This window comes from Candoia aspera, chromosome 4, assembly GCF_035149785.1.
Source record: "Candoia aspera isolate rCanAsp1 chromosome 4, rCanAsp1.hap2, whole genome shotgun sequence".
Classification (NCBI taxonomy): domain Eukaryota; kingdom Metazoa; phylum Chordata; class Lepidosauria; order Squamata; family Boidae; genus Candoia; species Candoia aspera.
Genome location: NC_086156.1, coordinates 102,097,842 through 102,238,736, shown reverse-complemented (window position 1 = coordinate 102,238,736; position 140,895 = coordinate 102,097,842). Strand labels below are relative to the sequence as shown.

At 43.0% G+C, this 140,895-nt stretch overlaps 7 protein-coding genes and 1 long non-coding RNA gene across 13 annotated transcripts in view; 5 read left to right on the top strand and 3 right to left on the bottom strand.

Annotated features, from left to right (window-relative positions):
• Positions 1-6,526, top strand: part of QPRT (quinolinate phosphoribosyltransferase) — a 9,756-nt gene extending 3,230 nt beyond the window's left edge. For 2 of the 4 annotated variants that reach the window (XM_063301366.1, XM_063301367.1), the window contains 2 exons: positions 2,085-2,216; positions 2,900-5,077. In XM_063301366.1, coding sequence (XP_063157436.1) covers positions 2,085-2,216; positions 2,900-3,121 — 354 coding nt within the window. In that variant the 3' untranslated portion in view covers positions 3,122-5,077. Of the gene's footprint in view, positions 1-2,084; positions 2,217-2,899; positions 5,078-6,074 lie in introns of those variants that run through there. The other 2 variants (XM_063301369.1, XM_063301368.1) reach the window with 2 other exon arrangements.
• Positions 5,159-15,692, bottom strand: MYL11 (myosin light chain 11). Its single transcript, XM_063301370.1, has 7 exons — positions 15,561-15,692; positions 13,086-13,175; positions 6,934-7,009; positions 6,703-6,807; positions 6,522-6,600; positions 6,207-6,255; positions 5,159-5,523 (listed from the first exon to the last, which is right to left on the bottom strand). Exons 1-7 carry the CDS (start codon positions 15,561-15,563, stop codon positions 5,419-5,421), a joined length of 507 nt encoding a protein of 168 aa, XP_063157440.1. The 5' UTR covers positions 15,564-15,692; the 3' UTR covers positions 5,159-5,418.
• LOC134495741 (uncharacterized) lies at positions 14,096-14,895 on the top strand. The gene is made up of 2 exons (XR_010067841.1): positions 14,096-14,253; positions 14,724-14,895. It is a non-coding gene; the product is annotated as an uncharacterized LOC134495741 (long non-coding RNA).
• Positions 15,693-23,140: 7,448 nt separating the features above from the next.
• Positions 23,141-36,554, top strand: TBC1D10B (TBC1 domain family member 10B). 2 transcript variants are annotated; one of them, XM_063301373.1, is made up of 10 exons: positions 24,077-24,165; positions 29,047-29,122; positions 29,404-29,503; positions 29,632-29,739; positions 30,281-30,387; positions 30,973-31,087; positions 31,696-31,761; positions 33,304-33,493; positions 34,461-34,615; positions 35,377-36,554. In XM_063301373.1, the coding sequence occupies exons 3-10, from the start codon at positions 29,459-29,461 to the stop codon at positions 36,064-36,066; spliced, it is 1,476 nt and encodes a 491-aa protein (XP_063157443.1). In that variant the 5' UTR covers positions 24,077-24,165; positions 29,047-29,122; positions 29,404-29,458; the 3' UTR covers positions 36,067-36,554. The 2 variants fall into 2 exon arrangements, with proteins under 2 accessions (XP_063157442.1, XP_063157443.1); XM_063301372.1 differs by lacking the exon at positions 29,047-29,122 and having other exon boundaries at positions 23,141-24,165.
• A 5,871-nt stretch (positions 36,555-42,425) lies between these two features.
• Positions 42,426-46,682, bottom strand: LOC134496777 (sesquipedalian-1-like). Its single transcript, XM_063302488.1, has 3 exons — positions 46,595-46,682; positions 44,240-44,304; positions 42,426-43,206 (listed from the first exon to the last, which is right to left on the bottom strand). Exons 1-3 carry the CDS (start codon positions 46,680-46,682, stop codon positions 42,577-42,579), a joined length of 783 nt encoding a protein of 260 aa, XP_063158558.1. The 3' UTR covers positions 42,426-42,576.
• A 2,665-nt stretch (positions 46,683-49,347) lies between these two features.
• On the top strand, positions 49,348-55,457 carry CD2BP2 (CD2 cytoplasmic tail binding protein 2). 2 transcript variants are annotated; one of them, XM_063301365.1, is made up of 7 exons: positions 49,348-49,481; positions 50,376-50,457; positions 50,943-51,078; positions 51,416-51,573; positions 52,703-53,213; positions 53,901-54,019; positions 55,151-55,457. In XM_063301365.1, the coding sequence occupies exons 2-7, from the start codon at positions 50,383-50,385 to the stop codon at positions 55,259-55,261; spliced, it is 1,110 nt and encodes a 369-aa protein (XP_063157435.1). In that variant the 5' UTR covers positions 49,348-49,481; positions 50,376-50,382; the 3' UTR covers positions 55,262-55,457. The 2 variants fall into 2 exon arrangements, with proteins under 2 accessions (XP_063157435.1, XP_063157434.1); XM_063301364.1 differs by having other exon boundaries at positions 53,898-54,019.
• A 1,786-nt stretch (positions 55,458-57,243) lies between these two features.
• LOC134495737 (integrin alpha-X-like) lies at positions 57,244-97,801 on the top strand. The gene is made up of 30 exons (XM_063301363.1): positions 57,244-57,732; positions 67,232-67,352; positions 67,492-67,586; positions 68,520-68,584; positions 69,093-69,207; positions 70,289-70,416; positions 71,382-71,530; positions 71,613-71,766; positions 73,214-73,352; positions 74,289-74,377; positions 76,800-76,929; positions 77,033-77,169; positions 79,016-79,156; positions 80,179-80,382; positions 80,497-80,627; positions 81,210-81,373; positions 84,503-84,654; positions 87,087-87,218; positions 88,633-88,706; positions 89,303-89,444; positions 91,051-91,161; positions 91,763-91,845; positions 91,930-92,013; positions 93,298-93,370; positions 94,177-94,296; positions 95,024-95,092; positions 95,236-95,358; positions 95,657-95,755; positions 96,789-96,899; positions 97,534-97,801. Exons 1-30 carry the CDS (start codon positions 57,669-57,671, stop codon positions 97,633-97,635), a joined length of 3,501 nt encoding a protein of 1,166 aa, XP_063157433.1. The 5' UTR covers positions 57,244-57,668; the 3' UTR covers positions 97,636-97,801.
• Positions 97,802-101,607: 3,806 nt separating this feature from the next.
• Positions 101,608-120,953, bottom strand: MMP25 (matrix metallopeptidase 25). Its single transcript, XM_063301374.1, has 10 exons — positions 120,821-120,953; positions 115,127-115,259; positions 113,784-113,928; positions 112,862-113,157; positions 112,579-112,752; positions 110,254-110,356; positions 108,623-108,705; positions 106,637-106,789; positions 104,140-104,400; positions 101,608-102,986 (listed from the first exon to the last, which is right to left on the bottom strand). Exons 1-10 carry the CDS (start codon positions 120,911-120,913, stop codon positions 102,742-102,744), a joined length of 1,686 nt encoding a protein of 561 aa, XP_063157444.1. The 5' UTR covers positions 120,914-120,953; the 3' UTR covers positions 101,608-102,741.
• Positions 120,954-140,895: the final 19,942 nt, after the last annotated feature.

Genomic DNA, 140,895 nt, shown 5'->3' with positions numbered 1-140,895 from the left:
AGGGCAGCAGAGAATACAGGTAGTCCTTGCTTAACAACCATACATTTAGTGATGATTCAGACTTACGATGGTGCTAAAAATGACTTACAACTGGTCCTCATACTTATGACTGTCGTAGTGTCCCCATGGTCACATGATCATGATTTCGGCACCTGGCAACTGATTTGCATTTATTACCATCACAGCGTCCTGTGGTCATGTGATGGCCATTTTCAGCCTTCCTGGAGTTTTCTGGCAAGCAGACTCAATGGGGAATGGTGTGATTCACTTAATGATCATGTGGCCCCTTAATGCCCAAGGTGATTCGCTTAATGACTGCCGCAAAAAAAAATCATAAAATTGTGTTGGATTTGCTTAATGGCCGCTTTGCTTAGCAACTGAAATTCCAGTCCCAATTGTGGTCTTTAAGCAAGGACTACCTGTAAGCATTTTCCATATCTCTCTGCTGCCACTTAGTGGTTGACCTGAGTGTTACAGTCCAGATTTTGTAGCCATACAAACCAGCCCTTAAAAGAAATGCTGAAATCCAAAGTAGAATAAGAATTTACCATAAAAAAAAAAAGTTTAAATGCTCTGCTTTATTCATTAAATTGGTGTTAAAGTCTTAAAGTCAGCACTGGTTACAATCTGTAAATAATATCTAACTTTGCACTACCATATATGCTAAATGATAATGCAGCAATAATGAGATGTGTGTCTCAATTTTGATAACCATCACTTGTATCACTTGTTGTCTAGATTAAAAATCACATTAAGCTATAAACTATAGCTCACAAACAACAGTGGACAGATTCAAATAATCCTTTGTTTGCAGTTGATGTGCTTTCTCATGGTTTCTCCATGTTTTTCTGAAGTAAAAATATGTTGAGGAAGAAACCAACAGATAATCTTTTGACTGATAGTTCTAGAAATTGTCTGTCTGGATACACTGGTTAACTGCTTTCATAAGGTTTCTTAGGAAATCTCAGTTCATTGCTGGCGATCATGGAAAGGAGAAGCACCCACAGCATGTCTGAATTTTCATGTCTGAATTCAGCCGTCATTGAACAAACTGGTTTCATGCTGACCTGAAAACCCTATTCTTCCCAGCTGCACAAAACATTCTGTGAAAACCAATTCATTTTGTTTAATTTGACTGTGGAAAGGAACATGTCCTCCAATGCTTGCCTGCATTTAATTTTAGAAATTAGCTCAGTATTTCTTGGGGGGGTGGCGGGGTGGAGATCAGTATCTTCAGCTAATCAGAGGGCTCAGAAATAAGCCTTTTTTATTTTTGCAGCTCCAGGAACAAGTAACTTCTTTCTCTGAGTGAATAACAGCTTTGTGGAGCAGCAGCCCCTTCACTTGGATTTTGGCATCATAACCCTGATTCTGATTTCCCCAATAGCAAAACGCATTACACGCCTCTTACTTGACCCACAAGACAACCTCATCATTGCCTATTTTTATATGTCTTGCTCTGTTTTCTCCAATCTGTTACCCTCCAGGTGGGCAGCAGAAACAACAGCGGGGATGTTAGCAGGGCAGGGGGTGGTCAAAAAAGTCAAGATGGAGGCCACAATGGGGTGATCCAAGTTCTAACTGTTTTTTATATGCATTGCACACGCGACACCCATAAAAATGTCTGGAGCTTCAGTTGCACTGTTACGGCCACATCTTGGCCTTTTTGGCCATATCCTGCGGACAGCCTTGGACAATACAATATGGTAGGTCCTTTTTGCTGTTATACTTGAGAGGCTGGTGCTGTATTTTATTAATAGTTTCATTTAAGTTGTTGCTGCAAACTACTTGCACCTTTGGAAAGAGGGGAGGGAATCATCATCGATTTAGTTTTTTTAAATAATCCCCCTCTGCTGGCGGGGACGGTTTGCAAAATTGGAATCTGCACCCAAGTTTGAGCAGGCCTCGCAGTGGCCCTCAAAGGCCCCGGGGTAGGAGGCCCGCTGTCCTAAGGAGCATCTTCTACAGGAGGCTTTTCCATGGAAGATCGAGCCAAACGGCTGGCACGAGCATCGCTAAGGCTAGCTCAGGCTTCTGCAGACACCCACGTAAGACACGGACTTAAAGTTTTTGCGATCCCACAGGCGGTCCACAATGCCCGGCGGGTCGGGGGCTTTGCCCTGAAAATAGAAGTGGAGTGTCGCTCCTTGGAAGAAGCCCTGGAAGCATCAGGATGTGGCGCCGATATTGTCATGCTGGACAACTTCGCTCCTGAGGTACTTGACCAGGGGAAGATGGGGCAGATCTAGAAACTAGAATTACTGTGTTTTTTTTTAAAGAAAAAAAAATTGTGATCTCTGGTTGGGTCCTTTTGTGTTGATTTTGGTTGAACTGTTGACATTTTGAGCTAAAATGTAGCTCTCGTCATTTCAGAGGTTGTTAAGCAGGGTTACTTTAAAAGCATCAGGCCCAAGACTGTACCTTCCTCCTAAATCGTTTTTGTCCCCAAATTTTAACCAGCTGCCATTTCCTGGAAACAGGAATTAGGTTGCTGCAGGGTTTGGTTTAATTCCATTATTTATTTAGAACATGTATGCGTCACTACATATGACAGAAGTTCTTGAAGGGGTTTACAGAGTGAAACACGGCATACAAACACGTTTACAATAAAGCTGGTTAGTCCCGACGTGGGCCAAGCTTTGACATGGATCTCTTCCACCCTTGAACAAAACAGGATTTGGGCAGGTTCTGCTTCTCGAGGGGTCTTCAGGACCCCAAATTATATGGCTCTGTTGTGTGTTGGAAAAAAGAACTTGTCCCATGTGGGACCATTCCTTCACTTGGCTTGCACCCAGTTTGGACCCCATGTTCTTTGTGTTCCAAACCCTATGTCACCATCAAACGGCAAGCGTTTGGTTTCCCTGGTCCTCCTGCTCATCTGGCTTGTCTTCTTCTGCAGGACCTGCACCCTACAGCCAGCACCTTAAAGGCCTCCTTCCCCCGTGTGACCGTGGAAGCCAGTGGAGGAATCACTGCGGAGAACGTGGCCCGCTTTGTGGGGCCCAACATCGACGTGATCTCCCTTGGTTGCCTCACCCAGTCAGCCAAAGTGGTGGACTTCTCCCTCAAGATCAGCCGGGATCAGGCTCCCAAGCTGCCCCTGCGCAATTTCGTTTTCTGAGCCATCGAGATGGGAGAGCCAGCCAGTCCCATTAAGATCTTTGGGAGATTTGTAGTTGAACAGGTTTCGGGAGGTAATGACGGCTGGGTTGCATCTGCTGCTTAAGCCAGCACTCCCCGTAACTGGGCTGGTCTAGGGTGATGGGAGTTGTACTCCAAGGCTTCTGGAAGACACCAGACAGGGGAAATTTCTTGTACAGTGTTTGCTTGGTAAAACCTACGTAGGCCTTTCTTCTAAAGGATTATTTTCTTTCACAGGCTCACTGGAGCAGAACCACCATCAGGGTTGAGGGGAGAGCAGCTACCTTTGCTCTCATAACCTCTTCAACCTAGGTGACTTCTGATGGCAATAAAATGTATGTCATTTCCCTCCCACCATCCCTTAGGCTGTGCCTTGCATGCCTGCTGCAGGCGATTTCACTAAGCTGGCCCAATACATGGTTTTTTTTTTAGTTGTTCCATTGTCATGTATCAATGTTGCTCTCGTCCCTCCACCCCACGTTTTCCCAGAGTTGCAGTGCAGCTGCGGGTATGTCCAGTCTCTGGGCTGTCCACTCTCACACTTGCTCACCTAAACTATGGTACCTCTTGGTCTTCATTGCATTTCACCTGCTAGCCTATTGCCGTTCTCAGCACTATTACACTTTCCAGGGCAAATCACAGCCAGCCATCACTGAAGGCTCCCTGGAATTTTCTGCCAGACACAATGAATTTTAGCAGAAACTTTAGAAAGTCTCAGGTTTAATTCTTTGAAGAATTCCTGCAGTGGCTTTCTGTTCCCTGAATTCGTTGCAACCTTGGTGCAGCCTAGGATCAATCAATCTTCTTGATTTGGTACTTAAAATCCTCGTTTTGCCAGTTTGTGAGCATTATAAGCATGGAGGGAAACTTCCTATCCCTTATCCTTTCTTTAATTCCCCATGATAAGAATAATACATAATGTTAGATCAGAGCTACCAAAAATCCAGATGCCACTTGTGATCATCCTAACTCTTTTCTGCCACGTTTGGCTAATTTTTGCAGTGCAGATCCAGCAGTCCTAGCTAGAACTGTTCTGTATCAGACTCATTATAAAATACAATCCTCAGTTAATTCAAATGCCCTGTACAATGATTAGTATCAAGAACCATCTGCTTTCTCTCTCTACCCAACTCCACCTGCCACAAATGGCTGAGTGAGAAGGAAAGGAACAGCAGGAATGGAGAGGCAGATTCACCACTTTTGGTTCATCTGTCTCCACTGTTGGGTTTGATCTCACACATCATCAACAATCACCTTCCCCACTCTTAGTATATTATCTCTGAGCAAAAAGAGTCCACAAGATTAAAAGAGAGAGAGAGAGAGAGAGCTTCCCCCGTGAAAGGACATGAATGGATTAACAGTTATGTAAACATGGAATTCAGGAGATGGGGGGGACCAATGAGTAGTGTAAGAGCATCAGAAAATGCTAGTCTTATTGAAGCGTCATACGATGTGCAGACTTCATCAAGGACGTGGGTGGGAAAACACAGGGGGTCCTATACTGGAGCAAGGATATAAAAATAAATGTGTAAGTGAAGCAATATTTAGTTTAAAATTATTAAGTGATTTGAGTTTGCTTGAGTTTAAAATTATTAAGTGATTAATTATGTTATTTTAACCAACTGTTTTTAAAAATTTAAATATAGATCAAAAACAACTTGTTCTGAATCAAGAAGCAGACATCCTTTCCTTTTAGATGACTGTCTATAGCACTAGCAACGTAAGAGGTGATATTGTCTCACTTTCTTTCACATAAGAAGGAATGGTCTTTTAAGACTGTGCTTGTTATTAAGTATGTGTATCAAAACTATTTTCTAAAAGTTGTACCAGGCACACTTAAAAAAAATCAGTTCATCCAGCTGATTAATTAATTAAACACTGTGGCCCTAAAAGGAAGAGAACAATTACATTCAGAACCTGAAGCTAAATTAATCTTAAAAATGGAAATATGGGTGCCATTTGAATCTGTTCTAGCATTTTGTGGTCTGAGCAGGCAAGCAGACTGAAAACAAGGGCATTAGAAACAGAGCTGTCCTCATCTTTATTAAGACACTTGATGGAGTGAGGTCCCAGTTAGGTTAAGACTAGTTGTAGTGAGTGGGTCAGCTTTGGGGGGTATAATTTTTCTCCCCAAATGATGATAATAAATAACAGATTGATCTGTTTGTTGTTTGATTACAAAAGTGTGGATCATCAGGGACCAGCGTAAATGAAATTCCCCAGCCTGGGGGTGTCTAGGTGGATTACCCCACAAAGCAAGGGTGAAAAAATCAGGGTTTATTCCCCTTCCTTGTCCTCTCCATGTGTGATGACATAGCAGATGTTCTTGTAGTCAACATTGCCAGCTACATCTGGTGGGAAAGCATGCCACATATTCTTGATCTGCCAGAAAGAAAGAAGGTTATGTTGAGAAGTTACAGGATTGCAGCTGATTCTTTTCAACTGTTTTCAGTTGCCACTCTAAGTTACGGCTTAGCTTTGCAAGAGGATGATTGTGCCTGCGGGCACTGCCCAAGAAAAGTTGTGGGCAGCTAACAAAATAAGGGTATCTCATAAATGATTTGTTTAGTGTGCTATTCAGGATTCAGGTTTGTGCTAAAAAAGAACAATACGGTTTTTTATAGGTTTCTTTCCTGGCTTGATTCTCTCAGTCTCTGATTTGCAAGTATGGTTCTGGCCACTGTGGTTAAACTGACTTATGTGCAAATAGAACACGAGTGTTAATACCTGTTTTTATTCTGTGGTAACACAATAGTGCTATGCAGATCCTTAGAAGAATGTTATTTAGAATTGAAAAAAGGTTCAGGGTTGACTCTGGCCTCAGATGAACCCCATAAACATTTAAAATTAATCTAAGGATTCAATGAAATCTATGCAAGCATACATAAATATGTCCAAATTAACTATTTTATCCTTTTATCCCAGTTCTGCAGATTTTAGATTTAACTGTTGACAGACAGCAACACATGGAAAAATAAAACTGAAATAAAAGACCTGGGAAGGGGGACCATAGCTGACTAAAGAAAAGGGTGGGACATCAGCAGGATGCCAAGAAATTTTCTTACCTCTTCTGGAGTGAACCGGTCACACTGAGTGGTCAAGAGTTCTTCCAAGCTGTAGTGAGACAAGAAAAACATGGTGTGTGACGAGGACCCCTAAACATACCTGACTTCTGATCCAACTGTCCAAAAGCCCTTTTATCTTGAACATAATTTAATGGTAAGCCATGGGTTGCTTAAACAAGTAAATCAGGAAGAGTACTGCAATGTGCTTGTGACAGGATGAGATAGAGCATGTGAACTAGTAACAGCCATTTAGAATTATGTCTGAATGGATTCAATGCTTCTACTGGAAGTGAACCCAGAGGTATAAACACTCACAACTTCTTCTTGACGGTCCCCTTGCCCTCAGGGTCCAAGACTTTGAAGGCACCAATGATTACGTCCTCGGGATCAGAACCTGGCGAGATAAAGAGAGAAATATTAGTGAGATGTTGGAACATGGAACAGGTTATTTGTCATATTACAGAAGAAGACTGAGGAGAACAAGAGAATCACTCACCCTTCAGCTTCTCCCCAAACATGGTGAGGAAGACAGTGAAGTTGATGGGGCCACTGGCTTCCTTGATCATGGCATCTAACTCCTCATTCTTCACATTCAGGCGGCCTGCACAGAAAGGAAGAAAGAGTAGGTGCTGAGGATTTGGTTTAAGGGTCCAATCATCCATTTTTCTTCACTTTACCTAAAAATGCTCACATTATGATGCTCTTTCAAACCCCCCTCTTGTCTTACCCATAGCAGCAAATGTATCTCGCAGGTCTTCCTTGTCAATGATGCCATCTCTGTTCTGGTCAATAACAGTGAAGGCCTAGGAAGTAGGAGAGAAAGAAATACATTAACTAAGTTCATGCATCATGTTAAACCGGCTTGTTGAACTAACCATAATGGCTTGGTTCACCTATACACCAAGCAAAAACTAAAGAAGCCACATTATGGCATAGCACAATATGTGAACCCAACATGCTGGGCTCTAGAAAATTCACCTTCTTCCTGCCCTAGCAAAATGAACAGTTGCCAGCGTCTAAAATTGGTAAAGGAACTGTACGTTATAATAGCTTTTGGATTTAAATCTATCCATTTTCAACAGATATCTAAACTGTGACTATATATGCATTATGTTGTCACAACTTTTGCAGAGACCTTTACTTCTGAAGTCATGATGAGCAAGGAAGCTTTTTCTAAGAACTCATTCATCACCTGAGGACTGGCCTATCAAGTGGCATGTAATTAACCCACAGCAGGGTAAACTCTGGTGATGAAAGGTTCATATTGTTTTGGAGAGCAGCCAGTGGCCCAAACCGGCAACATGGGAGGGTCAAGACAGGCAGTTGTGATGTCACGATCAAAGCCCTGCCCCTTTGTAGAACAAAAGGGTGGGACTTTGATCACAATGGCACGAACACCAACTTGCCTGCTTTGACATTCTCCCCCATAGACGCTGCTGGTTTCAGCCCCTCGGCTGCAATGCTTTTCTGTAGATGCAGTTTATCTCTTTAATACCTATTCATCAAGCTTGGAGTAACTAGAGCAGGGATCAGCAATTTGTGATCTTCCAGATATTTGAGAGTTTTAACTCTTATTGCTGTTAGTTAACCCGGTCAATGATGACGCATGCTAGAACTGCAGTCCATGTCTGAACTGAGGACCAAACATTGTCTGTTCCTGAACTGGGATAAGAAAAGAAGGTGTATGAATGGAGCAATTGTGCAGTCTGCAACAGATATAGTTGCTGAATGTATACATCTATCTACATTTACTACTTAATAATTATATAAGTGATATGTAAGTGGAAGACTACACAAACCCCACACTTGTACTAACAGTGAGTAGGTTTAAATTCTTCCATTTCACAGCATAAGCATCCTTATGGTTGAGCCACATGGCATGCCATCTTTAGTTTTGCACAAATGTGCTTTGAGAAAGGAAATCTTAACTTGCAGGGAAAAATATTCTCACTCTGAAAATTGGTATATAGTAGGCAGGGAAAATGATTGTGGGATTTTGAATGATAAGTAGCTTTTGTGTCCCTCTCTCCTCCCAGTTCATAGCGCAAAGCCCTATTGGCCTTCAGTGATGCAAACTGGGTACAGCCTCTGATTTCAAACACCACATCATAAGAGCAAAAGCAAGAAGCAGATCAGTGAAAAATTGTTCAGTCTTGTTAACATAGCTGGTTATCATGCTAATCCAGCTTTTAAAGAATCCTCTTTGGCCAGATTCACACAACACTAAGGCAAAGATCAATTTTTATCAATCGCAGTAGCTGGGTTCATTCAATACCTTAATCCAAATTAAATAAAACAATATTGTAGCTTATTGTGATGTGCAAATCCAGCCAAAGAGATGACCATATAGCGCCAAGGAATGATGAACTGGTAGTGATTATGATAGTCATCATCATCACCACCATCATCATCAATTAAACTTGTAGGCTGCCCGACTCTCAACAACTCTGGGCAGCCCAGAACCACCAAAGAAATTACAATAAACTCAATAAAACATAAAGATAAAAGATGGCAAGCGTGATAAAGCAAGGGGTCTCACGTTCCCTTGCCCGAGGCCTGGGTGAAGAGCCAGGTCTTCACAGCTTTTCTAAATAGCAGCAGAGTCGGGGGAACCTCGTTCCAGAGGGCAGGTCCGAGGGGGACGAGAAGTTAACTAACTGCCACTGAACTGCCGCTACACAACATAGTAGCTCACTTATATGTCTGGGTATAATTCAAGGCAGTTGCAGTACCTCTTATCTTTAGTCCTCAGTAGGTTTCCTGGACAGTTTAAATTAGAGTATCTTAGTAAACAGTCTGGACTGGATAAAAAAAGACCTTACTCCTTCTTCTAGTTGTCTGCTTATCTAGCAATGCATTATAGCACTGGCGAAGCCTGCTGCCTCCAGCTAGTGCAGTGCTCCTGGGGCACCCTCTTCCCCCTCCCTCTTCTGCAGCTGTGCCCTGGAAACACCTGTCATTCGATATCCTTCTTCGCCTCTGCGAGGAATGTGAACAATCTTAAACCGTCTCATATTAAACGCAAAGCCCTCCCGAAGGGGACAGGTGGCACATTCTGAAGGGGCTGTTGATGAGGTCTCCAAAGGATGGTAGGGAGTGGTGGAATTCCCTCCTCCCTCCCCTCATGGTTATTCCGCCCCCACACACACACCTTTTCGTCTTTTTCGCTAAATGCTATGTGTATATCTCTTTCCAAAGAAAAATGAAGTGCTAGAATTTAGCAAATCTAAAGTGGCTGCACTGGCAGGGCAAACTCAGCTCAAAAGCCCACCCTGTCAGGCAAGTCTTTGCCTTCTTACCCAGGTGGACGAGGCTCTTTAACCAAAGTTTAGTGTTTGCTGTGTCGTCCCCACCTGGAATGGCCACCATTTAAGGTATATTGGGGTCAAAATGTGTAATCTACCACAAGCCTGGATTTCGAATACCCTTTTTGTAAAACCCGAATGCCAACAAACCAAGCCTAAGGTACTGGTTAAAGAGCACTGTGTGAATAGAGATGGTGGAGAAACTGGGCTTGTTTCTCAGATTGTCAGGCTCAATATGTTGTGTGAATCCAGCCCTGGTTTGGAGGGCAATATTGAGTCTTCACATTGTGAAAGAAGGGGAAGTATGAACTCTCTCTCCATTTCCCAGAAAATAAACAATAGGTGAGGTGGAAGTTGCGTCATCTCAACAACCTAATGTTGTAATGTGGGTGTTGGCTGGAGAAGAACTTTCTTGAGGAAGGTCATCAGGAAGCCTTTCCAGCTCACGTTAAAAAAAAAAAATCACACCCACTTGAAAGGGCCCTGACTACTTTGGGTAAACATAAAGAGTATTCTGAAGCAACGCACACAAAACCCAGGCAGTCCAGAAATCTTGATGGCAAACCCACCTTGTTTCCCACAAAACTCTAAAAGATATTCTAAAACCCAGTTTGGTCTAGTGGTTAAGGCAACAGGCTAGAAACCAGGAGGCTGTGAGTTCTAATCCTGCCTTAGGCATGAAAGCTGGCTGGGGGACTTTGGGCCAGTCCCTCTCTCAGCCCAACTCACCTCACATGGTTGTTGTTGTGAGAAAAAGGAGGAGGAAGGAGCATTGGTATATTTGCCACTTTGAGTTATTTATAAAAATAATAAAGGCACAATTTAAAAACTTTTAAAAAAAGATATTCTAGCTAGAAACACTATGTATGACACAACTTCATCCTGAGTCAAATCATCAGTTCTTCCCCTTCACTGTTCTGGATGGCAGGCTCTCTCCAGGGAGATCCAATCCAGGATGGAGATCAACAAAGGAACAGCTCAAAAAGCAGTGAATTGATCCCTGAAGAGGCCAGCCAGCCAAGGAGAAGTCAGTAGTTGAACTTACAACTCACCTGGCTGCAAAAGTCCTGATGCCCGCTAGATGACAAGCCAATAATTAGAGGTTTTTTAAAATCCTTTCTGCCATCTAGTGAATGTCCATCCAGATCTGGTAGCCCTAGTTCTAAATATCCAGGTTGTTACTTCTGCCAGCCCCCATTCAAGAAACCTTCCCAAACTGCATGCCCTCTCATTATGTTGCTCAAACTCACACCATTCCCATAACGAGAGTTGCAGTGTTGGATCAGATATTTTACCTACTTCTATTGGGCCAATTTCATTTCACTAAAAAAAATGCTATCAAATGCCTATAGATATCAGCAGTGTAACCTTGGAGGTTCTGGGGCCAGAGAAACGTGAATGAGGGACTGGGTTTCCACCACTGGTCTACCCAGCGGGCTCTAGCACCACCAAGCAGGACTTCAATCTTTTCACCCTTAGCAAATTATGGAAAAGTTAGAAATGACAGAAGAAATGGTAGGAAAGGCAGGAGAACTAAAATGAAGGAAATCATCACCTGATCCTTCCAAATTTCCACAATTACATCAGGATTATTGCACAAGACAAGAGTAATCCTGAAGCACCTAAAGACTAAGGGGACCGGGGTTCCATCCTGCCACAAAGATCTATAGGTGATCTTCAATGTTACCGGTCTCATAGGATGCTTGTAAGGTTAAGTAACAAGAAGAGGGGGACAAAGGGGGTAAATAATGGCTCTTTGAAGGAAAGGCAGGCTACACATGCAATGAAGTAAATATGCACCTTGCAAGAACTGAACTGTCCTCTCACATTTTTAAAAGCAGGTGGCCATCAAAAAATAAAGAAGTGCAAACATATGTTGCAGGAAAAAGAAGAAATGCTGAAGAAGCTTCCAAAGGAGCTAAAATGATAGTTTGCTACCAACTTTACTTCTGTTGTAGATTGAGGTCTAAGCCTGAAAGACCTTCAGGCTTCCTTTTCAATGGAAACGAGAAGGCCTTCTGCTTCTTCCAGACTAGCCAGCCAGAGTGGGTTTCCAAAGATCTCCTTGTAAGGTTCTGCCACTTGCTTCATCCAAGCACAGATGTCACCTCTTTTCTCAGTCCTCTCTCACCCAAAATAGACACTGCTGCATCGCAAGGGTCTTGGAAAAGAAACACCATCCTCCTTGGGGGGGGGGTGGAGGGGTAGTGCCTGCCAAAGGGCAAAAAATGCTCCTCTGAAATGAAGATTAAGAATTTAAGTGGTGAAGAGAAGAGAATATCTTCATATGGAAAGCCTGTACTCACTCTCACTTTTACAGGTGAGAGTCTCTATTCAAAGTCCAAATATTATTTAAAGAACAAGCTTTCTAAGTAGAATAACCTGGGATTAACACTGGAAAGGAAAAGCAACTTAAATAGCATGTAGAAAGCTGCTCTTTCATGCACAGTTACTAGGTTTAAGCACCAAGGTCGGATTTTATGGAAGCACACACTCACAGTTGCTCATTATTTTGGCTCTTCAGAGATATGGCAAAGTTTACACATTATAATAAGCCATAACCCATGGTTTACAAACCCATTTTTGACCTGCTTTACACTTCACAGTGAGTCATGGTTTGCTTAATTGTGTTTTATTGAATAAAACACAAATGAACTAGCACTCAGCCTACATATCACAGGGAGACAAACATTTTTGGAAGGAGTTGGTCCAGTTATAATATCTATGGCTCCTCACATGCTCTCTCCCTCTTTAGGAAGTTCTTCACAATAGCCTTCCTCAATCTGGCACTTCAGATGTGGCAAAAAATAAACCCCATTATTCCCAGTCAACAGCCACCCTGTCTGAGAACAACGGAAGCTGTAACTCAGCACGTGTAGGAATGGACAACAAAATGAGGAAAATGTCTTTAAAACGTAACGGTATTCACCATTATCAACAACTAACAGAACTATACAAAAGACGAAGGAAAGGAAAATTAATGAATGGTGGACCTCCATTTGATGGGTGGAATTTCAGGAACAAAGAATCCCTATTTTTGTAAAGGTGCATTCTCAAATCAAACCACCACCAATCCCACACACGAACAGATATCCACAAATGGTTCCACAGGTTCCTGAGGTAAGTCATGTTCAAAAAATTCCTCCATAACTTATCTAGACCTTTTCTATTTACTCACTTCTGCTGAAGCCAAGGAAATGAAGCCTGGATCCATACAACACACTGGGTTACACTAAACTAGACATATGGGCATATGTAAAACAGGCTCCCTTGAAATATTTAATTAGGTTCTGTTATAGTATCCAAATTTCTATGGCTAGTCAGCAATTTTTTTGAAGTGAAGACAGAATCTGAATTGAATAATACAAGGAAGCTTTAAGAACAAAGTTCATTCCTGTATGTTCAAGTAATGTAGTTTAAAATCTCATTCTAGAATGTGGACCCTGGGTGGTGCTTCTGGTCATTGGGATCCAATCATTCACCCCAAAGTCCTACTTTAATGGCACCACTGCATTTGTTAGATTCCCAAATGGCTGATACCCCTTCCCCCTTCCATCTTTTTTCTTGTTCTTACCTCTTTAAACTCCTGGATCTGTGTTTGGTCAAACATGGAGAAGACATTGGAGCTTCCTTCTGCTGCCCTTCTCTTTGCCTTCTTGGGTGCCTAAAAGAGAAGAAGGATGGGCATTCAAGATCAGATTGCTGCATCCTACTAGGCAACCATGCCTCCCACTTCTATAGGTGCGAGTCTCTATTCAAAGTAGAAATTAGGTTAAAGAAAAGGAAGGGAGAGAATCAGTGGCATTAATTGTCCACCAGTTCCAGCACCAACACCACTGACTGCAGAAGTACATAGGACACCTAGTCATAGCGTTCCCTCTGTGGTTAAAGTAATTATCCTTCGACTTAAATGATAGAACTTATTTATGGTTTTGTATCTTCCTCTCTGCAAATGTGACACAAATCGGTATCTTTGGTCCTCCTTTGTCCTGATGCATCTTCTCTTTTTTGACAATGCGTAAGCAGTCAATTCATCGGTGACCTGAGAACATGCAGAATCTTATTAAGAAAGGATTCCTGCCATGCAAAGTTTCTACAGTTACTTGTCTGCTTTTGCAAACTTATAAACAGCTTCAGTAATGGTAGATTCTAAGCAGTGTAACTGAGAAGGTTGCTGAACTGGATTATGTAAGCCACATTTGAACATTTTCTACATTTTGTCTCTGGGGGTGAAAACCCTATTAAATGTCAGAAAGTATTTTTTACTTTAACTTAAATAATTAAAACTTCCTTTAAATAGCACTAATCCACAACTGGTGTGCCCAATAGAAAAGAGGGGTGGGGTGAGGCTGTATCCAAAACAGCCATATAAATAACACCAGCTGGTTTCTCAGGTCTATCCCATGCATGAAAAGAAAAAAATAAATGATATTTTACCCACTTTTTCACCGTTTTCTCTCAACTTTTGTCAACTATGTCTCCTTTTGAACAATGTTATTACATATGGAATGTATAGGATTAAGATCTGCGGCCCAGGAAGAGTTTAGAATGGCTGTGATTATCCGGAGATAACTTGAAGAATCTCCTTTATATCTTCAGGGTGGCTAAAAACGCTCTTTCTTGCTCCTCAACTCCTGAAAACTGATAGGTGTGCTACGTCTGGGAAGATCTGAAGATGTGACAGGAATGGCAAGGCAAAGATGGAATGGGAACCAGAAGATCCAGACAAAGCAGGTCACCAAGTGGGTCTCTTTCATGAATTGAACCAGAGCAAAAATAAGAACTTCGGGGTATTGGCTGGAGATAATAGATGCATCTCAGTCCTCCAATGACACTCAATTGGCCAGAACCTCTATAAAAGCCAAGTAAAGTTTTGGAAATCCCTGTAACAGGAAACAAGGGATGATGGGGGTTGTAGGCCAGAGGCCTCAGGTGAAGAAAGCTAATACACATCTGCATGCTGACAAGCTAATGTCTTTTAGCACCAATAGATGAGTCCCAGAGAGATTCAACAATCCAAACTATTGAGAGTTATCTTCTCTGCGTGGCCTGCAGGAATGTCCTGGAGAGATTTCTCTAAAAGCACATCTTACAGAGTTCACTCACTCCTACTTTTCCTCTGATGTGGATTTTCAAAGAAACTTCAAGGGTGAAGGGATTTTTTTAAAAGTGTATTTCTTGTTTCTCATTTAAAAAAAAAAAAACCAGACAGGTTGCAGCTTCCTTTGTCTGGATCTTGTGGCGCCTTGAGGAATCTGACTCAGAGGCTCCTGTCTGCTCAGCAACTGTTCAGCCACCCTTTGTTCCTTTTTGAAAAAAAAAAGTCAAGCAAAGAACCAACAGATCCCATGTGTAATAAAACATCCTGCTGTATTATTCAAGAAGAGCATTATGCAGTTATTCAGGGGCTGAAGGGATTCACCTGCAAGATGGAGGGTGCAAAGCCAGGTAACGCCAAGTATTATTAAGCAGGAAGGTGGCTTGGGATGGGATATATATGCAAGATCAGATCCGCTTCACAAGGTGAAGAAAATGAAACATAATGATAGATGTTGAGTCATCACCCATAGTATCTGATAATCTGCATGCCTTCAGTTCTTCCAAGTTTTCTTCTCCATCTCAAAACAGTACAGATGCCCTTGTGTTCTCATAACCTTCCCTGTCTCTTTAGCAGCACTAAAGCTTCCTCTTAGCACACATACTCCTCTTGTCCAGAAATCAAAAAAGCCCTAGCTGAAAATACTCAAAATGCACTCACATATGTATCAAGAAAAAGTTGGGGTGGGGGAAGGATTAAAAAAAAAACTGCCTAGAGAATTTTTCACACCCTCTGCATCTTCTTTTGCTGATTTTATCCTTCATCAAGAGAATTTGAGAGGCTGCCCTACCCTAATGCTTGACCTCTTGGGGAAAAAAGGCAGATCAAGAGATTATTTAACTTTTTGTTTCTCTGCACTGCACATTTTCCACTAGTTTGGACTGAGGTAGCACCTGATTTCCTTAGAGACCTGCTGTACTGTTGCCTGTGCACCCGATTTTTCTCACTTACCATGTTTTGTCTCAGGGGGCAGGTAGATGGGTGAACAGCAGCTGTGGGTGCGATGGGGATGTCCCAGGGGCCAGAAGGGCAAACAGCCTAGACACTGGCTATGAATTCCCATGGGGTTATATAGACTCCGTCTTTGGGAGGCGGGACAGCTAACTATAGCCACATCTTGGCTCCTGGGTGGAGGAAGGGGGTAACTAGAAATAGACTCCGGAGGAACGCAAAAGGGCCAAGTCCTTTCTTGGAGACAGGGAAGGTATATGGGGTTTGATGGTCCATAACTCAACAGTCTTATTATTCTGGGGATCAGTGGCAAACCAGCTCCAAATCAAAAGGGGACGAGCTCACACCCCACACTAATGTGGTTTGCTTGTTTATGGCTTACCAATCTAGCCAATCCACCAGTAAACTATGGCTATGCAAACATGCTTTCACTCAATATATGAACCCAGTCAGAGGACAACTCCTTGCTCAAAAATTGATCCATGGGGGGGTCCACAGAGGGAAAAAAATGGAAGACAGATACAAATACATAAACACAATATCTCTCTAAGTTTTACACATTTAGAATTAATCACGGCAAAAATCTGGGTAGAAAAGATGCATTTTTAAAAATGTGTCAAAAAAAGGCAGAGATCCTGAATGACCTTCAATAAATTTGTCAGATTTGATAGACCAGGATTTGCAAAGTTTAAAACAAAATTCTCTGTCTGAAATTTAAACCATTCCATGGACTTCAATGCTTGCTGCCTAACCTATAACTAAGGACATTTAACTAGACATTCACTGGCATGATTGGACAGCTCACCCCAAATATGCCAGCCTGGAAGTTCTTACTGGGCTGAGCATTAGCCCTCTTCCTGCTTAGCGCACCTGGGTGACAGATTCCATTGATCCCCTACGTAGAGACACATAAAGGCTTCAAACATTAGCGCAGAAGACCCAGCATGCCAAGGCAGCTTCTTTACTTCGTCTTCTCCCTTCCTTTCCTCCCTCCTTCCCTCTGAGTTCAAGGTATCCAATGTCCCTGAGAAAATTTCCTTTTTGGGATTGCTGGCCCAGCTGTCATTTGGGAGACACTCAGACAAGAGAGAAGCTCCTAAAGATAGCCATCAGCATTTCTTTCCTTGCCCCACTAAGACGGACTGTCCATTTACACACATCCTTCATTTCTTGTCTAAAAGAACTCCAATCATACACACTGGTTAGGGTCACCCATCCTAGAAAGCCATAGCTTGTTTTAATCATGAGCTGCTGAACTGACTACAGTGGCTGGGTGTATACATTACGCTAAGAGATAAATCAAAATTTACACACCACAGTGGCTACGTTCATATATTATGCTAGGCCAGAAGCGAACAAACCATCCTGTGGCTCAGTGAGATATGTAAAGTCAATCACATGTTACAAGGGCAGGGAACGAACACAAAAGGGGGAAAACAGAGGAATAACTCTTTGCAGCTGTTTTCTTCTTCATTTAGGAATCAGCAGCTAAGGATCTTAGGGTGAGATCCAGCCTCCTGAATCCCACACTGCCAATCTAGATGAAGCGACACATGAAGGCAGTGCTGTACACATGGAAACATCCAATGGCAATCCACGGACTGGTTGGGAATGATGAGAACTCTAATCCAATAAAACAGAAAGGCACTAGATTGGGAAAGCTGCATTGGGAAGAAATAGGAAACTTTTAGAATCCTAAGTAGCTTGGATCCTAGACACTTGCTGAACTGCCTCCTCCAGGTAGAACCAGCCTGTCCAATTTACTTGTCTCAGCTGAGGATAGTGAAGGTTCCTGACCTACAAGAGGTGGAATTTGTGCGGGCCTAGAAATGGTGCTTTCTTGGAATGACTACCACTTTACAGAGTAATTTCCCTTTCCTTCTGGAATCCAGACAGACATAACCTCTGGTGGCTTTTTGAAAAGTTGCCAAGATGGGGTTTAAGACTGGATGTTGCCCGATGCAGGTGGGTGCCATCGTTTTTACAAGGTTTACTAGTTCATGTTAACTTTAATGTTGGATCGTTACTGTATTTTTAAAAAAACTTTTAAGTGTTCTGTTTTTATGAGTGTAAAATGACGAGTGTCTTATGACTTTGGTAGTGTATAGTTGAAATAAATAAATTTCTGCCTCGGGGCCCCCTGCCTTAAAAACAGGAAGTATTATTGATTAGACTTGCCATAATCAGAAAAAAACAGATGCCATGTATTTTTCAGTGTCTCTATTCCTTGCCTGCTGCCACAATGTGGCAGAACATGAACTGAAGGCAAGGAAAAGTTCAGTAAATGGGAAGCTGAGATGGAGCACCAGATTAGGAACAGAGTGAAAAAACTGATTTTTTTTTTTAGAGAAAAGTGTGGACAGATGAGAAGCATTAAAAAACTAAAGGGAAATAAGGAGCAGGGGAAAGGAAGAAAAATGATATAAAAATGGAGAATGGCATAGGTAAGGTTCACATGAAGCTATAAAATACAATTTATAATCACAATTGGCTGGATTCGTCAATCATTTTAAGTGGGAAACAAGGCTAGGTCTACACTTCACATTAACATAAAACCAACAAACTGCTTTATAATGTAACACAATATGTGAACCCAGCCGTTGAAGAGCAGCCAAAGCATTGAGATAAAAAAAAGAAAACTTGAAACATTATGCTGGGATGCAGAAGATCTGAGTGAAATGTGTAGATGGGGTTGAGGACCTGAAGTTTTGGCTAAGATGGAAAGATAGAGCCAAGATAGAGGGTAACTTGACCCTTTAGGCCTCAACATAAATGACTCATGTTGAACTGACACATCCTCATCCTGGATAAATGCCCAAAATGGAAAGTGATATTCACGGCCAGCCTAGAAACGTACCTTCTGTACTCCTGACTTGAGAATAAAACTCAAGAGACCATAAACACTGTGTCATGGCAAGCAAGGCCCTAGCTCTTCTTGTTTAATATTGTCTGCAGGGATTGGCAGCAGCAATCCCAGAATCTAGGAAGTGGTCTTTCCCATCCCATTTGATATGCATCTAGTTCTCTGAGCACTCCTATGTCTATGTGAGAGGCCCCCAGGGGAAGGACCATAATTCAGAGGCACATGCTTTGAGCGCATGAAGCCCCAAGTTTCTTCAGATATGGATAGGAAAGACTCCTGCTGGAAATCTTGAAAAGCTGCAATTAGTTCAGGGATGGGAGAAAGTTCTAAGCTAATGGTTAATGTGCTAAATTTGTATACTGCAACATCCTTTGTTTAGGGTATTGTTTTTTCAAGCCAGCAGGGACAATGAATAAGTTGGAGGGAAAACTGAATTCCTCCCAACCTAGTTGCTAAAGCAAATGAGATTTTTGAAGGAGAAAAAAAGCTGAACTTTATATTTTGTATTATAATGTAACTCTATGCAGATCTTAAATTAATATTATAGAAGAATGGAGAGGAAGCTAGGACTCTTTTGTCTTCTTATTCATGTAGCACTGTCTATATAAAGAAAGGTATTGTCTAGTCCATCTATGTACATAGCACTTTAAAAAGAATAAAGAAAAATAAGGGGCTCAGAGTCTAAAACAGACATACACACATACAAAAATGAAATAAAGGAAGAAATATGGCATGGATCAACTGAAGAAGATGTGATTATTTCAGTTATAGGAACTTTGGCTTGGTGTCAGCACCTGATCATTCGATCATTCACACATACTCAGTCAAGAGGCTGGGTCTCTTTTAACTGTTTTAATGAAGCGTAATGAACGGCACAGAAGGCAAGCTGCAAATAAAGAGTTCCCGCTCAAACCTAACTTTAAAACTACATCCCCTTAGTTAGTCCCCTTTCCCACGAAGCATGTCACTCCCCCTCCCATCCAGATGGTATTCCTGGCATATTTCAACCCCGCATCCTTGATGTGCTCCATAGCCATAATAAACCACTTTACACTCCAACTTCACACCCCCTCCCATCTGGCAACATGAGAGAATGAAATGATGGGAGATGCCCTGATAAGGGTTTCTGTGAAACCTTTGATCGGGGGATCTGACACTTGGTTTCAATAAGATACAGAAATTAAGGGCCTTATTTGAAGTTTCCCTTAATTCTAAAGTAAATTTAGAATTAAGAGAAAGGAGGGTATCTGGGAGGCAGTTCCAGTCAAAAGGGGGTAAACAAGGAAAACTTAGTAGTATTCCACCCAGGTGGTAGCTCTGAGCTTACTCTGACAATTCCAAAAAGCTAAGCAGGATTAGTCTTGGTTAATATTTAGATGGGAAACCTTCATGGGTCCAAAGGTAGACTGGGAACTCAAATAAATCTTAAAAAACAATGATCTCTGTATTGTTGCCAAGGTAATTTCTTGAATGGGACAATTAAGTCATCACTTGGGGAAGATTTAGAGTTCTAGTCCCACCTTAAGCGTGAAAGCCAGCTGGGTGAACTTTGGCCAATCACTCTCTCAGCCCAACCCACCTCACAGGGTTGTTGTTGTGGGGAAAATAGGAGGAGGAAGGAGTATTAGGTATGTTCGCTGCCTTGAGTTATTTATAAAAATAATAAAGGCAGGATAACAAATAAATAAATATAAATAAATAAATAAATAAGAGTCCGTTGGTCAGCAAAAAATAGTGGAGCTGCGGGTTGCAGGAGGTCATGCACTAGGATATAAATGGAGACAGATAAGGCAAGGCAAAGCTGAAAATAAGGTCAAGAATTGTAGCATTTGAGGACAGACAATAGGCCTGCAAAGCTATTTTAAAAGTAGTTTTAGATAATCAGAACTGCCAGGAAAATATAGAAGAGGTGTAAAGAAATGAAAATGAGACAACAGGAGGTCTCAAATAATATATAATTTTACCAGGTTTACAAGCAGTCATGGATACAAAGTCTGCTGGGGATCTCCCCTATTGTTCCACTATTTTCTTTTTCTACTTCCAGGTAAGTAAAAGGAGCAACAGAGAAGGATAGAATGGGTCCATTTATATATCTTTGTTTAGGGAGAAAAACACAGTGTGATCAACTGTTTCGGTTCCCTCCAAGAAACAGGAAGAAAAAACTCTATTTCAATTTTACAAAGATATATATAGCATACTAGACAATCTGTATATAAATGTTTTAAAAGATCCCATCCTCCTTTCTACACAAACCTCTTCCAGTATGTTGAGCCAAGGTCCCAGAATGCCTTAATAGACTGAAAATGATTGGCATACCAACAGAAGCCTTGCTCACAAATCTATTCTCTGTCTGAAAAGTCAGTGCAGGTAGAAAGGGAAGATGTTGCAAACATGGATGGAGTACAGTTCTTTGAGGGCTCCAAGCTTGGATTCAATCAACTTAGTATAAAGACGTCCTCCATCCCTTCTAACATTCTGGTTCCCTTATAAGGTTCTTCAGGTACTGAAGACTGAGATTTTACAAAGAGCATTTGATTTTCATCATCTTTATTTTTTTCCACTTTTAATTACTTGTACTGATGTGTTAATTGATAGTATTTAGTGTTGTTATTTCTTTTTCATTATCACTGTTATTACAATTAATCTTTGTGTTGTTGTAACTTGGGTTGGTTTTAACTGATTTACAGTATATTTACTGTGGATGTTTTATGCTGTGAGGGATATTTTTGTCAACTGCCATGAATCTGTTGGAGAAGAACTTTAAGGATACCACAGACAGCCAGGAAATCAAACACAATTAAATCATAGAGCAAATCAAGCCAGAATTCTCACTTGAAGCAGTAATGACCAGCCTCTATCATATCTGGGACAAATCATGTTGACACTCAGTTTCCTTGAACTCCATAATGCTCAGAAATTTAAAGGAGGAAGGGGACAGCTAGCAATAAGGTGGATGGATTTGACTATGACAGCAGTGAATGCACCATTGAGATTTAAAAGGCCAGTTGAAGAAAGATAATTCTGGGATCAGTTCATGTGTTGCTAAGATTCAACACTGACTTGATGGCTCTTAATCAATGAGTCTCTATTGATTTGGTGGCATACAAGTAGAATGAATGAATAAATCTGGCCCAAACGGTGCTAGTGATGAAAACTAAATTTGCAACAAAGATAAACGATCAGGGCAGAGAAAACATTTCTGCTGAAGAGACAGGGTGGCCATGCCAAACCCCCCCAGATGTCCCAAATGTGCTAGCAAGGGATTTTTCGGAGCCAATCAAGTGGCTGATACGAATGTGTTTGCTGCTGCCGGGGAGAGGGAGGTGTCTATTGTGTTTTTATGGTTTTTAATTTTGTAAGCTGCCCAGAGTCACCGTGTGAGAGTTGGGCGGCCTCATAAATTTGTTAAATAAATAAAATAAAACAAAATAAAAGGTTTCAAGTCCCATACTACTTCAAGGTGGGGTACAGTTGCTGTCAAGGAAGGAGTGGTGTAATTCCGCATGCTGACAGGAGATTACGGTCTTGAAGCTCAACCCGTCTGAGCTTCAAGATGGGGAGCAAGGTGGGGGAAGGCTACTGTCCAGGAAGACATGAAAGCTTTTAGCAATGACCTAAACAAGGAGAAACAAAAGCGTTGGAGGGAAGCGAAAGTGAAGCCCTGTTACTCAATCAGCATCGCCACTGCTTTCAGGTCTCTTCCTGCTCGGGGGATCCTGGCGCTGGGCAAGAACACGGAAGCAAACCGGATCGAGCGACCCCAGCGCGCAAAGGCTGCTGTGACTCCGCTCCAGCTCTTAGAAAGAACGTTAAAAAACCGCCTCTCCCGGGCTCCGCACCATTGGGACCCTCCCCCTCGCCTCCGATTCGTCAACCCAGGTGCCAATCAGAATCCTCAGCGGTCATCCTCACCCAGAATGTTACCTTATTGGTCCCTGGCTCTGAAACTCGTTAGTTTTAAATGTGGGACGCGCAGGAGGACCTCGGCTTAGTGTCGTTATTGGGCCATCTGGATACCCCTCTCATACCCGCCAGAAATACGTTTGGCCTTTCAATCGGTTGGCCAATGTTGGAAACATTCGCGTCCAGATTAACATCCGGGCGCTCTATTGGATTGGAAGGACGCTACTTTGAAAGACTCGCACTTACGGCTGCCGTTAATTTGACGACAGCCGGCGCGTATATAGCACACGTACTAGTGTCACGTGCGCTCGTGGCTTCAAGAGAGGTTTTTTTCTTTGTTCTCTCTGCTGATTGGAGGAGGCTTGCCGGTTCGTCTTTTCATTGGTTGGGTAGTGTTTAAGTTCGCGCCTTCTCAGCTTCCGAGCAATAACTTCAGTCTATTTTATTCCGGTTTGTTCAGCTTCCTCAGGGTCCCGGCTAAGAAAACGGAATCCTGATCCTGGATTCCTGTCAATGATTGGCGGACGCTTCCCGCTAGCTCCGCCTTTCGTCTTAGTACCTCCTCGCCTTCCTTCCTCATTTTCATCGCTGTCCCCTTAGTGATTGGCTGTGTCCCCAAGCCCCGCTCCATTCCGATTGGTTTGTTCTCCCTAGGTCCCCTTCTTCGTTACGAGGCCCTCGTCGCCCATTTCTCTTACTCTTTCGTGATTGGATAAAGCCATCTTCCTCCTTGATGTTCATTGGATGAACTTCGGCCAGGGCAGCCTGGAGTGCGTGCGCAACCTGGGGTGGTTATCTCCCTCCCTCCCTCCCTCTCTCTCTCTCTCTCTCTCTCTCGTTCGAGCTGCCGCCGCTGCCGCCGTCGTCTAGGTAGGGGGGCGGGGGGAGCCGCGAAGCTTTGAGCTTCCTTCTTCTCTTCCCCTCCCTCACCGTCGCTCAGGCATTGGCTGGGCGACCAGGCCGCATCCCCCCCACTGGGGGGGAGGGGGCCATTGTTATGGAGACAGGTTCTGGGGATCCCCCATCGCCGCCACCTCGACCTAACGCCTCTCGTTCAGTTCTTCACATTCTCAAGCGGATGGCTCCAGCTCCTGTAGCATTAGAAGTGACTACCAACAGCAAGTCAGCTTCACCCCTGGCAACAGCCAATGCAGTAACAATGGACACCGTAGAAGCCCCAGTGCCAACTGGTACTACCCCGGCAGCACCTTGCATCGCTACAGAGGTGACATTAACCGCGATGATTGCAGAGATGACTCTTGTGGCCAATGATAGTGGACGGGTGACAGATCCTGGACAGATGATGTCTGATACCCTGGGAAGGGATGCAGTTCCACTGGGAGATGCATTTTCAGCAGATCTAGTACCTGTGGTGAATTCAATGGTTCCTGTTATTGCTAAGGCTACAGTAAATGACGGCAGGATGATGTCATCATCAGTGGCTTTGCCAAAAGATGCAGTAGTGAAATCCCTACCAGTTCCACCAGCTTCGCCAGCAGTGGTAGTGGTGGCCCCCAGTCCTGTGACCCCACCGGAGAAGACTTCACCAACCACTCCAGAGGGTTTGGCACCTCATGATTTTTCCACTCCTCAACCATTTCAAGACCTGGGTTCCCAGTCTAGTCTGGGCACTACTGCATCCCGGGTCCCTCCAGCTTCTGATACTTTGAGCTATTTAGATTCTGTTAGTCTCATGTCAGGCACATTGGAGTCACTGACTGGTCCTGGATTCCTTGATGATGCTAGCTCTCTGGGGTCAGATTCTGAAATCAATGGACTTGCATACCGTAAGACTGACAAATATGGCTTCCTAGGGGGCAGCCAGTATTCTATAACACCGTAAGTATTGGCACCAGTATGATGGCCTTTCTATGCTGGGAAGAAGTAGTGCTGTATCTCAGTCAAACTAGTCCAGTGATGGGCATCACCCTCACTTGGACTAGGGGACTGATAATGGCAAACTTCAAATTTCTGCCCTATGGGCCACTAGCTTTTATCCTGGAGAAAGTGGACTCAGGAGAAATAATTGTGTCTTAAGTACTGTCCTGATTACACTGCCACTCAGTTAAAGAGTATTGATGGTCCCTTATCTATCAGATTTCTTAAATGGTTTCTTTCTAGTTTGAAAGTAGTGACTCTAGGATACAATTTTCTGGGAATATATAATAATCCTTCATTTTTCTGATTAGCATTAAGGAAGAGATAATGAGGAAATCCTGTTTTGTTTGTTTTCAGCAAAAAACTTCCTTTTCTTCTGATCCTAGTCCAGCATTCTATAATTGGTATGCATCAGATTTGAAGGGTGACTAACAAATTGCACTTTACTTCCTCTAAAGAAGTGGACAACACTGTACACACTGTTCACTTCTGCATGGGAGGGAGGGTCCATTAATCTAAGTAACCTGGGGCACGAGAATAGGCAATTGGGCCATCCCAGGTTCTTCTTCCTTAAACTCTTAAATATAACATTGTAACACTGGTGCTCTAGTCTGCTGAATGAGTCATTTCTCCACTCCATTTCTGGCTAAGATGTATATGTATCCTCTTTTCCATAACTATATTTTTCCTTTCAGTTTGCACGCTCTTCACTTTGGTGTGAAATCAGAATCATGTCCCCGGAGATGTGACTTCACACACTTTTTCATTGTGATTGAGTGGCTATATTTCTTGAGTTGGCCCATACATGTGATGGATTTTTTTGGTTTTGAATGAGCAGCACCAGTAATGTGGCTCCAGACAATATTTCTATGGTTTCTCATTGGCTTGAATACTTGTTATGAAAATTGTTCCACATGCTGTTCTCTTTAAATAATCCCAATTAGCTGCATACTTTTGTAATGGTGTGGAAAGAAAAGCAGCAAAAAATTCCTGCTTTGGGATTTGCGCTGGTCAAAAGTTCAAAAAAGTGAAGTCTTCTTAAAGTTAAGATTGATTCTGATAACCTGATGGACATATCCATATAGTTTTCTTGACAGTAATAGATAAGCAGTTTGCCGTTGCTTTCTGGATTTTTTTTTTTTTTGCTTCCCAGTCTAGCCTATAGTTCTGGTATTTCACTACAATGAATATGGGTGTTTCCATCCAAATACCTACAAGCTTGACTCTACTTAGTTTCTGAGCCTAGATAAGTTGAGCCAGATGCTGCCTCCTGTTAGATAAATCTGTATAGGCTCTGTGCACTAAGGAAACAACCACATTCTTAGGTCTACCCCTGCCTTCAACTGCCAGAGGCTGAACAAAGAATAAATATTTAAACTGTTGCTCCATCTCTTCTTAGTCTATTTTGGATATGTGATACAGAATAGATGGACCACTCATCATAGCCTGGTCTTCAAGAAATCATGTCACTATTGAAGAAAACTTATGAAAATGGACAGCCATACATCAAACTTGGCTTCTGTTTTGTCACTGTGAACACCCACCCCCCAGCCTTAATTTCAAGCAGCTTTTAAAGCTCCTGATTGTTTTAGAATCAGCTTATGTTTCCCATGAGACTGGAGCTGAGAGAGGGTGGCAGCCACAATAATGAATTTGCGCTGAGGTTGATGCATTCTTTGTGCAGCCTGAAAAAGCACGTGTTGCTGTTCCAGAAGCCCTGCCATTTGGAATTTGACTACTGCTTTTCTCCTTCCTTTCTTTGCCATGGTGTCTCAACATCCCATTAAGCCAGGAAATTTGGGGTTGATTTGAAAAGGTTAACTTGCAGGACTCACAACAGTATGGGAAGCAGTTAGCTGTGGTCCTCAATCACATAGTTAAATGCAGCATTATAACATGTACCACTTCCCAAGGTCCCTGAGTGATAGGTGCCAAGCTGCACTCAGCATGCCTTTTCAAACTCACGTGGCTGTGCCAGCATTGTAATCTGTTTGCCTTATGGCAGTGCTTCTCAACCTTGGCAACTTTAAGATGTGCGGACTTCAACTCCCAGAATTCCCCAGCCGGCCTGGCTGGGGAATTCTGGGAGTTGAAGTCCGCACATCTTAAAGTTGTCAAGGTTGAGAAAGACTGCCTTATAGAATGGTGACTGGAGGGGACAATCTTTTCCCTGTGGCCCTGATCTCTTCTGGCATGTAAACAGTGTGTGCGTACAGATCTAGACATTGACATAGCTCTCATTATGGTCTGCGTTTGGGCAGGAAGGCAAGTTCCAGCAGTTGTCTCTGAAACTGACCGTTCATTAAAGAGGAAGATTTGCTAATCTGAAAGTTTGAGCAAAATGCAACAGACGCCTACCCTTTTGTCTTATGCAGCATGAGATTCAGCATAAGTTATTTCAGGATGCTGAAGGACATTTCAGAACTGCCTTTCTAGTTCTAGAAACCTATAATGTCTGGCCCTTTGTCTAACAGCAGCCAATCCGTATTCAGGGGAAGGCTGAAAACAGGGCAAGATAATAATCACTTTCATCTGTTGTTTTTTCTTCCGGGCAGCTAGCAGATGAAAGTATTCTTCTGAACAGGGGTAGGGTATGGTGGTTTCTCTGTTGTAAATTGTTGCAGCTAATTGCTATTCATAAACGCCATCTCCAAGGAATTATAAACTCTTATTTAAGTCGCAGTTAAAATAAGAGGTGGAACAAATCATACCAAATTTTGCTACATATAAGAGTTGCTTACAGACTTACAGATGTAAAAATGTGTGTCTGCTGTCAGGAACGGTCTTCAGCTGCTAGTTTTCGGTCATGAATTACCTTTTAGCTGCTAGTTTGGCAAGTGCAAGCTCTGCCATGATTCTGTAGTCTGCTGACAGTGATGATATTCTTCTGCAGGAAAGCAGATAATAACGAAGCATGTTAACATTCCAGATTATACTGTAGGTTTTGCTTTGTTTCAGTTGGTGTACGTGCTGTGGGAGGGGACCATGGTGTTTCTTCCTTTGTGGCAAGATTCTCTTCTTGGTTGTGGATTAGCTGCTATTCCTGCCTAACCATCTGTACTAACCTTATGTCATTCTCAGCTGCTTATGGAGTGGGAACCCTCTACAGGAAGCCTGTTTTTGAGGAAAGCTAATCAGCACAAGACAGAGTAACCAATAGAAAAAAGATGTGTATGCTAAGAACTAAATTGGCTTACAGCTGAAACAGAGAAGGTAGTGCTGTGGAAGAATTTGACTAAGCTCTGGACATACTTTCCAGTTACATTCACTTTTATTCATCTGGGACAAAGCTTGAATTGGAAAAGAAGGTTAGAAAAGGAGACTAGAATTAGGGTTTGCAGTTTACATTTAACCATTTAGCCTTTTTTCCCTGCGTTATTCCAATAGCCAAACATTAGTTAAAACATGGATCTGATATCACTTAATCATGAAATAGGATTCTCTTTTTCCTCCCCTCCTCTGTGTTTCCTGAAAAGCATGGCTGGAGAAGGGCTTTAGTCCTGGGGATGGGTAGAGATGCAAGTTGAAGACTCTGCTTCATGTCAAGCTCAACTGCTGGGGGTTTCACAGACACAGCTATATTTTCTTGGCAAAGTGGTTTTCTTTGCCTTCTTTCAGAATGTTCTTTTGACTTCCTCGTCTAGCCTATCACCTTGGGATTTGCCGGAGGTGTCCAACTCAAGTACTAAGCAGGCTTGATCATGCTTTTGAGCCCAAACAAAATTGGCCAGGTGTTGATAATGGTGGTTCAAATTATCCCTTGTCTATCTACGGCTTAATAGCCTTTGGCAAATTGCTTGTAAGGTTTAGGGGAGGATAAAATAATGACTACCTGTGCTGCAGGGAAAGGAAGGGCAGGATGCAGACTTGAGGGGGCATAATTAATGGCCAAGTCCAGGATTGCATCTGTAATACTGTCATGGTCAGTGAGTGAGTGAGTGGAGGCAGGCTGATAGGGTTCTTTAGGGTAGTGGAAGCCATGCCTAATTATGTTGGGGCTCCTAGCATCTTTCGACAGAGAAAATATGCTTCACAAAAGCACCAGTTAACTGGCTTCTTCTTCTTGGTGTGGCTGTGGGAGCACAGTATTCTTCTCGCCCACTCAGAAAATCTACTTCTATGACTTTTCACAGTTGGTCTCACCACTTCCTGTTTGGCAAGCAGCCCTTCCTGTCCCCCCCCCCCGGGTTCTGTTAATTAGAGCCCTGCCATCGTTTTTTATGATCACCATCCTCCTGAAACCCCTTACTTGAAAGTTGGGTACGTGAAATTGGATGTTGCACAACTCCAGTTTTTGTTATAACTGGAGTTATAACAAAAGTTATAAGTTTTTGTTATAACTTTTGCCCTGTAAGCTCTCAAGGAAGGCTCAGTGGATCGTGACTCACAGCTATCTGAAGGCAGCTTCCTAATTTCAGATAACACTAGCCCAGCTGCCCTGCATGTTCTTTCATGTCTTTGTTCTGTTGTTAAGGTGGAGGCTGCATGTGAGGCTTGTTTGTGTGTGGTCATCTGCATAAGATGCTCTTGGAGGCAATAATAGGCAGTGAGAAACCACAAACTTTGTGGAACAGAAACCTCCAGTGAGATCCAGATGTAGAAGGAACTGTTCTCCCATAATCCTCTCGGAGCCACAAGGCAAGGGGGAGATGCCACAAGTGTAATCCGGGATTTTAACCATGTACAGCATCTGATTGCGTATGCGTGAACAATGAAGAACGTGTTGAATTAAGTTACCATGTCAGTAGGCTATTTAGCTAAATATAGACATAACAAAGTTAGTATGTTTAAAATGGGATGACTGCATGCTAGCTTAGAGGGTGTTTGTGACCCATTTCATAGGTTTATTCTGTAATCCTGAGCAGAAGGGATTGTGGAAGACAGCTTCCAAGGACTAAGACTCTGGGGAAAAAAATAGGTAAGCCTTGGAGAAGCTTAATTTGCCACCATCCTAAGGGTTTATCTTTTACTGTTTGAATTGCTTTGCTCTCCCCTTCTCAGTAAAGCAGTATACTTTGCCTCTGTTGGATGAAATCTCATAATCTAGAGGAGAAGCTGAGAGACCCATCATATTGCACAGCTCCTTAGCCCTTCCCCTGTAGAGCAGAAACTTCAGAATTATGCAAAATGTTACATTTGTGGGATTTTTCTTAGCTCATAATCTTGTTCCTCATTCATTTTTTTTTTTTTTTGCTTCAGGGAAAGCACCATCGCTGTGGATGTAGCCAGGCAGAGGGAACTTAAGTGGCTGGACATGTTTTCCCATTGGGACAAATGGCTGTCACGTAGATTCCAGAAGGTGAGCAGAGATCAGGATCAGAGACCTTCTGTTCCTGGCTAATAAAGAAGAGCCTTAACTTCTGCTTTGGGGTTTTGAATTTCTGTTTCTTTACTGCACATTATTAGTAATTGCTCATTTTATTGCAGGTGAAATTGCGCTGCCGTAAGGGGATTCCCTCTTCCCTCCGTGCCAAAGCATGGCAACTACTCTCAAATAGCAAGGAGCTTTTGGATCAAAATCAGGGAAAATTTGAGGTATTTCCGTGTATCTTTGTAGGCTATTAAAATACAGGGAAGCCTACTTTCTTATCCTGGAGAATACAGAAGGTTTGATTATTTCTAATATGTACCTTTATGTCCTGCTTTTCCAAAGACAACTTATTCTGAGGCAGCTTGCAAGTAATATCAAAATATATTAATGAAACCGCAGTAAAAAAAAGCCCTAAACATAATAATTGGGATCCCTCCCAAATAATGGGGTGGGAAGGAAGAAAATTGAGCTCGAACAAGCAGATACCTTGTGTCTTTCTGGAATCCTTTCCATAAGGGCAATTGATAGCCGTTAATCCTGTAGAGCAGTGTTTCTCACCCTTGGCAACTTTCAGACATGTGGACTTCAAGTCCCAGAATTCTCCAGCCAGCATGCTGGCTGGGGAATACTGGGACTTGAAGTCCACACATCTTAAAGCTGCCAAGGGTGAAAAACACTGCTGTAGAGGCAGTAAGGACGTCCAGCAGGATAAGCTTCTGTCTCCAAATTCACAGCCTTTCCCTCTTTGTTGGCTTTTTTTCCTAGGAATTGGAGCGTGAGCCTGGTGATCCCAAGTGGCTTGATGTGATTGAGAAGGACCTCCACAGGCAATTCCCTTTCCACGAGATGTTTGCAGCTCGGGGAGGCCATGGGTGAGAGAACTAAAGAGGGGGTGTTTTTGTCACAGTGCTCAGAAAAAAAACGCCTTCTGGGGTTGGAAAGTCACTATGATTCTTTCCTTTCTCAAACTTCATAAAATACTTCTCCCTCCACGTACTAAATCAGCTCGCCACCCCCGACCTGCTTTGAGACTTCCGTACGCATATTGGCCTGGCTTTTTCTAGTCTTGAATTGCCTCTGCCACCCCAGCCCTACCCCTGCTCTTGCACTTCACCTCTGATGTACCTTTCAGTGGCTTTCCTTGTCTCTAGACAAGATAATGGGACACAGTGATAATCAGGAACTTCTTGCTGTCTCATTAACATCTTGGCACATGATCTGGTAAATGCTGAGCATTAACTACTCAATAGGCCCTGTTACTAATTAAATACCCCAAAGGAACATAGAGGGGAATTCTGCTTTGCGAGAATTTGGTCTTGAAAATGGGAGGCTCCAGGGTCCAAGAATCTAGATTAGATTTCCCAGTCATTCCCAGCTGGTTCCAGTTTGGTTCAGATGTCTTCTTGGAACTGGACAAGTTTTCTGCTCCCACTCCTCATCCTTCTCCTCTGTCACAGGCAGCAGGACCTGTATCGCATCCTGAAAGCCTACACCATCTACCGGCCAGAAGAAGGTTACTGCCAAGCACAAGCACCCGTAGCTGCAGTTTTGTTGATGCATATGCCCGCAGAGGTGAGGAGCTGCTTCATTCACGCTGCAGTAGCCCGTTTGGAAAGCATGGTTTCTCTGGGAAAGAACCACACTTCCTGGTTTACTTATGTCTGCAGAATATTTCAGTAGGTTGGGGCACGTGTATAATAGTCGCTGCACCTTGGAGGTCTTGACTGGGAGCAGTTCTTTTGCATAGGCATTCTGCTCTGCCACACATCCACCTCTATCCCTTTGAACTACCAGGGACTCTCCCAGTTCCAGCAGCTGGGCCTGGAGCATTGACAGTGACCCTGTCTTCATGCAGTGTTATGCATGTGTCGTGTTAAGACATAACCATTACACTTTAACAGGCAGGCCTGATGGGATCTGCATCTGTTCTCAAATTGTGACTTTGTTTATTCTCCTTCTGTGGCTTTGCTACAGGCTCTGATGTATTACTTCAGTGTCACTGAAGAAACCTGGAAGCCCTAAGGGGAGAGGGCAAATGCCCCGGAATTGGATTTGCTGGGCTTAGTTCACGTAACTGTGAAGCTCTAACGGGGGGTTTGATAGAAAGCTGGCCTTCCATGTACCCAAGTGTGGTTGCTGGGACTATCTGGGGCTAAGGATTTCTTGATCTCTCTCCACAGCAAGCTTTCTGGTGCCTGGTGCAAATCTGTGAGAAATATCTTCCTGGTTACTACAGTGCTGGATTGGTGAGTTTGGCTGCATTCTCATAGAGAAAAGCAGTTTAGGATTCCGCTGGGATTCTTCACTGGGAATACCTTTTGTACTACACAGAAACTTCCAGTGTAAGGACAGGCAGCTTTTTTTGTGGCCAGGGGTTCCATTTTCTTGTTAAAATGTTGAAGACCCTGGGGGTCAAGGAGGTAGTAACATGGGCATCACCAGGAGGAAAAGGGCCAGTATCATGGCTCTTTTTTCAGGGTTGGAGGTTTTTGTTTTTTTTTAATTCAAAGTAGATGTATACAAATAAAAAAGTGAATATATTAGGCTTGCTGGAGGTTTAACAGACCTGATTCAGTTTTATACCTTGTTGATTAAAAAATAAGTTGCAGTGCTGAAAAATGTTTATTGGTTGCTGAATCTTGGCAGAGGAATCTTGGGGGAGTTATGGATGAGATTGGGTACCTGATTTGGCCTGCAGATTTCCTATCTCCCTCAAATGGATGGAGTTCCCTTATTGATTTACAAAAGCATTGTGCTGCTTGGTGTGGTTTAAGGATGACTTAGTGTTATATCTTGGGAGAAGAATATGTTGTGCTGGAGCATAGAAGCTTCCTGGAAAAGGGTGGGAGGCCCAGAGTTTGAAAATATTCAGTAGGGCATTGGATTTGAAGATAAAAAAGGTGCTAGTTTTGCAAAAGTTTGCATCTCTTTAAAGGAGCTCATCTTTTTTCAGGATTTTGCAGCTGCAGGGCAATTTTGAAAATAGATGTATTGGGTTTAAGGGGTTCCTGACAGATGCTACCTGCATCTCTGAAGAACGTTTTTGCCTTTGACTGCTGGGATATGTACTTGTTATAAAGAAATGCTTTTCTATATTGGGCCGCTTCATCTCAGTTGATCTTTTGACAGGTTTCTTCTCCAACCTGTTCTCACTTCCCCTTCTCCCCCCTCTGGGTCAATTTGAAATTTCATATTTGTGACTGATCTGAAGAGCGAGTTAACCATGAGTTATCTGTCATGAGTTACACCAACTTCTGGCAGATGGCTGATGATGAGCAAAGCTGAGCCCTACCACCCTTTGAGGTCAATCTGGTTCCTTAATTAATCGAATTGAAAGGAGCAACACGATTTTTGCCTACAGAAAGCTGGAGCAGTTGGAACCACTTCAGTCTTGCAGATTTTTTGGCATTCAGGCAGCAGGCCAACCCATAATGAAGTCTATTTGACTTTGGTCTGGAATGTTATATGAGCCATGCCTTTATGGCTTAGTGTGGTGTCTGGACCCAGCCAGTTGTGTTATGTTCAACAAACAGTGGTTAAGCAAACAACAGCTTGATGCATGGAGAACAGCTTGGTAAACTTAACCAGTTCTGCGTCTCATCTCCCCATCTTCCTCTGCTGCTAACAGAGGCTATAAGCATTGTGTAGAACCAGATCTGGGAGGCCTCGATTCTTTTCTCAATGAGAAAACCCTAGAAGCATTGTGGGGAGAGGGGAATACAGGCTGTCACTTCCAGGGCCCCTGAATTCACTCCAGATCCCATCTGTACCTTGTGCTTCTTGTTCAGGAGGCAATCCAGTTAGACGGGGAGATCTTCTTTGCGCTGCTCCGACGAGCATCTCCCATTGCCTATCGTCACTTGAAGAGATACAAGATTGATCCCATCTTGTACATGACGGAGTGGTTTATGTGCATCTTCTCCCGGACCTTGCCCTGGTGCTCAGTGTTACGCGTGTGGGATATGTTTTTCTGCGAAGGTGAGCTACGACCTTCAATTCCGTTTGGCTTTCTGTCAAGTCCTGCGGGTCTGGCTCCCTGATGCCTGCTTCTCCCCTTACACAGATTCAGTCAAGAAGGGGAAAAAAACCCACAGTGATTCTGCAGTCTCTGGTTTTTTGTTTTTTAATTCCTGCTCTCTTTCTGAATTGCTTTTAACTCACTGGATGGAGGAAAACTTCCTGAGCCATTATTTACGTAGTCATGGCCAGCATCTTGGCAGTCACAAGGGCTGTCTGCCAAAAAAGAAGGGTGGGGGGAGAGAAAGAAGAATTGTATGATGTCAAATCCAGTCTAGAATAATTTATCTGCAAATGGTACTGTGGATCATCTGATGTCCTTGCCGGGAGAACTAAGCTGACGAGACAGATGTTTGCAAATTATGCATGGTTTTGTTTTGTTTTTTTTGTCTGTCTGAGTATGGACTATGCATTGTACCTTGGAATTAAGTCCCGTTGTATTCAATAAGACTTGTCTTTGCAAGAATGCTTAGGATAATGGTTCCATTGTGCTAGAACCTTGGGTTACTAAATAAAAAAATTATGGCTTTAGCATTAGATTCAGGATAGGCAAAATGATTCTCTGCACATGAGCTGAATTATAAAATCCTCTGTTCTACAACGTGATGGTGATCCCTCATTTAGAGGGCAATAAAATACAGACTAGAGCCAGGGGTGGGTGGTGTATCTTCCTAGTGGGCAGCAACACACACCTTTGTGGGCACCCAGTGGCTTCCCAGATGGAAAGTGGGATGGGATGCTAGATTAGAGAGCCCAATTCAGCAGGGATTGTTTTAAAATCTTACGACATTTCTCCTTGGATGGACTTTGGTTCATTCAACTGCATCGAACCTTGTGTTCCCAACCATGCCTTTGGGCATATATTTCACCTTTCTCTGCCCTTTTTCTTTTGTTTGGTCCTCTGTTCCTCCTCCTCACCTCCTTGCAGGGGTGAAGATAATTTTCCGAGTGGGCTTGGTGCTACTCAGGAACACCTTGGGCTCAGTGGACAAGCTGCGGTCCTGCCAGGGCATGTATGAGACAATGGAGAAACTGCGGAACCTGCCTGTTCAGGCCATGCAAGAGGACTACTTGGTCCATGAGGTGAGGATCCCAACCTTTTTCTTCGTTGCTTACAGTATTTTTATTGCTGCCCCAAAGTCCTCTGAGCAGCTAATGACACACAGTTTTCAAATATAATATAAACAAAATAACAAAAGAAGATAAAGTCTTTGAAGCTGGAAACTCATTGAATATTGAGAAGTGATTGCTGATATCTCTTGTGTGGAAAGGAAACAAGGAGAAGAGGGTTAGTGAAGGATGCTTTGTATGAAGAGGATTGAATATGTTGAACGAGATGTGCTCCTGACTTACATGTACTTCATGACAAGGTCCTTAGCTGTAGAAGGAATGCAGATAGTCCTCGCTTAACAACCATTCATTTAGTGATGGTTTGGACTTATAATGGTGCAGGAAAAACTGACTTATGACCGGTCCTCACACTTACGACCATTGCAATGTCCCCCACAGTCACATGATCACAATTATGGCGCATGGCAACCGGTTTGCATTTATGACCTTTGTAGCATCCCATGGTCACATGATTGCCATTTTCAATCTTCCCGGCCAGTTTCTGGCAAGCAAAATCAATGGGGAACTGCATGATTCACTTAATGACCAGGTGATTCATTTAATGACTGCCATCGTAAAATCAGGTCAGATTCTCTTAATGACCGCTTTGCTTAGCAACAGAAATTCCGGTCTCAATTGTGGTCATTAAGCGAGGACCACCTGTTCGAACCAAAAGATGCCACATGTAGTTAGTTATTCCTCCTCCTCCTGTTTCTGTCCCCTGTCTGGTGCAGGTGATGAATCTTCCAGTTACTGAAGCCCTCATAGAGCGGGAGAATACCACCCAGCTGAAGAAATGGCGGGAAACTCGGGGGGAGCTCCAGTACAAGCCCTCCCGCCGACTACACGGCTCGCGGGCAATCCATGAGGAGCGCTACCGTATGAACCCCCCCCTGACTGCCAGCGCCAGCCTCTTGAGCCTCACAGGGCTGAAGCAGAGGGTTGCTCTGGGCAGCATCAGTGGCCCTTCCTTCTCCCCAGTCCATTCCATAGGTACCTTGGCCGAGTCTCCCGCCCCTTCCCCAGTCCCTTCTGCCACCCAGAACCAGGTGGTGGTGTCCGAAGGCCTTCACGCCGCCCTGCCCTCTCCTACTGGGAACAACACGCCCTTGGGCGGCCCTACGAAAGCAGGAAGCAGCAGCAAAGCGGAAAAGCGGAAAGAAAAAGAACGGGAGAAGCAAGAGAAGGTAGAAAAGGAAAAGCAGAAGCTGCAGAAGGAGCGGGAGAAGAAGCTGCAGAAGGAGCGGGAGAAGCAGGAGAAGGAGCGGGAGAAGAAGCAGCAGAAGGAACGAACCAAAGAGGAGGCCAAGCTGAAGAAAGAGAAGAAGCTCTCTCTGAGGAAAAAAGAATCCAAATCGGCCACCGAAGAAGGAAAAGATGGAGAAGCCCCAGGGGGGTCAGTGCTCCAAGACACTTACTTTTGAATAATACTAACGGGCGGGACAACACAAGTCTGGACAACCCCCACGGACCAAGAAGGTGGTGGCCACTAGAGACATGTTGTGGTTGAAGGACCCAGAGGGCCAGAGGAGATACGCCGAGGGGCATTGCTGTTGTGCACCGAACCCCTAGACTTAGGGTCACGGAGGGTCAGAGGATACTTTCCCAGAGTCCAGGAGTTTACCTCTTTTGTGTGCCTGAGGTGGGTGTGAGTCCCCCATCCTGCTCTCCTCTGCCGTAACGACCAGGGAGAAATGGTCCCTGATAGCTGCTGTGGATAGAGAAGATGGTGGCCCCGTGTGAGTTTCACCACCACCAACAGGTGCAGCTGCACAACCCTCCTCCGTCCCCTCCAAGCTTGGAGCCTAACCAAGGAAGTAATTGCGTTATTAACAAGTACTTTGTAGAGAACCATCTCCCCTTGAAACCACTTAACCGCTCCAGGTATGAGATCCAGAGAAGCAAAGGGTGGACTCCTCCTTACCCCCCTCCTCCAGACTCTTCTGCCGCTGCAAGGTGGATGGGCCCTTTTAACACTATTGCTTATTTTTTCCCAATTCTCCTCAACCCGATGGGCTCCACAAGGCACTTAGGAAAAGTCCCATCTAGATACAGTATGTACCTGCCTTGCCCCCTCCTCCCCCTTGCATGGCTTCCTACAGGCTAAGCTGTTTGTTTCCGGACCAAATCGCCACTCTTTTCTGAACCATTTGACGATAGGCAGGGTGGCTTTTTCCAGGCTGGACATTCAGGAGAGGGGAAGCTTGGGCCTGTTGGCTTTTCTCCTGTCCTACAGTGATCTGTGTGAAAACTGGAGGCAGGAGATTTGGAAGCCAACCTTGCACTCTTGGCTGATCCTATGTAAGGGATTCCTGGCAGTCGACAAGGGAAAAAAGAGATCTCAGTGTCTAGAAAGTTCGCTGCGTTGGCTCAGAAAAGAGGAGTAATTAGATTGGGTCACAGAGAGAGGCTACATTTTCTGGTTCTCTGGTTTTGACGTGCCGTCTCAGTTTCAGTCAGAACAAGAAAAAAAGGTCCATTTCCTGTCCTTGAGAAATAGCTTTGGGCAGAAACATTCCTGAGAGATGTGGCAGGGTAACCTTGGTCTGGTTGCTTGCTACTTTGTCAAAAAGAGGTAACTGCTTTTGGGGGGAACTTCTGCCCCCCAAGAGGAGATTTTGGTAAACTTGTGTCTCCCCAAGTGCTAGACCTCTAAAATATGGAAGTGTTTGTTACTGGAATACATTTAGCTTTTAATCCCATCCTTTAAAAACACACACGCAAAGGATACCTCTCCATTACAGAATAAATTACTTAAGAATTAGTTTTTAACCTTCATTGATTTACTTAGACAGTTCCTGGGGTGTACTTTTTGAAGATGCTGAGAATGCATTCCTATTTTACCGCTGCTCCCCTGTCTTTTCACAAAACCTACAGAGTTTCTTGAGCTATGGCTGATGAAGCTGGTTTAAAGCTGGTTTATAGCTTGTTGATGTAGATATTAACAAATATTCCTAAGTGATGCATGCTTGATTTCCTTGTCCTTCTACAGAAAATAGTCCTTTTAAAATAATTGGAATGTATTTGCTCTAGGCATTTTTCTCTGTGGTTCGCTGTGCGACCACAAAGGAGATCCGTTTCCTTTTGAGGAACTAGGTGCCGATACTGCCTTGCAAACCTTCAGTGTTGGAGCAGAAGGCAACTGTTGGTTTCTATTCTATGCAGTCTAAGAAGATAATATTGGCAGGTCGGTAGGGTTGACAAACTTAGGAATTTTGATTTTGTGGGGGGAGATTTGGGGAGCTTGAAACTGGAAGATGAATTCTTGCTGCCTTGGAAGTCAGATTGGGCTGTTATGAGTCCCTACTGGACTCGTGTGTTCCCAACTCTGGTTGCATCTTCTGCAGCATCTTTTTCTTCTCTTGTGTCACATTCTCTGCAGTTGTGAATAGTTTGAAAATCATGAACCTGTTTCAGAATTTTACTTCCTCAGATATACCTGTACCAAATAGCAGTTTCTCTTTGAATTCACATACCTATACAGGACCTAACAAAAATCTTCTATTAGCCCATTCTCCTCTCTGTATATACTTTTTCTTTCTAACACATATATTATATATATGTTTCAGTATTGTAATTATGTATACAGATATTTGGGATTTTTTTGATCTTGTGCTCTTATTTAATGGGACAGACACTGGAAATTAGGAATCCATCTTCTCCCCATGCCTTATTGTTATTTTTAAAGGTTTTTTTTTGTCACTGCCCCTAATTTGGTCGAGCAGTAAGTTACGAATAACAACTCTTTGCTGTCCTACTTGTTAATACTTTTTCTTTTCGTTATTTGTCTTTCATTTTTATTAGATTCCCCATCCTTCTGCATTGATTTGTCTAAAATGTTAACAAAATGGGGTTCAACTTTGTCAAGTGTCTTTGTTAACCAAGGATGAATTAAGTTATTTATTTTTGTGGAATTGGATTGTTCAGGTCAAGAGAAATGTTGTGTTTATTGAAGAAGTCCTGGTTCAGATAGCTTGTATCATGCAAACTTCAGTTAACCGGAGGGAGATGGATTCAGACAACCCAGAGGGATTTGGATTTAGTCCTAAATAGAGCAGGTTGTGATGAGAGTCAAATCCTTTCTGGACAGCTAACTGTATTGTTTATTCTCTGACATTCATGACTGAAATCAAGTCCTAGAGAGGCTTTGTTAAAACCTGGTTTTTCTAAGCATTCCATCTCATTGTACATTTCACCTTTCATCTCATGCTGTATGAGGGCAGGGTGAAACATGGGCAGAAACGTGGGAGTGTCTGCTTTTCCCCTGAACCTGCCCAAGGTTGTTCCAACTCTGATGGTGCCACTGCAGATTTTTTTTTCCCCTTCAGAGGGAAAACAGTAGGAAATAGAAAAGGAGATTACAGCTTCTTTGGCAGCAGCCAAATGAGTGGCCTGATCCTCCAAAACTTGTGTGACCAGGCTGTGGTGGTGGTGGTGGGGAGGTTGGAGACAGGAGGACTTGGCTCACAGCAAAGCCTCCAGTTGGGTCAGCCATTTGAAGAATTTTACCCATTGGGTCTGTTACAATGATTTGTACACTTTGCCACATCCTGTTCTTTGAATAGTACCTTGGTGGGCACCTGATGGAATTTCATTTTGCTCCTACAGTGATCATACTTCAGTGATATGAAGTATGATTAATCTAGCCACAGTCATTGGAGATTTGAATTTGCATCCTCATCCACATGTACAGCATTCTTTCACTGCAGTTTCTTAACCATTACTAGAAGTTTAATTAGGCTGGGGAAATGCTGTACTGGGTGGCTGTGATACTGTTAAGGAAAAAAAGGAGTAAGCATAAAGCAGTATGTCATACTCCTTTTTTCTACTAGTAATTTCCATCAGATTCCTTCCCCTCTTCCTAGCTATAAGTTCTGTGATTTGGTGGCCCTCCGGATGTTGATGTCAACTTCTCAGCTCTAGCCAACAAAGTCAATGGGTATTACAGTTGAACATCATCTGGAGAGCCATTTGTCACTCACACTTGGCTTAGGTCATTGGGAACATGGCGGAAGTGGGAAAGAGAAAAAAAAAATGAAGCACTGTATTCTGGAAGCTAAAACAAAGGAGTAAAAGATAAATGTGTGTCGTACTGGGATTATCTTGAGAGTAACCTGGTTCTCCATTCTCTTCGTTGCCAACTGCAGCCCCCCTAAATTTTCATTCTGGGAGCTTATATGTATTTGGCTTCATTGTAAATAAAGTATTGTATGTTAGGCTTCCGGTCGTAGAACACACTCCAGTTTTATTTGTTGTTGTTGTTGTATTTAAGAGTCTGGAGAGGAAATCTAGGATTTGAGGTTTTCTTCAGAATAAGTAACATGCAACATCTCATCTCTGCTGACTGTCAAGAGTTTCCTGCAGAAGGGGAGCAGGGATTCCTATGGCGCACTTCCTCCATTGGCTGCCCAAAGTTGGAACATCCTCATGAGACCACAGTTAAGAATCACTATGCAACGATTCTATGCAGAATCAGCCTCAGAAAAGGTGTGGACTGTTCTTCAAAGAGTTGTCTGAAACAAGGATTGTTTTTTTAGTTTTTAAAGCTGAGCTAAATAAAAAGTAAATGAGAACATCATAGATGATGCAACTTGTAATAAAGCTTGAGGAAATCCTTAATAAATGATATATAGAAAACACTATTTTCACTTAGGTGGGAGAAAGAAGCTAATTGTTGGGGGGAAAACACCATAGTCCCTGCCTTCTCTGTCTAAAGTGGCATTTGATAGCAGGCCTGAGAAGGTCCTCTAGCCTGGATACCGATGACCTCAACTGATACTTGTTTGATTAGTATTTCTACACCCCGATGGCTATGCTGGCTAGAAGTTGCCAGTTGTAGCCTCAAGCATCTAGATGGCATCACATTGGAAAAGCCGGTATAGACAACCTTTTTCAAAATTGGTTCCATGTTTTATTCTAAACATACACTGTGTGCACAATTATTAGGCAAGTGAGTATTTTGACCATATCATTTTTATGCATATTTTCCACCTCCAAGCTGTATAAACCTGAATGCTTATTGGATATAAGCATATCAGGTGATGTGTATTTGTGTAATGAGGGAGGGCGTGTCCTAAGGAGATCAATACCCTAAATCAAGTTGTGCATAATTATTAGGCAGCTGCTTTTCCTCAGGCAAAATGGGCCAAAAAAGAGATTTAACTGACTCTGAAAAGTAAAAAATTGTAAAAAGTCTTTCAGAGGTATGCAGCACTCTTGAAATTGCTAAGATATTGTGGCATGACCACAGAACCATCAAACATTTTGTTGCAAATAGTGAACAGGGTCGCGAGAAACGTGTTGAGAAAAAAAGACGCAAATTAACTGCCAAAGATTTGAGAAGAATCAAATGTGAAGCTACCAGGAACCCATTATCCTCCAGTGCTGTCATATTCCAGAACTGCAACCTACCTGGAGTGCCTAGAAGTACCAGGTGTTCAGTGCTCAGAAACACGGCCAAGGTAAGGAAGGCTGAAACTCGACCACCACTGAACAAGACACATAAGTTGAAACGGCAAGACTGGGCCAAGAAATATCTGAAGACAGATTTTTCAAAGGTTTGATGGACTGATAAGATGAGAGTGACTCTTGACAGACCAGATGGATGGGCCCGTGGCTGGATCAGTAACGGGCACAGAGCTCCACTTCGACTCAGACGCCAGCAAGGTGGAGATGGGGTACTGGTATGCGCTGGTATTATTAAAGATGAGCTAGCTGGACCTTTTCGGGTTGAAGATAGACTCAAAATCAACTCCCAAACCTACTGCCAGTTTTTAGAAGACACTTTCTTCAAGCAGTGGTACAGGAAAAAGTCTGCATCTTTCAAGAAGACCATGATGTTTATGCAGGACAATGCTCCATCGCATGCATCGAAGTACTCCACTGCGTGGCTAGCCAGTAAAGGCCTCAAAGATGAAAGAATGACGACATGGCCCCCTTCCTCACCTGACCTAAACCCTATTGAGAACTTGTGGGCCCTTCTCAAACAGGAGATTTATGGTGAAGGAAAACAGTACACCTCTCTGAACAGTGGGAGGCTGTGGTTGCTGCTGCACAAAAAGTTGATCGTCAACAGATCAAGAAACTGACAGACTCCATGAATGGAAGGCTTATGACTGTTATTGCAAGGAAGGGTGGCTATATTGGTCACTGATTTTTTGTTTGAAATGTCAGAAAGGTTTATTTGTAAATTTTGAGTTGTTTATTCTCACTTTAACAGATGAAAATAAATGAGTGAGATGGGGGAATTTTCCTTTTTCATTTAGTTGCATAATAATTCTGCACAATAGTTGCCCAATAATTGTGCACACATAGATATGCTCCTAAGAAAGCCAAAACCTCACTTTTACTTTGTTAAATATTCAGGTTTGAGGTTTATTAACATTTTGGATTGACTGAGAGCACTGTAGTTGTTCAGTAATGAAATTCATCCTCAAAAATACAACTTGCCTAATAATTGTGCGCACACTGTACATTTGGGAATCCATTGATTATTTTTGTTAGTAATATGCTCCTGCTGTCCAGTATAGATCAGACTGCAGTATTAGTAGATCCCAATCCTGCCTAACTGAAAAACAATATTTTGACTCTTCCTGGAAAAGATCCTGAGGGGGAACCACTCTCCTATTCTGGATATGTGATTTTGTTCATAGGTTCAGGCACTAGTGTAACCAAAGATTCCCACCCACAATAAAACCCACAAATATCCCTTTCCTAAGAACAGCTCTTGTTCTTCTTGAGTGTGGTTGTTGCTGCATTAGTCTCAAAAAAATTGGCTCCCAACTTTTTCAAAATACACATTTATTAAAAGCATTTCTTTTAAAAAACAAGGAATGTTTTAAAATGAGATTTATCTTTTTCACAGATACCAACTAAAACTTTAGGTGTCCCAGAATTCATTGGTTACAGCCAAATGTTTGGGATTGCTGATTGTCCTATTCAAAATGTATTACGCTCTCGCTTTCTGGAACCTGCTTTCTCTTTCCCTCCTGCCACTGTTGCTTAGCTCTTACAACAGCCTCTCCAAATTCATAATGGAGGCAAGCAAAATCCATATGAGTGAGTCTTCTTTGTTTTGCCAGCGTTGAAGATGGCAGTGTAAGGTCTGTTGCCTTGTGTCTTGCTTCTTCCTTAGAGTACTGTTGGCTCTTCAGCCTGTGAAATTGCCCTTCCAGCTCAGTAACCAAAGCTCGGAGGTACTCAAACCCTGCTGTGCTCAGCGCCCGCACCCAATCTTCCATGGTTTTTTGGTTCTCAGCAGCCATCTTATACGACTGATCAGGCAAATCATTGGGGTAGCAGATTTTAAAGGTGTGTGGCTCTGATGAAGATTCCTGCAATTCCACCGTGCAGCCTTCCAAAACAATGAGCTGAAAATGAGCTCGGTCTCCGGACTGTTCCCGGCAGAAAAGGAGATTTCCTCGGAGCTCACACCAGCAGGGCTGGTAGGAAGCAGCGCGGTTACTTTTCTTATAAAGTAGGCCCTGCCTGTCTGGGGGCTGTTCCAAGTGGGAAGAGGTAAGACTGCTGGCCATGTGGAGTTTTGTGGTAGGCAGACTCTGAAACTGCATAAGTAACAATAGGAAATGAGGATGAGGGAACATACAGATCAGTGTTTCTCAACCTTGGCAGCTTGAAGATGTGTGGACTCCAACTCCCAGAATTCCCCAGCCAGCCATGCTGGCTGGGGAATTCTGGGAATTGAAGTCCACACATCTTCAAGTTGCCACGGTTGAGAAACACTGGTATAGATAAAAGAAGCTGTACGTCAAGAGGAAGATTAAGGCGCTAAGGGAGGAGCTGAGCTGAGCAGTTTTCCTTAAGCCAGGCTTTATACATTTCCTTCAAAATGTGTTAAGTTACATTTCCCCAGCAGCCTGAGCATTTTGTAGTTCACTAGCAAAGGATATTTAAGCCATGTTCCTTTTGCTTCAGGAAGTGGGACTTTTGGTCATTGCAACCTTAAGCTGCTTGATTCTCATGTAGAAATGAAGCCAGCTTACAAAGTCCCTTGTCAGAAGTCAACCAGTTCCTCCACTTTGGCCACGCTGATGGCCGGATGTTCTGCCCCCCCTCCCCTTGCACTTGATGGAGGTGTGAGTCCCAGGGCACTGGGTTTTTTTAGCGCCTGTGACCTACTAACCACAAGGGGGCAGTGGGGTGTAGCTAGAGCATTATGCATTTACTCCATGCCCCCTCATTGTCAATCACTCCAATCTTGGGAATGTTCATGTGCCTACCCAGAATTCCAACACCGGTGTGCCCACCGGTTGATCAGATTTTTACAAAAAAGGAAAAAAGAAAACACCAGTTTTACCATTTTTCCTGTGGCTTGGGCTAGAAGGAGAAAGTGGCAGAATTCTTGTCAATTTCACCTAGGTGGGGGGGAAAAAGACAGGTCTAGTGTTCAACACAATTCAGTATTCCAACTGTTGTTGTTTTTTAAAAATCACTAAAATCTTTTTAAAAATCACTAAAATCATTAAAAAGAATCAGGCCCTCTGTTTCCTTGGTGAACTTATTTAAAAAAAAGTGGAGAACAGTGATTGGGGGGAGAGGCATGTTTATGGCCCACACACAGTAGTGGTGTTTGCCTACCTTGAAACAAAATGCAGCAGATGAACCAGATACTGCTGCTGGCTCTGGCACAGCAGACAACACCGCTTTTCATACTTAGGAGGAAAAGAGGTTGCCTTCCTGGTGGCCTAGGGGCAGAGCAAGGATGACATAGTGTAACTAAGCCATAATTTACTTGGGTTTGGCTTATGGCATGACGTCACTGGACAGCCAGTTTGGTGTAGCAGTTAAGGCCTCAGCCTAGAAACTGGGAGACCGTGAGTTCTAGTCCCGCCTCAGGCACAAAGCCAGCTGGGTGACCTTGGGCCAGTCACTCTCTCTCAGCCCTGGGAACGAGGCAATGGCAAACCACTTCTGAAAAACCTTGCCAAGAAAACTGCAGAGTCTTGTCCAGGCAGTTGTCAGGAGTCAAAAACTGATCTGAAGGTACCAAAAGATCTAAACTTCATCATTGTGACTTGTAACTTGTGCAAACAGCCCTGTGATTTATTAACTACTGTATAGCAAAGGTAAACTGAATGGGCAGGCATCCTTTCAGCACTGACAGGCAGCCAATGATCTGAATCTACAACAATCCCAGGGAGCTACGATTTTTTGGTCACATATAACAAGCAGATACTCCTGGCCCCTCCACTCCTGGACTGGAAAGAGTTTTGTTTTAAAATGAAGACAGAAGCTGAGGACCAGGGACAAAGGAAAGAAATAGCATCTTCCTCCTGATCAAAGATGGGAAAGGAGATTTATTAGGAGATGGGAAAAAATCTAGGGAAGCAAACAGAACGCTTTTCCTCAGGAATCCATGTGTCCCAGAGGAATTAGGTATACATCTAGGCAAAAAACTATTAGAATTTTCATGTTTATTTTTCCCTTGTGTGTTGTTCTTTTAAGCTTTATCATCCCTGGAATTTATTTTCTTTGCGCAAACTCATTATTTGTTGCTATATGCAACCTGAAACCCCTTTACAAGCAGTTGCTTGTTGGAGCAGACCAGCAACATCCTCTGCTCTGCTCAGAGGCTCATGTTTTCCTTTATATTTTTCTCAAGTCCTGATCTCTGATTTGAATAGCCCTATATTTTTTTTATTCTTTTAGCAAGGAATGTTTGGCATGTGACAACTTAAAGTTAAAAAGGTATTGTTTCTTAAGTTGCATTTAATTTCTCTCTTGAGGGACTATCTCCAGAGGGGGAGGGAAAGTCACCCACCTCAACACTAAAGGGCCAGGATTTGGCACTCTGGGTCAGTGTTTCTCAACCCTGGCAATTTTAAGATGTGTGGACTGCACCTCCCAGAATTCCCTAGCCAGCATGGCTGGCTCAGGAATTCTGGGAGTTGAAGTCCACACATCCTCAAGCTGCCAAGGTTGAGAAACACTGGTATAGACTCACCACCCATAAAAGTCCACACAAAGTTGCCAGGGTTGAGAGACACTGTAATTTTTTCCTCTTTTTAAAAAAAAATTGCCAGAAGAGTAGCATAGCTTGTGGGAGCCCTCTGTCTCACACATGCCAGAGTTGGAGAAGGGTGCCAGGTGAGGTACCCCCTGGAAGGTAAGTTGTGGCAACAGGAACCACCAAGCCTCCACACCAAGACAGGAGGCCGAGATAGGGTATATAGACTAAGAAGGCCTGTAGGAGAGGTTTGAGACTCCAGCCTTTCACCCAAAGGGCTCAGCCATGCCATTACATGTGGTTTAAAGCATATGCTGGTTGGAAATGGCAACTGACCTTGAAAAAAGAAGCTAAAGTAGGAAGGAAAAGTAAAAACAAGAATGGAAAGGGAGTTAAAGGGAAAAGAGAATGAAAAAAGAGAAAGGATTTGAATGAGGACATACTGTACAGGAATGGTTTCACAAAAGAGTGGTGAAGTTCTGCGGGGGAATAAAAAGACTTCAGAGACTGGGAAGGCTGATACAGAAGCAAAATCTACACTGAGGTAGTACATAAAATGTCACAGAAAAGGAGTAAGCTTTTGAGCATGAAAGGAAAGTGGGTTAGAAGGGGAGGGAGAGGAAAAGTGACCAATTTGCAACCATATGGATCCTACTTCATATTGCTACATGAAGTGATGGGCAGCCTTCAGACATGCCCAAATGGGGACTTAAAACAGTTATACAAAATTGCATTAGATTCTGAGTTATCCAAGGGGCTGGGTGGGGGCATTTTCAGGGATATTTAAGGTAAATTAATCACAAGCCCCAGATAAGATAGTAAGAGAAAACGATGACATGCAAGCATTTGCTGAATATGTTCAGTCCTTACCTTTGGTGCCAAATTCATGGAGTTTTTCCCTTAGATTTTTCACGAGAAGGCTTTTCCTTTCCTCTAAATTCAAAAGCAATGATTTCCTAGTTGAAGAGGGTGGGGCTAAAACTCACCTGTGTCCTCTAACCAAGTGGCATTCGAAGTAATTTGATCTCCTGTTCCAGAATAAAAGAGGTAAGTGCAGGAAGAGACTTTGATCATGGTTTCTTGCTTTCCAAATGACTTAGAAGAACAAATGGCTAGAAAAAGGAAGGAATCAGCAATGAGCAGGGAACCTAACCACAAGCTAGCGTTCTTTCTGGTCCTAAAGAGAACCAGTTTTAGGAGGAAAAAAAATGGGTTGCTTATAGCACAAATTGTTCTGCAAAATGGAGAGAGTCAAAAAGTCAAGGTATACATTTTTATAGCACTCTGTTAAAAATCCTACATTCTTTCTCTTCTGTCATTAAAACCTTTGGATTTACCAAGTTTTTAATGAGTGAGCCTTACATTTATTTCTAATATTTTCTTCTTTAAATAATTTTCTATTTTTGTTTCTATTATTCATACAGTAAGCTACTCTGAGAAGATGGCATGATGAAATGGTGATGGATAGGATGAGTAAAATCCTATTTCAGAAAAACAATTCTAAAAATTAACTCTTCTGCTTAGTTCTAGAGGTTATATAGCTCAGCTTCAGGCTTACTGAGAGATGGGTGGAGTTTAACTGCTAGGTGCAGGTAGTCCTCATTTAGCAACCTTGTTCTCAGTTATGATGGTGAGGAAAAAGTAACTTTACAACCAATCCTTGCATTTACAACCTTCACAGGTCTGCAAAGGAAAGCTGAAGTAAGATCATAAGCACAGTTGCAGTTTTACTTAGCGACTGCTGCACTTAACATTGTCCCAATTGTGGTCACTAAATGAGGACTACCTATATCTGACAAACTGTCTGCATATGTTACGGCAGCTTTCCCCAACCCAGTGTCCTCCTGATGTATCTGATTTCCACTCTACAAATCCCAAGCTAGCTGTGTTGAGAATTCCCAAGCTGTGTTTACATGACACCATGAACCAGATGGGTGAACTTAAATCTATCTGGTTATTTTATGATGTATTGTGTGAAAACTGGACTAAGTAAATCCTGTGTAAATTACTGGTAACCAGATCTGTGCTGCAAACAGATTTGTGCAGACAGCTATTATATGACAGAATTAGTTTCTGCATATAGTTGCCAACACAGCTGTCTGGTACCAAATTTGGGTAGGCTGCATTAGGAGGATATCTGGAGAATCCTGTCCTTTGTATCATTTTGAAAGGCCCAGAATCAAGTAGAGAGAAAATGCAATTAACATGCATATTACTGTAAGGAAGAAGGTGAAACGTGACTTATAAGATGATATTGGACTTAATGCCCATCAGTCCTAACCATCAGCTAGATAGTAGCCAGAATCATGTAAAATGGTGTTTTTCAAAATTGGCAACTGTAAGATGCATGGACTTCAACTCCCAGAATTCCACACATCTTAAAAGTTGCCAAGTTTGAAAAACACTGATGTAAAACCACTGGTTCAGCACTGAAGTAAAATAAGGAAGAGCAGCAGTTCTTGAAGGGACGAAGCATATGCATTCTATTTTTGCTTGAGAACACAGGATGAGTCCTACCTTGGTTAATAAGGCCTGAACTGCTGAATGCCCCCAGCAAATTATTCTCTTTGATCCAAATTAGACTTTTAGGGGAGAATGTATCTCCTCTGTTTCATCACACTCAGGTAACTGAGGAATAAGAGGTGAACAGTAACTTAAGAATGAGTCTCAAGTCTTGCTTAAATGCAGTACCTGGTATAATAGCAAAATTGTGGTGCAGATTCCTGTAATAAAGCTCTTTCACTTAAGTTGCATTCCACAGTTATACAGGGATCTCTGCCTGCTTTAACTGGTGGAACACTGGAGAATAAGCTACCTTGGCTGATCTCAAAAAGCTAAGTATGGACAGATTTGGTTAATACTTGACTGAAAACCAATGAGGAAACTTGAAAGCTATAGATATATTGGGAGGCCAAAACCCCCACTAATGTTTAAGGCACTGGGCTAGAAACCAGGAAATGGTGAGTGAAAGGCATGAAAGCTGGCTTTGGACTTTGGACCAGTCACTCTCTTTCAGCCCAATTCACCTCACAGGGTGGTGGTTGAGGAAAATAGGAGGAAGGAAGGAGTATTAGGTATGTTCCCCTCTTTGAGTTATTTATAAAAATAATAAAGGCAGGATAAAAAAAAAAATCTTTAAAATATGTCCCCCCAAAGAAGGGATTGGCAAATCATTTCCTTACTGTTGCCAAAACAAAAACCCTATATGAAGTTGCTAGGTTGATTCAAGGAAGAGTTCCCCTAAGTAAATTAAATGGTGTTATGAAGAGCTCTACTTTGATCAGACCAACAGAAGATTCTGGATTTTGTGTGCCTTAGAGCAAAGAGGCATTCAGTAACCAAAAAGCAGGGTAAAGAAACGTAGACTATTCTTCCGTGTTGAGAGCCTAATTAAGATAGACTTCCTTTGGCCATGGGGTTTTTACCTATCCATAAGAAATAGTCACTGCTGGTCTGCCTATCTTTCACAAATGTATTTCTTCATGTCTTCTTGAAACAGCAGCGATTCTTACTGCAACGACTCCTTGAGTTTATTGCACGTCGGTCAATATTTTATTTTATTTATTTTTATTTATCAAATTTTGTCACCGCCCATCTCCCCTCGCAATTGCGGTAGATTGCGCAATGACTGATTCAGAAAAGGGCGGGAAAAGTCAGCGAAGGCTGAAATATAAAGCGCCCACACTTCCTTCGGCCGGGATGAGCGATGAAGTCGCTGTCTGCCAGAAGTGAAGACCACTTCCGGTGCGCCGAGTGGGGAAAATGTGTCTACTTATTCGCGTCATATCCGGCTCGAATGGCAGCAGGAGTCTAATGTTGATTTCTGCGCAGTGCTATTGGGAGGCTTCGGGTGCTGTTGCTGCAGCCGCTGAGGTACGACCTGCGTCGTTTCTACGGGGGTGGGACGGAGAGGAAGGTGCAAACCCGCCAATTCTAATTTAGGGCCTGGCGGGGTCCTTTTGGAGGGTCGGAGGAATGGGGGTTCCTGAGTCCCCAGGTAAGTGTCGAGGTCGCCTCCTAAGTGTTCCCCCGTGATTACTTTAGCGCAGACTTTATTAGGTCTACGAGAAAAGTCGGGGTACTCTCGTTGGGTCCAATACGTTTTATGGGGCCGGGGGTCCGTAAGCGTCCCTAACCTCCAATTCTTCAGTATGCCCAGTTGAGGAAGTGGTTGGTAGGTTTCTGGTGAAATTCATTTTCATGCGTTATTAAGACTGTTTTGGAGTTCAGGGAGGGGAGGAAACTTATTTTAAGTGGGAACAAAACCCCGGTTTGGGAAATAATGTTTCCTCATCTTTCTGCATCTGAAGGAAAGGTGGAGAATGCAGGATTCTTACTATAATATTTGGGAGTGCCTGAGACCTATTTTGAACCAAACCGTTATGAGGGAGTACACAGGATTCTTTTAAATTGTGATATATTTTGTGCATTATTTTGGTTTTGAGAGTTTATCAGATTGTTCAGTTATAATATTCTGTCATTTCACTGATGCCAAAGCACAGGCAATATGTACTGTGTGCATCTACACCAGTATAAATAGCAAAGGCAGAGTTGACAGCTACTTGTTTACAAACTTTCCCCAGAGGCAGTGTATAGTAATGATAAGGTCCTTATCAGTAGAGAAGCCAGCATTCTGGTAAAGCTGGATGCTACACTTACCGAAACTGCCAAGCTCCTTTTTTGGAAGCTGATCGGCTGTGTGTGAGCTTCTTAAGTATTTGACCAGAGTCCCCTTTCTCTACTGTTGATTTCTGTTGCATTTTATAGGGTCATCATGTCAAAACGGAAAGTCACATTTGAAGACCAAGGTGATGAAGATGAAGAGGAAATGAGCCTTCCAAAGAAGAAGGTGAGATAAAACTTTATGACACCATTGCCTCATCTGAGTTCTTCTGCCTGTTTTAGGTTAGAGGTCCCATCAATACTGATCAGTCTAGTGGCAGGAGCTCTGAGAAACCAAACTAAAACATCTAGATGGACCAAGGTTGAAGAAGGCTGTTCTGTAAATTGAGATTCAGAGAACAAGGCAAGGGGGAACTGTCTATAATGATGTTTTTCAATTTGGCAACTTTAAGATGCGTGGACTTCAGGTTGAAGTCCACACATCTTAAAGCTGCCAAGTTTGAAAAACACTGGTCTGTAAAGTGGAAGATTATAGTTATAGACTTAAATATGTGCTTCAACTTATCAGGAAAATTTAGAGAAGCTTACAGAGGGGTAACTTGCTAATTTGAAGAGTTAGCTAATTTGCTAACTTGACAGTTGGGGAAAATGAGCAAACATTGTAGGCTCTCCAAATGCTGAACTTCTAAATTCACTTCATCTCTTGAATAGCTGGTGGAACCTGCTATTGGAGGGCCAGGCAGCCGCTTTAAAGGCAAGCACTCGTTGGACAGCGATGAGGAAGAAGATGAGGAAGATGAAGGGCAGGGTAGTAAATACGACATCCTTGCATCAGATGATGTGGAGGGTAAGTAGGGATCTGCATTTAATCTAGATTTCAGTACTCAGAACTTTCACATTCTTGTCTCTCTTAGTTAAAAAAAAGTAGTCCCCAAGATTGTGGATTTTTTAGTGGTGGGCAGTTGGGGTACCCTGAGTCTTGTGGTAACCCGCCACATAATCTTTAAACCCCAATAAGAAAAATGTGTAAGGCTTTATAATCAAGTGGAATGATAATTTTGGAGTGGAAGGTTTCATATTTGCACTTTCTACTCCAATCATTTACTATTTGTTAACAATATTAAACAGTATTATTATTGGTGTCAGGTCGATCAAATATTGATCTCCTCACTTTATCTTTTTAGGGCAGGAATCTGCCACTATTGATTATGAAGATGGTATCCGGATCACCCCATTTAATTTGCAAGAGGAGATGGAAGAAGGTCATTTTGATTCAGAAGGCAACTATTTCTTGAAAAAAGAGGCAGTGATTCGGGACAATTGGTTGGACAATATAGACTGGGTAAGTCTTTTTGTCTAGGCTTGAAGGGAAGATGACTGGTGCAAAAGAGATTTTTCTCACCCCTAGGATTTAGGGATTTTTAGTTTAGAAAGAAGACAAGTGAGTGGGGGATGATTTGTACATTCAGTTTTGTTTATTTAGCCTGATATTCCTCCAGCTCCTGAAGTCTCACAGCTGGTATGGAAGAAGTGTGTGTAAACATTATTTGAAGTAAATGCAACGGAGTTTCGGGACTGTAAAAGGAAATACCATGGACAAGCCATGGAATTCTCTGCCATTAGATCCATAAAGGTCATAATTTAGACCAGGGTTTCTCAACCAGGGTTCTATGGAGTCCTAGGGTTCCACGAGAGGTCACTAGGGGTTCCCTGGGAGATCATGATTTATTTAAAAAGTTATTTCAAATTTGGGCAACTTGACATTAAAAAGGTAAATTTCAGTCTTTATTTTTAGTTTAAGAACACTGTGAATGCATATATACAGGCCTATACAGGAAATGAATATAATAATTTTGTAACTTCTGGCCTATATTTGAGCCTGAATGTCCAGGAGTTCCCGGAGGCCTGAAAAATATTTCAAGGATTCCTTCAGGGTCAAAAGGTTGAGAAAGGCTGCTCTAACCTAACAGGACACTGATATGGTCTAGTGGTTAGGGTGGTAGACTGGGATTGTGGAGGCGCAGGTTCAGATTCACAATCAACTGTGGAAGTTAACTGGGTGACTTCTGGATTACCTCCCAGCTCAACATACACCAACATTTGATGATTGTGGAAAATATGGTCTATATTTTGAGGTCCTGGAAGAAAGGTGGGATACACATCTGACAAATAAATAAAAAAATAAGTATAAAGTCAGCTGTGAGATTAGGTATGTGGCAAAATGTGACTGGATCTGGGATTTTAATGGATAATTATAGTGATGTGTATATCTAAGAATTGTATTAGCGGTATTGACAGCTTTGAGACCAATATTGACAAATGAAATGTGCTTGCAAAGTCTGGAAATGATTACAAGGATAGGTCAGCCATTCATATTCTTTGCCCAGACCTAGAATCCATTTTAATCCATAATATATCACTTTTCTCTTCCCTAATCTATCCTTTCCTTTTTTTTTTTCCCTCCCCACCAGGTCAAGATAAAGGAACAGCCTCCTGGACAGAAGAAGTCACTCGGTTCTGCAGATGACAAGGAAGAAGATGAAGATGATGATCTTGAGGTTGGCCGGACACCTTTGGATAAGAAGGAGCTGCTGGAAAGGATGGCAGACTTAATGTTACCTGGGGAGACAGTTGCGAGAGCCATTCAAAGGCTGGGAGACAAGGGTGGCCCCAGAAGCAGCGGTCGTCAGCGGAGGGCCTGGAGCCGCCTCAAAGCAGGCGAAGTTGAACCGGCTGAGGAAGACGATCCCCAGAAGCCTGGGTCACCTGAGCGGAAAGAGCAGCTGGAACAGCTGTCCGGGCTGGCTGACCAAATGGTGGCACGAGGAGTCTATGAGATCTACCAGGAGACCCGGGAGAAGCTGGCCCTGAGGCTTAGGGCGCTGCAGCAGCCTCCTGCAGCCACTTCCACTGTTGAACCAGAACTTGATATGTTTGCCGAGGAAATCGATGAAGCAAAGCTAGGGGAGAAGACATCGGCAGGTGAGGCTCCTTGGGGAGCGGAGGGCTATGGGGTTCCCAGAGGAGCTGGACTGGAAACACACAGTCAAGAAGGTTTGCTGAGTTTTATCACAGCAGGGGAGGGATCACTGGTTGGGGTGCTTTTCTCTGCATGTAGAAAATGACTATTTATTTCTTTTATCCCTCCTTTATTATTTTTATAACTAACTCAAGGCGGGGAACATACCTAATGCTCCTTCCTCCTCCTATTTTCCCCACAACAACAGCCCTGTGAGGTGGGTTGGGCTGAATGAGAGTGACTGGCCCAAGGTCACCCAGCTGGCTTTCGTGCCTAAGGTGGGACTAGAACTCTCATACCATGCCTGATTGGCTCTTGGGCTGAGAGAGAGGGACTGGCCCCAGGTCACCCAGCCAGCTTTCATGCCTAAGGCAGGACTAGAACTCACAGCCTCCTGGTTTCTAGCCCAGCATCTTAACCACTAGACCAAACTGTCTGTCAGGGTTCAAGGGGGAAAATTCCTCCCAACATGCAAAGCTTCTGTATGTCGGGAGTTTATTTGGGGAAACGTTGAAATATACAACCCCCCCCATCTAACGCTGTGAGCAGTCCTTAACTACATGATGTTCCATGGGGGAGGGGGTTGGCAGCTTTTATTAGGGGATTTAGTCAGAATCATTCTGATGCCTGTGATTATTTCCCAGCAGCAGGAAGTCAGGCGCATGAGGAGAGTGATGACAACACGCCCTCTGAGGTGATGTGGGAATATAAATGGGAGAACACAAATACATCTGAACTTTACGGACCGTTCAGCAGCTCTCAGATGCAGGTAAGAGACTGAAGGGGGGTAGATGAACTTCTTGTTCACTTCCTCACTTTGTGCCTATTTTCTTCTCTATTCACTGTCCTGTTAATGTCCTTTTCCCCCATTGGTACAGATATCCTTTTTGCTTCTCCAATATCTCATTTGTCTTCTTTTTTCCTGAGTGACTTTTTAAAAAATGCATCTTCTACATGCGTCTCTCTACAATTCTATTTGTTTTGGTTGCCATCTATTTATTGTTGCTGGTTGTTTGATTTTGCAACTGTATATAAATCTTGGGTTGCCTTGATGACTGCTGGAAGAAGGTTTCCGTGGGTGCACATCATTTTGGCTTCCTCCCTGAGACGTAGGCCGTTGTGAGAAGGAAAGCATGCGCCCAGGAAGACTGCCTTATTGATAGCACTGTGCATCCGAGGGTTTTTTAATCGCTTGTCATGTTACATTGTTAATGGTTATAATTGTATTTCCTTGGTCAGAATTGTTTCTGGGCAGTAAATTTGCTGTCGTGATGGCACTTGATAATTACATAGTTTTGATTGACGTTGCATCAGTGGACCAAAACCCATAGTAACATATCCTATATGCATAACTTAGAATCTGTTCTTTTCCTTTTCCTGTGAATGAATGCCTTTTACTAGAGGTTAGAAGTAACATAAACCAAGGGCAGCATGATGGGCAGTCTCAAGTGTCGGATCAGAAATGGTGTGCAGCACGCAGTGTGCTTGGAATGCCAGTTTTGGTGATAATTGAGCTTCTAGCCCAGTGTTTCTCAACTGTGGCGACTTTAAGAGGTGTGGACTTCAACTCCCAGAATTCCCCAGCCAGCCATGCTCTTTAACGCCTCTTAAAGTTGCCAAGGTTGAGAAACACTGTTCTAGCCCCTTATTAGCAAAACATTTCAAGTTAATATGGTTTGATTTGTTCTAATATGGTCCTATCAGATCCCATATTGGCTGAGCGCATTTCAGGATGACCCTCTTGATAACGCTGCCAATTAAGCTTGCCTGTCTAACGTTGGTTGCGGCTCTTGTGGGATTCCGTGCTAGCTGGGTCTGTTTTCTTTAGAATTTTCCATTTCCTTCTTTTCCCTGCCCTCCTTTTCTCTCCTCCTTCAAATTCTCTTTTCTATCTCTTCAGGACTGGGTATCCCAAGGCTATTTCCCTGATGGGGTTTACTGCCGGAAGGCGGATAATTCCGAGGGCCAGTTCTACAATTCCAAGCGCATTGATTTTGACCTCTACACATGATTGGAACCCACCTCCTGCCCTGCCAAGCACGAGGGAGAGAGTTCAACCCAACGGCAGACTGAAAGAACTTGCCAGACTTTGGGGGTGGGGGCAAGGGGACGGTGTGTGCATTTGCAGAGGGGAAGACGGGTTTGATTCACCATTTACTTCTGAGGATGTTTTGGGTTTTGTGAAAAATAAAATAACCTTAAATTGGGTTGGTCAGTCAGCCCTCTCTATTTCCCTGCTGGCTATTCTATCCCATTGTTACCCTGTAAGTTTCATATAGGGTAACGGTTGCCAGGCGCAAATAATCATGTGTGCTTATATTTGCAGTTCTCTCCTGCTCCTCCATATTTACAATAGCATCTTGGGAGTGCCACACGCAAACATGACAGAAGTTGGGTGGGTAATGAATTTGATAAATCTGGTGGCATGGGAAGTATTTGTTCATTATTTTATCAGCATCTTGATTGTGATGGAGAACTTCTGACCTGGGGGACCTGTCTGCAGGGGCTAGGTTGATGAACGGTCTTTTAACACTTTCTGTCCAAGTATATTCCTCCCAGTTCCAACTCCCAAGTAGGGTTGGGAAAAATCCTACTCTGAAACTCCAAAGAGATCCTGTTAGTCAAGGTAGGCCAACCTTCCCTAACCTGACTACTGGGAGATGAAGCAAGTTGTCCATATCTCCAAAAGACAACTGATTATGAGGGACTGATCTAAAAAGTACTCACCTTGTGGACAATCTTCTGATAAATATACAAGATAGTTTCTTTCATCCCAGAGTTTTTAAGTTTATCAGGCGGTACTTGAAGCTTCTGCTACTCGCCAGCCCAGAGCTCTTCAAACAAGGAAGGTGGTTTTTAATAGTCAAATACACAGATTTAAAAACGCACACAAAAAAGCGCAGATGACTAACCTAATTCCTAGAATAAAATAAACATATCTTACACACAGGCTTGCTTAATTTACAGACGTAACTAGTTATCTTGCCACATAGGTTACCCATGAGCAGCTGCATCCCTGGATTTCTAGAAAGGAAATTGTCTTTTCAAAAGACCCTTTAAAAATAAAATTTCAGATTTCGGGACATTGACCTAAATAGTTTTCTGGGAGGGCTCAGCAAATGTATGGTAACTGAGATGGAATCTGCCATTGCTAGCGAGATTCTTATGGTCAGGTGAGTAGATGCCTCAATAGTATTCCCTTAAGAGAATACTAAAAGAGCCTTCAACTTGGGTTCATCTACAATACTGAAAGATCTGGTGAGGAGATGGGCTGGCCTTTTCAGGTTAAAGAAAATATCAATGTTAGTTTATGACTAAACAAGTGGTAGGCAGACTGATGGAAATGTTTGGTAATCATCTCAAAATCCATATTTCCTGAGATTCAAGTTGAGCCAACTCATTTGCACAGGAAGGAGACTGGTAAATTATTTGAGCAATCTATCCTTTACTGTGTCCAGTGAAGCAAGCTAAATGTAGATAGGTGAGTTATATGGTTTTTTTTTTTAAAGAATGGATCGGGAAGAGGATAGGAACCTCAATTTTAGGGGTGGTGCTGGTGGTTCTTATCCTTCCCCCCCCATCCACCTCCTGTAGAAATGAACCGTACCTCATGGTGTCTTCATAAAATTTCTGTGAAAGTTGTGGTTGGTCGTTGAAAATAAATACACTTGTACAGAATGGAAAACTGAGCAAGAGGGAATGTAACCTAGCTTTATTCCTGGAAGATACGCTTTTTGTTTCCAGTTAATTTTATTATTAGATAAAAGGCCAATCTGTTGGGTAAGTCCCTGCCTGCAAGTAGGCGACATATGGTCTAAGAACCCATGTGATTTCTTCAGCGGATTGTGTCAAATTTGCTCTGTAGCAGGATGGCCTTCCTTGTGCAAGCAGATCAAGCCTATTCAGTGGTGAGTCAGACTGAAGTTCTATCTAGCCCTGTTTCTTATCCACACCATTGGACAGCTGCATGTCTACAAAGTTTGCTTGCCAATATCCATCTTTAGGATATATTATTCTGAACAACAGAGATTCCAGTTGGCAATTATGACTAAGAGGCATTGATAGGATTGCCCCTCAGTTTCTCTTAATACCCATCCCCTGAAGTTTTCCTAGGATGGAATTGTAGAAGTGAGGCCAGCATTGCCTGTTAAGAGTTTGGCCCTTTGGGTTCTCCTACAGCATTAAACACACCCTGGTCGGGAGGACAAAAAGACCATATACTTATAAACCCCAGTCCTTAATATAGGAAGTGGTTAAGAAATACTGTAGATAAATACAGGTTGCGCAAATGAAGGATTGAAGCAGAAGTCGGAGGAGCCAAGAATGTTCAGAGGAAATATATGCTGGTGTAGTAAGAGTAGGAAGTGAGATGCAGAGCTGCAACAGAGAAGAGGGCCCCGGAGAGCTGAAGCGACGGAATGGGTTGTGTCCCTGAAGTGAAGCTGCTCTGCCAAGCCGCGTTCCTCCTTTGCGTTGGCTGCGGTAGGTAGCAAAGCCCCGTTGGCTTTTGGGCTCAGGAACAGGGCTACAAGTGGCCTGTACAGGACCAGACTGCCTTGCCTTTAATAACTTTCAGAGCTTTTCCTAACTTGGAGGAAAATATTACTACTTCTTAAAAGAGTTGGATCAGCATCTCATCCGGAATGAGAGGAACTAGCTGGGTGGGGGTAGTTTGGATCCAAAGTGGAGAAGGATGAGTTGCAAGGTTTGGGCATCCCCCAGAAACGGAGAGGCTAGATGCTCTTGCATGAATTTCAGTAAGGATAACCTGTTGGTATTCTGGAAGAAGGTAACATTAGCATAGAAGCCTTTTTATGTTTTGCCCTGGCTGAACAGTTTGGAGAGGATCGACTCAGCCCTGCTATCAAGTTCTGTAAAGAAGGTTGAATGATCACAGACTGAGCTGTGCAGCCGAGGCTGGGAGACAATGGCGTGTTTTGATTTGTTTAAAGTCACTCAAATTTGAAGTGGTGCTTCCTACTTCTTATCCTAGCTTAGCAGTTTCTATAAAAGTAGTGTTTGTTCAATACCTAATATAGAAGTCAGCACAGTCCTAGAAAGGACTGAGCATATATTCCGCCCTAGCCGTGAAATTAATTTTCACTGATAGCCTGACTTTCTTCTGACAGCCTAGGGAGTTTTCAAGCCAATTATTAAAATATGTCATTGCGCTTAAGCTTTATAACCTTTTCGTACAGGATTATACAAAATCACAGCCTGAGGACATTCTAAGACTTTATAAAATGTTGTGTTACTCATTTCAGAACATGGACAATATAGTCTAATAATGTCATCAATTTATATCTGTCTTGCAACTACTGTAGCTGTTTTTAGATTTCCTGTACAGCTCTTCCACTGAGCCCTATGAAATTAATCAAGTGTAAATTAGCTGTTATAAGTATTTTGATTTCGGTGGTACTTTTCACAAGTAGCTTAATGTGAATAATCTTCACAAGAAGCAGTAATACCAATTTTTGAACCACAGCAGGAAAAGGAAATGGCTGAACGTCCCTACAATCTCAGACCAATTTAATCCAATAGTAGGTTTGATTAAAGTTTCATTTTGTGGTTATGATGCAATTCCATCCCCAAAAAGGAACAAACTGCAGTCTTTAAAAGGGGCAAAGTATTTTCATCCTAATGAAGACTAATTTAAGGAGGTCTTAATAATCCAGATCCCTGGATTTGGTGCAGGGACAAATCCTACCCTAGAAGTCTAATCTTAAACTAATCCTAGACAGCAACCAGGAACTTGTGACACCAGACTGAAATGGATGCAAAAGATAGTGCCAATTTTTAAATACAATAATTTCTCAGTAGGAGTGTGCAAAGCACAGCATTTCAAGCTGTTTTGAGCATGAAACTTCCCATTTTGAGGTCAAAACTGCTGTTCTGAGCATTTTGGCAGTATTTTGAACATTGAACAATGTTTCACAGAAACACTTCCAAAACAGCCCGTATTGTATCTGAAACAGCCATTTCAGATTTGAAAGGCTTCAAAATTAGATGCCTCTAGTTCCTTGCCTAACACAAAGTGCTTTTGCTCCCTTTTATTTAGTAAATCCTATTCTTAATCTAATCTCATTTGCATTCCCTTTTCTGTCACCACTTTATCTGTCGGGTTTTATTCTGCGTATTTTTTACAACAGTTTGTTTTTATTCCTCTTGACTGATATTTTATTCTAAGTCAACTTTGATTACTTCTCTGAATTCCAAAGTAAGGAACAGGTGAGGAAACAGAGCAGGCTGTACCACTTTAATCTGTCAAAAAGAAGATGGGATCCAGGTGCAATATTCAGATAGAAAACAAAAATAACAAATGCACACAAGGGGCCCTTGCTGTCTCATACTGAGATCGAGGAGAACAACCAGGTCTTCAAGGCTTTATGGAATACTAACAAGATGGGAGCAACATGGATTTCAGTGGGGATATTATTCCAAAGGTCAGGCACCATGACAGAGAAGGCACACTTCCTGGGTCCCGATGGATGGCATTGTTTAATTAAAGGTACCTAGAGTGTGCCAACTCTGCCAACACATACTGGCCAGACAAAAACCATGGGAGATAAGCGGTCAAGTAATCTGGCATGAGTGATTGTTTGAAGGGTCTCCCAATCCAAGAATGGGTGGAACTGGTGCACCAAATGGAGCCGAACAAAGTCCCCCTTGGCCAAGCTAGCACCTGCTCTTTGAGCAGGACCTGTGAGTCCAAAAGGACCCCCAGATTGTGCACCACTTTTGAGCGAGGAAGTGCTTCCCCATCTAAGAGTATAGATGGAAAGTTCTTGGATCCAGGGAGCTTAAAACCCACAGCCATTCAGACCCAAGTACAGGTCACCCCCTGGCTGCCTTAACAACCCAGGAGGGACCAGGGTCCAATAAGGATGTGGCTGAACTAACAGAGCAGATAACACTGTCCCCTTCCTCAGGTGTCACCAACTCAAAATTATCCAAGATCACTTCATAAGACTGAGCCCCAGGCACCTGGCCAGATTTGCCAGATCAGAGTTCAGCTTGGAGCGGATCTGAGTGACTTTCTCTGCCAAAAAGCCTGAATATTTTTCACAGCAGCCCTGCAGATGATCCAATGGCCTGTCTCTCCACAGCAGGGACTGGGTCACCCTAAAAAGGGCCACTGGATGGCTATCAATGGACACGATAAGGGCATCAGCAGCAGCAATCCCATTTTCTTCAGAGCAGAACCTCTGAAAGCGTGCAGGGGTGGTAAAATTATCAGGCACATACACAAAAATCCTTCTGTTGGTTTTTGTCTACATGCTCGAACGAAAGAGAGATGAGGGTGGCCATATTTCACTAATACAGGTAGTCCTTGCTTAACGATGGTAATTGGGACCGGCAACTCTGTCGCTAAGTGACATGATAGTCAAGTGCAATGTCATGTGACTGCACAGATTTACGATGGTGGTAGTGGCAGTTCTGGTTGCCATTGTTAAGCAAATCACCCAGAGTTGTTAAGCACTACATCATGTAGTGCCTATCGGAAGTCATCAGGGAAGGTTGCAAATGGCGATCACATAACTGCGGGACGCTGTGACCATCGTAATGGCGAGTCGGTTGCCGAGCGCCCAAATCACGATTGCAGCGACGCTGCAGTGGCTGCAACTACGAGGACCAATGGTAAGTCTCCTCATTCAGCACTGCCGTAACTTCCAACAGTTGCTGAATGAATGGTCGTTAAGCAAGGACTATCTGTATATTCTCTTCCACTGAGAATTTATTTTGATGCATAAGAGAAAATTCAAGAATATTATCCCTCAGGCTGAAATGTCTATTCCATTCTATTATCCCTGGGCTTAACTCCAGTATGTACCACACCTGAAGCAGCCAAAAAATTTTTTTAGAGGAATCTATGCAAGCTGTCTCACTGAATAATATTTACTTACTCATTTAACATATTTCTATGCTGCCTCAATTAAAATGAGTTTAATTGTTTAATTGTTCACATAGAAAAAAAATGCTAGATATGGGGAGGGAGATGGTGGCCCTGCAAGATTATGCAACTTGTCCCTAAAGTTCAGAGCAGTCATGCCGTTTAAGTGATGTATGATGGGACATGCATGTTTTGGTGCTCACTTGTGAATGGCTGTGTGGTTGGGGCAAGATTGCCGGTGTGGTCCAAGTTCTTTCAGTGCTGGTGTTTGAGCTCTCTTTTACTAGACCAGGTGAAGAGGGTGATGCAGTTACCCGCTCTTTGCCAAGGCCTCGTGTTGGTCTCCTCGGGCAAAGTCTCCAGACCTTGAGAAGAGCTTGCAGCTCCCTTGACTGTTGCTCTGGTTCTGTCCTGTTCTTGCTATCTATATTATCCATGCAGTCAAAGGGCAACAGCAGATTTACTTGCCTTTTTCTTTTTTTGGAGCAAGCAAGCTGAGCTTCTGCTTTTCCTAACACTGCCTGTCTTCTGCATCAGTTTGGGCTTCTGTCACCGAGATGGGTCACAAAATGGGTCACTAGTGGGGCACTGAGGGCATCTTGCTCCAGAAAAGTCACAGAGACATAGACAGCTAGCATGGGGGCTTGGTGCCTGGTGGTTCATGTAAAATGCATCAGAAGATACATGGCTGTATGTTAGAGGGAGAAAATTCATTGTTGTGAATAACTCGCTTTCCCAAATGATTCATAGCAGTCCTTTCTCTAAAGTACCCCTGTGCTTTCTTGAGAAAGAACTGCTGTGAATCATTAGGAAAATGAAAGAGTTATTCACAGTAATGAATTTTCTCCTTCTAACATACAGCCATGTATCTTCTGATGCATTTTGTGTTGAAATGTGCAGAAATAAGGGGCTTAAAAAAACTTGTAGAATCAAATGGTTTGCCTTCACCAGGACAGCTGTAGAAGAGATACAGATCTGTGGAAAAGAAAAATATGTGATTAGTCATCTCATTTTGTGAAGGAAGTTGGGGAAGGGAAGACGTTAAAATACAGCCACCTTCCCCTATCTTCGTATCAAAGTTCAAACAAAGCTCATTCCATGGTAAAGAAAATGAAATTAAATTGAAATGCTAAAAGTGAAAGCATTTGTATCCCAATACATCCAGAGGCAGCTATGAGTTTCTCTGGAGGCTTTGAGTGTTTGAAGCATATCACCCATTTTATTGGGTCTATTCACATGACACCTTTAGCCACTCCAGAGAACTTGAATACATACCACCATTTTCCCCAATGGGCACTAATCACACTTCTTGATGACCTTTGGGGGTAGTATATCCATCCTAGCCCTCCTTGATCTCTCAGTGGCTTTTGATACCATCAATCATGGTATCCTTCTGGACCTGTTGAGTGGGTTGGGAGACAATGTCCTCCAGTGTTTCTCCTCTTTCCTTCAAGGCCAATTCCAGGAGGTGTTGTTAAGGAGGGAGAGGCCAGCCCTAAGCCTCTTCACTGTGCAGTGCTGCAGGGCTCAATTCTCTCCCTGCTCCTTTTAACATCCACATGGAACAACTGGGTTGAGGTCACCTGTTGGTATGGGGTTAAGCATCAGTATGCTGATGATACTCAGTTGTACTTCTGAGCCCCAGGCCAGCCAAGTAATGCTGCCATGGTGCTTTCCCAGCACTTGGAGGCTATGCAGGTGTGGATGGGGAAGAACTGACTTCAGTCAACCCTGACAAGACTGAGTAGCTGTGGGTTTTAGGGCCCCCTGGATTTATTGATTTTCCGTTGTTAACTCTGAGTGTGGTTACACTCCCCCAGGCAGAGTGGCTGTGTAATCTGGGGGTTCTGGACTCCTGACTCTTGCACAAGGAGCTGGTGGCAGCCATGGCCAGGAGAGCTTTTGCACAAATACTTGTGTACCAGTTGCACCCATTCCTAGATCAGGAGGCCCTGCTCATGGTCACTTATGTCTTAGTTACCTCCCAATTGGACTATTGCAATGCACTGTCTTTGGGGCTGTCCTTGAAGAACACTTAGGAGCTCCACCTAGTCCTGGGCTTCTGGAGGAAGGAATGGTGGACTGAAGACGGGTCCGTGAAAAGCGAAGGCGATGACCATGGTAGAGTGAAGAGTTGGCAAGTAGACCAGCTTTTTGAAACCTCTCTGGACAAGGAGAGGACCCACAAGTACTCTAGCAGCTGCTCCTCACTGCTCCATGCAATTACAGAATGAAGCAAAATATTCTAATATTGGACATATTGGAGGATATTTTTGAAAAACGAACTCACTGAAGTTAATAGTGTCAACAGAGACATCTCCCTCTATGGAGAGACTGTGTCTAAAAGATGTTATGGAAGAGGAACAAGTTTTATCTGACAAGATCAAAACTGAGTTGAAAGTGGATTTACAAATGACAGGTTACAAGAATGATATGGAAAGAGATGTTACACTGGATATACCAAAGAAACCGGCTGATGTTTTAATAATTAAAAGGGATATACAAACAATAAACCAAGAGAGTGACCTGGATAGTTTTCCTATATTGGATTTACAAAAAAGGCTTGTGAAAATTTTGAATAATCTCATGAGAAGGGACAAAGAAAAATATGAAAAGAAATCAAGTTCTATGACATTATTTGAATGGACTAAAGATTAAGATTGTTAGAAGGAAGGAACATAAAGTTGGTTTATTGTATTAAGGTTAAAACAGATATTTCTGGTACCCTTAACAGACTTTTGCTGACACCAGAACTGAAATGACTATGCTTTATGGATTTGTTTATAGATAAGAGATGGGATATGGGAAGAAGATATTATTTGTTGTATTTTAAGAGGAGGTGATAACTTACTAAAATTGTTTATAGTTGTGGTGAAGGTAGGAAGTCACTTCTTTATGTTTTTCTTTTTCTTTACTATATTCTAACTTTTCGTAAGAATTCAGAAGTATGGAAGTATGGGTGGCCCCAAATCTATTGGCCTTTCACAAGGCTGTGAAGACCTGGCTCTTCCCCCAGGCATTGGAACTAGGAAATTAATTATGGGAGCTGTAGTATGGGTGCATATGATTAGTGTTTTTGTGATTTTACCATTTGGTTTTATCTGGTTTTTTCCTCCCCAGTTTAATGGAATCCTTTGTTTTTATTTTGCTTACCACCCAAAGTTTCTTGGGTAGATGGGTGGCCATATAAATTAGAGGAATAAAATAAATCCTGCAGGATATCATAAACATGGTCAACAGCTTATTGGGGGTTTATCAGAATCCTAGGCAGCCATTTCTAATTAATGCTCATTGGAATATAAAACTAGCAGTTAATCATGGTTTCAATTTCTGGTTAACTTATCTGGAAATAGTAGTAAACCTAAGATTTGGATTACATGCTTTATCTTAGGAAAACCACTGACTGTGGTTAATAACAGGCCAATTAGGATGTGTATGAGAGAGAGGATCGAATTCTTATTGTGTGATAACTCACATGGTGGAGCTCTGTGACCTAAGACCGTCCTGATAGTTTGGACTACAACTCCCACAATCCCTCATTGACCATGCTGGAATGAGGCTTATGAGAATTCTAGTCCAGAACACTTGGAAGACATCAGATTGCCTAATTCTGCCTTATAGCAAACCAGTATATAGGAGTTCTCTCAGAAGTCAGACTTGATCAGTGTGAAGTCTATTTAGTGAATATTCTGTTCTTACAATGGCCAAGATTCATACTGGAGGCCCACCAGCAGGACACACTTGGTCACCTACCACTGATTTTACAAATAGCACACAGCTGTATTAATTAGTCACCTTGATACCGTATCTTCCATTTTTAAAGATACCAAAAGTGCTCGTGGCCTCATCACCATGACATACCACAAAATCTCGTGGCACGGAAGTTGCCAAAGGAAGGAAATAATTATTACTCAGTCCCAGTGAGTTATCATGTTCTAAGTCCCTGGGCTAGGGACTAATAAAGGTTATTTCCTTCCTTCGGCAACTTGTTCTGGTTTATGGGCTTTACCCAGCTGTCTAGTTCACTGAAGTGGCAAATAGTCTGAGTCAGAAGAGCAGCTATTACTGGTTCAGTGGGACAAGAGAGGTCAGCATTCTGTGACAGAGAGGGTGTTAGCAAAATCTCTTATGTTTTCCCCCAGTGGAGTATGACAGCTTTCTGGTGTTTATCACTTGCGGTGCATATGGTTGAGAAAATGGTTGCGTTGCAGCTCCAGAGAATTCTGGAGGAAACGGATTATCTGGACCCCTTTCAGTCAGGTTTCAGGCCAGGATATGGGACGGAGACTGCATTGGTCACACTTATGGATGATCTCTGGTGGGAGCGGGATGGAGGGAGTGCATCCATCCTGGCTCTCTTAGACCTCTCAGTGGCTTTCGATACCATTGACCATGGTATCCTTTTGGGACGGCTCAGGGAGTTGGGGGTGGGCGGTGTAGTTTTGTGCTGGTTCACCTCCTTCCTCCAGGGCCGGTCCCAGTCGGTGGCGATAGGAGAGGAGATATCTGGCCCTCGACCCCTCCGTTGTGGGGTGCCGCAGGGTTCGGTACTCTGTCCTCTCCTATTTAACATCTACATGAAACCACTGGGTGAGATCATCCGTCACCATGGCATGAGGTATCATCAATATGCTGATGACACTCAGTTATATATCTCCATCCTGGGTGAGGTAAGTGATGCAGTAGCTGCCCTCTCCAAGTGCCTGGGGGCTGTGGGGGTCTGGATGGGGAACAACAGGCTTCAGCTGAACCCTGTTAAGACAGAGTGGCTGTGGATTGATGCCCCCTCGGGTTCCAGGAAGTTGTCATCTTTGGTTCTGATTGGGGTGGCACTGCCCCATTCGGAACCAGTGCGGAACCTGGGGGTCCTCCTGGACTCGCGACTCCTGCTCAAAGAACAGGTGGCAGTCGCGGCCAAGAGGGCCTTTGCACATCTTCGGGTGGTGCGCCAGCTACGCCCATTCCTGGACCGAGATGCCCTCCAAACAGTCACTCATGCCCTTGTCATCTCCCATATAGACTATTGCAATGTGCTCTACATGGGGCTACCCTTGAAGAGTATTTGGAAGCTTCAGCTGGTCCAGAATGCGGCTACGCGGACAGTTACCGGTGCTGTAAAATCAGCCCATGTGACACCACTGTTACGCGAGCTGCATTGGGTACCAGTTTGCTTCCGGGTCCAATTCAAGGTGTTGGCTATCACCTTTAAAGCCCTACATGGCATGGGGCCAGGTTACCTGAGGGACCGCCTCTTCCCCATTACATCAGCCCATCCCACCAGGTCAGGCAGGGAGGGCATGCTATGGACCCCATCAGTAAAGGAATTTCATCTAGCGGGGTCCAGGAGGCGAGCCTTCTCTGCAATGGCGCCCGCCCTTTGGAATATCTTGGAGTTGAGACGGGTCTCCTCGCTCTCGGACTTCCGGAAGAAATTGAAGACCTGGTTCTGCCGCCTTGCTTGGGAGGGGGAGAGCGATAGCTCCACCTGGGGATGGCTGGCGCCATAGCACCTCTTAGTGATTGTGTTCCATCTCCACTTGGATTTTTCATTCATTTTATTATATCTTAATGGTAATTTAGATGGCTATGTTTTTAGTGTTATTTTATTGTAAACCACCCAGAGTCCCCCATTGGGGGAGATGGGCAGTGACATAAATTTAATTAATAAATAATAATAATTAATAATATGGGGACTGAACCCAGTGGGGGATTCAGAATAGTAGCTTTCCACCAGATGCTGCTCCCACATTAAATTTCTAAGCAGGGTGGAGAGCTATCCCCTGCTATAATTCTCCCCAGAATGATGGGCCACGGATTCCTCCATTCTGACTACATCATTTTCAGGATGGTCCAACCTGCAGATGCATCTCGGCCTGTTTATGCGACTGACGGATTTTTCAGCTGACTGTGCCCTCAATTCATTTTGGTGCTGCTGATTTCAGACAGCCTTTGCCACATCTTTATAATGTCAGTATATGAATAATTCACCCATTCTATCTCCACCACCTTCATCTTGCTGCCTCTGCCCCTAACAGATATGCTCTTAGCATTGATTCTATGGACTCTCTATGCTGCTTTTCTCTCTTGTAGGCCTTCCGTGCTTTTCAGCTTTTAGCCTCATTGATACTGAGGCTCCTGTGATTTTCCGTGGGGAGAAAGCTGACCAGTTTGGCTATCGGGTCATCCAGACGAAATCCAGTGGCGCTTCCTGGTGAGCATGGAGCTGACCTACATTAAGAACATTCTGTTCTGTTTTGTTCAAGGGATCCGCATGTCTGGGAATATTAATTCTAAAATAATATTTAAATATTTAAATATTAATTCTAGAATATTATTTAATATCCCTTTAGGTTGGTAGTGAGCGCTCCCCTCGCAGGCAATCGGACAGGTTCCCTTTTCCAATGCTCGTATGATACACAGAAATGCCAACCGATTGTCCTCCGCCGTAAGTGTCAACTAAAACACATTTGTGAATCTCCCATGTGTTGATCGTTTTTCATTTCATGTTAAGAAAAGAGAATTTCTTGGAGTATACTGGCATTACAAGCTTAAACTAGTTTTATATAAGGTTTACTGAGTTTACATAGTTCACTAAACCATAATACAGTTTGACTTTTGTTAGCATGTTACATGAATCTAGCCATTTTAGTTTGTATATTATGTTCTGTGGCTTGGCAGGTCTGTGAACCCAGTTAATAGTGATTTGTCAACAAACCATGATTAAGGAAAACATGAATTATTGCCCTTTGGGAATCCAGTATAACTGTAATCCTGGGAATTGTATTTTATGAGATTTTTCTGTGAGGAATCCAAGTCTCCTTTTCCTCAATATCCTCTAAGGACAGGGAATTATTGCAATATGATCTTATGGTGGGAATAAATTTCAAAGAATAAGAAAGGCCTAGATGCTTCCACAGGAATAGGACACAATGTTTTTTTTACCACTCTTACGTCTTACTGTGCTGTTTATTAACAGCATGTCATTGTTTCTGGATTTGTTTGTTTTTTTAATATTTTTGCTGCCTTTGTAATCTACTGGCAGAATGTCAGTTATTGGACAGATTAGAAATATAATAAAACCATATTTAAAAGTACATTCTTAGTCATTAGCATTTGCTTTGAACAATTCCTGAGATTAATGCACAGCAATGCACACGTGGGCCAGTGCCCGCCCTTCTGCTCCACACACCCCTTCCAAAACTCCTCAGCCAGGCAAAGTTGCAGAATGCATTTGAGCCATAAATAAGACCAACAAAATCCTTTGTGAGATATTCTTAAAAAAAAAAGGCTACCTTGATTAGGTTTGTGTGTGAAAGAGAGAAGTCTGTGAAATAGAGACGAACTCTAATTTTTTTATCTATCCTTTCAAATGCCAAAGACACTTCTAGGATATCTTTGGGTCTTTCGCTGGCTGCTGATGAAGCATCTGAATCCAAAATAATAGTAAGTAAGACTCAAATCACAGCCTCATGAGGCGCAGGGTGGTAGGCGGCAGTATTGCAACCAAAACTCTCCCCATGATCCGAGTTTGATCCCAGCGGAAGCTGGATTCTCTCTCAGGTAGCCGGCTCAGGTCGACTCAGCCTTCCATCCTTCCGAGGTCGATAAAATGAGCACCCGGCTTGCTGGGGAAGGTGACGACTGGGGAAGGCAATGGCAAACCACCCCGCTCTATAGTCTGCCAAGAAAACGTCATGAAAGCGGTGTCTGTCCAAAGGGTCAGACATGACTCGGTGCTTGCACAGGGGACCTTTCACCGTTCACAAGACTCAAATAAAATTAAAAAAGACAATAGAAGTACAATAAAAATAATATTAGTATGAATCCTGGGGTCTATGTTGGTTTATGCCCATTGCTCATAGGAGAGAGTGAGCTTGTCTGAGTATATAATGGAGAACTCTTGCTGAAAAGTTGGAAGAGGCTATTAGTGTTCATTCTTCCTGTCCCACAGGCCTGTGGTCCAACTTGGGAACGACGATGTGGGCAGCTCGATTATCTGAATGGCATCTGCTATATTCTGAATAGCGTTGATGGAAATGTGAAGGAGATCCAGCCAGCTTTCCAAGGTTAGATGAGAAGATGTTTGCACATTAGGTCTGAAAGCTAGATTGTGCCAAGATCTTTGCTACTTAAGACAGGACAAAAAGGATATTCATCTCTCTCACAAAACTAGTCAAGGCAGAAGATTTTGCAAGGAACTCTTCCTCTCCTTAACAGTAAAAATGCAACTATAGCAAATTAAATAATTATTGGTGACCCCTTGTGACACCCACAATCTATTACTAGAGGCAGCTGCCTCACTTTGGTTCCTGATTGAGCCAGCCATGACAAGAAACTGGGCTGGGGTGTAGTCAAGGAGAAAAAGATGAGGTATGCATACAATTCTGCTTAAACAAAGATTGCTTTATATTTTTCCTTGAAGTCTACCTAAGTGTGGTATATTTGGCCTTTCAAATGTTCACAGGCGACAATTCCCAGCACTCACAATGCTGCCTGGAGCTACTGGAAGGTGTTAGAAGTGTACCTTGTGGTGTTTAAGCATTACCTCAGAGGTAGAAATTCAGTATGTGAGTCTCTTCAACAATGATACATCCCCTTTCAAGAAGAGCATGCCAGTTTCACTTTTTTGCAAGACTTTGGAAGGAATCGAGTGGCTGCTGAAGCCCAGAATTGGAAACCTTAAATCAGTCTTTGCCAGTCATATACTCTCCATATATAGTGGCTTACATTCCCATGATGCTTAAATCGGCTGCCTTTGGGGCCATCATGCATAGATTATCATGGAGAATTGTGGTACGTCCCTCCGGGCTGTGTGGTTGGATGCGCATGGCTTGCAGGAATGTAATGAAGAGTTAGGGTGTGTGGAAGATAAAAATACCCCTTTACTATAGAGATAATCGACCTGTATCGTAACCTTGATATGAGCTAATGTTGATGTTAGCTTCCACTTGGGAAGTAATCATAGGGAAGAAGGGATTAAATATAAACTCTTTTGTGGGAGATTTCCCTTATATCAAGCAGAGAGATTAATTTTGTTTGCAGTGAGGGAAGCATATGGGAAACACTGGAAAATTTCCTCACCAAAGTCCGATAACTTGCTAAGTAGCGCTAGGTTCATACAAGCTCCCCTGCTTCTTGTCCATCCAGAGTGCATATTTGGTGTGGATGCTGTGATCTTGTATGATGATTCTGGGAGCATTCGCAACTCTGATTTCTACATCATGCAGAACTTCTTCCTGAAGCTGATGGACTCTGTGACGGGGGTGGATGTGCAGGTGAGAGCAAGATTTCAGGGGTGCAGGGCATGTGGCTGATAATTTTGACTGGTTTATGGTATAGCTGCATGTTGGCTTTGTGGAAGTTTTGGTTTAGACCTGTTCTATGCAACCAAACATTGGCTAGTTATGTTCTGAGCCCAAATCTGAAGGCTTGTTTTTAAAGCTATTGGGGCCTAATCTTCAATCATGTTTCCTCTTTTGTGTCTGCATGTGTGTGCAAATTGAAATCTTCTTTACTCCTCCCACTCTTTGGAGGATGTGGTCAGGGCCAGTCCATTGAGCAACTTTGATTCTTTGCCACTTAGTTGGGCTATGGCTTTCCATGTTGACTTTCTATATTTGGCATTACATCCTGGAAGTGAGGCAGATTGTAGTCTAACACATAGAGTGGATTGAGGAATTCTTGTCTACATGATTTCCTCTGTGGTAATATTTTTAACAGTTGCAGGTTACAAGAAGAAAGATGAGGCATGATTACTGGAAAACTGCCAGAGTTTCCCCAAACTCTGTCAGTGTGGATCTATAGATCCCATAACAGTTGCAGGAGAACCAGAGGTTGTATCATTGGCGTTATTAAATATCTTTTTTTAAGGATGCTAGCTCTTCATTAAACAAAAAAGAAACTTATTATATTTCTAGTCTTAGCTGCTAAGTCAATACTTACTCGAAAGTGGGAATTCCTTGTTAATTTGTCACTGGACAGTTGGTGCATTAAAGTCACTGATAAAATTTTAATATTAAATTCACAGAGGGATAAGTCGGGTTTTTACTGGATCTGAAAGAACGTATATGTGATGTTAATAACAATAGCTTAATTCTGACAGATCTAAGGATGTATGAGAACTATGACTGAATATATGTGTTTTGGGTTGTTATTGTGTATTCTTGTTTCTTTCTTGTCTTACAGAATGTTAAAAACGTGTTTTTATATATATATCCTTTTTTCCTCTTTCCGTCCCCAGTTTGCTGTGGTTCAGTTCTCGTCTGAACCCTACCTTGTTTTTGATTTCACATTTTATAATAAAACTAGAGAGAAGGTAAAAGAAGTTATTCTTGGTACTGTTCGTACCCGAGGAAACACCTTCACTCCTACTGCCATTCGCTTTGTGGTGTGAGTACCAGGGAAGGGAGGGGGGAAAGGGAAAGTCTCCCATTGGCCCTACAGACCCACTCAGTTGTGGTTCTCCTTGCAGTGATCAGGTCTTCACAGCAAGCCGTGGCATGCGCCCTCACAGCAAGAAACTCCTCATTGTCCTCACAGATGGTGTCTCCAACGACCAAACGACCACATTTGAAACCGCAACAGAAGCTGCCAATAAAAAAGGGATAATCCGCTATGCCATTGGGGTATGCAGGGAAATGGTGTGGTTCTGAATCAATGTTTCCCAATCTTGACAATTTCCAGATGTGTGGGCTTCAACTTTCAGAATTCTCATCACTGGCCGTGCTGGCTGTGGACTTCAGATCCCAGAATTCCACAGCCAACATGGCCATTGAGGAACATTCTGGGAGTTGAAGTCTGCATACCTGGAAGTTGCCAAGTTTGGAAAAACTGCTCTGGGTGGACTGCAAGCAGGAACTTGTGGGTATTTGTAATGGCACCGTACAGACAGAGACAGGAGTTCTCTAGTCACTGGAGCTATCTTGTCAAGATCTGATTGTATTAAAAATGAAATACTGAGCATTCTTGTCTACAAAGGGAGGATGGAAAGTGTTTACAGGTCAGTGGGCAAAATTTTACCAACCTCAGGAGCTTTTTCAAAGAATCCAAGGCAATATTGCACAAACAGATGCTCTCCAAATGTTTTGCCACTGCTGGTTAATGATTCTAGGAGTTGAAATCTATCTGGAGAGCATCAGGTTGGGGAAGGTTGGTCTAAGAACTTGGGAAGCTCAAGAGCTTGTTTGAAGGACCAGTCTTGTGGGAAAGTCTAGCAGGTCAGAGATGGCGCAAGAGTCAAAGTGCATGGGACCTGATACAGGTGAATTTATTTTGGCAGCTGAGGGAGAAAATGGCAGAGTTCACAGATTAGACTAAGCCAGAACCAAACAAGCCATGTGTTGGTTTAGCAAGATGTGAATCCAGGTTCTGAGATTTACAAATGATAGTTTATGGCAGGAAGGCAAAAATTGTGGTCCAGGGGCTGCCTGTGGCCCACTGACATCTATTTTGTAGCTCTGAAACAGTGGTCAAACGTTTCAACCCTTTTTTATTTTTATTTCTAGGAGTTTGTAGAGAAGGGGTTTAGGGGCAATTTCACTTCTTATAACCTCTGAAATCTCCCCCCAAATTGGATCTTGTCACTGTCCACTTTTGGAGGATGGCCCTTGATATGCTGCACAAAGCATGGTTCGTCCCACAAGCCCGTGGGAGTGATGTGCTCCTGGTTTATGGCTTAGCATGTTCTGTGAACCCAACCATTGTGGTGTATTCAGCAAACCTTGGTTAAATCAAACCATGGCTTAGTACAAGGGAGGAATTCACCCATTTTCACACACATTTGTCCGTTGTTAGGTAGGACGTTTATAGAAAAAGTAGCTCTTTTTCAAAGTTATAAGGCCAAAAGCAAGATAAATAATATTTCTGCTGCATTCTGCTTGACTTCGGACTTACGTAAGGACAATATACAGTATTGGAAGATTCACTGGAAGTCAATTGCAAGTCCCTGTAACATCCTGGATGAAACTGGCCCCATTGACAGCTAGAAAGGGAAGGAAATGTGGTGTTCTGGAAGGTTAGTACAAGTTTCTTCGCATTATCCCTCCTTCCCTCTCTCCCTCTTGTATGTATCAGGTTGGTCGAAATTTCTTGACGGCTCAAGATGAGCTGCGCAGAATCGCTTCATCGAATGAAAATGTCTTTCCTGTGGCAAGTTTTGATGGACTTGATCAGCTTCAGAAACAGCTGAAGGATAAGATCTTTGCTATCGAAGGTTTGAAATCAAGCTGCAATCCTTTCCCAATTACTCACTCTCTTTCTGGTGCTCTTCCAAGGGTGGTTTATTTTTTTTAATTCCCAAATTTCCTTTTACTGGCAAACTCATGGAAGCACTAATCTTTTGGGACTTGACGTTCTTCTGTTTCTTGCAAAAATCATGGTGAACATGCAGTTGCTGTAGTGCAGTGTTTCTCAACCCAGACAACATTAAGATGCCTGGACTTCAAGTCCCGGCATTCCCCAGCCAGCATGCCAGCTAGGGAATTCTGGGAGTTGGTCCAGGCATCTTAGAGTTGTCAAGGTTAAGAAACACAGCTGAGGCAGATACAATCCTTACTTGCCACTGTAAGCAGCTGGATGCTAGAGAGGCATAACTTCATATAATGTCAAAGAATTTCTTCTTTAAAGAAATTACCTGTACGTCAGAACTTCAAAGAATTACCTGTATGTCAAAACCAAAGCTAGGAAGGATAAAAAAAGAGGATCGGTTGGGGATAAACTTAAAAAATTTACCAAACAGCATGCTCATGATGGGACAAGGACACTTGCTTCCTTCGCTGCAGACGATGTCGCTATTCCATTGATTTCTTTGATACTCAAGCAACTATATTCCACAGCAGTTTCCTGGGGGGAGGGGTCTAAGAGTAGTGCAAGCAGCACTGTGTTGCCGTAATGCATGCCCCACCCCTTTTTCATAAGCATCGTCACATTGCACACATGCCCCAAAGGGCAAAGCTTGTGTGATGTGCAGCTCTGTTTTCTAGATGCATCATGGCATCACATGCGTGCCTCAAAGCAGTGGAGCCTGTGGGTGCCACTGATGCCATCAAAAACTGCATATATGTATTACCTGGTTTATAAAGGGCAAAATTCAAGTATTTTGGCGCTGCTGCCAGTTGTTGGCCTTAATCATTTTTCTTCCCTGAAAAAGGGGTCTCTGGAACATCACCTGGTGCCTCTCCTGGCAGTTCTTTCCAGAAGGAACTTTCCCAAGGTGGATTCAGCTCCCTTCTTACGCCGGTGAGTAGATGTATCCATCTAATTAGATCTGCACCTTAGTTAGAACGACATGGTGGCATCTTTGCATTATATCAGCCTGAAGCTTTAATGATGATTCTTTTGCTGGAGAGAATGCTCAACTCCTTCTGACTAACCTTTTCCACAACTATTTTTACTATTATTTGTGGAATTTTTTTGAGAGGTGGAAGAGATTCCAGGCCCTGGAAATGAGAAACTTTTTACTGCCTGGACAGAATTGCAAAAAAACACTTCCATGTCCAACTTAACTGTCCTGATTTATTTGAGGCTTTGGGATTTTTTTATTTAATTATATTTTTCTAAACATTAAAAAAGGATAGACTAATAAAGGAATAAAGGAGAAAAACAAAAATAAGAATAAGAATAAAACACAAGATGAATAAATGGGGAACCTTAGAAGTAGGTTAAACTTTTTTATATTTCATAAACTGGTTTTAAATGACTAAATATATAATTTTGAAAACAGCAGATCATTGTTAAACTCCAAGCAATATATATATATATATAGCAGCAGCAGTAGTCAGCAGAGTATGAATCATAAAATGAGATTGAAAGTTACAATAACTTCTATTCAAGCTACTGGAGATCTATTCTGGTTTGACAGAAGCTATACAGTTAGAATACTAAGATTTATGTTAAGTGACACCCAAATTTCTGATGTGGTATGAGTCCATATATAGAATGATAATCTAGAAATGGTTTCCAAGTTGAAATCAATTCTGTGTCAGATCTACTTTTAAGATACGAAGTTATTTTGGACATGGAGGTGTCCTCCCACAACTTAATTAGCCATTCTTCTGCAGAGAGAGTCATATGTCCTTTCCACTAGAAACATATATAGCAGTGTTTCTCAAACTCGGTAACTTTAAGATGTGTGGACTTCAACTCCCAGAATTCCCCAGCTAGCATGGAGAAAAATAATTTTTTTTCTCACAGCAGTTACCATGTACAGTACTAATTCAGTGTACGTTGTAGAAATATAAGGCTTAGTAATATTTAAAAAGAAAATAGCAGGCTGCAAAGCAGAGACTTGTGATTTTAAGGCATGCTTATGGATGTTTTAAGCACCCATTCTGACCTTTAGAACTCCTCTAAATCCAAAGAAAAAAAGGGAGGGTTGAAAATGTTGCCCTGCCTGTCTTGGGAGCTGAAAATAAAGCTACTGGAGGCCACAGGAAACTCATGATTTGTTCACCCCTACCTTAGGGAATAGAACTCCAGATAGTCCTCAAGTTACAGCCACAGTTGGGACTGGAACTTTGGTCACTAAGTGATGTGGTCACTGAGTGAGGCATTGTAAGGAATGCCTACGACCAAATAAAAGACTCAGACTCTAAATCAAGTTTAAGCTCTGGCTTTTATTTAGAATAGAATGCACACCAGTAAAAAGCTGAAAGTGAGGGAAGCGCGCCAAAAATTGAATTAAATAGTCTCGCGCCAAACAGCGCTCCACCCCCACACTCCCCGGGTGTGCCCCACGAGTTCCACGGAGTGACAGGCCATCAAGACTTGATAGGTGAGAGGTCGTCCAGCCCCATTCGCCCCGGGCATCGCCCTGTTTATCTTCCTGCAAGGTAATGGTCCATTACTGGGCGATTAGACCTCGATATTCCTCGAAAGCCCGGACGCGCCTTTCCAAACCTCGCCCTGATCCTTTCTTTATCAGGGGCGTCAACGGCTGATTACCGGGCGATGGGACCTTGTTTGTTCAGTAGATCTCCCAACCCCATTACCTTCTTTGTCCGGTTTATCGCCCGCACCTCTCCAGCCATTGACACGCATCCATGCTTTGTCATGCGAGCCGTTACGATGTCACAAACATCGCAACGGCGATCATGACAGGCATCATGTGACCACACCCAATTTTATGACCTTCTTTACCATGGTTGTTAAGTGAATCACATGGTTGTTAAGTGAATCTGGTTCCCCCATTGATTTTGCTTGTTGGAAGCCAGCTGGAAAAGCAGCAAATGGTGATCATGTGACCCCAGGACACTGCAACTGCTGTAAATACATGCCATTTGCCAAGTGCCTGAATTTTGATCATGTGACCGCGGAGACGCTGCAATGGTTGTAAGTGTGAGGACTGGTCGTAAGTAACCTTTCCAAGCGCCATGGCAACTATCAACGGTTGCTAAACGAACTGTTGTAAGTCGAGGACTACCTGTATGCATTTTTTTAAAAAATCCTGCGCTAGGCTGATCTCAACCCATGGGACAGACTGAAAAATCAAAGCCATTAAAATCTGCACGTAGTTTCCTTGGTGGGGTGGGGGTGGGGAATTCCTAGCACTTTCACATTTGTCCTGATTTTTTTCTGGCACTTGGAGAAAGGGCCCCATGAATGTATGTGTATAGATGAAATCTCACTCTTTCACCTCTTGCTCATTTGCTTTCCTCTTCAGGAACATGCGGTGACTGGAGTTGTTGGCGCTTACGGCTGGGCTGGGGGGTTAGAAGAAGCATCCTTTGGAGAACCTCCTCAGACCAAATTCCTGAACATGCCTTACAGCAGCTTAAAAGAATCGTATATGGGTGAGTGTTGGAGGCAGGCCTTTTTCTCCACCCTGTGCTCAAAAGTGGTGCTAAACTTGCCCAATCCAAGAACCATAGGTTGTTTCTTCTCTTTGCTGGGCAGGTTACTCTGTGGCTTTAGCTCGCAGTGGCCGATGGAAGTTCTACATTGCTGGCGCTCCTCGGTACCAGCATGTTGGCCAAGTCCTGGTCTTCGAAAGCCAGAGCGGACACTTAATCGGGAATATTTGGGGTCAGCAGGTAAGGGAGGGTAGGAAACGGAGTGCAGATGGGTGGAAGAATTGTAAAATTTCATAAAAGTTTTGTTTTGTATCAAGGACAGGGTTCCATAGTCATAGTCTAAATTCACATCTAGTCTAAATTCAGCATTAATTCTGCTAGAACGTAGGCAAAGATGGAAGAGAGAGAATTGTTATCAGGGACAACTCAGAGCAGGGGAGTCCTCCATATATTGCTGGATTTGTTTCCTGGGCCTAATGAGAGTTGGAATGCAACATCTCGACGGTCTATTTTATTTACTTATTTATTTGACATATCCCATTTTTCTACTCAATCTGAGCATTGTAGGTGGCTAACAATCAGTAAAAGGCAGACTACAGAAAATACAAATTCATAAATCAAAATCAATCCAAACATTCATTAACAATTAGACGTTTGGTGAAAAGAATGTAGTTTGGACACTCTTATAACGGAAGACAGAGTGGGAGCTGAACACCACTCACAAGGAAGAGCATTCGCAGCTTGGCGGCAGTGCAGAAGAAGGCCTTCTCCCATGTGTCAGGATGACAAGCCTCTGTTTGGAAGGGCCTCTCCTGCAGATTCCTGTGGTTGGATAGATTCATCATAATAGAATTGGGCTCCCTTTGATGATCAGGTCCTGACCGATTGCAAGAGTAGCAGTCCAACAGATTTCTGTTCTCTTTCAGATTTGCAGAGCTATATCAAATACAATAATAATTACCTCTGTATAACATTGTTTGCTTTTTTTCTTTGTTAATTGTATCTAGTTTTTTATATCCTGTTTTGTTTTATTTGTATTCCAGTGCATTTTAGAGTTCTTTTCCCTGTACTTATTTTTAAGGCAATAATAATAGTAATTTTACAGGGCAGAAAATCATATAGGTAGTCCTCAACTTACAACCACAACTGGGATGGGAATTTCCATCATAAGTTGTTGTGGTCGTAAGTCGAGTCACTGGACCTGATTTCACAGTCATTTTACAGTGGTCATTAAGTGAATCATGGGTAGTTAAGTGAGTCACCACGGTCGTTAAGCGAATCCAGCTTATTAAAGTGTGGTCTGTTTTGGATGCACTGAAAGAGCAGGTTTGGAGTTTAAGAGTTTCTTGATCCTTCCCTGTCACTGAATTAACAGGTAACAGCACGAGGAAGGAGTGGGGTTTTTTTGCACAGTGACCCTGGTGCACTAACTGTGATCCTTCCTGAACCAATCAGATTGCTTGACAGTGATCCACACCTTTACATCACATCTTGATTATTCCAACATGTGCTGTGAAAAGGGTCCAGAAGCTACAATTCCTGTGAAATGCAGCAGTTAAGATGCAAACTACTACAAGGTGCAGGGATCATATGACACCTGGACTGAAAGATTGGCATCAGATGCCAGTTGATTACTGGGCACAGTTTAGGGTGTTGGTCTTGACCTTTAAAGTCTTAAATGATTGGTCATTTCTGTTTGGGCAATTTGGTGCAGGGGCTTGTCCAAACGCAAAACATAAAAGTAACATTTTTTTGCAGGGCAGAGAGACGAATTTAATCATAACCTGTTCTTTCACTCGGTTCAACCAAATACAACTGAAATACATTCAGCAAAATCCTTTCTGGCAATTGCTCCATTTAACACCTAGCAAAAAACCCTGTTAAGTTTTGATAACCCAAGATGGCCAAACAAATAAACCATATGATGTCTCAACAGGATTGTCATACTAAAAGGTCTCAACAGGACAACATGCTAAAATGGCTGGATTCCCACAAAAGCAGATCTGGATCAGCAGATTCCCCAACCCTAGTTTAATCTCGTGTTGCTTGTTGTGTGATCCCACAGTCTGTGTTTTCTTCTTCTCAGGTGGGTTCTTACTTTGGTGCTGAACTTGCCTCTGTGGACCTAAATGAAGATGGAAATACTGACCTCGTTCTGATTGGGGCTCCTCTTTACTACAATGGAAGCCAAGGTGGGATTGTATACATCTCCTCCCTCAGCAACACGGTGAGTGAAACCATCAGAGGCAGGAAGAGAGGTCTAGGATTGGGGAGAAGCTTTCTCATGTTCGATGAATCGTCTTTCACTCCACCTGTTCATTTTTTTGAGGAAATGCTTGGCCATCTGAGCAGGCTCTTTTTCAGGTATTTCTGCCGACAGAGCCAGATCATAACAAAGTCTTCAGCCCCTTCACGGCTCTCTCTCTGACATAGCGTGACTTTCGTTTTTTAGCTTCAAATGCCAAACCCTTTTTAAAAAAATCCAAATTGTATTCAGGCAATCCTCGTTAGCTGCGGGTTCCATATTTGCAAATTCACCTACCCACTAAAATAGATTTGTAGCTCCAAAATCAATACTCCCAACGCTGTTGCGATTATTCACAGACATGCATAGCACAGTGAAAAGTTTGAGTCTGCCTTCTCTCAGTGATCTTGCTGGTTAAAATGGCCATCAAAAGGAAGACTTTTAAGACTTTTAATAAAGATTTTAAATGCTTAATCTTTTTGGCTTTTTTTTTAGGATTTTCTTTATTTATGAGAAATACTGTATATATACATTAAATAAGGTGTCTTTAAACAGAAGCACACATAAAACAAAGTTATGTATTGATTCATTGATGAAAATGTGTCCAGAGGCTTGTAGGAACTGCCCAGAGTCCCTCTTTTGGGGGAGATGGGCGGTAACAAAATTTGAATAATAAAATAAACAAACAAACAAACCTAATCCTGTATTTCCCTAGGAACAATGGTTCACTAATTCAGCATTTGCAGCCTTTTTATAAAATATAACTACCACAGATAACAAGAATTTACTGTATGTTTGTTTAATCCACCCACTGCTTTGAGTCTTATAGTATTAATTCATCTACCCAGATGCTTTTAATGAGTGTGTTTCGATGTGAGTGCTTAAATATAGAAATGCTTCATTAGTTTGCATTTTCGAAAGGTCAACTGTATGGGATGCCTTGAAAGTTGTTTATAAGCAGCAGAGTAAAAAGTACATTAACTAAGTCACCTGCCTCATTCCAGGGAAAGCTTGCGCACCTTCAGACGTTGCATGGAGTCCCAGGCAATGGGCTAGGCCGTTTTGGGGCAGCTCTTGCCTCATTAGGGGATGTGAGTGGCGATGGCCTTACGGATGTGGCTGTAGGAGCGCCCATGGAGGATGAAGATCGGGGGGCCATTTACATTTTCCTGGGTGAAACAGGCAGACTGAAGGAAGTGCACAGCCAGGTAAGTCCAAATGTCAGAAATAGAAAAGGTAAGAATAGCAGATTGAGGCTTCTCTACACGTGTTGATGCGCCCCAGTTTTAATGGTCTCTTTCCTACTTCCTTCTTCCATGCAGCGGATTTTTGCCACCTCTGTTTCTCCTGTGCTCCAGTTTTTTGGGCAATCCATCCAGGGAAGGTTGGATCTGAGCAGGGATGAGCTGACCGACCTAGCCATTGGGGCCCTTGGAAGTGCCGTGCTGCTTCGGTAGGAAACGGGCATGGACTGAGGGCAGGAATAAATGCATTGAGCCTAATTGTGCAGGGTGTGTGTGCAAAGGGCAGTGATAAAATATCAGCTTAGGACAGCCTGGCTATATACTGTATGTGTGTATGTGTTGTAATCACCTTATGTGAAAAGATCTGAGGGTGGGATAAAACCAGTAAAAGTAATAAATCTAAAAAACTTTGGGCTGTGGCACAATAGTAGTTTCAGACTGACTTGGAACCTACCTACAGTGTGAGCTGAGACAGTTGTTATCTCCTGTTGTTAGTTGTTGGGTCACAGCAGCTGACAGCATCTAGCCAATCTTGTCTGGGTTCAGAAGCTAAGCAGGGCTGGATATGGTTATTACTGGTATGGGAGACCACCAGAAGTTAAACTTGACTCAAAAGAGACTTAACCCTTGTTAACGGTAAAAGAGGAATTGTGCTGCATATTAGATAGAGGTACATGGGGACTGTGAAATGGTACTTCTCCCACTGCCCAGACTAGGCCTGATCAGAGATCTCTGCATTTTGAAAGGCAGCTTGTTAGGAAAGACCGTGACACCTTTCTTCTGCCTTCCAGATCCCGGCCTGTTTTCACTGTCGTCACGTCACTGAGATTCTCCCCTCAGTCAGTCCCCCTGGATAACCCAGACTGTGGAAGTGGGAAGGTTTCAGGAGTTAGCCCTCGTGGGCAAGTCAGCCTTTGCTTCACCTTGAATCTACTCAGCACGAAATGGAGTTCTGGTAACATCTCAGTATGACTGTTCTTTTGCTTGGTAATCTTAATTTCTAGGTTTAGGTCTCTCATCTTTCCCTCCCTTCTTAGGCATTGATAATTTTCTTCATAATCCTTATTCTTTCCACCTGCCAACTTCGGTTTCTCACCAGTGTCCTTACCTGTTCTTCCATTCGGTTAACAAAATGGTCCGAGTGCCTCTTGTATCAAAATCTGCTCTGGGCAGTCCTCAGTTCCACAAGAATTCAGTTCGAAGAATCCTTGGGGAACCCAGTTTTTCGGTAAATTAAATTATATGCCATGCCTGTGCACCAAATGGCAAAAAAATGGCAGCCACCAGTGTGATTTTCATCTTCCCGTCCCCTTTCTAGAAAAATTAAAAACTCTTCCAATGCAGTTATGTTTCAAAAACTAAGCATAAATAATTCAGAGGGCTGCAGCTTGCAACGAGAGCTCACATCAATTAACTAAGCAGTAATGGCCACATTGTTTGGCAGGATCTCTTTTCCCCTTAAAGGCGAAAGAGTCTGGGGAGAAGGGAAGAGAACGTTTGCCAGCCCAGCAACCATTTAATAGAAAAAAGATGAGACTCACCCAGTACCTATTTTACTTTCCCCAAGGATAGTGCCTTCCGTCCTCTCTTAATACAAGTAGCCCTCGCTTAATGACCACAATTGGGACCAGAATGTCGTTTGCTAAGTGAAGCGGTCATTAAGTGAATCCAACCCAATTGTACGACCCTTTTTGCGATGGTCATTAAGTGAATCACAACAGGGGTTAAGCAAAGCACTTGTTCATTAACCCTATCACGTGGTTCCCCACTGATTTTGCTTGCCAGAAGCCAGCTGGGAAGGTCGAAAATGGCGATCACGTAACCACAGGACACTGCAACAGTCATAAATGTGAACCGGTTGCCAAGCTCCCAAATCGTGGCCATGTGACTGTGGGGATGTTGCGATGGTCATAAGTGTGACAACTGGTAGTAAGGTGTTTTTTTCAGCATCGTTGTAAGTCCAAACTGTCACTAAACAAATGGTTGTTAAATGAGGACTACCTGTAATGTCTTTCTGCGCCCATCTCTGCTGAAAAACTCCACTGTGGTTTTGCTCTTTGCCCCATTACAAGTTTTTTTTGGGGGGGGCAGAAAAAGGATAGAGGCAGCAGTGAAGGAACTCAAGGTTGATTATAAACACATTATGATAACATCTGGACCTGAATAAAGCAGAGCAGACTGTGGGGGGAAAATTGTCTAGACAGGCACTCCAGACGCATCTGAATGATATCAATGTTCTGGGTTTATTTCTGAACCTGCTTTGGTCACCTTGATGGATGACTCGGGCTAGAAAGTGAATGGAAGGAATGTAGTTCCACTACTTCTCATGGACCTCTTCGTGGCTTTAGTATTACTGTCCACAGTATTTTTCTGGCTTGCCTGGCAGGGTTGCATCTTGATACTCCTGTTTTATAGCAGTTGGCCCTTCCTTTCAGGTCTTGTTGAAGAGGGGGAACTGGTTTTTTTTTTTGACACTTAAGCCATTGACTTCTGGTGTTCCAAAGGGTTCCATCTCATCCCACATGCTGTTTGACATCTACAGGTAGTCCTTGCTTAACAACCATTCATTTAGTGACGGTTCAGACTTACGACAGTGCTGGAAAAAACAGTCCTCACACTTACGACCGTCGCAGCACCCCCCCCCACAGTCACATGATCACAATTTGGCTGTTTAGCAACTGGTTCACGTTTATGACTGTTGCAGTGCCACATGGTCACGTGATCACCGTTTTCGACCTTCCCGGCCGGCTTCTGGCAAGTAAAATCAATGGGGAACCACAAGTTTTGTTTAATGACCACGTGGTTCACTTAATGCCCACAGTGTTTTGCTTTAAAATGCTGCAAAAGTAGTAACTTTGGGTTGGATTTGTTTACTGAGTGCCTCACTTAGCAACCGAAATTCCGGTCCTAATTGTGGCCATTAAGCGAGGACTACCTGTACATGAAACTGCTTAGAAACTGCTCCACTGTTTTGGAGTGGCTGTACCCATGCTATTGCTCCCTACCATCCCATTCCAATGAAACAATTGATGTTCTTGAAAGTTTCTTCAGGTATGGGCTGGGTAAAGAGGAAGCTGAACTTAAATCCAAACAAGGTGGAAGGACCGTTGCTTAATAGGAAGTGAAGTTCTGCCTAGTTTGGTTGGAGTTGCAATCGCTCCAGAAGAGTATATTTTCAGTCCTGGAGTGCTCCTTGATGCTCAATTCTTCCTGGATTTGAAGGGGCAACTGCAGTGAGCTGTGCCTTTGTTTGGTTATGGCAGATGCATTAGCTGTGTGCCAGCTGGGTTGGATCTGGTGATGGCAATTCATGCCTTAGGAACATCCCATCTTGACTACAACAGGGTGTGCTACATGGGGTTGGCATTGAAAAGAAATTGCAATTGGAACAAAACTTGGGAGCCAGATTGCTGACTAGTGCACAAAGCTCAGGGATTATACAATGCCTGTACTGAAAGAACTGCACTGGTCACAATTTAAAGTGTGGGCATTAACCTTTAAAGCATGGCTGGCTGGGGAATTCTGGGAGTTGAAGTCCACACATCTTTAAATTGCCAAGGTTGAGAAACACTGCTTTAAAGCCATTCATGGTTATGGCCTGGCTATTTAAGGGACTGCCTATCTTATTTTGTACTCATCTAGCTGTTAAGACTAACAGGAGAGGCCCTCTTGAGAATTTCCCCTGGTCAGAAGCCCATCTTCCTGGTATGTGGGGGAGGGCCAAATCCTGTGTTGGTCCTAAGTTATGAAATACCCTTCCATAAGAACTGTATTTAATCCTCGCTCAGTCAGGTTTAAAAAATCTGTAAAGATATGATTTCAATATTGTTTTATTGTTAACTTAATCTGGATTTTTAACTTTTAATATTTTGGGTTTTTTTTTAAATTGCAAGCCCCCTAAAATTGCCAAGTTTGAAAATCACTGGTCTAAAACAATTATAAATAGCAATTTATTCCCACATTAATTGAAAGTCTCTTTGGGTGCTAACTCATTCATTAACTTGTTTGTCAAGTTCTCTCAGTCAATGGTCTTTTGATTCAGTTTTTTTTTTGCCTTCCCTTGTACCTTTTTTTTTTAAACTAGGTTCTCTGAGAGCCACAATCTCCTTCAGCCTCAAGTTTGATGTTAAACAGACCTTACCACGCCTGATGCTAGAAAATGAGGCACCCAGTTTTTCAGATACTTTCCGAATTGGAGTTATGCCCATCTGTGTCAACAAGACCCTGTGGGCTCAGGTAGACACAATTATGCCTTTATTCAAAGTGCCCAGAAGGGAATGCTAAGAATTGTAGTTTTGTCTGTATAGGTCCATTAAGAAGGCAATCTCATGGACTTCACAAACTACACTTCACCAAACTTCAGTTTCCAGCTTCTTTGGAGAAACCATGGAAACTCTGATTTTCATCCACACACCCCTCCACTCTTAATGATTGCTAGATACTGCTAATCTTTCCTTTTTTAAAAAAAATTATGTTTATTAAGAATTTTTCATAGAGTAAAAGAGAAAAGAAAAAAGGAGAGAAGGAAAGAAAGTAATGCCAGAAATGAAAAAAGAGAAAAAAAATTAAAGTTAAGAAATATAATGACTTCCAACCTTTTCAACAGATAGTTACAATCTTATAATCTCTCCTCCCTCTTAGATATTATTCCAGTCCCTTCAGCCCCTCATTTAACCTACATCTTCCTTAATCTTCAAACCCATAAATCATTGTGTCATTTCTTCTTTCAGCAAAAAATCCATATAAGGTTTCCAGCCCTTCAGAAAAGTGGTACTGCTAATCTTTACAACCTAAAGGAGTATTAGAAAGAAATTATGTAAAGGGGATTGGGATTTTGTCTGCCTGTCTGTCAGTATGATAACTGTTAAACAGAACTGGACTATATTTGGTGTCAGGACTGAAGCAAGTAATAGAAAGACTGAGTCTGGAAATGGGCCAGATCAGGCTGGGTATAATGAAAACATCCAGAAAGATGATTCTCCCAATAGATCCCTATTGGGGAGGCAATTGGTCAGCGGCTCGGAATGCTGCTGATTGCTCCATTCTAACCCGGCTCCCTCCTCATCAGCTGCAGCCCGTCCATCTAACCCTGGGTTTTCCACTACACACACACACACACACACACACACACACACACATGCAGAAACACAAGCATACATGCCATATATACTGTGTGTCCAGGGAGAAAGTGCACTCATGCACACACACTCATACAGATACACCTCATGGTACTTCATCACCCAGAATAAAACGCAGACACCTCCTGTGGCGACTGCTGGTAAAGGGTTTGGGAAGAATTCCATAACCCAGGCTTTTATTTGATTTTCCAAGGTTTTTAAAGATGTTGTTGCCCTTTCAATCCCAAGTCTTTTATCGTTCCTGAAGATCTTAGTATTTTATGCAGGTTTTACTGGATTTTCCAAAGCATTCTCAAAGGTGTATTTACTTGATGACCAAAGCATCCAATAATAAATAAAATAAATAAAGAAGTCTAGAATTAATATTGTCCACAATATGGTCACGGCTGCAATACAGATAAGGCCTAAAGGTTCTCCCAACGAGGGTATGTTAGAGCAGCATTCCCTATGTTGGCTTGATATGCGTGGGCTATAGTTCAAACACTTGGAAGGCAGCTGGTGGAGGAAGCCTGTGTGCATCTCTGCACAGTTTTGCATCGATGCAGAGGCCTGTCTGACCTCATGAAATCGGCTGGTTTGAGGAGCAAAGTCCAAAGTCCAAGTATACCAGCTTATTTCAAACGAAAGAAAAACTCGTATACTGTGAACTGCTGTGGTTCTGATCACCTCATGGGCTGCCCATTTTCCCAGTGGCAAGAATTCTTGCCTGCTTTCTTGGTCTTGGATTCAAGGCTATAATTACTCTTCCCTCATTCCCCCAGGCTTCAACATCCTGTCATGGTGCCTTGTACTGGCATTCCATAGAATGTATGCCCCTTCTCCACTCTGGCCACTGGGGAGATCTGCAGCCATGGTTACAGCTATTAGGACAAGATCACGGTTGCAGAAATGCTGAGCGTACAGTCACTCACCTTCACAGCTTGAAGAGACTTTTAAATACCAATAGAAGAGAATATATGTAGGTCAGTGTTGAACTGTGGAGTCCTTGGTGCTGTCTGAGCTTGCAAGCAAACAACCAAGCTCTGAGAGCCCCAAGGACTCCACAGACTTTTAAATGCAATAAAGGAATGGCAGTGCTATAGCCAGTAAGCTTCCCCTCCTAGCAAGAACTCAGATGTTTTCATAGAAACAAATACATCATGTACTAAACATGTGGATAGGGAGGGGATGCTAGCAATTTATTTTATTTCCATTTGAGGTCTCATTAGAATGAAGGGGATTTTGTTGCTCTGGGACAACTTGGGATGGGGCCCTGATTAATGACATTTCTTGGCACTTTTTAGCTGATTATCTGGAGAGAGCACTGATTAGTTCATGGTGTTTTCTGCATGTTTTCAGCATTTCGAGGTGATTAGAAGTCCAGATAGGTTGGTTTCACGTGGCTTTGTGAGAAATTGGAAAATGGATACAGCTGAAGCTCCTGCTGTTAGGAGTGTCACTGTAAGAATTATTCCAACACTGACTGGAGAAAATGCACTGATCTGGGTAGGAATTTCTGATCCCCAGAATCTCTTTTGTAATTGGCCCCAGGTCTGCCTGGAAGATTCCTTCTCCCCAGTTGTGCTGCAGGCAAACTTCTCAGTTCGGGAAGAACCAGATGCCTCTGACAGGAATCTCCGGCCCATCCTTCACCCTGAGACAAAAACCTCCACCGACATTGAGGTATTTTTTTTTGTTATAGTCCATCTCTTTCACTTTCTTTATCTGGAACTCACTGTAAGCACTGGCACATTCAAGCATTCATTCAGTGACAGTTGTGAGGCCAAGCTCTTTCTACTGTTTTAATGAAGTGAAATGACCAGTAAAAGCTGCGAATGGAGAATTCCCGCTCAAACCTACATTTAAGACTACATTCATTTAATTACCCTTTGCCCCTCTTCCCACTAGAGTATGTCACCACCCTTCCCAATCCAGGTGGCTTCTCTGATGTATCTCCCTTCCATGGCCTTGGGGTACTAACGCCATAAATCCCTAGCCATAACAATCCAGTTCACACTCCAACCCGGCACCCCCTCCCATCTGGTGGCACGAAGTCTGTTACCACTGATAAGAGACTGGTGGGAGATGCTCCGAGAAGGGTTCTGTGAACCTTTTGATCGGAGGGTCTGACACTAACACCTCCTCCATCATGAGCCAGCCCCGGGCATTTATGGCTTCATGCCAGTCCATTCCATCTCATTTGGATCTAGCCTTCCTCCAAGGAACTGAGGGTAGTGTACATGTTGGTAATCGTTACAAAGCACAACAACAACACTCAGAGGTAGGCTTGGAGGAGAGAAAGCAGCTGACCCCAGTCTAAATGCAAGTGTCTGTCCACTGTCTTAGCCACTATTCTCGTTTCACACCATTTTCACCTCCTGAAACAAATTTCCAGGCGTGTTTGTAAGCAAATCCACTCAAAAGAGAGTTCTTTGCATCTCCCACAAAAGCTGTTTGTTAAAAACACATGCCTTGGGTATTGTCAAGCCCCAAAGAGCTGGCAAGACCAAGGAAGCAAGAACTACAGATATCAGTAAGGTATCTTTAATGGGGTCTGGGGTAAATACAGAAACTTGGGAACTGTAATAGGAAGTCCCCAGCCTCATTTATGATGAATTCACTAAGGTGGAGTTTCTAAAATGCTTTCTCCTAAATCTCTCTCCACCTGGGCTGTGGACTGTGAGATAATCTATCAGCTGACTTACCTGTTTCTTTACCCACAATCTCTCACAGGCATGCATGTTAGTTATGAAGGCATCTCACAGGTATGAAGGCTTCTGGTATGGTGTTAGCCTGGCTAAATTGAAACAGGTCACTGGTTATGATGGTGTGATCGTGTGGATTCTTCTTGTGTCCATAGAAGAAAACGATCGTACAGATTTTATCATGAGAAGACAAGAAAAGCCCTTCCTCCTGAAGAAGTAAAATGCTTGGGGAACTCCTAATACAAGTTATCCTATGTTAGATATATGATTCTGCCCATCTGTGCATCAATTTGTGCCTTTGCCTGCCTCCATCTGTGGCTCCTGAAGAATGCTCCTCCTATCTACTAGCTCATGCTGGTCAGCCCATTGCTGTTTCTCTCTTGTTTTGTCAGGTCCCCTTCCAGAAGGACTGTGGTCAGGATGGTATTTGTGTGCCTGATCTTTCAGTATCTTTTAACTTTTCAGGGTGAGTACTGTGTGGCGTCCATGGTCTTTAATGCTGTCCTTCACTATTCTGACTTGGATCACATGGAAAGATGTGATATGGTGCAAGAGCCAGGGGATGCATCTCGGCCATCCACCTGGATGGTTACAGGATACCTGGAAATGCTTCCTTTGGTTGGTAGGACGCTGTGCACAAGCTGTAGGATGGACCCAAGATTCATTGTGAAATCGTATATAAAATGCCAGAGCCTATGAATGCGTTGATGACTCCAATGTACGCTCTGGAGATTTCTTCCAGAATCCCCTTATATAATTGGGTCTGAGATGCATCTCTTGGATCGTGTCCTGTGTTTGCTTCTATCAACCCTCTTGTGCTGGAGACGGGGAGTTTAGTGGTCTGTAATAAAGGACAGCACACCAAATGCCCATTTTAATTGCTTTCGTGCTCTGATAACATTGGCCATTGGATAAAAGGTGTTGCATTCATTTCCTTGTAATTCATGTAATAGATTTATTGACCATTTCTATTTTCTAGATGTAGGGAAGTGGAGACAAAGAGACAGGAAGTCACCAGTGGTCCTTGACATTGAGGAAACATTCTCCATTGTTGTATTTCAGATCTAAAGGATTGAAGCTGAGCCCAAATTTCATACTGAACTTAACAGTGAAATTAGAAAATCTGGGAGAATTGGCATATGAGCCAGCCATTTCCTTTCACTACTCATCTGTTTTGTCCTTCCAGGGAGCTTCGGTTCTTCAGGTAAGTTGGGTTAATTCTTTGGGGTTACAGTGGGGAGGAAAAGAATGGGGGGATTAGGGTCAAGATGCTGGAGGTTTCTAAATCAGAATCCAGATGTCACCAGTAGTGTCACCCAGTAGGTATGATCTTGCTGAATTGGCTGATCTAGAAAAGGCTAAGCAGCATCAAACCAGGTTAATACTTAGATGGGAGAGTATTAGGAAACCCCAAGGGTCTAGACTAGACTGAGAAGTCTGGGAAAATTCCCCCCAGAAGATAACAATGGCAAGCCCCTTCCACAGCAGCCTGTTGCCACTCCCTTGCAAAGCAATCTAAAGCTGATATAGGTCTAAGCGACCAATCTATGCAGCTGTATATTAATTTCCCCTTAGTTATTGGAAAAAAAGAAGACTGTTGAAGATAACAGTCCTGCTTCAAGCTGTAGGTAGGGATGGCTACCTAGGTCTTCCCACTTCCACTTAGTTTTTGTTCAGAATTACCCCCCATCCTCCATCAGTTGTTTCCATCTTCCCTGGAGGAAAAGTTAGAGACTTCAGGGGTAACCACAGGGTGTAGTCAAAAACATCAAGATGGTAGCCGCAATGGTGGGATTGAAGCTCTGCCTGTTTTTTATGCATGTAAAAAATGCACGTAATTTTTTCCCCACTATCCAGCTCTTGGAATTATTTACAGCAGAGATTCCATCATCATTATGTTAATGAAGGAAAGACTCTCAACTCCCTTAAGGCACCTACCTACTAAATGATTTAGGTAGAATCTGCTAGGCGTGGATGAACAGGTGGCAACTATTTTGATTTAGTTTCTGGGCTTGTATATCTCACGCTCCTGCCAGGAGATGGTGCTCAATGAGAAGAACCAAATTAGAATAACAATTAAAACCTGATTTAAAACACAACCAGATTCTTCTCAGTTTGGACAACCAAAACCTACTAACACATCCAAGGCCAACCAAAAGAAAATGGTTTTGCCTGCCAGCAGACAAATAACAGGAATTGGATCAGCTGGATCTAGTAGGGTTGGGTAGAGCAGCAGTCCCCAACCTTTTTGGCACCAGGGACCAGTTTCGTGGAAGACAATTTTTCCACGGACCGGGGTGGTGGTGGTTTCAGGATGATTCAAGCGCTTCCTCTGTTTCCCGACCTTTTATTCTTTTTTCTTTGCACTGTTTGGCGATAGCAGCCAATGGGCTTGCTTTCTCTGACAGGAGGCGGAGCTCAGGCGGTAATGCGAGCGATGGGGAGCAGCTGTAAACACTCAGGCTGTAAATTTGCTCGCTCGCCCACCACTCACCTCATGCTGTGCAGCCCAGTTCCTAACAGGCCATGGACCAGTACCGGCCCATGGCCCGGGGGTTGGGGACCTCTGGGGTAGAGAGTTCCGTAGCTTGGGAGCATTCTGGAAGAAGGCCCTTACTCATGTTCCCATCAAGTGTACTTTTGACAGAGGTAGGACCGAGGAATAAGCGTCTCCTGAAGATCTGGATGCCTGGGCAGGCTTGCAAAAGACCATACAGGTTTTCAGATAGCCTGGTTCTTGCATAACACGCTCCTTTATATTTCCTGGGCATGATTTGATATCTTAAAAAAAATCCTCTCTCTGCTTCAAGTCGAACTGGCGCCTGTTCCCGGCTTGTCAAATGCATGGATCTGAAGGAAATGCATCTGTACGTCACAGCTCCTGCCATTTCAGGCCACCTGCTCTCAAGGGAGGCACTCAGGTAGGAACTGGGAAATGAAGTCAAGCAAAGACCAGTCCTGAGAATGGAAGTGCATAAAAGCGATAAGGAAATGCGAAAAACAAGATGTTCTTGTCCAAGATGCCAATAGAAGCGAGGCTAGCTGTGTGCCCTGGTTCTGCACAGTTACTGTGTAGAGAAGAGGCAGAATTCAGCATGGTTTTATTTTTCAAAGAGAAGCTTTCCAATCTGTATGTTTATAAACGTGGTCATGATGGGATGCAATCTTAAAGCCAGCAGGGGAAAAGCTGAGTAGGGATTGAGAGACAGAGCATGAATAACAGGCTTTATTCTTGTTCCTCCCTGAGACCAGTAGAAACAGAATTCAATTCTATAAGCAAAGGAGAAACGGGCAAATGGGCACCATTTCTACAAGCTATGCTTTTTGAGTTACCACCACAACCAACAGCATAGGGGGGGTGAGGCCTCAGAGGCAATGGGAATTGACACCCAAAACATTCAGGGTGCTGCACTATGGGGGAAGCTGTTTCAGGTAAAGGAGGGGCTGACAAAGCAGAAAGTGGGGTTGAACAGGAAAAGACATGCTTACAGGCTCAGCCATCTCTGATATTCACTCTCGAAGGCCTTCCTCCGGGTTTCCTTCCGCTCCTCCAAAGGTGATACCTGGCGTGGCAAGTTCGTTTACTTCACCATCCGTGCACATAGGTAAGGAAACCCACAGAGTGTCTGCCTCCCTCTGCCGTTTCCGACTGGCCTCTCCTAACTGCGTTCTCCTTTTTGGTCTTCCAGTCAGAATGAGAGCAACACGCAGGGAAACAACGAGGTGACTGGCCGGCTGCCTGTTTTACACCCCGTCAACATCATAGTGAAAGGGTAATTCTGCCCCCTTCTTCTGTGGTTTCCTCCATCCTTCCCTGAGAGCCCGTTTCCCAGGAATAACCCTGGTTTGTGGTGAAGATGTTGAAGTAGGAGCTGGGAAACCTGGGTTCTAGTCCATTCTCAGCCATGGAAGCTCCCTGGTTGACTTTGGCCGTGCCCGTTCTTCCCAGCCCAAGAGCCAGGGTGGTGCTGGACCAGCAGCAGGGACTCCCATTACGGACAAGCCAGCGTGATTTTGGCCCAGTCACACTCTCTCAGCTCAGCCTATTTCACAGGGTTGTTGTTGCTGAGGGAAAAAGTAGGAGGGAGTGCTATGCACACTGTCTTGAGGTCTGGAATGACAGGTGGGATACGAATCTAATTTATACAGAGTTAGAACTGGAGAAAACAAGGCCGTCTAGATGAGCCTTTGGCCTGAAGCACTGGAGGAGCTGCAGTCTTTGAAAAATCAGTTCCAGGAAGAACAAGGGGGTTGGTGGAGCCAAAGCGAGTTAGACCACAACTTGCCTAATTATAATATGAAAAGCCTCCAGTTGAAGCTTCAGGCCTTCCCTTGAAAGTGGCTGAGAGTAAGGCCAGTCCAAAGCAGTCCTTCTAAGGCAGTGCCTGTCCTTGCCCACCCTATGACAGAACATGTTTTTTTTTAATCTGTTCATTTGTGTCCGATTCTCGGAGACTGCCTGGACAAGTCCCTGCAGTTTTCTTGGCAGCTTTTTCAGAAGTGGTTTGCCGTTGCCTCGTTCCCAGGGCTGAGAGAGAGTGACTGGCCCAAGGGCACCCAGCTGGCTTTGTGCCTGAGGCGGGACTAGAACTCTCGGTCTCCTGTTTTCTAGCCTGATGCCTTCACCACTAATTAACTAGTGAACTGGGTGGGCAGAAAGTTGGCAGGCTGTGTTGGGCTACAAATATCATGGCTCCAACCAGTGGAGACAGGATTTATAGTCCAGTGGAGGGTGAAAAGTTGGCAAAGGCTGCTCATAGGCAGATCTCTTAAAGTTTCAGAAGAACATCTTTCCCCCTCTACCTAGACATGCCGGGTCAAGGGGGGGATCTATACAAAGCATGGTGCTGTTTCATAGATTCTCAGACCTTTTCTGGTGACTGTGTGATTCTTCTAAACCCCAACTAGTAACATACTTTTCTGTGGCAGTGCTATGGTGAAGGGCCTTCCGTGCCATGTTGAAGTGCTCAGATTAATGCCACCTTTCCCAAATTAATAGATAATTTAAAGCCTGCCCCTTTCATGATCCAAGTGAATGCCTCTCCTGTCCCCTCCAGGCTTAAATCCACTGCATACCTCAACTTCTCTACCAAGGACCCAGAGAAGAAAATACTTACTCATAGCTATGAGGTAATGGACTTGCTTTTTCTGTTTGTTAATAACTAACTAACTAACTAACATCACATCTGTCTTGTCAGAACTGATTCCACCCATCTGCTCTGGTCTTCTCAAGCAGGCCTGCTGAGAGTCCATCCTGCTCATGAAGTTTGTGGGTCTTGGGTGAAGCAGAAAGCCTTCTTTGTGGTGGCCCCCATACTATGGAACAGGCTCCAAACAAGCTCCCTTCTCACATTATGGAAGAGTGTTAAAGCCTTCCTGTTTTAGTCCATGTAGCTCCCTTTGATTGGCCATGGGCATCCATCTCTATATTTATTTGCATATTTTTTATATTGGGGGTTTTGTGATCTTACTTTTCCACTGTGTTTTTACTTCATTGTTTGCCACCCAGAATAATACAATTGGGGTGGCTAACAATATAGTTTAAAAAATGAATAAATAAATTTGCCTATACTCCTTTACTCAGCTCATCCACCATTCCAGCTCTCTCTCTCTCTTTGCATACATATCTACAATAAACAATCTCTCTGTGGTCTTTAAGGTATGAAAGAGAGGTCTTTGTTTTGGTGGACAGAATTTCTCTCTCTGTGGAAAAAAGTGATTTAAAAAAACCCTTAATAGCTATATGAAGCTATTGCTCAAGGATATTGAAACCTGTCAGGAGTAATGGAGCAATCTGTTCACCTACTATTTTCTGTTACAAATGGTTTGATCCTGGCAATTTTTAATCCCTTGACATGTTCATTCTGCCAACATCTTCTTCCCTACCTGCTTCCATTTATTCCAAATTTATTCAAGTTTCTTATTTGTTCTGGCAGGTAAGAAATTTGGACTCAAACTCCACGGCGGTCAATGTGACTTTTGAGCTTCCTTTAAAGACAAAACAGGGGTTCTTCTGGAATGTAACCCCATCCTACAGTCATGTGGTAAGAAGACGACTGCTGGGGGAAGCTGGTTGATTAGAGTGCCTGCAAGAGAGAACATCTGAATAATTTGCGTGAGGAGGGAGACTATAAACTTGAAGGAAGACTTAATATTGTCATATTCTGGAAGTGCACTGTATTATATATACCAGTAGCAAACTTATTCCCTGCATGTCTGTTCTTGTGTCATTAAAAGGGCACTTGAAGGAGAGTGGTGTCACCTAGTTTGTGGAAGCCCAAGCTTGCAGAAATACTTTTGGGGGGCTTTGTAATGGGTGGGGAGCAAAGTCGGCACAGAGTACAGATTGGCTGTTGCGGGAGGCACAGAAGACTTGCCTGGCTGAAATTATAAGCATTAGTAACCGCCACTCTTTTAATATCCAGAAAGAATTGTGATGGGTCTCAAGAGTGAGGGTCTTGTCAAAAAGGTAATGGGCTAACGTACAGAATATTGAAAACGGAATAATCCAAAACTCCAGCACTCATTTATTGGTGAATTCATTAAGGCAGAGTCTTAGTCATTTGAACTTCTTCTTCCCAGCATGCGAGAAGAAAGGGCTAATCATCATTTCTCTAGATAAGATTGATCTTGAAATGTCCATTTGCTTGTTGACATTAATGTTTTGAGATACTCCTGTTTCTGTCATAGCCCCAAAGATCTCTCTTAGAGCGCCACCTAGTGTATTTTCTTGTAAGTTCCACCTGTGCAGAATTACTTCTTTTTTTTCCCTAGATGAATCACTTCTCATGCACACCATTGTTCACTCTCAGAACGGGAATCAACAGGAAGAATGTCATGAAACCCATCACGGTAAGAACCTGGTATGCAGCTTCCTTTGGGATGATGCATTTCTATGAGAAGATACCCCTCATCTGAAGCCAAGATGTATTTTTGTCTGAGGTGGTGATCGCAAGTGGTAATACCAATTCTCTTTTCTTCTCTTCTGTTGACAGAGAGGCTGTCTGGGGGCTGTTGCTTGCCCCAAAGTTCACTGCTTTATCAGCAGTCTTGGTAGGGGAGAATGGATCAAGTTCAATTTTTCTGGAGGTTTTTACAGAGAAGATGAATCTCTCAAAGTAAGTGTTACCGGTAGGGCTATTGCATTGCCCTGTTTGAAAGGTACATTTCTACTGAACACCTTGGGCAAAGAAAGCATTTTAAAGTATTTCCTATTCATGACCCCTATGAGGGGAAAGCTTACAACAGCCATCACACCCGTCCTAGATGTTTGATTTGGGATTCATATGTGGAAAATGAGAAAAAAAATCTCTCCTTTTTAGTCAGCTGATTGGGGAGCTAAGCAAAAGAGGAAGGAGGAGAGAAGCTGAGAACCAAATTTTATTGACCTCTTTAATTTGCTTATCCCTTCTAAAGCTGAAGTCCGAAATATTCCATCTTCGCAGCGAGGCATCCATAACTGTGGATGAGACCAGATTTTTCCTGAATGAACCAGAGGATTTCCATTTCAGCCAGGTAATTAGCAGGATTGGTTGACCAAAGAGATATTGGTTGAGCAGTGGAAATAAAGGGAAAGGGTCGTATTAGTCCGTGCCACAACCCAGTCAAGGAATCTGGTCGCATCTTCAAGACTAACCAACTTTCCTGGGGCAAAACCTTTCATGAACATCAGGTGCACAGAGTGGATTTTTTGTTACAGACTTTAAATGCAGGGAATGGAAGAGGGGAGAAGGCAATGAGGGAGAACCAGGTGGGAGGCTAATGGGTTCCCCCAATAGCTGATTTGGCTTCCTGCCATAGTATGTGGTCTTTTGTGACGATTGAATGTTTATTGAAAGGAAAAGAAATGGCTGCTTATAAAAGCATGCGTCTACTGACTTTGTTATGTGGAAGTAAGAGTTGGCTTTGTCAGGAGAAACACAATCAGTTGAACTTGGGGGAATGAAGATGTGTGAGTGTAAAGAAAGGAGAGAGAGTCAAGAATGAACGGATGTGAACGGAATGCAAAAGCAAAGGACCGGTACGAAAGAACGTGGAGCTGGTTGGGTCCGAGAGAGAGAATGAACGAGGACTGAAGCACAGACAAATATATGAAGGAAGAATAAATGATTGAGAAGAAAGGGAAGACTGAGAAGGTCATGGTTGACTGCAACTAATGGGAGCCTCAAAGAGAAAAAGGGGAGAAGCTTAAAGAACACCTTAAGTGATATAGGGGCAGGGTACAAGCAAGGATAGCTGGGTATGGGGTGTTGATGGTGAATGGTGTCGCATAACTCGATTTATCCCTGTTTCGTTTTCTTTTTCTTATCTCACGCCTTTCATTCCTTTACACTTCTTCCTCCTCCTTTGCACACTGCATGATGACGCCCCAAAGAGGAAAAGCATAGTGAGTGTGCAGCAAAGGGCAGTTTCTCCTTGACTCCTAGGCTGCCTTTTAAGCAGTTTTGCAGTTGAATCTAAAGCAGTCTGCTGGGTAAACCGATTCCCGGAACTGGAGCCAGACGGTTGTGGGCAACAGGCTTCAGCTTCCTCTTGCTCTCCTTTCCAGCTCACCACAGAAGTTGAGTTAATTTCGCCCTTCGACCCTGTTCCCATCATCATCGGCAGCACCGTTGGAGGCATTGTGCTTTTAGCCATTCTTGTGGCTGCCTTGTATAAGGTTTGTGCTGGTTGTGGGTGTGATGTGGGTGTTGCTAGGACCTTGGCTTATGGGACCTTATTCCCATCTCTCCTTCAAATCAATCCCAGAACCCCGACTGGTTTCAGTGGAGGCTCTTCCTCCACTTGACTGTCAAGTAGGGCTAGGTTTTCAGCGGGAACTTCAGCTAGAGATGAAGGGGTAAGCATATATGTATACAGCATGTATGTACATACGCTGTATTCCCCATGTGCCGTAAGAGACAACAGTATCATTATCCCCTTAAATATATTTTGCAATCCACATACTGCACCAGAAAATCTCAGCCCCCGTAACTCAGAAGATGGTCTGGTAGGACGAACCATCACTGGATTTTCATTTCAAGTTTGCTTATATTTGCCTACATGCATATACATTAGCACATCTAAATTGTACGCTCTGGATCTTTTCAGGACCCAGGAAAGCCGTTGGGTAAAATAGATGCAATGAACAGATTTCCTGTCAAGTACTCTTGGCAGCTACTTTTGGACTTTAGAAAAGCGATTGGAAGATCCTGTTAGGTTTATTTTAGACCAGCTGAGAGGTGCACTGCAATTTCTCCATCTTAAATCTGTTTCTCCCTCTTTCCTACCCGCACCTCCTAATATCTTTCCAGTTTGGATTCTTTAAACGCAACCGTGCACCCCAAATGGATGGAAATGCGGCAGGAGCAGCTGCTTCCAGTGACCAAGCTGCTCCAACTTCAGCTGGTTCCTAAGGGAGAAGGGGATTCTGGATCTGGGTACAACTCAGAAGCCTGGATGCCTGCCTTGTCTGGAACAGGGTTAATCCAGCCAGCGAACAAGGGCCAAAAAATGGAGAGGTGGGACCTCTGGATCTTCTAGAAAAGGAATGGGATGGGTGGGGAGGGGATTAGGAGATGAGAGGGCTGGGAGCCAAGTACAAAGAATTAATTTAATAATTGTAATACAAGAGAATTTTGTATTTAAAAAACAAAGGTCTGGTGGCCATTTTTTGCCCAGGAAAATAGTTTGAACATATTGCTGTCTCCAGGAAATAAAATGACACGCAGGAGAGTCGTCTGGGAACTATCCCACTTTTGGGAATGCTTCTGCAGGAATTCAAAAGCAGGTTGCTTATGGCAAAAGAGAATTGCAGGAGAGAAGCCCACTGTTCCTTACTGTGCCCGTTTTCTCTCTTTCTTGGGTGCCTGCGAGTTCCTGACTCAAAGAGAAGATTTTAGACTTCAGATTGTTAAATATATGCACTCCCCATCCCTCTGGCATTTAGGTAACTGGATGGCAAAGAGAAGAATTTTGCCATAGTCATTTCTGAATGGAGGAAGACAGAGCTCTCCCTTTTTTCTTTCTTATGAAATAGCTCTGAGTTCCCTATTTGCAGTCCACAGCTGTGGCCATGCTTGCCTAACATAGTAGGTTTGCACATAGCAGGCTTGCATAACACATTAATTTAACTGTGGTTTACTAAGTTAAATCAGTGTCCTGGCTTTGTACAACTTACTGAATCATAAACTAATCACACAGACTGGATTTTCATAACCACATTAGGCTAGATCTTGGCACGCTGGCTTGTAGTTCAGCGTGTCATGTGGATATGGTCAGAATAGCCCACGTAGAGGCTGGGTGAGTCTTCATGTACCAAGTTAAGTGGGTGCTTTGGAATGCATGGGATCATGAATGTAGCACCGCCCCGCAGCCCTTTAAAGCAGCTGCATCTTCCTGGGATTGTGCAATTGCCGTATGAATCCTGGAAAAGACATATCTGGTTTAAGGAGTAGCAGATGGTGCTACATTTGTACGTGAGCCACCCTTTGCCTCGGAATCTGGAGCACTAACCCTTCACTCCTATGGCACTTGCCCATAAGCAGTGTTTGCAATTAGTGTGAATGGGAGTGGGGTGGGTGGGGGTGGAATGAAAGTATTATAAGTCAACAGAGCCCACCAAACCTGTTTGCAGAAGCTCACATGTTGTCTCCTGCTTGAACCATGTCTTGACTGAGTTTTAGTCATTTTAGTTTCTGCTGCCTTTATTCTGCTGGAATGGGCCCTCTCTTGGTAACTGCAGGCTATCTTTAACAAAACATGGGGGAGTTTGCTAACATAGGTCTGTTCTTGTGCCCTGGACCAGAGCTTGGTAAGTTGAGGTCCAGCGTCACCAAAGGTTGCCTTCTATGAAAGCTGGTGCAGCTATGTTAGTCTCTCCGTGATGCCATCTCTGGCTGACCCAGCTTGGGTAGATTCTAACCAAACAGTGCTGGAATTTGTCTTGAGCATGCAAGGGACACTGGGATCACACGTGGCGACACACTTCTCTGCCCTTGCTGCCACCCGCATGTAAGCTGGAGGACCCCCGTTGTTTCCCTGTTTTTGCCCCTCTAGCCTACCCATGACTTTCAGGACTGTTGTAGCCGGTAGCAGAAGGAGAAGGCTGGCTTCCTAAAAGCAGAGCCCATGCTTCGCACTGCTCTTTGTGCCAGGGCACCTTCTCATGCCTCTAAATGCTCTCCCGTCTGGGTTGAAAGCAAGATGGCCCACGCTGAATGGCTTTTTTGCAGATGGATGAGGATCGTCCCTGCCTGCCTTTTTTCTTTCCCTAAAAGACAGGAATGAGGGGTTGGAAAAGAGATAATGGAGGAGTGCCAAGAGGATTTAGAAATCTCTTGATCTTCTGTACCAATACATTTTGGAGCTGCTGTTTTGAAATGAAGGAAGTTAAGGTGAATTGAACAGGACATTCCCATAAGCACAAAGGGGTATGATTCAGTCTTCTGTTGACATCTTCCTGGACTCTGCAAGATTTACATCAAACCATTGCATTTAAGGTTTTCATAGAATTGTGAGGAAACCCACTTCTTCTTCCTGTGTACTAAATTAGGAAATATTTCTTCAAGTACACAATTTGAAGAATTCCTGGGCTTAATGAAACCCACTCACTTGGTCCAAAGTCATCATTTTGGAAATGCAAAGTCCCCCCTCCCCACCACTCTTCCCTAGCATCCCATGAGCCTTTGCAGAAGGAGTGGACTGACAAGTCGTAATTCCATCAGTAGCCTCTTCCCCCTTCAGCAAAGAGGAACTGAGGAGCCTTATGATGAAGGTGAAAGAAGAAAGTGCAAAAGCTGGCTTGCAGCTAAACCTCAAAAAAACCAAGATTATGGCAACCAGCTTGATTGATAACTGGCAAATAGAGGGAGAAAACGTAGAGGCAGTGACAGACTTTGTATTTCTAGGTGCGAAGATTACTGCAGATGCTGACTGCAGTCAGGAAATCAGAAGACGCTTAATCCTTGGGAGAAGAGCAATGACCAATCTCGATACAATAGTTAAGAGCAGAGACATCACACTGACAACAAAGGTCCGCATTGTTAAAGCAATGGTGTTCCCAGTAGTAACATATGGCTGCGAGAGCTGGACCATAAGGAAGGCTGAGAGAAGGAAGATCGATGCTTTTGAACTGTGGTGTTGGAGGAAAATTCTGAGAGTGCCTTGGACTGCACGAAGATCAAACCAGTCCATCCTCCAGGAAATAAAGCCAGACTGCTCACTTGAGGGAATAATATTAAAGGCAAAACTGAAATACTTTGGCCACATAATGAGAAGACAGGACACTCTGGAGAAGATGCTGATGCTAGGGAGAGTGGAGGGCAAAAGGAAGAGGGGCCTACCAAGGGCAAGGTGGATGGATGATATTCTAGAGGTGACGGATTCATCCCTAGGGGAGCTGGGGGTGTTGACGACTGACAGGAAGCTCTGGCGTGGGCTGGTCCATGAAGTCACAGAGTCGGAAGCGACTAAACGAATAAACAACAAAAAAAAAAGCCTCTTCCCCACTGGCTGGATGGGCAGCTGGGGCACCAGGACTGGGAGGTCAATTTTGTGAAATATGTGATAGTGCATCTTGATTTTTCAATTCTTTTTCATGGAGGATAAAGTATGCAGAACAGATTGACTAGGGTTGGTTTACCAAGTTTCTTCTGAGTTATATCTAATAACCACCTAGGTTAACTGACCCATTTTTATTTATTACATTTTTATCCCATGTTTCATTCAGAAGCTCAAGGCACTACACATAATACCCTCCTCCTATTTTTCCAACAACAACCCCATTAAATGGGGTTGGCTGGGAACAGGGGGGACGAGAACTGGTTCTCCCTGGTGCCAATCCCACATTCTAACTACTACACCATGTTGGCTGTTTCTGGCATTCCCACAACACACTAACTTCAAGTAAATGTGTTATCGGAACAGGTCAATTTGGGTCTTTGCCTGACCTACTTCACAGGATGTTGTGCGACAAAGTAATAAGGGGGCCAAGTACGTTGCTTTGAAGTCCTTATGGGTAGGGTGAATAAATCTAATTATTAGGGAATACATTGGCATTGCCCTCGTGTCCCTTCTCAAAAATAGTTGGCTGTTCATTTAAATCTCAGCTGCCTTTTGATTTTTGTCTGTACTAATTATGTGGGCAGAAGGAATCAGGTAAAATTAGTTGGATACAACCATCTTTAAGATTTAGGCAAGTTATTCTTATGCTGTCCATTACAGAGATGTCAAATCACAATACATGGAATATAATCCTGGTGTGGGGTCCTGGAGGTCTAATCCAATGTTTCTCAACCATGGCTACTTTAAAATGTTTGGACTTCAACTCCCAGAATTCCCCAGCCAGCCATGCTGGCTGGGGAATTCTGGGAGTTGAAGTCCACACATCTTGAAGTTGCTGAGGTTGAGGAACACTGGTCTAACCATGTGTGTTTAGGTGCACACAAACTATTCCTACGGGGCTGAAAGCAAGGAATCAAATTGTGCCCCATGACTCAGAAACTTACTTTGCCACCTTCCATAATCTTTGGTTTATTTTAGGAGATGAATCAGTACAGCAAAAACAAGTCTGGATGGTTTCCACCTGGGTTTTATTATTAAAATGTGATGTGTGTTTGATTTCTTCCTAGCTAATCTGCTCTTCCCTCCCCTCATCTCCAAGCGGATTTTAAATCATATTAAGTTAACTTGCTCCATTACTCTTGGGGTCTTCTCTGGGAATCAGCTCTGATCTGGAATCAAAGCGTCTTGAATTCTCAGCAGTCCCAAGTGGTGGTTATCCCATAAAGTCAAACATACAGACTGCAATTTCCATTACACAATATAACATGACAGCATCTGTAGGGATGAGTTAACTTTCATGAGATACTCCTCACCCCTGAATCTCTCTCATCCTTCCTCTTTATTGGAGAAAACGTGATAATCTGTTCATAGGCTGGACTTCCTTTTCCAATAAGCGTTTGTTTCTACCCCTGGTGACACCCTGAAGCCAAGTTGGTCTCGTCTGCTTCCCACTCAGGGAAAGGACAAGAGGTATCATGTAACTAATGGTAAATCTGAGCTTTTTGATATGTGATAGAAAGGTCAGCACTTCTGAGCACACGCAGAATGCATTTCCTTTGCCCCTGAGATATGAAATTATCACAGATTTGGGACCGGGATCCAGGATTTCCAAGTTAGTTTTAAGGTTAAGCCAGTGTTTCTCAGCCTTAGCAACTTTAAGATATATGGACTTCAACTCCCAGAATTCCCCAACCAGCTTTTCTGGCTGGGGATTTCTGGGAGTTGAAGTCCACCCATCTTAAAGTTGCTAAGTTTGAGAATCACTGGGCTAAGCACTTCGTTTTAGGAAACTGAGCATGGAAACAAAGCAGCTGAGTAGGAATCAGCTTTGAGAGTACCAAAAAATAAAAGGAAAAGTATCCCAAACCTTTTTCTAGGGAATACCATATTTCCCTGCTGCTCTGTCCCCTCTTCTCTTTATAATGATAAAGTGCATAGTTCTGTATCTAGCTGAGGAGTCAGCATATCACCCAGAGCAGAATCAAGATCCCAGCTAAGAAGGAGCTTTCGTTTAGGCCAGGATGTCCACTGATGCACAGCCCCTTCTCCCCTCCATGCCCCGGTCTTGGAGTGGGGGAGAAGGTGGTAGAACCCGGGCAAAACATCAGATCATGAGGGGTGGAGCGTGGGTAGGCTGAATCAGCCTCCACATTGCCGCCTTGAAAGCGCCAGTAGTGAGTCTCCTTGAAGAAGTACGTGTGGCCTGCAAAGGGAATAAATAAATAAAAGCTGAGAATAACTGTGACATTCCCTTTGTCACCTGCACAAATGAACTGGAGGAGCACGTCTGAAGTGGGCAAGTTAGTGGCCTGTGATTACTAAGAGGTTCAATTACTTTGCTGCGGAAACCCAGAGGGATTTGACGGTGAACGCTGGCTGGGTCATGTTAAACTAGCTCGGTTATTTTTGAGACCATTTTTTGCCTTTCTTAACTAGATGCATATTTTAGTAGAAAGAGAGGAAGACACTTTTTTGGCTCAGAGAATGATTTAAAGGCAAATTGAGTGAATTTAAGGCCCTGGAAAGATAAATAACCCTAGGGCAGTTTTGATGGTATACTTCAAAAGTACTTTATATTTTATGTTGGTTCATCTGTTACACGAATGTCTTAACCAAAACAGGTGAACAGAATGGATATCTGAATATAGAACAATTCCTCACATAACTGGTATTTTTAAGGCAAGCGATGGAAACAATGAATAGCTGTAGGACCCTGTCTTAGAACGGGAGCTGCAGATCCATTCTGAGCATCCTTTGATGTTTAACAATAAACTTGTTTTATCATTAAAATAATTTCCTCAAGAAAACATTATGATTTCTTAGTTGTAGAATTTTCTTCGCTTGACTTGCTAAAAGGTCCTCAGCTTGGGGGTCGGCCCCCTTCGTGATGGTCTAGTTTACCATCCCTCTCCTATTCTGTTGATGTTGGTTAACTAGATCCTTATTTAAAATGTGGCCTATTTTTCTGTGAATTTATTTTCAAAGATGAGCCTCTTACAGTTATTCTTGATAATGCTGAGAGAACTGTTAAGTCAAAGAGTCAATACTTTGTACCAAATTCTGCATTCTGTAGTGTAGTTCATTGATATGTGGGAGTTGTACTGCAGATTTCTGCCAACTGCATGTTATTAATAATTAGTGGGAAAAAACAGAAGTCTGGAACAGGCTTGTTCAAGACTCCCTACATTATAGTATGCTTTAGGACAGAGTTTCTCACCCTCAGCAACTTTAAGATGTGTGGACTTCAACTCCCAGAATTCCCCAGCGAGCCAGGCTGGCTGGGGAATTCTGGGAGTTGAAGTCCACACATCTTAAAGTTGCTGAGGGTGAGAAACACTGCTTTAGGTAAAACATACCGTCATTCCAGTGAGTAACATCATCCAGCTCAGAAGGGACTCCTTTCCAGAGGGTGACAGGTTTCGGATATCCTGGTTCCACATGACCTAACTTATCATCATAGCGCCAGTACCGGTCCTTTTCTAAGAGGTACGTCTTGCCATTGTGAGGCCAAACAAACACAGCACCAATTACAGTGCCAGGAGGGAGTCCCAGATCTGTTGTGGGGCGGGGATAACCTTGATTGACTCGGGTATCAGTAAAAACCCAGTAGTAGGGCCCTGCAAGGAGAAGGAAGCAAGAAAGAAATTATATAGAAGAGATGCAAATTAGATTCTGTAAATGACTTATAGAGAGAATACATACATTTTACCCACCTTACCCACCTTTCCCATTCAGACAGACACTCCAAAATAGTTTTACTCAATCTGAAATTGTATTTTGCAGCTTGCTGTTTGGTTTGGATGAAAAGTGGGTGATGCTGAGAAATAGGTTATTAGACTTCGAAGGACATGAATTGAGATTTGGGTGGCACGGCTATTTATGGTATGATAAAGTTAAGGCGAATGAAGATTTTAAAACTCATTTTATTAGACGTGCCATCCTGAGAATCTGGAATAGATACCGACTTAAACTGTGTCCAAAAATACCTCTATGGTTGTCACCACAGGAAGCATATTACAGAGCAGAAATAGCAACTAAGCAGAAATGGTTAACTTACGATGATAGATTAGATTACTCACAGCCAGAATTAAAAATAAAATCAAGAGAAGAGTTGACATCAGAAGGATATATGTGCCAATGGTTTTCACATGTACAATTAACAGAAAGATTGGGGGGGGGGAGTTTGAATGTGATAAAACCGAATCTGAAATTGAGTTATGTACTAGTGACAAACATCTTATTGGTAAGATGTATAAGCTTTGGTTGAGACTTGAAACTGAGGATGAACAAGTTAAAGGTTGTATGATGAAGTGAGCTAAAAATGTTGGTACAATATACAAATGGAACAATGGGAGAACATGTGGATGAAAGGGCTGAGATTTACATTATGTTATAACCCTAAAGAGGATTTTTATAAAATGATCTATTGATAGTACCTATCACCAAAAAGATTGTCAAAAATGTATAATGGGACTTCAAATATTTGTGGGAAATGTGAACAAAAAGAAGGGACTTTTTATGGTCTTCGGTGGACATGTAAGAAAGCTTTAAAAAATTGGATTCAAATACATATATTAATCCAGAAGATTTTAAAGATTTATACAATTGACACCACAAACTTTTCTTTTGGGGCTGATGGATAAACAATTGGAAAAATCATATGGAAATTATTTTTATATATGACCACTGCAGCGAGACTTTTATATGCTCAAAGGTGGAAAGACTCGATATTACCTACAATGGAAGAATGGATGGTAAAGTTGATGGAGTTGGCTGAGATGGCAAACCTGACAGCTTTGATTAGAGAAAAGACATTTAATGAGGAATTAGAAGCCCCTTTTGGACTTTTTGCATGAAACAGAAAAGAATGAAATTACGATATATGGATTTCATGACTAATAGTATTAGTTGACAATAGAAAAAATGGATGTTACGTTGCAAGTAACAGTTTAATATATATTTTACCTGTATCTGCTGTAGCCAGAAATAGGAATAGGAACAGAAATATAGGAATAACTCCAATCCCTATTTCTATGTCCGTTCTGTTCTTTTTCTTTTTTTCTGCATTTCTTTCTCTTTCTGTATTACAGCAGTTTCTGTTAGATTGTATCTCTTTGTTCTAAAATTTAATAAAGTTATTGCAAAATACCTATATTGCCTAATTCATAGGCATGGTGAATTAGCGTATTATGGCTTCACTCGCTCAGCTTCTTGCTCCCTCTCCTTCTGAGTTTGCACAAAAGCCCTGCTGCAGCTGTTATAGCCAGACAGCTATGTTGATAGGAATTACGGCTTATGGTTTGACCCAAACTGGATTTTTGTAACATCTCATGATACCCTCAGCCTTCATTTTAATGTCTGTAATGTGCTGCTCGGTTTGTATCAAAGCTGCTGCTGCTTCAAATTTCAGATCCAGATGGTGCATGTATGTGCAGTACACACCTAACTGCTCCCAAGTACATATGACTGACACGTATGTGCCACACTCTCCTGGAGGCGTCATCTCCCCATTGCTGTAGATGAATGATTTATACATTCCTGGACTCTTACTGTTGCAGATTAATTGAAAGACCTCGACCTTTAAGGTTTTCCTCTAAAACCCCAATCTTAAGCTGATCTTTCCTGTCTTGGCCTCATTCTGCATTAGTAGAGACCAGTGTTTCTCAAGCTTGGCCACTTGAAGATGTGTGGACTTCAACTCCCAGAATTCCCCAGCCAGCATGGCTGGCTGGGGAATTCTGGGAGTTGAAGTCCACACATCTTCAAGTGGCCAAGCTTGAGAAACACTGGTATAGACTCTCCTTCCAAATAAATCAGACGTCCCACCTCCCATTGCCACCTCGCCGCACTCACCAATGAAGAACACTATCTGGCTGTCGTTGGCCCGTTCATATGCAGCATCAATTGCCTTAAAATCTGGGGGGAGTCCATTCCAGAAGCGGAGGGTCTGCGCTGGCTCCAGAGAAACCAGATTCTGGGTTGGTTGCATTCTCCAAAAATGTCTTGCTGCAAAAGATTATGTGGCCACGTTCACTGAGACCAAAGTGGATGGAGGGCAACTGCCAATTCAAATCTCCTAATATCCCAAAATAATAAAAATTAAGAGCGTATTGCCAGAAATCAGCAATGGTTCATTAGAGTTGCCATGTTACCAGGATGCCAACAGAGAGAACGTGGCACAAGTAAATGATAATAGTCGGCTGCGGTATCCTGCTGCAGCAATCACAGCATTGCAACGCCAAAAGCCCGCCAATCCAGTCACCATGGTTTTTTGTTGTACTTCAGTAAGAAATTGGATGCCCTGAAGCTGCTGCTCATGCCAAGTTTTCATTCATTTCAGCAGCTGGGCCTGATACAATCTACAGTGTCAGCTGTAAATTTCCCCTTGCACTGAATCAGAGTTCTTATGGAAGGATGGAAGGCCCTGACCCAACTGGCTTTTCAGAAGGCCTTGAAGACCTGGCTACGTGCCCAGGCCTGGGGTCCCGGCTGTGTGAAGGGCCCCATTTCCTGGTTGTGCTGACACCAACAGGTTTTAATATCCCTTGGCTGTTATTTGTATTTAATTTGTATTTATTTATTTATTGTCCTATTTCAATTGTCAAACTGTTTTTATGATTGTTATCCGCCCAAAGTCACTGGTTTGAATGAACTGAACAAACAAACTACAGAGATGTCAGTGGTTACAACGTCAACTGTGTCACATATTTGGATAGGCCATCAAACACGATTTATGTACCTCACTAGCTGGTTAGCACATTCATCCCAAATCAAACACTGTGTTAGGGCTCCATCCAAAGTATGAACCTTGCTCGGTGGTTAGTGTAGAGCAGCCTTTCTCAACCTTTTGACCCTGGAGGAACCCTTGAAATATTTTCCAGGCCTCGGGGAACCCCTGCACATTCAGGCTCAAGGACAGGCCAGAAGTTACAAAATTATTCTATTCATTTCATGGGTAGGCCTGTATAGATGCATTAAGTGTGTTCTTCAACTAAAAATAAAGAATGAAAGTTACCTCTTTAATGTGAATTTGCCTGAATTTGAAATAATTTCTTAAATAAATGGTGATCTCTCAGGGAACCCCTCATGACCTCTCGCGGAACCGTAGCGTTCCACAGAACCCTGGTCGAGAAACCCTGGTGTAGAGGGCAGAGGGAACGGCCTTGAGAGAGACAGGAGGAAGAGCTGCTGCTAAGGCAACATCCAGATAAAAGGGGGTTGAGCCTGGGCTAAGGAAGTAGCGTGTGTAAACATCTCAGACAAGCCCCTCCCAAGTTTGTACAAAGGTAAAGGGTGGGAGTGGGGAACGCTTTCAGACCTGCAAAATTCTGTTACTGTAGCTTCACAATAAAAGTAGTACTGGCCTACATGGCATGGGCTCCCTAGGCTAGTCGAGACTTCCCCAGTCTCGAAGGGCTGACAGTCACTATTTCTCAGCCCCACCCACTGCACAAGGTAAGGGTTACAAAAAATTGGAGAAGCAGCACTCTTTGTGTCACCATGATCTCTGGGAGAAAAGAGCCCCTTCAATTCTGGTTGACCCACTGGTCATTCCCATGGTGATTCCAAAGCAAGGAATATGCATTAGGAGATCCAGATGCACGTCTTCATGTCCCTGTTTGGCCGTCAAAGATTCATTCGCCAGGCCGTTGTACAAAAGCATCAGCGTTCCCAACGCATGCGTTTGACCGGAACAGGCATCAGCCGGAGCAAAGCCCCCACTGGAGACAGGGATTAAGTCTGCCCCCTCTTTTTTCAGAGGCAAAGGCATGCAAGTCTGGTTTAATCTGTCAGCCGGTTCACATTAGGCACAGAAGGACGTATCTGTGCTTGACTTACCTTTAAAGAAGAAAACTTCGCCACGAATATTAGCAATAGCATCAAACCCTGCCTTACAACGATCAGGTGTTGGCAAGCGCGGCCTGAGAAGAAGAGAGAATTAATAGGAGGACTGATTAATTCATTTGGGTTAGGTTGAGACCTCCAGCACAAAATATGGCTAATGATTTAAAAACCTACTTGCTAAACTTGTCTTTCCTCGTTAACTCTGTGCGTTTCCAAACGGATCTCAATAAACAACATTACAAAGCTATTCTGTTCCCCTTGTTAATGGACTTCTTTATGGTGGGAGGAAAAAAAAACAGGGGAAATAGTGGGAAGATGTAGGGCAGTTACAAATGGAACTCAACAGTGCTGCCTTCCATGCTAAATTCCATGAATGAGGCACGGTGGTTCACAATAAAAGCCTTGTCTAGAATTGCCCTGTGCATCACTTCCTTCTCCTCCTCTGCTTCCCATAATAGATATGCATAAAAGTCTTCCTCTCCCTGGACTTTGCATGAGAGCATTATAGTTACCCTTCCAAATCCCAGTTGCAGCAGTAGGAAGAAATCAGGGGTTGGTTCCCACCTGCACCCACACACACACACAAGCACTCACACAAGCATCCAAGGGCCACCTATGATCTCCAGGCTGCTGATCTATGATAGAAGGTGACTCTTAGGGTTTATGAAAGTAGCAGATAGTATGTCCAAGTGTGGGTGAATGAAAACTTAAATTTCTAAAAATGACCGGCACAAGAGTCTTATCTTTTGGCAGCTGCCTTCAAGTTTCCTACATCGCCAGCTGCCAAATGTCAGAGTCTTAACTGTTCATGTAATCTAGGGGGTTGCTCATCTCTTGTTGGCTGTGATTCAAGATATAAAAGGTAGAGCCTTCATTTTCTACCCACCAGAAGGAAACACTGCTGTTGATTAAGGTTTTTTTTCTTTTCCTGGGTACCTGGCCATTCTCAGTTGGTTCTTTCAGGCTGATACAGGTAGTCCTCACTTAATGACCACAATTGGGACCAGAATTTTGGTTGCTAAGTGAAGCAGTCATTAAGCGAATCCGACCTGATTTTACGACCTCTTTGTGGTGGTCGTTAAGCGAATCACAGCAGATGTTAAGCAAACCACATGGTTGTTAAGTTAATCACACAGTTCCCCATTGATTTTACTTGCCAGAAGCCAATCAGGAAGGTCAAAAATGGCGATCATATGATCATGGGACACTGTGGCAGTCATAAATGCAAACTAGTTGCCAAGCGCCCAAATCACAATCATGTGACCACGGGGATACTGTGATGGTTATAAGTGTGAGGTCCGGTTGTAAGTTGGTTTTTTCAGTACCATCATAAGTCCAAACTGTCACTAAGTGAATGGTTGTTAAGTATTTCAGTTGGTATTAGCGTGGCCCTTTGAATCTGGACTGAGGTTGCAACCAACCCATCACTAACTTACTGCACTTACTTACTTACTCTTAACTTAACTTAACTTACTTACTGCAGCCTGGATCAATATTGAGTCATGCTCTGATTTGGCTCCGTGCCTGGCATTATATGGAAAGGGCTCTTGTTGCATCAAGCTTACAAGAGCCAGTGAGGGAAGGGAGGATGGCAGGATCATCAATCAAGCGGGAAAGAGACTCACTTTTCTCTGGGCCTGTCTGGTGGTAGGTCCGGGATTGGTGGTGCTGTGGGGACTGGCAGTGCTGGAATGTCTTGATCTGGATATGAACCGTGATGCCGCCTGCCTGCAACGCAGGAGAGAAATAATGAGGATGCCACAGATCAAATGGACAAATAGCCAGTATGAGATATTTCCTGACATGAGAGACGGAGAATGAAAGTGCGGATCAAAAGGTGAAAAAAATAAATAAGAGCAACTCCCCCAGATCCACTCCTAGCAGCTTGTTGGGTACAACATCCATGATCCCCAGTCGTCATAGTCATTGCTGGTTGCAGATCGTGAGGCTTGTAGGCAACGTGATTAGGTATGGTTAGAAAAGCATGAGAGAAATGGCTATTGCTACAAGTAAAAATAACATGCTAAAAATTAAGCCAACGAAGAAAACAGAAAAAATACATCGGTACCCCATGATCACCACAGTGATGAAATGTGTCAGCCCCACTGAACAGAGAAGGCTGCAGACTAGCTGATGAACCTCCATTGGTGGTCCAAAGGCCACGGCCTGAGAATCACTGCCTAGGGGAATTGTCATATTAGCTTGGGTGAGCTCATAATTGTGGGTTTTTTTCTTGACGTGATTGTGATAATGTGGTTCAAGTTTCAATTGCCCTCGGCTGCCATTGTGCTATTGTTATCTGAGGGACCACCTCTTCCCCATTACATCAGCCCGTCCCACCCGATCATGCAGAGAGGGCGTGCTGCGGATCCCGTCTGTAAGAGAACTCCATCTGGCAGGGTCCAGGAAGCGGGCCTTCTCTGCAGTAGTGCCCGCCCTGTGGAACATGCTGCCCCCGGAGGTGAGATTGGCCCCATCACTCCTGGCCTTCCGAAGGAACCTGAAGACCTGGCTCTGCCGCCTTGCTTGGGGTGGAGAGGGGAATAGAACTACATGGGGATGGCTGGTATCTTAGACCACTCCTCCCACATATGGGCTGCATCAGATTCTCTGACACCTGGACTTTTTTACTTTTTTACCCTTATTTTTATTTTTATTTATTAAGCGTAATTTTCTATTTATACATTGTATTTATATTGTATGGTGGTTGTTTTCATCAGTCATTTTATTGTAAACTGCCCAGAGTCCCTTGATGGGAGGAGATGGGCGGGGACAAATTAAATACATAAATAAATAAATATTGTGTCATTGCTGTTTATTGTTACTTCTCATTATTTTTGTTCTGCTAGTTTTAATCCTCTGTTCACCACCCAGAGTCACAATTGTGAGATGGGCGGCTATATAAATCAATATAATAAATAAACTGTAGGTAAATTTTTAAAGAACATCTTTTTAATGGCTAAAGTTTAGCCTAAATTTATGTGTATGCTGCAGCTATTTGGGGAACAGGGGAAGTATTTGTTTAGAATCAGTTGAAGCCAAGTTTCTAAGATGTAGTTTTTTTCAGTTCCAATATATGCAGGTAATATTCTTTTATGGATTAGAACAGACACCTGTATTAAAATTCAGGAACAGACTTTTGTTCTGAACTTTTGGATCGGATTTTTTTGATCCAATGCTAATAGTCTGATCTCCTGCTTAATTAATGACCCCTTAATCAGCCAAGGTAAATTGATTTTCTGTATTTTTCTCCTCAGCTATTAGTTGATATGTTTGAACATGATTATCAGCATCCAATAAACATTGCTTAAAAGTAAAATATAACTTTGATTAATAATTCCTATTTAGCAGACAAAATACCTATCTTCTTTTTCTTTAATGAGATAGGTACAAGTTACCTGAGGTTACCTGAGTTAACTCACCATTTACAAGCACAGAAGTTTCTTATCCAGCAGATTATGTGCATTAGCTGCAGTAGAGAATGATTTCCATGCTTGTATAAAAACTTTCAGGGAAAGTGTCTAGTTTTTATGTAGTATTTTTACTCCAAGGAGTAAATCTATCATTCCTAATATAGCAAAGTATCTAACAATGGCTGTGCACTATAGACTTAAGATGATACCATTTAGCCTTAATTTTAATAAATTTTTCCCTTCAGCTTTTTAATAAAGTGTCCCATGTTTTGATTGTATCCTTATTCTCTCAGATGATATCTGTAATTCTACATTATTTTTCTAGCTTTGTTCTAATTATGTTTATTTTACAGATTATACATCTTTGTTAGAAGTCAAAATATTATATACAATGCTTTTTAAAAGTATGATTAACACCTGATGAAGAAAGAAGGGGAGAAGCCTATGTCTCAGGAAGGAGAAGAAATATCAGTCAAGGTGGAAAGAAAGAGGATGGCATGAAAGAATTGCTTTCTTGGTAAGAGCAAAGCCTCTTACCGTAGATTTGCTGAATTCCCATGATGTCATCTAGGGAAAGTTGGTACAGGTGGGGCAAACCAACAGGGCCTTGGTAATATGGCATCATGATGGACTCCTTAACAGAAGAGTGAGCCAGTCCCAAGGCATGGCCAAACTCATGCACGGCTACAGCAAAGAGATCTGTGCCATGACCTGAAATCAGGAGAAAAAGAACATTTTACTCAAGATTTGAGTTTCTTTGTACAATTTGTTAAAAGATACTGAAGTCCCAAAGTGTGCAGTGTAGTAATTCTGAAGATACCTGGTGATTCATTCTGTGGGTCATAAATCCATGTCTCTTCATTATCAAAGTGGGTATCGCCAGAAATGGGATATTCACCAGGGAAGAAGGCATGGGCCAGGGTGCCTCCAGGCCCATCAAAAGGGTATGTGTCTTGATGATAAGAGGCTGCAAAATCCACTAAAATGTCCGCTTGCTCAGAATACACTTCTTTGAAGGTCAAGGCTGAAGAGTTACTCCAGGCTTGAAAAGCGTAGAAGATAAGATTCCGGACGTGATCGGGGGTCATTTGTGTGGAACGAGGGAAAGAACGGACGCTAGAGTGGAAAACAAAGAACATAAAGAAAGAACAGGGTAAGGCCAGATGAGTCTTGCTGGATTAGATTATACCAAAGTCCTATGTGGTTCAGTATCTTGTTTTGCAAGATGGCCAACAAAAACTTACTGGAAGCCCATAAACAGGATGTATAGGCAATATCCTCTTACAATTTTGTACCCAGCTTGTGGTATTCAGAGTCATGGTAAGAGGCAATTAGGAACAGAAAAGCAATTACTGACAGGGTTGTAGCAAAAGTGAATAAAGGTACAGGAACAAGAAAGGCACAAGAAAGGGATGGAACAGTGGCAGTAAGTTATAGTAGCTCTTATCCAACCTGGTGTTGTGACAGACTAACTCCCTCCATTGCCCAGTGAGTAAGTTATGCAATGAGAAGTAGATAATAAGGGTGAGCAGGGAAGAAATTAACAAGACACCCATACACTGAAAGTATATTTCCCCAATTTAGAGGATGTGCTGAATTGTAATTCCCGTGATAGCTGGAAATTATAGTCTGAGATATTGGAGTATAACTCACAGGAGGACAAAACCACAGCAAAGAAGACATAGCTTAACTCCGCACTCCCAGGCCTACTCCTTCAATGGAGATGGGATCATTAGACTTACTGCCAGGTCAAGTCTGTCTTTTTCCAGGCACTGTCACTGAGAGCATAACGTCTCTTCCTACGCCGCCGACGCATCAACTCGGAGGTGCCAATGAAATCAGGGAGCGAGCAACGAGGCCTGTTCATCATTTCCAAAGTCTTTGGATCTGCAAAAGAGAGAGGGACACAGAACCAAAGCCTTAGTTTCCATGTTGTGTTTTTAATCCAAGCCCCCTTTCTTTGCTCTGACCTGGAAACAGGAATCATTCTATTTATTTATTTATTCATTCATTCATTCAATTTTGCCACTGCCCATCTCCCCCAAGAAGAGGGTCTCTGGGCTGTTTATTATAGTGACTATATGTGAGAATATTTAAATAATAGCTGCTTGGACTCTAATAACAGTATCCCTAATCCTAAACCAGTGCAAATAGGTGATGGTAGATTATGCTCATGCCACAAATGTTGGTTTTAGTGGATGGTGTCACAACCCACCTCAAGCTTGGAGTTATTGGAGAACGTCCCAAACCATGAATAGGGACAGCTATTAGAAAAAAAAGCACAAGTGTAAGAGAAGCCGGGGAACATGGATCAGGAAAGGAATGCCTTGAAGGCTCCACTTTATCCCAGTTCACTGGCAGCACAATCATGCAGATTTTCTGAAGGAAGAAGGTGGTTTCTGTTGCATGATATGACTCCATCATAATTCACTGAGGGTTACCAGATATTTGAACAGGCAAAGGAGGACATGGAAAATTGGAAAGGAGGACAAATGGGGGGAAAGGAGGACACACTAACAGTTGTTGGCATTTGCAACAAAAATTACAATGAAAAACTGAAAAAAAAAGTACTTAGGCCTACATGAATATGGAATTACTTTTTCCAGCCTCAGAAAGACTGGTTTTTCAATTGCAATATTTTTCCAACAAATCTTTACTTTCAAAACATATGCTAGGGGTAATACAGAATCAACGATGACACGCTTTTCAAATTTCACCCTAGAAAAGTAGAACATGTCATGGGATCTACAGACTACAGCAATCACAGATTTGAAAGGCTGGACTGAAGCCAATTGCTAGAATCACAAAGTAAATGAAATAACTTAAGTGTAGGCTGTGAATCTGTTGACAGACGAGGAAAAGAAAGAAGCAGACAATTTACAAGGTCACAATACACGAAAATTTGAATGACTACTGTTGTGAAAACAGCACAAACTTAAAAAAAAAAAAAGGAAGACACTCAAAAACCCGGACAATGCCTGTCGGTTGGAGGACATGAGGACAAAAGGAGGACATGTCCTCATATTGTGGGGTGTCTGGTAACCCTGCATTCACCCAGCCTCCTTCAGAGAACAGAGACACCTACCCAGTCTCCCGGTTACAGGCAGACCTGCAAACCTTTGCATTGCTCTGACAGCAACGGAGAATTCTTCCTGGGTTTGAAGACGAGCTGCTCTGGGATCTGGCTGGGGAAGGTAGCCATAGCGGATCAGCCATTCCTGTGAGGACACAATTAGCATGGTGTATCACTCAGTGGATGGGCAGAGATAGCAGGACTGGGCCTTTCTTGGGCAGAGCCCCTCTGCCTTCGCTAGTCATAGAACAGGCAGGAATTTAGAAATAGTTTTCCCTCCCTTGACACGGAGGCACAGCTACGGGGAATATTTGCTTGCTTGAACCCACCATGGGGCAGCTCTGCAAAGAACAAGGGGATGTGATTGGTTCACACTATACACCAAACCATGATTTGCTTACTAGTGGCTTATTGAATAAAACACAGCCACCCAAGTTCACCCAACGGGCTGAGTGAAAATGAAACAAACCACATGGGCTAGGTTCATACAACACTGCAAGCCCTGACACAGTTTGCTTTGGTGGGTTTTACGTGGGGTGTGAACCTTGCTTATGGATTAGTATGTTGTATGAACCCAGTCAGCTGTAAGACCTAATTAATCAGATCGTGGTTTAGCATGTTATGTGAACACAGCTATTACATCATAGCACAATACAGATAGTTGTCCTCATTTAGTGACCACAATTGGAACCAGCAAGTTGGTTCTTAAGTGAAGTGGCCACAAAGTGAAACCGTGACTGTGCTTACAATCTTACTTCAGCTTTCCTTTGCTTTACAGATCTGCAAAGGTCGTAAATGTGAGGATTGATCGTAAAGTTACTTTTTCATCACTGTCGTAACTGTGAAGGTGTTGCTGTATTGGGAACCTAGGTTCTGTGTTAGATATTCTGATATAGGTAATTACATTATATTGAGCTTCTTCAAGGAAGAGTGGTATAAAAAATAATTACTATACTATAGTATGTTACTATATTATTACTACTATATTACTACTACTATTACCACTACTGTACTAATAATAATATTTACTAATCCTATTACTTGCTAGCTAGGTGGCTAACAAATACTAGGTCACTCTTCTCCAGCTAGGCACACTCTTGCTGCTTTGGGACTGCAATTCCCAGAGTTCCTGGCTCTCACACACTGGCTATGCATTCTGGGAGTTGCAGTCCCAACCTATCTGGAGCATGCTCAGTTGAGGCAAGCTGCTCTCAGGGAATTCAAGAGGACTGAGAAGATTCCCCAAAGGACTGCCCTGCTCTCCGCCTCTGGCTCGGATTCCGTTTTGCGGTGTGCCAGGACAGCAATTTTTCTCCCCCGTGCGTGCCTTGAGAGGATTCGTCTCTGCTTCTCCTTTTGTTCCTCTTGCTCCTCCTCCTTAGAGCAACGGTTCCTTCTTTACAGGGAAAGGAGAACTAGGATCCAGAACCACAAAGGGGAAGCCTCAAAATGGTCAGCCGGTTTTACATCGCGAAGGTGGAGGCTCCTCCTGCTGCCTTCAGCTTTCTGGAGAAACCCAAAACGAGCCATTCTCCGAAGCCTCTTTCCAGCATTAGGGAACCAATAGGAAGCAGGAGCATGGAACCCTCCCACAAGCGTTCTATAGGACAGTGTCTGTCAACCTCAGCCATTTTAAGATGTGTGGACTTCAGCTCCCAGGATTCCCCAGCCAGCGATGCTGTAAGAGGCTTGTTTCTTTGATAGCAAGCCTTCCCACATAACATTCTTGCTTTTACGTATGGAGTTTGTCTTCCGCCTCTAATCTAGACCGGGAAGTTGAAGGAAGCAACAGCAAGCGATCTAGGGACTGTCTCCCAGGAACACCATCAGGAGCTCCTGAAGTTGCCTGGACTTGACCTTGACCCAAAGGAGGCTTTTATCACCACAGCCACCACTGGGGGCAGAGAGTTTGAAGCTCAGAAAGCTTGTGGGCTTCAACCTGGATCTCCCCTGGCCTGATCCAGCACATACTCTTTTTCAATTGTCTTAGGCAGCATTGATTTTTATTTGCATGTCCATCCACAGAAACCTCTTCATAAACATGAAGGCGTGGGATATACAGGTAATCCTCACTTAACAACCATTCGTTTACTGATGGTTTGGACTTACAACGGTGCTGAAAAAAAGACGACTGGTCCTCACACTTACGACCATCGCAGTGTTCCCCCCAGTCACATAATCGCAATTTGGCGCTTGGCAACTTGTTCACATTTATGACCGTTGCAGCGTCCCATGGTTGCATGATTGCCATTTTTGACCTTCCCAGCCAGCTTCTGGCAAGCAAAATCAATGGGGAACTGCGTAATTCACTTAACGACCACATGGTTCACTTAAGGCCCATGGTGATTGAATGGCCACAACGTGTGAAGCTGCTGTATATGCTAGGAAGAAAACCTGTCTCCCTAAAACAATTATGGAACAGCTGCACTCTGAGCAGCTCTGCTCCCTGTTAGTGGAGCCCAAACCAGTCAGCCAAAGCATCATTTTGCCTCACCTATGCTTGCTTTTTCCCTTCCAATTGGGTGGGGAAGGGGAGGCTGTCTTGTCTTCCCAATGTCCCTCATTTTGCAATCTTCCCCTTCCTCAGGAAGGCCTGTAGCTTGATGACAGCTCACATGCTTTAAAGCAGTGTTTTTCAAACTTGGCAGCTTTAAGATACGTGGACTTCAATTCCCAGAACTCACCAGCCAGCTGGGGAATTCTGGGAGTTGAAGTCCACACATCTTAAAGCTGCCAAGTTTGAAAAACACTGCTTTAGATATAGGCAATAGTCTCAGATACCCCTAAAAAGGACTACTAGCTGATGGATGGGAAGAATTCTCTGCCTGCAACTCCCTCTATGCCAGCAGACGGCACTCTAGAAACTGTGTGTGCGCATGCACACTCTGAACATCTTTTGGGCTGGAGGGCTTGTCAGAGTGAGTTTAATACATTCCCAATTCACCACAGCCCCTGGCATGCTGAAGGCCCCCTTTGTTTGACTCCATGGAGGCTTCTGCGGAATCTGAGAGCCGCCCCCTGCTTTCTCGAGACCTCGGTGACCTCCCTACAACCGCCCCTTTGCATCAGTTTCCAGAATGGGTCCATTTTCCCCTTATGCATCTTATCTAACGATGGCTACATGCATGCACACAACCCCTGCTGTTTCCAGCTGGTTGGGTCAGCTGTCGTTTTTTAAAAGGAAGGTCAAGCTGCTAGTCAAAGTTGCTTTCCACCGGAAGGAAATACAAACATGCAGCTGCAAGAATCGGTAGAGGTAGTCCAAGCCAGGATCCACTGGATTCCCTCCAAAGATACTAATTTTTGGAGAGGAGGGTCCCCTGCCAAAGCATAGGAGATCAGGCAGGGGACAGAGAGGCTGAGATTGAGGGAGTGGGTTTCTATGAGTTTCCATCATGGCTGCAAAAAACCAACTCGAAAGTGTGTTATTAATCTTTTATAGAAGGCACTTTTAAAAATACAGAGAACACTTGCAGTACTTATTGCTCTCATCCTCAAAGTAGCCTTGAAAGCTGGGCTGGCCTTTTTTCCGTTTCACAGAGAGGAAACTGTGGCAGAACAGAAGAACTCTCTTAAAGTATATAAAATAGGTTTACAAGCAAGTGTTTACCCACCCTAATATCTCCTCCCAACTCATATTCAGTGCTTGACCGCCCCTGAACTATTCCAAGCTGCACCTTTCAGGCAGTCGTTTTCTTAAAAGTGAATTCTGCAAATGCATCAGGCATTATGCGAGGAAATAGAAGACTTGACAGACTAGAAATTTGCTTTGTTGCCCCAAGTAGGACTCTTTATCCCTGGCCTACCCACACTACTCCATTCCAACTAAATTAGGTACACCACAACATTTATAGTATTTCTACAGAGAATTGCCTGTTCAAGCAAGCGAGCCAAATTGTACATTAAGAGAAATGGCAATTAACTCAGCCTGAAGCTAGTTCAGTTTTAGCAGTGACTGAAGAGACAGGAATTCCGTTCTAGCTATCAATCCTGTGGAGTAGCTCAGATACCAATCGGCAGGTCTATTTCCACAAGGTGTTCAAACACTCTTCTGTAGAGTGTCAGTTTGCGATAAAGTTGATCCAGGCCAGAGAGTAAAAAGTCTAGGGTTTTAAAAACTCACTGACGTTCTCATCAAAGTGGATTCTTCACAGCATCTTTATAGTCAACGCAAACCCGACTGTTGTTGTTAGTTTGGCAAAGCTAAACCATCCCAAGTTTTCCAAGTGGAAATTCAAAGAGAACCGTGCAGTCAGCTGGCATCGCCCTTCTACAGCTGTGACAGCCTGAATCGTTCACTGGGTAGAAAAGCTTCCAATTTTCCAAGTAGGTACCAGCTTACCCCCGTTCTCCAAAACAGCAGAGGGCGAAAGATTTAAAGATACTAAAATAACAATAAAATGTTCGATTTCTGAGCTGCAGTACAGTCAAGGTGTTAGAAAAAATGCTGAGCCAAAATGAAACAAAGCACATGGCGGTTTAGAGTCTTGTACCCACCTGGTATTTCCAAGCAGTGGCAAGTGCATTTAAGCATAACACACGCTTTCCAAAATTTCTAAACCCTTTTACTTTTATTAGTTGCTCAGCAAGCAACAAGAATTTCAAGAACTACCGTTCCCCATGATCAAAATTAGCATCTGGTTTTGCCCTGCTCAGAACTGTGAAGGATCAGAATACCCATCAGGGGGAAAAAAAAATGGCCATTTTCATGGTGCAAGGTGTCTCTGCAAATAATTCCACAGCTTCCCAAAGGAATCAGGTCTGAGAACCAAACAGCCGTCTGCCTCCCAGCGGCCAGAGTTTGAAAGCCAGAAACTCATCCCCAACTGGAAAGGCAACCTGGCTCAGGATGGGTTTGCAATGGTCTGGGAGCTTACACAGCATTTAAAAAGCCATGGTTTGTTTAATCATAACTTCTTGAATAAATCACAGCTGATTCATGCAAGATGCTACGCCAGAATCAAACCAATCCTATTAAAGTTTTGTGTGAGCAGTGAGCTGTCTGTAAGTCATATTCTTGCAGATCTGGAAGAGAAACGCTCCGTAAACGCTCTCGGGCGCGAGATATTTCCAAACCCTGGCAATATTGAAAAACTGGATCCAAACATTGGTGGATCTCTTTGTGATCTTCCGGACAACAAGAGAGAGGATCAAAAAGATCTGCCGGTCTGATAACATTGTTACTATACTAAGGGCCACCAATTACCCATAATTTATCACTGAACTACAGGGGAGAGAAAGAGGAAGGAAACTGGTATTAGGGATCAATGATTTTCTGGCTGCAGGCAGTTTGTAACTTGAAACCCCAAGGAGATGAGTCAATTTTCTCTCTCCTGAAGGAGGAACAAAATGCTACAAAAGACACACATACACACTACAGATCTAGGAATCCAATCCCCCCTTTATTATAACCACCAGGTGAGTTCTGTTTACCTTTTGAGCTTCATCTTTTCCCACCTCTCTTAATTTCGTGCAGCGATTTCTTCCCCCGAAGTCCTGATTTGCCCCCTCCCCTGCAATAGCCCCCTAAAATCCAATACCCCCCACCTGGAGAATGTAATTGTTCCCCTTCCTTCACATTCAGTCTTTTCTTTTCTTGGGGGGGGGAATGGGGAGAGACTGTTCCCACCCACCCATTTATCCTGACTCTGTGGACCCTTCCCCACTTTTCCTGCTTTCTTGAGGATTGAGGAATCCTGGACTCACCAGCCCCTTGCCCATCTCACGGGCACTGGATGGCCCTGCCTTGATCCGAGGGAAGTTCCAGAGCGATGCCAGAAAAATCAGCAGCAGAAGCATCTTAGCAGTGATGTCTCCAGGCACAGCCGGCGTCCTATATACTGTAGTCTCTCTCCCCCCTCCACCCTCTTGTCTCCCCTCCCCTCCCCTCCTTCCTGTCTCGCTTCTCTCTTGGCTACTGCTGATCAAATTAAGGGTAAGGAGATGGGAAGTAGAACCCCCTGGATTTTCTAGTTGAGGAGAGTGGAGTATAGTGGAAATGCTGATGGGGATACAGGACTCCAGAGTTCTTGGAAGGCCAGTAGAAGCTGGTTGGTATATTAACTGCCCATTCATAGGACAGAATTCAGCAGATGAACCTTACGTGTATTCACTACCTGCTGAATTTCTGCCGGTCAGAGAGCTGGAAAGGCGGAGAGAGGGAGACTCCTATAAGATATTTATTTTAAACTAACAGGATTTGATTTGATTCAATTTAATTCCTATTAGATATTTACACACTATTGAGAAAGTTTTTGAGTCAGGATAAGGCCCTTCAATTCACTTTGGTCAAACAGGTTGTCCTAGGAAGACGGGCCTTTAATTTACCAAGTTTTCTACTTTACAACTGGCTTGTCTTTTAACACCTATATTTTTGTGGAATGAGAACTTCTTTTGATTATTCCTCTCTTCTGTAGGGTGTCAATGGTGCTTCTTTGGACTCTTGGCAAGTTCTTGGGTCACCTTATGACCCCCAAAGGCTGATCTTCCCAGCTCTGAAAACTGCTAGATGCAACTGAGCATTAATTGAGAAGTGGTAAAATTCTGATCTAGAATCACATGAAAAATTTGATGAGAACGACAAAAGAAGCATTGCAGAACAAGCTCCACCCCTTTTTGGCATGTAAATGCTGCTTTCACCAGTCTGTCACTCCTGCTGAACAGCCATTGTAGAGTAATCTTAATTTGAAAATTTGCGGGGGTGGGTGGGAATGTTGTATTGGAAGTCAAGCAAGTGATTAAGATCTTGAAGCAACTGATTAGTAATTTTTCAGAGGCTCTGTTCTGAATGTAGCTTATATAAATCAACTGCTTGCCAGTATAATGCAATTAAAACATGTAATATGGCAACAAAATATGGCCTGGATGATTTAGCAATTTTAAAGGTACATGAAATATTTGGATGTTTAAGATACGTTGTAGATGAAATAAAATTAACACTCTCATTCTATTTGAAACTAAAAAGATGAATGTTAATACTGGTAATATATATGATATGTGGAATAACAAATTTGAATATCCAATTTTGGAAAATCAGTGGGCCCAAAGTTTTAAGAAACATAAAATTCTTAGGGCTGGAGTGAATTCACCAGAAGAACTTGTTTTGTGTTTATTGGGCTCCTCAAATGATATTTTAAACAGGATGGATATCAGATTATTTGCCTGTTGGTATAAGAAAGTTGAGTCTCTCTGACTCAGATGATTTGGTTATGTTCCTTTATGGGCCCTTTTTGGTTTCAAGTCATTACCTATGCTAGAACAGTTTTTAGGAAAGAACAGTTAGTTGAAATGTGATTCTGAATCATACTATAAAAATAGGGAATTTCACTTTTTTATGGAGAATTCTGCCTCTGCCGCTATCAGGGCTGGAGTTCTTCAAAGGAATTTCCAAAGCTGGGAAGCAATCAGTGCTCTAGATATTAAAGAGTAGATTCAAGAAAAGTGTTCCCTACCAATTATTGAAATGTGTTTATATTGTAAAAGTGAGAAGATGGAGCAATGTGTTTCCTAATGGCCTAGATTTAATTAATTAATTATCAAATTATGATCACTGTACATCTCCCCCCTGAGAGTAGAGTAGAGTAACTTCGGCTAGTTCTATATTAATATTATATGGATCTCTTCCCCCACCACCTTTTTTTTTTTAGTTTCAGTTCATTTTGTATTCAGTTCTATTATGTATTTTACTTTCCTCTGATTGTACTATCACTGTAATATTGTTTTTGTCTGTCTTTGTAAAATTTCACTACAATAAAAATAATGTTTAAAAACACTGAGCCTTAATATTTGGGCTTTGGCTTAGGGTGTTATGTCCAACCAACCATACCCTTTTTTTTTCTTTACTTTGCGGGCCATTTAACTTTGCTTCCCTTTTGCACGGGGAGGAATGGGTGGGATGCATCAACACAGCTCCTGTTTGCCCACATTCCCTCAAACCTCCCTGTTTAATTTCCGGCTTCACACCTGGCTACCTCCTGATGAAGCCCAAGGAGAAGGATGAGACAAAGGCCAGATCTCACAGGACGGAAGCTGGCTGGGGTGAAGGAGTCAGGAGATGAAGGCTGGAGGGTTAACCTGCAAGAAAGGCAGATTCATTCCTATCCCCCCCCTTTTTTTTTTTTAAAGCCTTTCAGTCACAGAATGATTTCATGCTAAGCCATAGCCCAGGCTTTCCCAACCAGGGTTCCGTGGCACCCTGGGGTTCCGCAAGAGGTCCCTGGGGGTTCCTTGGGAGATCACAATTCATTAAAAAAAGTTATTTCAAATTCGAGCAACTTTACATTAAAGAGGTATGTTTCATTCTTTAATTTTAGTTTAAGAACACTGTTAATGCATATATATAGGCCTACCCATGAAACAAATATAATAATTTTGTAACTTCTGGCCTATATTTGAGCCTGAACGTGCAGGGGCTCCCCGAGGCCTGAAAAATATTTTAAGGGTTCCTCCGGGGTCAAAAAGTTGAGAAAGGCTGCCATAGCCTAACCATAGCTTATTTAAGAAACCATTAACTGCAATGATTGGATTCCCCAAACAGAACACTGCAGTTGTAGGATCCCAGAGCTGAAAGCTACCTGAACACGTCCTACGAAAAGGAACCCACCGTCCATTTGGGTACTGAATTCTCCTCTTGAACTGTTCTTACTAGTGGGAAGCTATTCCTAACATTCATGTGGAATTGGTCTCCCTGTGACTTAAGACCCTTCCTTTGTACCCCACTCTGGGAGATAAAGAAAACCAGAACCAAGCAAACCGTATGGCTTTACGTGTTGGGTGCATGCCGTGTATATTAACAACTTCCTTCTCCAAAGGCAGATGCAGTTTAGTCAGTTACCTGGGGGAAAAAAGATCTCGAAAGAAATAACTCCCCCCACCCTAGAGAATTATATGTTAGTGGGACAGGGTGTCTTACAGAAGAGACCCTCCCCAAAATCAGCTGCCTTGCAGAGAGAGAGACAGAGAGAATCCTACATAAACGGGCACTGCTGGGCATCTCTCAGATTTTCACTTGCAGATTAACTACTGTATTTGATATCACAGAAGATGAATGCAGGGATAGAAAACAATTGCAGCACAAATGCTAAGGCTATGCTTCGGCTTTTCCTGAAACACGGTTCATGCTGTGGTCAGTGTGGGATTGCATAGGCATTAATAAACCTCTGCATAGATCCAGGGTAAATTGGCTTTGGCATAAGTTGCTGCCCTATTCTTTTCTGGCAGTGGCGTGCATGGTGTATTCAACTGCTTAGTTCTTGTGCCTGTGTAAAAGATTGGAAATTAGACGTAAGACGAAAAAGAACTTCGGCTAAAACAGTGTTTCTCAACCTTGGCAACTTGAAGATGTGTGGACTTCAATTCCCAGAATTCTACACATCTTCAAGCTGCCAAGGTTGAGAAACACTGGGCTAAAAGCAGCAAAAGAGGGGAGGAGGGGTTGGCTGGGTCAGTAGGGATAAGGTGGTGGGATAGTAACAGATGACAAAGAGAGGGTAGCAACTCCTACTTTGCTCCTATTCTCCCCCCCCCCAAAGAGAAGGTGGGTTCAGATGATCTAAGCAAACAGCTGATGCAATGAAGGGTAGCAACCCAAGCTAAGTAAAGAGATAACAGGGATTATCTGGCTACTTAAGATCTCCAGGATCAGAGCATTGCACCCAAGAGTCCTGCAGACACCATCTTGCAGCTGTTTTCTGTGATCTTTGAAAAATCTTGGACAACAGATGTACTTCCAGAGGACAAGAGAGGGGCAGAAAAGAAAAGAAACAACCCAAGAAAAATATAACAATTATAGAACAGTCAACGTGATGTCAATGTCAGGCAACACTTGGAATACATTATTAAGCAGTTAATTTGTGGGCATTTACCAAAAAATGCATTGCTGGCAGGAGTCAGCATGGGTTTATCAAGTTCATGTCACACCAATCCAGTTTGATCTTATTTTTTGACATAATGTTGTCCGGAGGATTGTGGTAGATATAGTGTACCTTGATTTCAGCAAAGCATTTGACAAAGCCTCCCATGAGAGTGTAGTAAAAATGACGGCAAAATGGGGGGGGGATTTTGCTACCATTGGCTGCTTGAACAAGCGTGTTGTTGTTGTTTATTCATTCAGTCGCTTCCGACTCTTCGTGACTTCATGGACCAGCCCACGCCAGAGCTTCCTGTCGGTCGTCAACACCCCCAGCTCCCCCAGGGATGAGTCCGTCACCTCTAGAATATCATCCATCCACCTTGCCCTTGGTCGGCCCCTCTTCCTTTTGCCCTCCACTCTCCCTAGCATCAGCATCTTCTCCAGGGTGTCCTGTCTCATTATGTGGCCAAAGTATTTCAGTTTGGCCTTTAATATCATTCCCTCAAGTGAGCAGTCTGGCTTTATTTCCTGGAGGATGGACTGGTTTGATCTTCTTGCAGTCCAAGGAACTCTCAGAATTTTCCTCTAACACCACAGTTCCAAAGCATCTATCTTCCTTCTCTCAGCCTTCCTTATGCTCCGGCTCTCGCAGCCATATGTTACTACGGGGAACACCATTGCTTTAACTATGCGGACCTTTGTTGTCAGTGTGATGTCTCTGCTCTTAACTATTTTATCAAGATTTGTCATTGCTCTTCTCCCAAGGATTAAGTGTCTTCTGATTTCCTGACTGCAGTCAGCATCTGCAGTAATCTTCGCACCTAGAATACGAAGTCTGTCACTGCCTCTACGTTTTCTCCCTCTATTTGCCAGTTATCAATCAAGCTGGTTGCCATAATCTTGGTTTTTTTTAGGTATAGCTGCAAGCCAGCTTTTGCACTTTCTTCTTTCACCTTCATCATAAGGCTCCTCAATTCCTCTTCGCTTTCAGCCATCAAAGTGGTTTGTTGTTTATTCGTTTAGTCGCTTCCGACTCTTCGTGACTTCATGGACCAGCCCACGCCAGAGCTTCCTGTCGGTCGTCAACACCCCCAGCTCCCCCAGGGACGAGTCCGTCACCTCTAGAATATCATCCATCCACCTTGCCCTTGGTCGGCCCCCCTTCCTTTTGCCTTCCACTCTCCCTAGCATCAGCATCTTCTCCAGGGTGTCCTGTCTTCTCATTATGTGGCCAAAGTATTTCAGTTTTGCCTTTAATATCATTCCCTCCAGTGAGCAGTCTGGCTTTATTTCCTGGAGGATGGACTGGTTCGATCTTCTTGCAGTCCGAGGCACTCTCAGAATTTTCCTCCAACACCACAGTTCCAAAGCATCTATCTGCCTTCTCTCAGCCTTCCTTATGGTCCAGCTCTCGCAGCCATATGTTACTACGGGGAACACCATTGCTTTAACTATGCGGACCTTTGTTGTCAGTGTGATGTCTCTGCTCTTAACTATTTTATCAAGATTTGTCATTGCTCTTCTCCCAAGGATTAAGCATCTTCTGATTTCCTGACTGCAGTCAGCATCTGCAGTAATCTTCGCACCTAGAAATACAAAGTCTTTCACTGCTTCTACATTTTCTCCCTCTATTTGCCAGTTATCAATCAAGCTGGTTGCCATAATCTTGGTTTTTTTGAGGTTTAGCTGCAAGCCAGCTTTTGCACTTTCTTCTTTCACCTTCATCATAAGGCTCCTCAGTTCCTCTTCACTTTCAGCCATCAAAGTGGTATCATCTGCATATCTGAGATTGTTAATGTTTCTTCCAGCGATTTTAACTCCAGCCTTGGATTCCTCAAGCCCAGCATGTCGCATGATGTGTTCTGCGTACAAGTTGAATAGGTAGGGTGAGAGTATACAGCCCTGCCGTACTCCTTTCCCAATCTTAAACCAGTCCGTTGTTCCATGGTCTGTTCTTACTGTTGCTACTTGGTCATCATACAGATTCTTCAGGAGGCATACAAGATGACTTGGTATCCCCATACCGCTAAGAACTTGCCACAATTTGTTATGGTCCACACAGTCAAAGGCTTTAGAATAGTCAATAAAACAGAAATAGATGTTTTTCTGAAACTCCCTGGCTTTTTCCATTATCCAGCGGATATTGGTAATTTGGTCCCTAGTTCCTCTGCCTTTTCTAAACCCAGCTTGTACATCTGGTAATTCTCGCTCCATGAATTGCTGAAGTGTACCTTGCAGGATCTTGAGCATTACCTTACTGGCATGTGACATGAGTTCCACTGTTCGATAGTTCGAACATTCTTTAGTGTTTCCCTTTTTTGGTATGGGGATATAAGTTGATTTTTTCCAGTCTGATGGCTATTCTTGTGTTTTCCAAATTTGCTGGCATATAGCATGCATTACCTTGACAGCATCATCTCGCAAGATTTTGAACAGTTCAGCTGGGATGCCATCGTCTCCTGTTGCCTTGTTATTAGCAATGCTTCTTAAGGCCCATTCAACCTCACTCTTCAGGATGTCTGGCTCTAGCTCACTGACCACACCGTCAAAGCTATCCCCGATATTGTTATCCTTCCTATACAGGTCTTCTGTATATTCTTGCCACCTTTTCTTGATCTCTTCTTCTTCTGTTAGGTCCTTACCATCTTTGTTTTTGATCATACCCATTTTGGCTTGGAATTTACCTCCGATGTTTCTAATTTTCCGGAAGAGGTCCTTTGTCCTTCCTATTCTATTGTCTTCTTCCACTTCCACGCATTGTTTGTTGAAAAATAATTCCTTATCTCTTCTGGCTAACCTCTGGAATTTTGCATTTAATTGGGCATATCTCCCCCTATCACTGTTGCCTTTTGCTTTCCTTCTTTCTTGGGCTACTTCTAGTGTCTCAGCAGACAGCCATTTTGCCTTCTTGGTTTTCTCTTTCTTTGGGATGTATTTTGTTGCCGCCTCCTGAACAATGCTGCCAACCTCTGTCCAGAGTTCTTCCGGGACCCTATCTCCTAAGTCCAGTCCCTTAAATCTATTCTTCACCTCCACTGCATATTCCTCAGGAATATTAGTGAGCTCATATCTAGCTGATCTGTGGGTCTTCCCTAATCTCTTTAGTCTGATCCTAAATTGTGCAAGAAGTTCATGATCTGAACTACAGTCAGCTCCAGGTCTTGTTTTTACTGACTGTATAGATGTCCGGCACCTTTGGCTGCAAAGGATGTAGTCAATCTGATTTCGGTGTTGTCCATCTGGTGAAGTCCATGTATAAAGCCATCTCTTAGGTTGTTGGTAGAGAGTGTTTGTTATGCAGAGTGAGTTGTCTTGGCAAAATTCTATCAGCCTATGTCCTGCTTCGTTTTGTTCTCCCAGGCCATGCTTACCTGTAATTCCAGGTGTCATTTGACTGCCCACCTTAGCATTCCAGTCTCCCGTGATGAAAATAACATCTCTTTTAGGCGTGTTGTCCAGTAGGTGCTGCAGATCCTCATAGAACTGCTCTACTTCAGCTTCTTCAGCATCTGTGGTTGGGGCGTATATTTGGATCACTGTGATGTTAGATGGCTTGCCCTGAATTCGAACTGAGATCATTCTGTTGTTTTTTGGATTGTATCTAAGCACTGCTTTAGCCACTTTACTGTTAATTAATTTAATATTAATTGAACAAGCATACCCAAAGAATATCTGTCAGTGGCTTCATATCCAGCTAGAACAAAATGCTGTGTGGTGTACCACATGCTCCACCCTAAGCTTAGTGGTATTCACCTATTTTTAAGTGACTTGAATGAGGGATTAGACAATCATTCTCTCATATGCAGACAACAGAAAAGATAGGTATGGTGTGCATAGGAACTCCCTTAAAAGATGTATTAAGATTCACATTAAGTCCACATTAAGTGTGGACTTCAACTCCCAGAATTCCCCAGCCAGCCATGGCTGGCTGAAGAATTCTGGGAGTTGAAGTCCCGATATCTTAAAGTTGCAAAGGTTGAGAAACACTGCTCCAAGGTTACAACATAACATCAATTTTTTAAATTGTCAACTAATATTACTAATCGTCAAATCTGTATATCATAATTTCATGCTTTTCTGTTTCATGCAGAAAGTCCAAAAGGGGCTTCCAATACTCCATAAAATTAGTCAATGTCTTTTCTCTAATCAAAGCTGTCAGGTTTGCCATCTCAGCCAACTCCATCAACTTTACCATCCATTCTTCCATTGTAGGTAATATCGAGTCTTTCCACCTTTGAGCATATAAAAGTCTCACTGCAGTGGTCATATATAAAAATAATTTCCATATGATTTTTCCAATTGTTTATCCATCAGTCCCAAAAGAAAAGTTTGTGGTTTCGATTGTATATTAATCTTTAAAATCTTCTGGATGTATGTATTTGAATCCAAATTTTTTTAGCTTTTTTATATGTCTACCAAAGATCATAAAAAATCCCTTCTTTTTGTTCACATTTCCCACAAATATTTGAAGTCCCATTATACATTTTTGACAATCTTTTCAGTGATAGGTACTATCAATAGATCATTTTATAAAAATCCTCTTTAAGGTTATAACATAATGTAAATCTCAGCCCTTTCATCCACATGTTCTCCCATTGTTCCATTTGTATATTGTACCAACATTTTTAGCCCACTTCATCATACAACCTTTAACTTGTTCATCCTCAGTTTCAAGTCTCAACCAAAGCTTATACATCTTACCAATAAGATGTTTGTCACTAGTACATAACTCAATTTCAGATTCGGTTTTATTGCGTTCAAACTCCCCCCCCCAAACTTTTATCAACTTTAAATCTTTCTGTTAATTGTACATGTGAAAACCATTGGCACATATATCCTTCTGATGACAACTCTTCTCTTGATTTTATTTTTAATTCTGGCTGTGAGTAATCTAATATATCATCGTAAGTTAACCATTTCTGCTTAGTTGCTATTTCTGCTCTGTAATATGCTTCCTGTGGTGACAACCATAGAGGTATTTTTGGACACAGTTTAAGTCAGTATCTATTCCAAATTCTCAGGATGGCACGTCTAATAAAATGAGTTTTGAAATCTTCATTCGCCTTAACTTTATCATACCATAAATAGCCGTGCCACCCAAATCTCAATTCATGTCCTTTGAAGTCTAATAACCTATTTCTCAGCATCACCCACTCTTCAATCCAAACCAAACAGCAAGCTGCAAAGTATTTACCTCACAGGTCAACACAGCTTGTCCATGTCTATTAATTTCTCAAAGATTTTGCAATCCAGATCGCTTTTCTCTTCATACAGTCCCTTGTCTAAACTCTCCTGGAACAAAAAGGGAAAAAAGAACAGGTCCTATTGGTCCCTCCCTGTCTCACAGATCTGCCTAAACTTTGGTTCAAGTATATTAACCTCAGCAACTGGTCCTTCCTATATGTCTACCAAAGATCATAAAAAGTCCCTTCTTTTTGTTCACATTTCCCACAAATATTTGAAGTCCAATCAGCTGCCACCAATCAGATGTTTCACTTGCTGAATTTGTAAGTTGTTGATTATGTGCCATCAAGCTGTTTTCGACTCCTAGCTACCACATAGATCAGTGTTTCTCAACCTTGACAACTTGAAGAGGTGTGGACTTCAACTCCCAGAATTCCCCAGCCAGCAAAAATTCTTTTTTCTCATCTCCTCCGTGGAAGGGAAGCCAGGCTGGAGCTGTGAATATTGATCCACCATTTCAGGGCTGTACTCTTGGTTCCGTGCAGCCTGCAAATGGAAGGACAAGGTGGAATTTGACCTCTAGATGGCAGTGTGACAGAAAAATCCAGTGTTTCTCAACCTTTGCAACTTGAAGTTGTGCAGACTTCAACTCCCAGAATTCCCCAGCCAGCATGGCTGGCTGGGGGATTCTGGAAGTTGAAGTCCACACCTCTTCAAGTTGTCAAGGCTGAGAAACACTGACATATATAGATTTTCTCCATAATGATGTGTCCCTAGCCTGGTCTTTCAGGACTCTCAATGGTGCACTCATCGCCACTGTCACTGAGTCCATCCACCTTGCTGCTGGTCATCCTATTCTTCTCTTTCCTTCCACTTTTCCCAGCATTAGAGCCTTCTCCAGAGACTGGATCTTCGTATAATATGTCCAAAGAAGAGTAATTTGAGCCTGGTCATTGAATCATAATTACCTCATAGCTGGTTTCACACTCAAATGTGGTTTGTTGGTTTGTGGGGTTGTGTGAGTTGAACATTGCCAAAGTATGCTGATCCCTCGCTTCCCTTTTTGCTTGGTCCACACACAGCATGCCAAATCAATGACCTTCCGGCCACTGTGGCTGATCAAGATGGAATAGCTGCACTACATGATTGGATTGGGAACGGTGTCTCACTACGGCTATGATGTCATTCATAGCCACAGAGTCTTGTGGCCTCTTAGACATTCCTGCTTCCACTTAATCATGGCATGGGCATGTCTCAGCAACCTTTTTCCAGCTTTTGATGCTGCTTTCATCTTCTCCCAACTAAAATCAGAGGCAGCAAAATGTCATTGTTTCAGTACAGTACAGGTAATCCTCACTTAACAACCATTCGTTTAGTGACAGTTCGGACTTATGACAGTGCTGAAAAAACGACTTATGACTGGTCCTCACACTTATAACCATTGCAGCATCCCCGCAGTCACATGATCACAATTTGGGCGCTTGGCAACTGATTTGCATTTATGACTGTTACAGCATCCTGTGATCATAGGATCACCATTTTCTTTCTTCCGGGCCGGCTTCTGGCAAGCAAAATCAGTGGGGAACTGTTTGATTTGCTTAACAGCCATGTGGTCTGCTTAACACCTGTGGTGATTCACTTAACAACTGCCACAAAAAAGGTCGTAAAATCAGGTCAGATTCGCTTAATGACTGCTTCACTTAGCAACCAAAATTCCAGGCCCAACTGTGTATGTTAAATGAGGACTACTTGTAGTAAATTCCACTTTTGAAGTTGCAGGTTCTCCCTTGAGCAGCCAACCAGCTGCAGTGGTTTCACCACCAGTAAAGACTAACAGACTTCACCAACCATTCTCTTGGCGTTGCAGTCAGGTGACCCCAAGGAGGTGGGATCAACCTGGCATCTACTGGCCACCTTAGGCTGATACGGGCATGGCCCCTCCCCTCTGGCTCTTGGGCACTGTCCTCTGGGCCATTCTGGGTGGGTGGGGCAGCAGGAGAGTCAGCTTTTCTTAAGCTAAGCTCTCTCCTTGGACCCTCTTGATCTCTAAGCTGATTCTGGGCTTGGAGCAGGGCTGTCTAGGGGCATCAAAAAAGTCAAGATGGCAGCCACAACTCTGTGATGAAAGCAAAGCCCCACCCCTTCCATCACTGTGTGATGAAAGCCCCACCCAACTGAGGTAAAAAAGGGGTGGAGCTGTCCTTACATGGTTGCAGCTGCCATCTTGACTTTCTTGATCCCCATGGATGCTCCTGGCTTGTAGATTTGGATCAGGCTGAACAGCACTGGCGATGCAGGGAGGGGGCTTCATGGTGAAGCCAGAGAAAGAAAGATGGTTCTCTCTTGGCTGCTTCTGTCACCAGTATTTGAACACTGTTTAGTGCAAGTCCATTAAACCAATGGAGGCAACACCCTGTCCTCTGCCCCTGTTTGCTGTGGTTGTGACCTATCAGCTATTCAGATCAGGTTGCCAACCAACCCATTGAAGCCAACCAGGTTGGCTTCAATGCCTGGCAGCAGGGGTATCCGCAGGGACAGGGGGTGGTCAACAAAATCAAGATGGCAGCTACAATCACATGACCAAATCCCTGCTCCTTTCATGTGCATGTAAACAGGGGCGGGGTTTCAATTGCATGGATGTGGGCACCATCTTGACTTTTTTGACCCTCTGGGGGCCATCCCTACCTGGCCAGCAAGGATCCTCCACTTCCCCTGGGCCAGCTGCCTCTCCCAGCTTGGACAGCTGATCCTTAAGTTGGGAAAGGTAGTGAGCAAAGCGGGTGGGGGTTGTTCTGACAGATGATTAAATTTGCAAGTCTAGCCATCTGCCAAAACCATCTCTGATTACAGCAACAGTGCAGTTGGTGGATGGTTTTCCCACCAGCTGGTAATGGGGGGGGGGCAGCCTTGCCTGCATGGGAAGTGAGGACATGAGCCAAAATGGAGGGTCTTTCAACAGGGCTGGCAAAATCCATACTGGTGTAGTTTTCTGCTGGCTCACAGATGGGAGAAAAGCATTTTTTAAGGGAAGAGTCCTTAGAAATGTTTTGGGGCCTAAGAAGGGGGTAATTGCTTCACTTCCTTCCTGCTTCAACAGTTGAAACAGGATATTGTGGCATGAAAAACCATAGCTCCTGTCCTCATTAGCTGGAGAGCTTTAATATCTATGCCAGCAGATGCTATCACAACATTTGTCAATTCTTACCCTTCTTGTTGTGAAAATAGGGCAAAAACACAAGAAACAGAGGTTGTTAAAATGGCAAGTACTCTCACCCAACCCAATAATCGGTTAGCATCACAGTGGCATGTTCAAAACAGAAACCAGTTCTCTATCCTCCATCTCAACTACTCACATTTGCATATTTGACCCACTGTAATTTAGAAAAAAACTAAAGGTGTTTCATAAATCTACAGTAGTCGATTTGCCCACACCAATGCTTTGTCTAATCATTCAGTGACAGTCTTCACTCACCAGATGCAACAGATAGATTGGTGGGTCTGTCTTTACAAGTGCAGTAAAATCCTCAATCTCTTTTTAATTTATTTTATGCATTTATAGCCTGCATTTTAACCCAATGTGATTTACAGGGTTATTTTTTAATAGTTCAGTAAAAAGTTTATCGTCTGTAAAGACACAACACAAAAGGAAATGGACGAGGTGGGGAAAGAAAAACAATATTCAGGCAACTTTAAAAAAAAAACACATTACTGAATATTTTGAAGGTCATAATTTCTGCCCCAGCCAAGGTAAATGGTTGATGAATTATGACTGGGGAAAGGCCAAAATAGATGAAGCTGCTTCTCTGCAGACCTAATGGAGGTCTTTTTTCCCTTCTTTACTTGTAGGTTGGAGAAAGGGCTGTACAGGTAGTCCTCAATTTATGACCATTCGTTTAGTGACCAAAGTTACGATGGCGCTAAAAAAGTGACTTGCAACCAGACCTCACACTGACAACCGTCACAGCATCCCCATGGTCACATGATCAAAATTCAGGTGCTTGGCAATTGGCATGTATTTGCAACAGTTGCAGCATCCCAGGGTCACATGATTGCCATTTGCAACCTTCCCAATTGGCTTCTGACAAGCAAAGTCAATGGGGCAAGCTGGATTCACTTAACGGCCACATGATTCACTTAACAGCCATGGCAAAAGGTCATGAAATTGGGCATGACTCACTTAATGACCGCCTCACTTAGCAACAGAAGTTCCCGACCCAGTTGTGGTCGTAAGTCAAGGGCTACCTGTATTGGGAAATGATTGGAGGTGGTCTTACTTCTCTTCCAATGCAACAAGATTTTCTCTTTAATTGAAAGAGGTTTTAAAGGATGCAAGAAGAACTCTGTTGATTAAAACAGCACAAAATTTTCTTTCTGTACATAATGAAACAGGGAATGAGTTCACACATTGGACTAAGCCATTGTGGGTTTTATTTGGTTTCGGCTTGGCCTATTGAGCAAACCCAAAAACTGTGGTTTATCCCACACACTGTAATTACGGAAACTATGGTTTAATTGGGCGGGTGAACCAAGTGAAAAGGTGAGAATGGGGGTGCTCTCTCAGTCATTGACATCCACATTGATTGTGTGCACACAACTCACTATTTCACTTAACCATGATTTCTTGAATTAAGCCAATTTCCTGAGTTCATATAGCACAGCACAGTGTTGCTTCATAACAGCTTATAACAGCTTAGGTGATTTTAAATAAGTTTAAAAAAAAACCCATAGCATTTCCTGGTAACCACCATTGCTTAGCCCTTCACAGATGTCTAGGTGCATAGAACTGCCTTTGTTATTCATGCATTTATTTTTTTATTCCAATCATTTCCGTGCTGCCTACGCATTGGACCCTAGGCAGTTTACCTTGCTAAAAGCATACAAATGCAATTCATTTCTCTGACTGCTGCAATCAATAAAATCAATAAAATCCATACCAAATCAAGCCAAGTCTCTTTATTTTGGTCATCATCCAGCAAATAAAACCTATGTCCTCCTCCTTTAGTGTTGGCCACTGAGGACCTTCCATTCCCAAGACCCTGCAAAGAAGGCCTGTTTTCCACATCTTCCTGAATCGCTCAAGAGTGGGGACTGTCCTGGGCTTGTGGGGAAGAGTATCCCACTATGAGAAGCTTATCCTGTGGGCTCCTGCTCCCCTGATCTTTCGGGGAGGGGCACCCCCAATGCCCCCTCGTGGCTAGACTGTGTTGGGCAGCCAGATTCCACCTGGAGCACAAGGTCCTGGCTCCTGAGGGTTACGAGGGCCCAAGTGATGTAAGGCTTTACAGGTAGCAAAGAGTACCTTGTATGGGGCCTTGAAAAACTGGCAACCAGTGCAGTTGCCACAAGAGATGTGTTTTGTGTCAATAAACAGGCAGCTGCATTCAGTGTCAGGTGCAGCTTCCAGCTCATCTTCAAGGGCAAGTCCCATGCAGAGTGAGTTGCGGTAGTATGAGAGATAAAACGAATTACTGTCTTCAGTGCCTCCTGGCCATTTCTTTCTTTCTTTCCTTCTTCTTCCTGTTCTTCCTGTTAAAGGCATAACTGCAGTCATGGTTTGAAAATGTGGCATTATTATTATTATTATTATTGTTGTTGTTGCTGCTGCTGCTGCTGTTGTTATGCTTGTATGCTGCCCGACTCTAAGCAGCTCACAACAATCAAAGACGTTACAATAAAACTGGTAAAAGATAAAAGATGCCAAGCGTGATGAAGTGAGGGGTCTCCCTCTCCCTTGCTGAAGGCCTGGGTGATCAGCCAGGTCTTCATGGCTCTTTTAAACAACAGCAGAGTGGGGGCCGTCCGGATCTTGGGGGGAACTTTATTCCAGAGGGCAGGAACGACAAACATCAATTTGCAAGATGTTCCAAAAAATCAGAAGGGCGTGCTTCCCTCTCCTCAGAAATCATGCCCATTAAAACCCAGGTGGGAGGAGCTGTCAACTTTTTTTCCTCTAGCTTTTTTTTGCTCCTGTAACATTAACAAGAGGTCGATCTGCAAAAAGTGGAGGTGGTCAGTGGACATCTGTGTGCATTAATGATTCCCATGCTAATTTCTGCAGAGACTGGGTTGCTCTCAGGAGCAGAGGGGACACTGTCTTTCCAATCAGTTAGCAACCCTAGGATGGGTGCAGTCTGCTGGCCCTTTGCTTCCCTGCGAAGGAACAAAACACCAGAGCTGGTGCAACATCTCAGTCAGTAGCCCTTTGCTCTAAATAAATTATGGAAGGGCCTGTACTCACCTCACTTGGTGGCACAGATTCCCCTTGGCAATACATTAATGGAAATTCTTTTTTTCTCATCTCCTCCCTGGAAGGGAAGCCAGGCTGGAGCCGTGAATATTGATCCAGCATTTCAGGGCTGTACTCTTGGTTCCGTGCAGCCAGCAAATGGAAGGACAAGGAGGAATTTGACCTCTAGATGGCAGTGTGACAGAAAAATCCAGTGTTTCTCGACCTTTGCAATTTGAAGTCCGCACAACTTCAAGTTGCAAAGATTGAGAAACACTGGAAGGCCAGTACTGATGACCCAACAGAAATGGTTGTGCAAAACATGGAGGGGGGATGCAGATAGCAGGGGATTGGCTTTCTGAGTAGGGATATGTGGAAGCAACACTGCCATTCTGTTCTTGTCCTCCAGATCTTTCAAAAGAATGAGTTAGGCTGAAATCCTAAATACATGTATATAGGTATGTATGTATTTTATTACAGGTATATAGCCGCCCATCTCACGTGCGTGACTCTGGGTAGCATACAATAAAACTATCAAGTAAACAATTATAAAACAATAATATAATACAATTTTAAAATTTAAAATAGTTTAAAGCACAGATATAAATAAGACTGGGGGAGAATGGACCAGCATCCTACATGCAGTGTAGCTACCTCATGGACTCCCTGCTTCTCTTGGATCCTCAAGCCTGTTGAAATAACTTATTAACAAGTTCCAGTAGCAGAAAATATGGGTAACTCTGGGTTGAATTGTGGCAGGAAACACTGCTATAATTATTGCATTGTCCAGAACGTGTGCAATGAGGTTTCCTCAGATTATATACCAGTTAGGTTTATGGATATTAGGTAAAGGTAAAGGTTTGCCTTGACATGAAGTCCAGTCGTGTCCGACTCTAGGGGGCGGTGCTCATCTCCGTTTCAAAGCCGAAGAGCCGGCGTTTGTCCGTAGACACTTCCTCTGTGGTCATGTGGCCGGGATGACTACACGGAACGCCGTTACCTGCCCGCTGAAGCGGTGCCTATTAATCTACTCACATTTGCGTGTTTTCGAACTGCTAGGCTGGCAGGAGCTTGGACTAGCAACGGGAGCTCACCCCGTCACGCAGATTCGAACCACCAACCTTCCGATCAGCAAGCTCAGCAGCTCAGCGGTTTAACCCGCAGCACCACCGCATCCCTTGTTATGAATAATGCTGCTGCTAAATTATATGCTGAACATCTTTTCCATAAACTGAAACTGGGTGGTAGAGAACAATATTCTGATTAAAGAACACATGGAGTTTAGCATTAGATCACTCAATGGCAAAAGTCTGGAGTATGGAGTACAGTGGAGGTTTAAACAGTAGGTGGCATTTGTCGATTTTAATGCAGTTTGCAATTCGGTTGACAGGAACAAACTGTTGAGTTGCCAGCCCGCATTCGCAGGAGTGACAGTCAGCTTTCCAGAGTGAGAGTACCCATTTCTTCCCCTCAAGCAGAATCAAGGGAGGGGAGGGGGGGTTCTCTAATGTAAAGCAAAGGCAGATGCTCCCGCCCTTCCCTCTCCTGGACAGAAAAAAAAAAATCAGAGGGGAATTTTCTTGTGAATTTTCTTGAGAAAGAAGTTACTGCTCTTGAACTGGGAAAAGAAGTGCGGGGCGGGGGCATCATCTTCCCAGCAACTCAGATATATTTCTGGATGTATCCCCAGATGCTGCGGGAGACCACAGAAAAGAAGCAGAGGGCTTTGCTTCGGGATTCAGGTGATCTTTAAGAAACAGGTAAATATTTTAGGCAGAAGCAGTGTTAAATTTTAATCTCTTTTGCCTGTGAGTGCTTAAGTCCGACATTCTTCAAGATACAAGCTCAGTGACTGTATATACTTCGACCCATTATGAATCTATCAGATTGTGCATGAGGATACACGCTTTCTTTCATATTTTTTGAGATCATACTTTTTCCCAGAGAAATTATTTGAGCTCTGTAAGACTCTAAGCTTGAAGGAATAGTGTAATCTTGTCATCTTTGGGATTTATTAGCTTTTTAAACAATTGGCCAGCTACTATTTACTGTAAATGGGGCAGCATTATATTCCAGATTTGACAACACTGCATATTTATAGTTTTGAGATTTTACAGTTAAAAAGTGTGTGTGTTTGTGTGTGTGTGTTTCTCTCTTTTTAAGTAAGGCTTTATTTTTTTTCTTTGAGGATGTGGGGAAGAAGGGTTGATACCTCTAGAGAAAAATCTTATATGGCCAGGAGACAGTGCGATAACAAATACAATATTTAATTATTTCATTTTTACCCTTCTATTTGCCAGAAAGGCAGCAGAAAGGGAGCCCCCTCTCTCTCCCACACCAGAGATGAGGGGGAAAGGATGCAAAGCGAGGGCCCCGCTTGGAAGATCTGGGGTGGCAGCGGTGACTACCAAGCTGCTATCTCAGGTAAGGAGGGGGGCAGGGTGTGAAAAAGGATTTGGGGAGAGAGGAATGGAGACCTCCAGATTACCCCCCACCCCAAAATGGGTTCAGGCCTCTTGCTACACAGACCATGGGCAAAAAAAGTATGGATGGTCCTCTTTTACTACTCATGAAATGTTTGCACAGGACTTTAAATACCCAAGTGAGGGTTCTCTGCAGGTCAACTACAGGATTACATCTCAGGGTCCTGAGATTTTAAACAAGACTGTGTTCTGGCTCCACTTCTTTGTTAGTAGTATTGCCATATATTAAAGCAGATTTTTCCCCCCTCCGGCAAAATGATGGGAGGAAAGTTTATCCTGTCTACTTTTTGCTGACGGTTTGATCTTTATTTCTCATTTCCGGATTGGGCTTCATAGCCTCCAGTTAGCTTTAGTTAAGTATCTGAGAAAACTAATTAGCCAGCAGTTATAGCAAAATCAAGGTTGTTAATTTGGACAAAAGGCGAGGAGTGGCATTCCCCAGTAGAACAGGTTGCCTTCTTTTGATATCTTGGCTTAACTTTTCCTTGATCTGGCAGTAAGGCTGGACTATTATCCATCTCTGAAATTGAAAGGTAGCTAACAAGTAAACAAAATATTTAAATGCTGCATTCAGGAGGTAAACATCAAATTCAGCCAATTTTATACCTACTGAAATAAAAACTTATTGCATGTTTTTCCTGCAGTGCTGAAACTGGGGCTCTAAAATCTTCCTCAGGCCTGGAACATTTTTGGAATAAATTGCTGAGGTCAATACTTAAGGACACCCAAATCCACAGCTACTGCATTTTTATATATTGATGAAACTGGTACTATCGCAATGAGATCTATCACTAGAATTAGATTATTGAATTATTCACTCAAATGGCTTCTGCTTGATACCGGATTTGCCAAACCTCACCTTTTAGGCCAGTTAATCGATAAATGTCAAACCTGATTTCAAAATCTAGTTCACCCAATTCTGTATGACAGTTTTCCCTTAGAGCTTTTTTCTTCCATGAGGTTTTTCTTTCAAACAAATTTTGATCTTGGGTATATTAGCAAATGACTTAAGTAGCGTTACAATTTTTTATTGTTTTTAGATTTTTAAAGATTTTTTTTATCCCGCCTTTATTATTTTTATAAATAACTCAAGGCGGGGAACATACCTAATACTCCTCCCTCCTCCTATTTTCCCCACAACAACAACCCTGTGAGGTGGGTTGGGCTGAGAGAGAATGACTGGCCCAAAGTCTCCTAGCCAACTTTCATGCCTAAGGCGGGACTAGAACTCTCATTCCACACCTGATTGGCTCTTGGGCTGAGAGGGAAGGACTGGCCCAAGGTCACCCAGCCTGCTTTCATGCCTCAGGCGGGACTAGAACTCTCATACCACGCCTGATTGGCTCTTGGGCTGAGAGGGAAGGACTGGCCCAAGGTCACCCAGCCCGCTTTCATGCCTAATAACAGGGTTGCTCCCTGATACACAGCAGTGAAGCACTGGCTTGAATGTGAATTTTAGTTAAAGCATATTTCCAGACATACTGTTAAAACTGCTGTGATTTGATTTAGGATCAGGTAACACATGCCAACAGCAATTTTAGAATATTGTTTTAGGAGAACATCATATAACTCCAGATCTGCCCCACATGATGATCCCTCCCTTGTTTTCTGACATTCAATCAATGTTTTAAAATCTAACTTTGGGCAAAAAGTTGATTGGACCAAGCTGCAAAAGAATTAATTTCTGGCTTCTCACAGATCATTTTGATGATAGTGGCAGCTTTTGCTTTATCAGCTTTGTTTTCACAGTTGTCTGCCAAAAAATGAGCATTATAAATGCCATTTTTATGTGATAATCCAGTTTGTTTTATCATCTATGTTATCCCTTCTTTGCTGTAACCTTTAGATGAGAAACAATAAAGTGTGTCTCACTTTATAAACAATAAATAAAATAAACATGCTTGTGTTTATCCATGTCGATACGCAGGTGTGTATGTACATTTCCCAGAGTTTCTGTATTGTTTTTGCTTCGTTTGGTTTGGGGTATTTTTTTTACCTGTCCTATTCCTCATACAGTCCACATGGATTTAAGGGTGGG

Bases quoted from the DNA above. Each gene is read 5' to 3' on its own strand.
- CD2BP2 (XM_063301364.1), top strand. From the start codon at position 50,383: ATGTCAAAACGGAAAGTCACATTTGAAGACCAAGGTGATGAAGATGAA. The intron at 50,458-50,942 runs GTGAGATAAAAC...TCTCTTGAATAG, and splicing joins TGAGCCTTCCAAAGAAGAAG to CTGGTGGAACCTGCTATTGG. The intron at 51,574-52,702 runs GTAAGTCTTTTT...CCTCCCCACCAG, and splicing joins GGTTGGACAATATAGACTGG to GTCAAGATAAAGGAACAGCC.
- MYL11 (XM_063301370.1), bottom strand. The intron at 7,010-13,085 runs GTAAGAACAAGA...CCTACTTCCTAG, and splicing joins AGATCCAGGAGTTTAAAGAG to GCCTTCACTGTTATTGACCA. The intron at 6,601-6,702 runs GTGAGTGATTCT...TTATCTCGCCAG, and splicing joins GTTTGGGGAGAAGCTGAAGG to GTTCTGATCCCGAGGACGTA.
- TBC1D10B (XM_063301372.1), top strand. From the start codon at position 23,324: ATGGAGACAGGTTCTGGGGATCCCCCATCGCCGCCACCTCGACCTAAC. The intron at 30,388-30,972 runs GTGAGAGAACTA...CCTCTGTCACAG, and splicing joins GCAGCTCGGGGAGGCCATGG to GCAGCAGGACCTGTATCGCA. The intron at 34,616-35,376 runs GTGAGGATCCCA...TGTCTGGTGCAG, and splicing joins AGGACTACTTGGTCCATGAG to GTGATGAATCTTCCAGTTAC.
- LOC134495737 (XM_063301363.1), top strand. From the start codon at position 57,669: ATGGGTTGTGTCCCTGAAGTGAAGCTGCTCTGCCAAGCCGCGTTCCTC. The intron at 89,445-91,050 runs GTAAGTTGGGTT...CTCTGCTTCAAG, and splicing joins AGGGAGCTTCGGTTCTTCAG to TCGAACTGGCGCCTGTTCCC. The intron at 95,756-96,788 runs GTAATTAGCAGG...TCTCCTTTCCAG, and splicing joins AGGATTTCCATTTCAGCCAG to CTCACCACAGAAGTTGAGTT.
- MMP25 (XM_063301374.1), bottom strand. From the start codon at position 120,913: ATGCTTCTGCTGCTGATTTTTCTGGCATCGCTCTGGAACTTCCCTCGG. The intron at 110,357-112,578 runs GTAAGAGGCTTT...CCTGCGTTGCAG, and splicing joins GGGAATTCAGCAAATCTACG to GCAGGCGGCATCACGGTTCA. The intron at 102,987-104,139 runs GTATGTTTTACC...TTCCCTTTGCAG, and splicing joins TGTTACTCACTGGAATGACG to GCCACACGTACTTCTTCAAG.
- LOC134496777 (XM_063302488.1), bottom strand. From the start codon at position 46,682: ATGATCAAAGTCTCTTCCTGCACTTACCTCTTTTATTCTGGAACAGGA. The intron at 44,305-46,594 runs GTGAGTTTTAGC...AAGTATGAAAAG, and splicing joins CACTTGGTTAGAGGACACAG to CGGTGTTGTCTGCTGTGCCA. The intron at 43,207-44,239 runs GTAGGCAAACAC...TTACTTATGCAG, and splicing joins CTGCTGCATTTTGTTTCAAG to TTTCAGAGTCTGCCTACCAC.